The sequence below is a fragment of the Leucopleurus acutus genome (assembly GCF_964270905.1).
Source record: "Leucopleurus acutus genome assembly, chromosome: 5".
Classification (NCBI taxonomy): domain Eukaryota; kingdom Metazoa; phylum Chordata; class Mammalia; order Artiodactyla; family Delphinidae; genus Leucopleurus; species Leucopleurus acutus.
In genome coordinates this window covers 100105421-100249599 of record NC_139147.1, presented here as the reverse complement: position 1 = coordinate 100249599, position 144179 = coordinate 100105421, and the positions used below count along the sequence as shown (strand labels likewise).

The following is a 144179-nucleotide window of genomic DNA, read 5'->3' as shown; positions in this document are numbered from 1 at the left end:
AAAAATGTTAAAGGCTAAGTGTGAAGTAAACATTTATTACCATGAAGAAGAAAAAGGAATACCAAGAAAAGCAAGTTTTATTGTTTTTTTGAGACACACCGACAGCATCTGCAGTGGTTACAAAAATTACACCAAATGAAAGAGTAATAAAAATTTTGCCACAATGCACAAAATGTTGTTCCCTGTTAGTAGATTGTTAGAAGAGAATTTATTCTTTCACTCCATCAATCGATATGCAAGCATTGTGCAGTTTACTCAGGCTGTTTGTTCAAGAAGAGTTCCTCTCTTTTGGGAGGTAAGATCTGGTTAGAGGCATAACAGACAGAAAATTACAATTCCTTGCTATAAATAAGTTCTAAGTTACAAATACTACACCTGTGTATTAGTTTTTTATTGCTGCTTTAACAAATTACCACAGACTCTGTGGCTTGAAACAATACACATTTATTATCTTACCATCCTGAAGTTCAGAAGTTTGAAATGCTTAGAATAAAGAACGCCTCTACCACCGACATCAATCAATCCATTAAATAACAAATATTTATTAAGGACATTCTATTTTCAAGATTCAATATATGACACTATCTCTGTTCTTGTGGAATTTACAACTCTTTAGATGATGAGGCAGACATTAATAAAATGATCATAAACATGTAACATTACAATTACAATAGAGTAAGATCTGTGAAGATAAATCACATAGTGCCATAGAGTAGGGGAAAAACCTGTCACTGGGGACTAGGGGAGAGGAAATTAAATTGTGATATCAAGAAATAACAGGAAATGAACACATAGAGAAGGGGAAAGTGCATTTAAGACAGAGGAAGGAACGTGTAAAAGGCCCAGTGGTGAAGTCTGAGGTTCAGTTAAGCAATTGAAAGAAGACCACTGTGTGGTAGAACATAGAAACTAATAATAAAGTAAGATCATACTAGGTTCTATTAAAGTTTTTTGTTGAAAATTTGAAGTATTTTGATTAAGGATCTTGAGCTGATTAGACTTGCTTTGTGAACTAATTGCCTTGGTAGCGATGGGCAAGAGTGAATGCAGAGGGACACGTTCATAGAATTGCATGGCAATAGCCCAGATAGGAGATTATAGTAGCTTGTTCTAGTGAGGAGAATGTGGAGGTCAAGAGATGGATTCTAGAGATCTGTAAAAGGTGAGATCACAAGAACGCTGATGGAAGGAAGATGAGAGGATATGAAGTGTAAACAATGACTTCTAGTATTCTATCTTGAGGAAGTAAATATATGCTAATACTATTCAGAGTTAAGTACCACTTAAAGAGAATCAGGTTTGCTGGGAGAGGATAAGAAGTTACTTTTGAGAAGTGTAGAGAAGAAAATTCAATTTTCTCTGAATTATCAAGCATTTCTGGTTCTTGTGGTGAGATGGTGGTAGTACTCAAGTAATAGGCAATAGGAGATTGGTAAAGACTTAGATTAGAGGATTTGAAAGGCCCATTTTTTCAGTACCAAGTGGAATTTTACTGGGGATGAGTTGAAGGATGGTGGGGAACATTTCACTTGAGAATCCTGGACTTACACAGCAAGAAACAGAGAGGTATATGGCTTTTTCTACCTTCTGGTCCAGGAGCATAAATTTGGAAGTGTAAAAGGAAGATATGTTGTTATTTTGATTTTGTTTTGTTTTGTTTTTTATAAATGTATGTATGTATGTATGTATGCATATATGGCTGTGTTGGGTCTTTGTTGTTGCGTGCGGGCTTTCTCTAGTTGCAGTGAGCAGGGACTACTCTTCGTTGTGGTGCATGGACTTCTCATTGTCGTGGCTTCTCTTGTTGCAGAGCACAGGCTCTAGGCACGCAGCCTTCAGTAGTTGTGGCACGTGGCCTCAGTAGTTGTGGTACACGGGCTGAGCTGCTCTGCGGCATGTGGGATCTTCCCGGACCAGGGCTCAAACCCGTGTCCCCTGCATTGGCAGGCGGATTCTTAACCACTGCACCACCAGGGAAGCCCAGATAAATTGCTGAGACAACTGAAAATTAGGAGATTTTGGTCTGAAAGTGGAATACTAGATTTAAATTTGCAGGGTGGAGGATGTTACGGTAATGTCAAGGTTTAAGTGTTAGCCATGGATGTAAATGAATTGAACCTGTTGTTTCACACCGGCTCTTTTTCCAGTTGTGTGACTTCAGATGAGTGACATAAATTCTTGGCACTTACATTTCCTACCTGTAAAATGGGACAACAACAATAACTGTCTCAGAGGTTTGCTGTGAGTTTTAAATTAATTAATATGCAAAATGTGTAGCAAATACCTAGAACATGGTGAATTCTCTACAAATGTTATTTTTATTATATACAATGCACGGATTTCTTTTTCTCCATATTTATACTACAAAATACCCTGAGTTCAACAAAATGTTTACCCTTGCACTTTGCGGAACAATTCTATTCTGTATTATTCAATACAACAAATTTTAATAAATATTTCTTCTGTAAATCTTTCTCCAAAGGACAAGATAATAGTAACACTGTACTTGCTAAAAACATAATAGCAGTTTCTCAATTAGACTAGAATTCTAATGGCAATGAATAACAAAATGGTTGTCTATCTGTTAGAAGAATTTTTTTAGTATATATATATATATATATATATATATATATATATATTTTTTTTTTTTTTTTTTTTTTTTTGCGGTATGCGGGCCTCTCACTGTTGTGGCATCTCCCGCTGTGGAGCACAGGCTCTGGACGCGCAGGCTCAGCGGCCATGGCTCACGGGCCCAGCCGCTCCGCGGCACGTGGGATCTTCCCGGACTGGGGCACGAACCCGTGTCCCCTGCATCGGCGGGCGGACTCTCAACCACTGCGCCACCAGGGAAGCCTTAGTATATTTTTATATGTAGCCATTATGGTCTCATAATTCTGCAGGTTTCTTCTCCTTATTGTTATTATAATTATTACAATTTATCTGTCACTTGACTCTTTCAGTACTAAAAAAATATTTTTAAAGCAAGATCACAATTAAGATGACATTAGGAGCCTCTCCTCCTATGAACAGAGCTCTCTGTAAATAAAAATAGAAAGAAAGAAATACCACTGTGGAACAACTTACCACTTCTAAATGATCTGTTATTTGTGTTATCTCATTTAATCATCATAAGATACCTGTAAGCGAGGTATTAAGCTGAGGAAACAAATGGCTAGAGATATAAAGCATTTATCTCCTATCACATGGTTACAGAACAGTGGACACAACATTCAAATCTAGGTGTCTGTCTGGTTTCAACATTTGATTTAATTCTTACTATATTTGTCTTTATTTCAAAGAGAGTTTGAGCTATCTATAGCTGAGGTTAGGTGTAACTGAGACAAGAAAATACTGATTTCATTTTAAGAAAGATCTTCCAGTAGCATTGAGGTATCATCAAATGTTCTTCAGGGAAATAAAATGCTCTGTGTTGGAAACACATGGCATACAGATCCACAGGCTTTGTAGTAAGTGCAGCAGAAATTAGGGAAGTTGCAAATGATATTTTTAGAAGTGCACTTGTGACAGATCAGATTCCTGAAGACTAGAAAGTGGTTGTCATAACACACTTATCAGAAAGTCATTAAGTGATGACAACTATAAGAATAGAAAATTGGTTGGCTTAACATAAATTATGGGGGAAACTATGTCAGAAAATCAAGTATGGAGAATAAATGCTTACAAAGATATGCCACATTCAAAACGAAAAATAAAATTGCTTCAGTATTGCTTCAATAACTTATTTTTGTTATTTTTGTTATCATTTTAAGACACTACTTTCAGTCACCTGTGGGATATACATTGACATTTATACCTGTACTAGTTTCCCACCTAAAACCATGAACTTGTAGTTTCCAATATAGCAAACATGGTAATGGCTCAAAATAAAGAATATGGGTATCAGTAGTGATGTTCAACTTAAATACATTAGTGTGACTTCGTGCTTGGTCTTTTCACAAATATGTTTGGCTCTCCAGTTGTATAATAGGGAAGTACTAGATGTATACATTAATTATTGCTGCATATCCAACCACCCCAAACTCAATGGCTTAACACAAAAAATACTTATTCTCATGCCCCTGTGGATTTCTAGAGTTTGATGATATAGACTATGCTTTGCTTCAAGCTGTTGGTCTGATTAGGCTTAACTGACAGCTCTGCTTTAAGCATGTTCATCTGGGGTCCAGGCTGTAGATGTGGTAGCTACCGAGATACGTTGGCTAATTCTAGGTGTCAACTGGACTGGGCTTAGTGTACCCAGATATTTGGTCAATACTATTCTGAGTGTGTCTGTAACAGTGTTTTCAGATGAGATTAACATTTGAATCAATAGACTGGCTAAAGCAGATTGCCTTCCCTAATGTGAGTGGCCTTCACCCAATCAGTTGGAGATCTGACAAGAACAGAAAGGCACACTTGCAGGTAAGAAGGAACTCCTCTCCCTGACTACCGTGAGCCAGGACATGGGTCTTTTCCTGCATTTGGACTCCAACTGAAACATAGTTTCTTCTTGAGTCTTAAAACTGTTGACTTGCAGATTTCAGGTCTTGGGATTTCTCAGTCTTCATAATCATATGAGCCAATTCTTGTAATATACATTATATATTATATAGTAAGGAATGATAATATGTTATATGTAATGATGTTATATACAATATATATTAAATATAATATTATATTGTCTTTATACATATAAATAATATACATGTATCTTATTGATTCTGTTTCTCTGGAGAGCCCTGAATAATATAACCAAAGAATCTCTTCTGAAGAAAACAAGAATTTTCTTAAGCCTTAGCTCATTGACACTTTCATCTGTACTCTATTAGCAGAACAATCAGATGTACAAAAGTCATGTCCTAAAGTCAGGGAAGAAGAGAAGGACACTATACTCACTATGTGGCCATGGCAAGGGTGAAGATTTGGGGCCATTCATTCATTATACTTCAGTAGAGCCAAAATTTTAACATGAGGATCCATGAGCATTGATATAATGTCTACTTTTTAGCTTTTTTGCTAATCAAGATAATAAAACTGCTCATCTGTGGAATATATTTCCATTACATAAAGTATAAGGATCAGACATACAATTTAGAAAATTGTGTTATAAATACCATCTCTCTCCAGTATTTAGAAGGTACTCTAGAAAGTAAACTGACAAAAATATAACTATAACATTAAGAGGTATTAGCTGCTTTAGAGGATTAAAATATCTTGCATTTGGTTTTACTAGATATGGTCATTAAACCTGGAAATTTTAATTTTGCATTCACTGTCACTCACTCCTAAAACCTCAAAATATACATGACAGAAATGCTCCAACTGAAAGGTACAGACAATTAGAAAGAGAGAGGGAGAAAGGAGGGGAGAGAGAAAGAAAGAGAGAGAGGTATTGAGAAGGTAGGCAATTTTTCAAAAATTATAGTTTATATTCTCAAAAAGAGCAAATATTGCATACAGAAGCAAGGAGTATGATATCACAAAAAAATCACAGTAAATAAATAAATAATAAATAAATAAAAGCATTTAGAGAACAAGAAAGATCTTAGGATTTACAATATCATGGCAGAAATATAAAATTTAATAGACTGAGAAAATAATTTGAACACTTTCTGTAAAGTAGAACAACAACAAAAAGAGATGGAAAGTAGGATGTTAGAAAAATTAAAGCATTGACCCAGGATGTCTGATATCCAATATTAATCTACTAAGATTTCCAGAAGGCAGGAGCATAAAAAGCAGAAGTCATCATTCAATAAATAATACAAGAATTCTGCCGCTACTCTCCCCAAATCCTCAGAACCAAAAAAAAAAAGGAATTTTATCAAACTTTTAAGGTAAGAACATGGCCATGCTATTTAAAATGTTCCACAATGCAAAATAGAAAGGGAAATTTAAAAATAAAATTTTTAATGAAAAAAACCCACACTATACCTAATAATGATTTTTGTTTTTAAAAAAGGAAAACATTGATTTGCAATAGGCACAAGTATCATGAGTCAGTTGGGCTGAAGTGTGTGTGTAGGAATAAAACATTGAAAGGCTCTGAGGTGAAGGAAGCATGTATTATTGTGTACTTAAAAAAAATGACAGTGTTAATGTAGCAAAGACAGGAAGGTTGGATAACTGATGTGAGAAAAGGCTGGAGAAATAGAGAGTAGAAAATGTAAAATATTCTGGGCTTGTTGAGAAAGTTGTCATTAACTACAATAGGATGGCATGAGAATGTCTTAAAGAGTGGAAAGGACTGATCAGATGTGTTTAATTATGAAGTATGTTCAATTATAATAATTTCACCAATTTTGCAATCTTGAAGAATCCTCTTGGTGTCTAATCATGAGTCACAGAGAAGATGCATACTTGCTCATGATAATGAATCTGATAATGGACAATGAGAGTTAAGTTACATATAAACAGAACAGGTGATAACCTATATTATATAATTTCATAGACAAATAGAAACTACTTACCTAAAGTATTACCATACTTCATATATTTACTGATACCTATAATGTATTCAACACGGCACACATATGAAAATATCATCTTATTCTTCCAATCTCCCCACCCCAATACCCCAATATGGCTTTAGAAGAGGCAATACTTTTTTCAATTTATACTAAAGAGAAAAAGACTATAAAAAGCCTTTAGATTGTTTTATCAAGGTCGACCAGGGATTGAACTCATGCCCCCTACAGTGGACGCTGCCAGGGGTCCCTCTGGGTTAACCACTGGGCTGCCAGGGAAGTCCCTCAAGGTCCTTTTTTTGAGTCAGTTTTTCAAACCTTTCTTTTAAAGGTCTGGTTCTTGCTTACATTTCCAGGCTTATCTTTTGCCTTTTTATCTTTATACATCATGGTCTCTTGCTACAGCAAATTTTTTGCTTTCATAGGAATTTGCATGTCAATTACTCTTTATATATTGTGAGCTGTTTGGGGTCAGAGATGATAACTTTTTATGCTATGGTTATTTATGAGATATATGTCCAACTTATTTCTTTGTCAGATACTATGCTGCAGACCAGGGACAAAAAGATATTATATGGTTTTGTCTTGGTTCTAGTAGTACTGTTCTATAGCAAGTGCTAAATATATATTTCTTGACTGTGTTATTAAGCACCAAATAAATACTTTTTGAATGAATTTTAATCTCAATTTGCTTTTTATCATTTAAAGCTTAAATAGATAGAGCTGTATTCACAGAGAAAACTTTAACTGATAGCTCTTTCTTATCAGGAAATATCTCTATATTAGGCAGAATTCTGTCCCCATGACATTTGTCCCTAGTGTTACATCAAAGAATACATTACATTACATGGCAAAAAAGACACTGGAGCTGTAATTAAGCTTACTAATCAGTTGAGTTTAAGATAGAAAGATTATTTGGGATTATCCAGGTAGGCACAATGCAATCACATGAGCCCTTAAAAGCAGAAAAGCAAGTCGGAGAGATGTGGATAAAGGGTAAATCAGAGAGATTTGAAACATGAGAAAGACTCTGCCTCCTACTGTTGGCTTGAAGATGGAGGGAATCACATGGTAAACATGAGAAGGAAATAAATTCTGCCAATAATTACTAATCTTGAAAAAAGACCCCAAGCCCTAGCTTGAATTGCAGCCCTGCTGACACTTTGCTCTTGGCCTTGTAACACACTGAACTGAGATTTCACCTATGTCATGCCAGACTTTTGACCTACCAAAACTGTGAGATGATAAATGAGTGTAGTTACAAGCTGCTATGTTTGCAATTGGTTAGGTAGCAATAGAAATCTAATTTACTATCTAAATTGATGTTCATTGCTATTGTGTTTTTAGTTCCCATGACAACACTTCAATGTTAAGAGATTTAATCAAATAGAAAAACCACACATGTAATTAAATTTAATTGTTTGTTTAATTTAATGAATTATGAATATGACACCATTTTTACTTTCAGTGAAAGCATAGTCAATGTACGGGCAGTATACAGATTTGCATCTGTTTCCAAAGAGATTTTGTGTTATATTAGAAAAAGCACTGGAAGAGCAACCAAAATAGCTGATATCAAGTGCAATACTGGCCACTTGAGCCTACGAAAATCTCATTTTCTCTGTAAGTAATATTTCTCATATTTAAAGTGGGGGTCATGTCAGCTCTCTCCCCTCTCACGGGGTTGTGAAATTCTAATGAAATAAAATGTATAAATACACTTTGTAAAACATAAAACATAATGCAAATGTGACTTATGATTATTATTAGACTGCTAAGTGAAATATTCATGTTTATGTTTTCTTAGTTAATGAAGATTAGTTTCCATAATTGCATAGTAATTAGGCTTATAATCAATGTAGCCTTCTCAAAAAAGTAAATGGATCAATGAATGGATAGATGGATAGATAGTCAAAGGTATATGCACTTAGATTTTTTTAGAAAAAAATATTGTGCTGTAAGGAAGCTTTAAAATGTGTTTAGAAAACCCCTCTTTCTGTATAAATTATTTTAGAGGGTTAATATCATTGGAAATGTCTCATCTCACTAAATGTCACCATATAATTTATATACTTTTTTAAAGCAAAGTTGCTCAAGCAGCAAATTCAAAGGACAAGAATCTTTATATTATATATGTGGCATTATTAATTTTGCAGCATCTCCAGGAGATGCTAAAAATAGTATGTCATTAAATCATAGGTGTATATAGAGTTTTCTAAGGTCTAGCTACTCACAAGTCTAAGCTCACAAAGAAAATATAAAGGCATTAAAAATTCATTAATATAAATAATAGAGTGAGCAAAACAGATATTGCCTTAGGCAGGACATTTATTGGTCAATAACTCTTTATTAGTTGTGTATATTATCATCTCTTTATTTTAGCCCTTCACTTCTAATCCTTTGATCTGGTAATTCCTTTTTATACCCTGGACCCTTGTGTTATTTTCTGGCAAGGAAACTGACCTAGAAAAGATTCAACATAATTAATCTACACTTAAAAGTTTTCACTATATATTTATTAATACTGAATTTTTAAATTAAAGATTTTTTTCTTTTTCAATGATTTTCAAACTATGACTATAATGTGCTTTTCTTTATATTTTTGCTGACTGGATTTATTGAACTTCTTTTATCCTTAGGTTCATAGTTTTCATCAAACTAGGATATTCCTTGTTCATAATTTCTTAAAATATTTTTTCTTCCACCTTCAGGCCTTATTCCCTTTGTGCTTCATTCTATTACTGTCTTCAAGCACACTGATCTTTTCTTCTGTGGCATCTAATCTGCTGTTAACATGAACCAGTGTACTATTTATTTCAAATATTGTTTTGTACCTCTAAAAGATTTATGGACTTATTTTTTAGAAGCTTTGGTCTTTTTTGCTATCTTCTAATTCCCTCCTCATCGTATTCATAGTTTTGTTTATATTCTGAACATTTGGGACATATATATTAGGTATTGTAATACATTGTCCACTAATTCCTTCATCTCTGTCATTTCTGCATCTCTTTCTTTTGATTCATTTTTCTGCTGATTAGCAACCATATTTTCTTCCTGCCTATTTGCATACCTAGTATTGTTGTATTAGATCTTAGAAATTATGATTTTTACATTGTGGGGTGATGGATTTTGTTTTATTTCTTTAACAAGATTTGGATTTTTCTCTGGCATGTAGGTAAGCTACTTTTTTGATCCTTTTGGGACAGCCATTAAGCCCTGTGAGGATGAGTTCAGAGAAGTCTTGACAGCAGATTTGGCCCAACTTCTAAAGTGATACCCATGTGTGAACTATCTCTTATGCCCCATAAAGTAAAATGCATTTCTGCTTTTGTATTTTTGAGCTCTAGGATTTGTTTAGATTGGTATTACCCCAGCCACCTCATGGAATATCACCCTATTCATGTTCAGACCAGTAATAAGGTAAATATGCAAGAAAACCTCCTCTCTGTAGTCCTCTGAAGCTCTCTCTCTGTGCTGTCAACTCCTCTCCCATATTCTTTCAGACACATTGAGCCTCCTCTACCTCCTTCCACCCCAACTTCTGGCCCTTCAGCTGGTTGAGATTACTTGGCTTTGTTTGGTTTCTCTTTCCCTGTACCACAGCCTGGAAACTGACTTCAGAAAGTAATCCATGTCAAGCATAAGGCTGGCTTATTTGTTTTCTTTCTCTCAAGGATCACAGTCCTGTTCTGGCTGTTTTCTAATGTCTGAAACCTGTAGATATATATATGTTTTTATAGTTGTTTAAAGCAGCAGAGCCATTCTTAGAGCAGTGCTTTATGGGCAGAAGTGGAAATACGCTTGAAGTCATTAAAAATTTTTTTCTATTTCTTTCACTGAAAAGGCCCAGAAATAATGATACATCATGAACACAAGGATACCCAGCATCCAGATCCTTGTTTTAAAATACTATTAATCACTGAGATGAAACAAAACTCCTTATGGCTGACTTCCAGTTTCCCACTGACTGATTACAGATATGGGACAGGGAAACTAAGAGATGAGGCTGCAAATTCTTGTTACACTCGCAAGTAAAAAATGCTAAAAAAAATGATGACAGTATGTCAAAATTTTAAAGGTGTCTGAACAGCTCATATATCAAACATTTCAAGAGTGCCAGTGAAAAACAGATGGGCTAATGTTTTAGGAGTAAAGGTCTTTCTCAAAATATAGAGTGACATTGACATTGTAGGAAAAAATGAATAAATATAGATTCACTCTAACAAAGCCTAAAATAAAAGCCTTCACAAGATAAAGAGATCCACTAATAATTTAACTGCCAGGTAGAAAAAAATTTAACATTCTTCTGATGAGGATAACAAAATTAAGATTTTCTGTAATATATCATCTATAATGTTTTATATATAGTTAAAATTTTAGACATGTGAAGAGGCAGGAAAATTGAATCCATAATAAAAGGAGAAAGCAAGTGAATAGAAAAAGATACTCAGATGGCACATTTGTTGGAATTAGCAGCCAAAGACTTCAAATTTACTATTAGAAATATGTTAAATAATTTACAGTAAAAGATGAATAGAGTGGCAAAGATATAAGGAATTTTAGGACAGATTGAAATCTCTTTAAAAAGTACCAAAAAGAAATCTGAGAACTAAAAAGATACAATATTTGAAATAAAATTATTAGATGGGAATAATAATAATACAGAGAAAAGAATCATGGTACTTGAAGACCAGTAAATAGAAACTATTCAATCTAATCTGAAGCACAGATAGAAAAAATATATATATTAAAAAAAAACAGAGCCACAAAGACAAGGGGATGATAAAAACAGTCTAAAATACATGTAATTGTTGTCCCAGGAGGAGGAGTGAAAATGGGAAAGAAAAAATATTAACAGTGACTAAAAATTTTAGTAGATTTTAAAAACATCAATCTACAGAGCCAAGAAGAAAGGAAATTCCAAGCTGAACAAATACAGTAAAAACCACACCAGGTCTCAGTATGGTCAAACTGCTAAAAATGAGATATAAAGAGAACATCTTGAAAGCAACAAGTTAAAAAAAGAGAGAGAAAAAAAGAAAAAAGGGAGAGAGAGAGAGAGAGAGAGAGAGCAAGCAATGCATGAAGTAGAGAACAATAAACAGGACAGCTAATTTCTCAGAAGAAGTAATGGAGGGCAAAAAGCAAAGAAATGACGTCTTTAAAGTGCTTAAGAAAACAAATTGCCCTCCCATCATGAAACTTGCTCAAGCCTCTTAGATAGCTTCATCCACCAGAGGGCAGACAGCAGAAGCAAGAATTACAATCCTGCGGCCTGTGGAACAAAAACCACATTCACAGAAAGACACACAAGATGAAAAGGCAAAGGGCTATGTACCAGATGAAGGACCAAGATAAAACCCCAGAATAACAACTAAATGAAGTGGAGATAGGCAACTTTCCAGAAAAAGAATTCAGAAAAATGATAGTGAAGACTATCCAGGACCTCAGAAAAAGAATGGAGGCAAAGATTGAGAAGATGCAAGAAATGTTTAACAAAGACCTAGAAGAATTAAAGAACAAACAAACAGAGATGAACAACACAATAACTGAAATGAAAAATACACTAGAAGCAATCAATAGCAGAATAACTGAGGCAGAAGAATGGATAAGTGACCTGGAAGACAAAATGGTGGAATTTAATTCTGTGGAACAGAATAAAGAAAAAAGAATGAAACGAAATGAAGACAGCCTAAGAGACTTCTGGGACAGCATTTAACGCAACAACATTCACATTATACAGGTCCCAGAAGGCAAAGAGAGAGAGAAGGACCTGAGAAAATATTAGGAGAGATTACAGTCGAAAAATTCTCTAACATGGGAAAGGAAATAGCCACCTAAGTCCAGGAAGCACAGAGAGTCTCATACAGGATAATCCCAAGGAGAAACATGCTGAGACACATAGTAATCAAATTGGCAAAAATTAAAGACAAAGAAAAATTACTGAAAGCAGCCAGGGAAAAATGACAAATAACATACAAGGGAACTCCCATAAGGTTAACAGCTAATTTCTCAGCAGAAACTCTACAAGCCAGAAGGGAGAAGCAAGATATAATTAAAGTGATAAAAGGGAAAAACCTACAACCAAGATTACTCTACCCAGCAAGGATCTCATTCAGATTTGATGGAGAAATCAAAAGCTTTACAGACAAGCAAAAGCTAAGAGAATTCAGAACCACCAAACCAGTTCTACAACAAATGCTAAAGGAACTTCTCTAAGTGGGAAACAAAAGAGAAGAAAAAGGCCTACAAAAACAAACCCAAAACAATTAAGAAAATGGTAATAGGAACATACATAACAATAATTACCTTAAAGGTGAATGGATTAAATGCTCCAACCAAAAGACACAGGCTCGCTGAATGGATAAAAAAAGAAGATCCATATATAGGCTGTCTACTAGAGACACACTTCAGTCCTAGGTACACATACAGACTGAAAGTGAGGGGATGGAAAAAGATATTCCATGCAAATGGAAATCAAAAGAGAGCTGGAGTAGCAATACTCATATCAGATAAAATAGACTTGAAAATAAAAAGTGTTACAAGAGACAAGGAAGGACACTACATAATGATTAAGGGATCAATCCAAGAAGAAGATATAACAATTAAAAATATATATGCACCCAACATAGGAGCACCTCAATACATAAGGCAACTGCTAACAGCTCTAAAAGAGGAAATCGACAGTAACACAATAATAGTGGGGGATTTTAACACCTCACTTACACCAATGGACAGATCATCCAAAAGAAAATAAATAAGGAAACAGAAGCTTTAAAAGACACAAAAGATCAGATAGATTTAACTGATATTTATAGGACATTCCATCCCAAAACAGTAGAATACACTTTCTTCGCAAGTGCACATGGAACATTCTGCAGGATAGATCACATCTTGGGTCACAAATCAAGCCTCAGTAAATTTAAGAAAATTGAAAACATATAAAGCATCTTTACTAACCACAACACTATGAGATTAAAAATCAATTACACGTCAAAAAACGTGAAAAAAAATCATAAAGGGCTTCCCTGGTGGCACAGTGGTTGAGAGTCCGCCTGCCGATCCAGGGGACATGGGTTCGTGTCCCAGTCTGGGAAGATCCCACATGCCAAGGAGCGGCTAGGCCCATGAGCCATGGCCACTGAGCCTGCGCGCCCGGAGCCTGTGCTCCAAAACGGGAGAAGCCACAACAGTGAGAGGCCCACATACCGAAAAAAAAAAAAAAACAAAAAAAAAACCGTAAAATACACAAACAGATGGAGGCTAAAAAATACATTACTAAATAACCAAGACATCCCTGAAGAAATCAAAGAGGAAATCAAAAAAATATCTAGAGACAAATGACAATGAAAACACAATGATCCAAAACCTATGGGATGCAGCAAAAGCAGTTCTAAGAGGGAAGTTTAGAGCTATACAAGCCTACCTCAAGAAACAAGAAAAATCTCAAATAAACAATCTAACCTTACACCTAAATGAACTATAGAAAGAAGAAAAAACAAAACCCAAAGATAGCAGAAGGAAAGAAATCATAAAGATCAGAGCAGGAATAAAGGAAATAGAAACAAAAAAAAAAACAATAGCAAAGATAAATAAAACTAAAAGCTGGTTCTTAGAGAAGATAAACAAAATTGATATACCATTAGATAAACTCATCAAGAAAATGAGGGAGAGGACTCAAATCCATAAAATTAGAAATGAAAAAGAAGAAGTTACAACAGAGACTGCAGAAATACAAAGCATCCTAAGAGACTACTACAAGAAAGTCTATGCCAAAAAAATGGACAACCTGGAAGAAATGGACAAATTCTTAGAAAGGTAAACCTTCCAAGACTGAACCAGGAAGAAATAGAAAATATGAACAGACCAATAACAAATAATGAAATTGAAACTGTGATTAAAGGTCTTCCAACAAACAAAAGTCCAGGACCAGATGGCTTCACAGGTGAATTCTAACAAACATTTAGAGAAGAGCTAACACCAATCCTTCTCAAACTCTACTAATAAATTGCAGAGGAAGGAACACTCCCAAATGCATTCTATGAGGCCACCATCACCCTGATACCAAAACCAGACAAAGATACTACAAAAAAAGAAAATTACAGACCAATGTCACTGATGAATATAGATGCAAAAATCCTCAGCAAAATACTAGCAAACAGAATCCAACAACACATTTAAAGAATCATACACCATGATAAAGTGGGATTTATCCCAGGGATGCAAGGATTCTTCAATATACCCAAATCAATCAATGTAATACACCATATTAACAAACTGATGGATAAAAACCATATGATCAACTCAATAAATGCAAAAAAAGCTTTTGACAATATTCAACATCCATTTATGATAAAAACTCTCCAGAAAGTTGACATAGAGGGAAACTACTCAAACATAATAAAGGCCATATACGACAAACTTATAGCAAACATCATTCTCAATAGTGAAAAACTGAAAGCATTTCCTCTAAGATCAAGAACAAGACAATGATGCCCACTCTCACCACTATTATTCAACATAGTTTTGGAAGTCCTAGCTGTGGCAATCAGAGAAGAAAAAGAAAGAAAAGGAATACAAATTGGAAAGGAAGAAGTAAATCTGTCACTGTTTGCAGGTGACATGATAGTATACATAGAGAATCCTAAAGATGCCACCAGAAAAATACTAGAGCTAATCAATAAATTTGGTAAAGTTGCAGGATACAAAATTAATGCACAGAAATCTCTTGCATTCCTATACACTAATGATGAAAAATCTGAAAGAGAAATGAAGGAAACACTCCCATTTACCATTGCAATGAAAAGAATAAAATACCTAGGAAAATATCTACCTAGAGAGACAAAAGACCTGTATGCAGAAAACTATGAGACACTGATGAAAGAAATTAAAGATGATATCAACAGATGGAGAGATATACCATGTTCTTGGATTGGAAGAGTCAATAAAAAATGACTATACTACCCAAAGCAATCTACAGATTTAATGCAATCCCTATCAAATTACCAATGGCATTTTTACAGAAGTAGAACAAAAATCTTAAAATTTGTATGGAGACACAAAAGACCCTGAATAGCCAAGGTAGTCTTGAGGGAAAAAATGGAGCTGGAGGAATCAGACTTCCTGACTTCAGACTATACTACAAAGTTACAGTAATCAAGACAATATGGTACTGGCACAAAAACAGAAATATAGATCAATGGAACAAGATAGAAAGCCCAGAGGTAAACCCACATGCCTATGGTCAACTAATCTATGACAAAGGGGGCAATAATATACAATGGAGAAAAGACAACCTCTTCAATAAGTGGTGCTGGGAAAACTGGACAGATACATGTAAAAGAATGAAATTAGAACACTCCCTAACACAATACACAAATATAAATTCAAAATGGATTAGAGACCTCAATGTAAGACTAGACACTATAAAACTCTTAGAGGAAAACATAGGAAGAACACTCTTTGACATAAATCACAGTAAGATCTTTTTTGATCCACCTCCTAGAGTAATGGAAATTAAAACAAAAATTAAGAAATGGGACCTAATGAAACTTAAAAGCTTTTGCACAGCAAAGGAAACCATAAACAAGACAAGAAGACAACCCTCAGAATGGGAGAAAATATTTGCAAATAAATCAGCAGACCAAGGATTAATCTCCAAAAATATATAAACAGCTCATGCAGGCAGAAGACCTAAATAGACATTTCTCCAAAGAAGACATACAGATGGCCATGAAGCACATGAAAAGCTGCTCAACATCACTAATTATTAGAGAAATGCAAATCAAAAGTACAATGAGGTATCACCTCACACAAGTTAGAATGGGCATCATCAGAAAGTCTACAAACAACAAATGCTGGAGAGGGTGTGGAGAAAAGGGAACCCTTTTGCACTGTTGGTGGGAATGTAAATTGATACAGCCATTATGGAGAACAGTATGGAAGTTCCTTAAAAAACTATAAATGAAATTACCATATGATCCAGCAATCCCACTACTGGACATATACCCAGAGAAAACTATAATTCAAAAAGACACATGCACCCCAATGTTCATTCCAGTACTATTTACTATTGTAAATAGCCATTTACAATGGAAGCAACCTAAATGCCTATTGACAGACAAATGGATAGAGAAGATGTGGTACATATATACAATGGAATATTACTCAGCCATAAAAAGGAATGAAATTGGGTCATTTGTAGAGACGTGGTTGGATCTTGAGACTGTCATACAGAGTGAAGTAAGTCAGAAAGAGAAAAACAAATATTGTATATTAACGCATATATGTGGAACCTAGAAAAATGGTACAGATGAACTGGTTTGCAGGGCAGAAATTGAGACACAGATGTAGAGAACAAACATATGGACACCAAGGGGGGAAAGCGGCAGGCGGGTGGTGGGGTGGTGTGATGAATTGGGCAATTGGGATTCACTTGTATACACTGATGTGTATAAAGTTGATGACTTTAAGAAACTGTGTATAAAAAAATAATTTAAAAAAGGGAAAAAATTTAAAAAATAATTAAAAAAAGAAAACAAAGTACATTTACCCTTATTTTTAGGAAATGCAAATTAAACTAATATTAGTGGATAGAGGGTCATCATGTCTGCAACTGACTCTCAAATGGTTCCGAATAAAAGAAACAGGTACATATAGCATATAAAGCATATATGGCAAAATGTTAACCTTTGGGGAATCTGGGTGAAGGATATATAAAAATTTTTTGTACTATCTTTGAAAGCTTTCTGTACACAGTACAAAGTTAGAAATAAGGAAAAAAACTGTACATTTACCTAGAATTTTATATACAGTGAAGGTATTCTTCAAAAAGGAAGCCAAAATAAACTTTCAGAAAAACAAAACCAAAGAGAATCTAGGACTAACAGAGCAGAGTTGCAAGGGTCACCACAGGAAGTGAATCCAGCTGAAGAAAATGAGACAGGAAATAATTCTTGCCTTATATGAAGTGGTATGATATTAATTCAAGGTAGTCGAAAAGTTAAGGAAGCATATTGTAATCCCTAAAATAACCACTATAAAACTAATTGAACCAGTGAATAATAAAATTCTATGTAGGAGATCAAATAGAATACTAAAACGGTCAATTATTTTCATTATTTTAACAGAAAGTAAGGGAGGGGATGGAAACTAGGGACTTGAGGGCTCCTGGCCCAGTGTTCTGCCTCCTTGGTGTGGACTGGACCCTGCTGCCCCCTCAGCAGAAAATTACTAAGGAAATAAATGGCATTCTACAAAAATTGAGGCAGAAGATCAAAATCTGAGTCGTAGGCAGGTTGAATTTCGATAAAGTGCAGGTGAAGCTGGGAAATGATATGGTTAAAAAAATATGATTATGTGTTTCCAGGAAATGGCTTCGTAGCATATAAAGATGGGCAACTCTTATATAAACAGAATATTCAAGGTCACCTTGGTAAGGCCCTAATCCAAGATTTAATCAATGACTGTCTGAGCTACATTGTAGAAACCAAATTCCTGAAGAAGAAGGGGTGCTTTCATTGAAATTCTAAATGGGATGTGAATTCATCCTCTATTGAAAGAAGCTGCAGCCCCAAAGAACACATGGAGTTCTATATGCATTATAAAGAAATAAAATATAAGACAAAAATGTGTAGCAGATCTGTGGAAAGCATTTGCAAATAAAGGCCTCACCTTTTCTGTAGGAGGCCAAATCAGCTTTGAGGTCTTTTGGGATGGATAGAGAAAGAGGTATTGCCTGGGACATGTGGAAAATCATGGTTATAAGACCATTTCTTTCTTTGGAGACAAAACTGTGGCAGGTGGGAACGACCATGAGATCTTCACAGACCTGGAAACTGCAGGCCACACGAGTCTGTGCCTGAGGACACAGGAAAGATCTGTGAAGAGATCTTGTACTAATGGTCATTTTCCCTGTGGGAAGAAGAGGGAGGTAATGAGCCTGACAGGGTCATTCAGTGGCCAAACCCAAGGTCTCCCCTTCATATGCCCACATGACCCAGCCCAGGCCAGGCTCTCCACAGGGTTCAATCAACTCATAGGGTCCTGACAGTGATATCCTCATGCAGCAGAGAAACCTCCCTCTATCCCCAAACACGTGAGGCCTTCCACCTCCAATGCCAGAAGAGAGAAGAAAAGACTTGTCAAGAATGGAACAAAGGAATAACCCCACCAATAGACTTTATCCCCCAACTCCATATTTGCAATCACAGTATGCCTGGGCTTTGGGGAGACTTCCTATCATTCTAGAAAGAACAAATGTGCCGGGACCCTCCCTCTTCATGGGTGCTGTGATAAATGTAACAGATATTTATGTTTGGACCCCCTGCATCAATAACAGAAAGGGAGATTTGTGATGAGAAAGAAAGGACAGGACAATTACAATGATTCAACCCTGGGACAAAAGTCTAAAAAACACTTTCTGAAATGAAGCTCCCTCCTGAGTGTCAGTTTGATGGGGCTTTGAAACTGAGAAGAATGTGATCACTGTGGTGGTATTCAGTTAAGTGACTCTGTACAATCTTTCTTTTCCAATCCTGCTTCCTATTTGTGAGGTGCATACCTCAGTACGGGCTGCCGACAGAAGACTGGCCAAGTGACCACTGACCCCAAGTAGTTTGCACTCAGCTCTCCCAGAAGGCAGATCAGCTCTGTATCCACTACACCTTGAATACCCTGGCTGGTTCTCGGCAACCATGGAGATGGGAGGAAATAGAAACCAACAACCCCTGGTTAGAGAACTGGCACCAGCAGAACTGTCCTTCCCTTGGATGTAGGTTCTGATCTCAGGTCTGGAGAAACTAACTTGGGATGTTAAATTTTACTAAAAGTATCTTCTTATTGGACCTGGCTGGCTTCCCAAAGGCATTATTTGCCTCTAGTTTCTCAGGTAAGAGCTTAGATTATTCATAGGAATAGGAGCTGCACTTCATCTCTCTGCAGACTTTTTAATAAAAGTTGTCCACTCAGGCCCTCACCTAGACTTTGACTTAAGGGGTGAGAGCAGCTGTGGTTGGGACCCTCTCTCCTCCCTTCCACATTCTGCAAGTTCTTTGTGAAACTGGAGGCAGCTCAAGGCCCTAGTTCAGAACACAGCTGAAGAGAGCTCCCAAGATAATTGTTCACACCTCACTTTTCAGTATTTGGCAATGTTGAGACCCCCAAACCCTGCACAGATAGGAGCTGGGACCAGCTTCAGTCTACAGCGTGGTCTCTGCTGGGGGTCACCTACCTGAATCCTGGGCCAGGGGGAGCCCTGTGCTCTGCATCCCCTGCCTCCCAGCCCCCAAACAGTTGCTTGCATCAGATAAACCTGGTTCCCTCCAAACCTGTTGGCTGCTCAGTCTTCTCTTAGCTCAGGATTGGGTTGGGAGAACAAAAGAAGAAATGCTGGCCTATGAAGTCTGCCCGGCTCAACCACTCTGTTTACTACACACAGGACTGTCGTTTCTCAGTGATTCCCAGGCATGACCGTCCAGTGGTATCTTTCCTTGTAGAATTTTGCAAATGATACTGCAATGACCTTTCAAAGTGAAAAGTAGCAAATTAAAGTGATTTTGTTGTTTCCTAAAAAACAAGGCAAAAAAAATAAATAAAAAGGCAGTGAAGGCTAAACAAAGGACAAAGAACAGATGATAAGAAATAGGACAGGGCTTCCCTGGTGGCGCAGTGGTTGAGAGTCCGCCTGCCGATACAGGGGACACGGGTTTGTGCCCCGGTCCGGGAAGATCCCACATGCCGCGGAGCGGCTAGGCCGGTTGCCATGGCCGCTGGGCCTGCACGTCTGGAGCCTGTGCTCCGCAATGGGAGAGGCCACAACAGTGAGAGGCCCACGTACAGCAAAAAAAAAAAAAAAAAAAAAAAAAAAACAGGACAAATAGCAAGAAGGTACAATTAAACCCCCAAATATCAATAATTATACTAAATATAAGTGGACATAATGCTCCTATTAAGAGTCAGAGATTGTTAAACTGGGTAAATAAGCAAAACTCTGTCTATATGCAGTATACAAGAGATGAATTTTAAACACAGGGAAGTTGAAAGTAAAAACATTGCAAAAGTTATACTATGTAAACACAGCAAACTAAAACTGACATGACTATACTTAGATAAAGTAGACTTCAGGACATGGGGTGTTTCCAGGTATAATGAATATTCATAATGGTAAGAGAGTCAATTTAACAAGAGGATCTAAAAATATTAAATTGTATGTACCTAATAACAGAGCTCAACAAAACATAAATAATAACTGTCAGAACTAAAGAGAGAACTAGAGAAATCCATCATTATTGTTGAGCATACTGTAGGATTTTATTTACATACATTTCTAGAACACAAAATACTAATCTAATCTGAGGCAAATCTCATTAATGGTTGATCTTGGCGAGGGTTTGATTGTAAAAGACAAATTATATTTTCTCAGGGTGTTGAAGATACTTTCTTTCTTGATCGAGATGGTGGTTTCACAGCAGTACACATTTGTCAAACTCTTCAGGCCATACACCTGTGCTTTTTATTGTATGTAAATTCTTTCTCAACAAAACCTCAAATCAATGCCCAGTATTTTCCATAATGCCCTTTTGTCACTTACCACATTTAATATTGGATTTTCTACACATTTAAATGTGTTATTTCCCCTATTGGAATTACAGAGTCCTGCCTGAGTTGTTTATTTACCTTTGCAATTTTGCAGCACTTTTCCCAATTTGGATAATCAATAAATACCAATTGAGCAAATAAAAATGAACTATAAATATTGAATCCAGCATTTTAAATTGGATTAAGTTTATTTTATATTGTAGAGCAGGGATTAGCGAATGCTGCCCCATAGGCTAAATTTGGTGCATTGCTTGTTTATGCATGGCCCTCAACCTAGGAATGGTGTTTACATTGTAAATGAAAAAAAAAAATCAGGGCTTCCCTGGTGGCGCAGTGGTTGAGAATCTGCCTGCCAATGCAGGGGACAGGGGTTCGAGCCCTGGTCTGGGAGGATCCCACATGCCACGGAGCAACTAGGCCCTTGAGCCACAACTACTGACCCTGCGTGTCTGGAGCTTGTGCTCCACAATAAGAGAGGCCGCGACAGTGAGAGGCCTGTGCATCGTGATGAAGAGTGGCCCCCGCTCACTGCAACTAGAGAAAGCCCACGCACAGAAACGAAGACCCAGCACAGCCAAAAATAAATAAATAAATAAATTTTAAAAAAAACATCAGAAGAAGAAAATATTATGTGATAAATGAAAAATGATATGAAATTCAAACTTCACAAAACATAAATGGAGTTTTATTGTAACATGGGAAAGTAAAAAGATGAGAAAAGACATACCAGACAAACACTGAGTGTGATGAAAAGCTGATATGGTTTTACTAGTATCAGATAAAGGAGGCTTTGGGGGCACAGGGTATTACCAAATATAACTGAGGAGAATTCACAAAGGTAAAAGGTGAAATAGAGATTTTTACTGAGTTGACACAGAGCCCAGGAATCTGAATTGTACCAAGCCCTCTGTAACAAAACCTGCTCTAGAGTAACTAGAATAACAAAATAATCCTTAGTCATGAGCCATATAAATAATCAGCTATTTCACAAGATATAAAGTAACAGATGGGGTCACACAGATTTAGTGAGAGGAGTGCAAGTGATTATGTAGGCTATAGGAGAGGATACAATTTGGAAGGCTGTGAGATAAGGAGATAACTGGTTTCTGCCTACACAGTTTCAGCAGCTTTGCAAAGATGAGATTTATAAATACTTTATAAATTAAAGAAATTAACTGCAGCATCACTAAACTGAAAGGACCACCTACGCCACTTGCACAGTTTTCTATTAATAGTGAGTGAAGCATTAGCTGCCAAGGCCTTGGAATAAATTATTATGGAGTTAGAGCTTGCAGAGACGAGCTATTGCCTCTCATACACACATTACTTGTAGCAAGAAAATACCATATTTGGAGTCAATCTCTTGGAGAGTCCAAAAGCTACACACATTTGCATTGACATAAGACTTACAGCTTTATTGATGTTTTACAGAAACAGGGTGGAGAAGATAAAATGGATAGTAATTTAAATGAAGATGAGATGGTTCTTCAGTACTTCTTAATCCTTTTGGTCTCTCAGCTACTTCTAAGAGTACAAGAAGGCATTCTTTGTTTTAAAAAGAAGCACATCAGGCTTCCCTGGTGGCGCAGCAGTTGAGAGCCTGCCTGCCGATGCAGGGGACACGGGTTCGTGCCCCGGTCAGGGAAGATCCCACGTGCCGCGGAGCGGCTGGGCTTGTGAGCCATGGCCACTGGGCCTGCGCGTCCGGAGCCTGTGCTCCGCAACGGGAGAGGCCACAACAGTGAGAGGCCCGCGGACCGCAAAAAAAAAAAAAAAAGAAGAGCACATCATTCTATAGCGTTATGTATTAAGGAGGGAATAAATTCAGTATTAATTACATGAAAGATTATAGTTAGAAAATAGTTGAGGTCCACATTTAATAAATTGTCATATAACTCTGTAATGTGGTTATAAAGAGGTTTCTGATCAGGATCATCTACCTATAGTTAATAGAATAATTGTTACTCTTACTGGCAAATAACAAACCTACTGGGACTTGCTTCATCAAAAAGGAAAATTTATTAGCAGAATAGAATATAAGGGTAATTCACAGGTCACAAGGGTCTCATGTGGACAGACCTCAGGAAAAGAACTGGAGCCACCAATATGATTACCATTAGAGCTTTCTCATTAATGGTCACTTTGGGCTGTTTCCTTTTTCAGTCTTGCTGCTGAACAACCTCCTCTCATACCTGAAAATGGCTACTGTTAGCTTTCAAGTTTAGAATCCCTATTGTGGAGGGATGCCATGATATAGGTTAAATGTCTGGATGCCTTACTAAGGAACTATTTGGCCTAGTTGGTGTCAGTACCTCTCCTAGTCTAACCACAATGGGTCCTGCTACTGTGTCCAGAGAAAGAGGTCTCACTGTTCCAATCTGACAAGTTATCACTAGTCAAGCCAGAAAATATAGTAATAGGACCAGATTGACAAGATATCACTTGTCTAAAAAATTCCCTCATCCATAAAAACAATGTTTGATTTTCATTTATTGCCCTCAACCCACCAACCTGGGAAGCTATTGAGAAAATAACGATAAGAAGATGAGCTTAATATGAGTCTATGCTCTTTTAAAATTAGTATCTAGATGCATTTGTCAGAATTCATTGAAAGGATACTAAGGGTTTATGCATTTAAGGTATATAAATTTTACCTCAACAGCAATAACAAAAAAGCACTAGAAATAAATATTGAACTCTGGTTAATAATATGCCTGTTGAGATATTTGTGGGACCATACTAATGTCTGTAACTTTGTTTGAAATGCATCAAAAAATAATATACATGAATCAATGGCTAGAGGGATGTGTAAATGAATATAGACAAATAGGTCTGTGATAAAGCAAATATAGTGAAATGTTAATTGCAGCACTGACATAGTATATATATGAATTTTTACAGAAAAGTTCTTTCAACTTTTTTGTATGTTTGAAAATTATCCCAATGAAATATTGGGAAAAAAAACCTAAATGAATCAGCACTTCCTCACATAATGCATTCTCAATTAGTATTTCTATACACTTGAGAATCTAGAACAATCTCTATACCTACTACTTTAGATAGTATTTTACATTGGTTTAAGCTCATTTGCCTTTGGAGTTTCTAAGTTCAACATGTACCTTTCTCACTGATTACAGTGGGTCATCTTAAACATTCCTTTCAAGTTTGTAATTCCACAATGATGAGTTATGTATTTTTAAATACAAAAGAGCAAAATCTGAAAATATAAATTTTCTGTATACTCACTATTCAGAGATATTTGGTGTATGTTCTTCTAGAATTTGTTTTAATAAATGTCCTTTTAAAAGTTGGAGAGACTAAAACAAATATATGGGAAGTTTGCCATTTAATAGATCTGGCCAGAAACCCTGCCTTATAAAATCCGAATTTATCATTTCCCACCTGAAACTTGTCATGACAAATATTTGTTTTTATCCTTCAGTCCTTTCTCATTGACCTAGTCCATGGGTATTTTATGTTCTATTGATTTTCTCAGCTAGTACAGTATTCTACATGTAGTTCATAATACAATATTATTGGATTGTACTATCTCAATAGCTTAAGTACTGAGATGTTTATCAAGTACTGCCTAATAGGCACCACTATGAATTATGCCACAAAAATAATATAAAGGGAGTAAAACTTATTTTAAAAAATAGAATCATGCCACAAAATAATATAAAAGGGGGCTTCCCTGTTGGCGCAGTGGTTGAGAGTCCACCTGCTGATGTAGGGGACACAGGTTCGTGCCCCGGTCCGGGAAGATCCCACATGCCGCGGAGCGGCTAGGCCCGTGAGCCATGGCCGCTGAGCCTGTGCTCCGCAATGGGAGAGGTCACAGCAGTGAGAGGCCTGCGTACCGCAAAAAAAAAAAAAAAATATATATATATATATATATTTATATATAAAGGGAGTAAAACTTATTTTAAAAAATATTAAACAGGTCATTTTGTTGAATGGTTAAGACAGGTAATTACCTTGAGCCCCAGTTCTAGAACCTTAACAGCTTCAAAGGAAGTAAAATAAGACACTTGTAGCACTTCCTCCACTGCAGTCACATGCTCAGTAAATCTAAGTGGGAATTGCTATTCATATAATTTGCATATTATTTAAATTTGCATATTATTAGCATATTCTCAGACTAAAATATGCTAAAAATGTCTGTACTTAAAAGAGGTTTCAATACTTTCCCATAAGTATTTTTTACATTATTGATATTTTTATTAAGGCCATTTTCATTGATAATGCAGCCCAACTTCAGCTTAGACAAGTTATGACACAACAAAGTCTGAATTTTTTGATTTTCAGTAATTGAGATTTTGTTATTTAAGAATCTAAGATAATGAACCTCACTTAATGTTTTAGAGTCTTTGGGATGACATCATTCTTTTATCTCTATACTGGACTAGTGACTCTGGTACTTCATTCGTGTGTAATGCATCACTAAAAACAGTAAAATCTTTGTTCCTCAAATGATACAATATTATTTATGCTTTCTCTTTGAATTAAAGTTTTTCCATTTGTCACGAAACAGCTGTTACTAATCTGTTCAAATCGTTTGTATAATTCTCACTTTCCATCCATGTTTGCTATATTTTTTCAGTCAAAAAGAAGAAAAAATTATCGATTAATTTTGCTGCCCTCCTTATCTGATGGAATTTCCCTTCCAATTCCCCTTATGTGAGTCAACTGACATGTGGCAAATACCCTCCTCACAGATGGATGGGTAATAGCAATTGCACAGTTGCTGAATTTTGCAACACAGGTGCTTGGATTGGCTCTGCTTGCCTGCCAGCAATATACAGATCTTGGCAGTCCCCACACAGTTGTAAAAAGAAGCAGAGGAAGAGCACATACTCATTCAGCTGGCACTCATCCTTTTCTGCACTGAGGCCCACAGTTGAGCTAGGCTCACTGCTTTCATTGCCTCTTAGCCCCTGAATCACTGTCAGATTCTTGACCTAAATCTGAGACTTGCAAGGAAACCATTTTTGTTTAATTACAAATGTGCAAATTTAATATAGAAATAATGTGTTCCTTCATGCAATACTTACTACCAACAAACGAGTGGGAACTGAGAAACTTGAAGATAGTATTTTTTCTTCCTAATAAAAAATGGAATGTTTCTACAACAGAAATAAAAATACATTTAAAGTGAGTTTTTCTTTAATAAAAAAATCATATATTTGCTATTAGTTTTTAAATTAAACATTTGATTTTCCAAACATTCCTTGGTCCTATGTACTCAAAGATGTACCTAGAGAGAATGATTGCTATTTATATATATGGGTGGGTCTAAAATACTACTTGTGAGCTGTTTTTCAGCATGAGAATGTAAGAAAATTTGTCTGTGGTGAGAATTTATGCACTGGGCAAGTTTCCAGGAATCTTAGTATAAATTAGAGACAGACTCACCCTTGAGGAACACATGGTAGAGTTGATGAAAATGTTAGTGTGATACCTTCTCCTAAAAAGAAGGAATAAAATGAAGTGATACTTGTGGGGGAGTGGCAGTTGTGCCTGATAAGGGCCAAGGAAAGCAACAGAAAGAAACTGATATATACTTGGGACTTATAGGATGTGTAATACTTCTTTAGGAAAGGGTGCAGATGTAGATAGTTTGGACAAAGGGAAATGGAAGAGTAGGTTTGTTTTGGGAAATGGGATTTACATATGTTTATTAGGATTAACTAGAGATGTGGTTCCAGAGATCCTCTTGGATCAGAAATGAAGAAATAATAATTTTTCCTAAGGATTATGAGGTTTATTTAAACATAGGCAGTGTGAATGATATGTCAGAAAGAACACTTGATTTACACCCTCAACTAATGAACTAGCTCCACTTCTTGAGTTTCCTGATCTCAGCTGCCCCATCTCACCTCACCATAATACACTGAGTTAATCAAAACAAAAATCTTAGAGTCACTCTTTAGTCTTCCTTTTTCTTCATACCCCGTATTCAATCCATTAAAAAGCTCTGATGTTTTCACCTTCAAAGCGTATTCCACCTTCTCGTCCAAACTTTCAAGCCATAATCTTTTCTTGTCTGCAGTATTTTAATAGCCTCCTTATTGGTCTCCCTGCTTCTGTTTGGGGCAACTTTCCCAAGAATCTTTGCCACACAGAAGTCACAATGATCTTTCAAAATCTAAATCAGATCATGTCATTCCTCCACTTATTACTGTTCTAATAGCTCTCCATTGAATTTATAATAAAATGCAAAGTCCTAATGCTCTTATATGACCTTACACGATTCAACTTCATCTCCTGTGGCTCATGCTATTCTTCCTAAATTCTGATCTTTTCCTCAAACACAATAAGCTTATTATGGCCTTGGGGTCTTTGCACTAACCTAGAATGCTCTTCCTCAGACATCTGTGTGATGATCTCATTCTTGTTATTTTCATCTCAGATTTAGATCACTGACTTGGGGGTCCATTTGTGACCATTCAGCCTAAGTCATCCTCCAGGCATACGGTATCACAGTGCTCCTCTAAATAAGACCTTCTGAGTAGTTGGAAACATAGATAAGGAACTTGCAACAGAATGGAAATCAATGCACTGCTTCTTGAGGGAGAAAGTTTTGCTGTGTAGCAAAAAACAGTATCTTACGTATAAGAGTCATATTTGCTTTATTCAGAAACTGCAGAAGCGAGTATGGTGAACATTCTAAGAAAAAGTGGCTTTATCTTGATCAGAAAACAGACCTGATTATCTGACAAAGAATCTGCCTGGGCATGGTATTATGACATTTTTGCTTTTTGTTAACCTCCTCTTCTATCTTATCAACAGAAAAAGGGAGAAAGGGAATGTATAGGGGTAACAGAAGGTCAAAGAAATTCTCTCTGGGTATGTTTGTTATTCAAATTTTGATGCTTCTTTTCCTTTATCTCTTAAGGGGGTGAAATGGCCTGGGTTTTGGGCAAGTCTTCACATCCATTTCATGTGTTCCAAAAACCCAGGATATAGGTACATTCTGATACTGATTGAAGCAAACTGTAAGTGCTCATTTTGGAAATTAAAGACTATAAATTGTATTTTCATTTAAGGAGTCCTATTGGCTATATATATTTTTTTCCTGTAAAAGAATCAATGCCTTGTTTGAGATCCCAGAGTTCTGCACTGCGGAGCGTGGAAGAGCCATTTTGGCCTGGAAATGTTAAGGGCAGGTGTTACCAGTTATCCATAGACATTGAAGGACTTTAGTAAATTTCTTTGCCAAATGTATAATTTTGAATAACACTGCCTTCATGGATCCTCCAGAATGAGTTAGCAGCAAAATACTACTCTAAGTAATTGAAGGTGAAACCGAGTGAAGCCCTGTGGAGCTTCCAGGCACGGAGGCCCTTTTGTCCCCCATTTCTTACAGGCAAGACTCCAGCCTTCATGAACTTCCCTGAGTTCCAAAAGGTGGATTCAAGCAGTCACTAATCAAGGGGGATAGTGGCCAAGAAACCACCTGAGGCAAGAATGAAGGGACCAGAGAAGCTCATCAAGATTAGGAGACTAACCACCTGAGACGAGATTAAAGGAGTGCAGGCCCTACACACACCCTAATCTTGTCAGAGACTTCACTTTTGAATTATTGTTATAAAACCCCTCATCAAATCCTTTGGGGTTGGCACACATAGTTTTTCGAGGCAGAAACCCCTGGTGTGTCTCCCTTTACCTGGCAAAGTAATAAAGCTATCCTTTCCTACTTCACCTAAAACTCTGTCTCCGAGATTTGATTTGGCACCAGCGTACAGAGAGGTCGAGCTTTTGGTAACAAAGGTATTAACATGTTTGATATTGCAGAAAAATGCCTGTCAAAAGCAACAGTATGGGTATTCAGTTGTTGTTATATATTTTTTTCCCTGCAAATAATTTAACAGGTTTGGCTGCCTTTTTACAATTACATGTTATTATTTGTTTTGAATAGGTAATATATGCCCATGCTACAAAATATAAAAGGCACTCAAAGACAGAACATGACAAATAATTCTCAGTCTTACATTTCTATCACAGTCATCTAGTTCCTTCCCCAGAGGTATTCACTGCTATAGTACTTTTAAAACGTGTTCCCAGAGAGAATCTATATATATCTAAGCATAGATACCAAACATATTGCTTTTAAATAGAAATAATAATGTAACCGAAAGTGGGGTCCGGCTGCTCGCCGCTCAAAACCTAATAAAGAGGCCAGGTTGGTGGAAAGGAAAGTTTTCTTTATTTTGGATGCCAGCAACCAGGAGGAGGGTGGACACCTGTCCAGAGGCCATCTCCCCCCCTCCCCCGACAATCAGTGGGCAGGAGCTTTTATAGACCGAAGGAGGGGGCTACAGGCAGAAACAATACAGTCAGTTCTGACAGTCATCTTGAAATTGGTCATCGGTGGTCTGACCAGTGTCAATTTGATCGTTTTAAGTACAGCTAATCTTCAGTTCCAGGGTTGGTTTGTTCCAATTTCTTTGAGGCCAGTTCTCAGAATTGTGGCAGCTTATGTCATGGCTACAGCCTGGTCATCACATAGTTGACTTCTTCCTCCTGCTGGGGGTTTTAGTATCTCTAAGATGGCTCACAGGATATGGCTCAGAATATTATCTGTAGCCCTTGAGGAGGAACTAAAGGTCCTTGACTATGCTCAATGACTAAACTATTATTATTTGGTCTCTGACTGTTTTCCTTTGTTTCTGCATTTTCTCACTTGTCTGATTAAACTTATTCTTTGGATAAAGTTTTTCCACAGACAAAAGGCAGGCTGAGGACATGGGGGGGGGGCAAGGGTCATAGGGTCCTGCTCTGTTTCAATAGCACATCTTTAATATTATTCACATTGATATCTTTCAATTAAAAGAATCTTCGAGATTTTTCCATATCAACACATAAGTAGTCAATTACCGATTCCAACTGCTGCATGGTATTCCATTTTCTGAATAAACCAAATTAGCTTTAACACCTTCCTATTAGTGGACATTTATGTTGTTTCCTAATCTTTCTCACAAAGAAGAAGTTTTTTAAAGTCTTGGAGAAGTCCTAGGATACTGTACTACTCTAACATTTTTTTCTCCCTGAGAAATAGTGCCCTTATTCAATTTATAGGCAAAATGTTTGTATTTAACATACTTTTTTCCCTGAATTACATCACCAATTCTTTTTTGTCCTCCTGTTTCAGTTTTCACAGTTAGCAAGCTGATTGTGCTGTATCTCCTTCTTCAATCGTTCCTATTCATCTTTGTCTTTTTTTACTCTTGCTTTCCTTTTATCTTATTTTGTTTACTTTTCAATCCTGTCATATTGTCAGTGTGTTTTCAGCCAGGATCGTTCTCTTTTATGATGTTCTTAATGTGGGCTTCCTACCTGAGATTTTATTTTTTCCTCCTTCTGTCTTGTGCTTTGCTGACTCATGTGTTGTATCTCTGTTACTTATGATGTCTTTCCTGAATTCTTTTATCTCTGCTTTGAACTATTTGTTATATAATTATTTATTAAGATTTTTTAGTTTAATGACAATATATTTGGTCACAATTTTTATCTGCTCCAAGAATTTTTTTTTTCGTAGTGGGTGTTTTTTGTCCATCCTTTATTTTCCTGATTTTTTTTTCTTTTGATTCTAGCATTTTCCTGTAAATCCTGTGCTGGTTTTGATCTTGGGTGGCCTTGGCCTGCATTGGCTTGAAGCAGGATGTTGGTTCCCAGCCAGAGATTGAAGTCAGGCCATGGCACTAGACTACTGGCTAGTGACAAGGCCCTGGCCCTGCATCTTTGTAGAAATGAATTCCCACAAAGACGGAAAGTAGTGAAACAAGTAAAGTGTTTATTAAGAGGAAAAAGAGTACATGTCAATAAACACACAGGGGTGAGCTCAGAGAGAGGTCTCACCCTCATGGTAGTTTGAATCGCTTATATGGGGCATTTCTTCTGGGTTTCCTTTGGCCAATCATCTTGCTTTGCCTGGTTCTGAGTCCGTATTTGGTATATCTCAGGGTCCTTCCCTGTGTGCATGCGCATCTCTTAGCCAAGACGGATTATAGTGAAGAGGCCTATGGGTAGGTTGACATCACTCCCTTTTGACCTCCAACAAGCCTTTCTGTGAATGTAGAGTCGAGAGGTCTCCTTGACTTCAAGAATGAGATATGTGTGGTCTCTGATCTGGGCAGGGCTCAGCTTCTCCTCCCTCCTGCTATTTTGGAGTATCTGTCTACAGGGGACAAACTCCAGCTGCTCAGCCTAGGGCCCATCTATCTCCTGCCTCAGTTTCGTAATTTCAATGAGTTCAGTTTTGGGACCAAGAATTTGCAGAAATTTTGCATGAGGCAAGAATTTTTCTTAGAACTTACTGAATTAGGTCATTATTTCCTTAGTTTATTACTGAAAAATATTATCATATTTAAAATACATTTTGATATTTAATTATGGCATCTACAATCTCTTAGCTTAGTGGCTCCCACTTGTTCATCTTGAGTGCTATTTTTTAATTAATTAATTAATTTTTGGCTGCGTTGGGTCTTCGTTGCTGCGTGCGGGCTTTCTCTAGTTGCGGCGAGCAGGGGCTACTCTTCATTGTGGTGAGCGGACCTCTCATTGCTGTGGCTTCTCTTGTTGTGGAGCACAAGAGGCATGCAGGCTTCAGTAGTTGTGGCACGTGGGCTCAGTAGTTGTGGCTCACAGGCTCTAGAGTGCAGGCTCAGTAGTTTTGGTGCACGGACTTAATTGCTCCACGGTATGTGGGATCTTCCCGGACCAGGGCTTGAACCCGTGTCCCCTGAATTGGCAGGTGGATTCTTAACCACTACGCCGCCAGGGAAGCCCTTGAGTGCTATTTTAAAACAATAAAAAGAAGAAGCATTTGGTGAATTTACTATGTCCGAGCCACGAGTTGATTTATTCCATCTCAGAGTTACCGGCACCATGCCTCTTGACTTAATCGAAAAAAAATCTCAGTGAAAAATGGAGTCTTTAAATGATGCTGAACATATAGGCATACTATATAAGGTATATCTGACAGTTATTGAGCTTCTATTACAACAAAAATAAAATTACTGGTGGAAGTGCCTACTCAAAATGAAAACTAGTGCTGTGATCCAGTAAAAATAATTTTACAGTTCTTGTGACTATTATTTGAAACATTTTCAGTAGTCTTTTCTACAGGACAATGAATACCAATAGTGTGATCATCAGTTGATATTACCATAGCTGAGTTATTTCTTCTTGAGTGATATATCTCTTTGAGTTTCTGATGTAAGATTTCTGACACACTGATTCACAGGTTTTGAGGATGTAGTTTTTTTTTTCTTTTTCCAGCATAGAAATTTCTGCACAGATGTCACACATAATTCCAACCTAGACCCCTTTACTTTTTTAGAATTAAAAAAAATTTTTTTTTAATTCAGGCTTTCAGATGAATTATCTTTCCATATGTAAAGCTAGCCTGCTTTTGAAATTCTGCTAGTGCAGAAATAAAAGAAAATTTTAGAGTATTTATAAACATATAAAAATTTATTTTTGAAAGATCAAAGGAATTTTTATACTTATGAAATTGTAACAATGAATTATAAAGAGAGAATAAGTTGAAATAAGAAAAACTATATGAGATGCAAAAAATTATAAAATTTAATAAAAATAATTGTGGTAATAAAAATAACGGATTAGTTACAGAAGACAAATCTGGGAGCAAGAGCAAACACCAGAAGGAAATTTTCCCAAATCAGAGTATTTCTAAGGAAAGGAATAAAGAAAAATTAAAGCGAGGGTAAAGGGGGACAGATTAAGGTAATTTGACTCATGTATAATAGGACTATGGGAGGCAAGAACAGAGCAGACAAAGCAGAGAAAACAGAAAGATATACACATGAAAACTTTCACCAAATTAAGATGTATATTAGCTGGCAGATTGAAAGTAGCTTTGAAATCGTAGGAAAAATTATGTTAGATAAATAATACTTAGATATATCTTGGTGAAGTTTTATTTTATGTATTAGTTTCTTATGGCTGCTGTAATACAGTAACACAAACTTAAGGTTTAAACAATGGAACTTTATTCTTTCACAGTTCTGAGGATTAGAAATTTGAAATCGGTTTCATTGTGTCAAAACCAAGGTGTCAGCAGGGCCACCTTCCCTCCATAGGCTCCAGGGAAGAATTTGTTCTTTGTCTCTTCTACTTTTGGTGGCCGCTGGCATTCCTTGGCTTGTGGCTGCATCACTTTAAACTCTGCCTCTGTGGTTACATCGCCTTCTCTTCTGTGTGTCAAATCTCCCTCTGCCTCTCTTTTATAAGGATACATGTTATTGCATTTATTGCTCACCTAGATAATCCAATATTATCTACTTCTCTCAAGATCTTCAACTTACTCACTTATACAAAATTATTTAATGCAATATAAGGCAACTGTTACAAGTTCCAAGGATTAGAAAATGGCTGTCTTTTGGGCTTCCATTATTTAGTCTGTGAGTTATAAGTATGCTTGCATGTACGTGTAAATCTAGCAAACACCCAAACAAAAGATATAGATTATATGCATAAAAACAAAACTCTAGTTGCTCTTAGACTTTCATTCTGTAGAGAATTCTATGGAGTTGAGAAAAATATATTTAAAAGGTGATATTATAAATTCAATGAAATAATCATTTACTTGTGAGGACACCAAAAGATTTTCTCAACTATAAAAAGGCTTAGTTTACTTCTCCTGAGGAAAAATTTGTGTTGAATTACAGATGAATGGGAGATGAATCAAGGTTAGAAACTTAAGGATAGGGAAGTCATTTTATAAAGGTCTGGCAATAAGCACAGACCTTTATAAAATTGACAGACTTAAACGTCAAATGAAGTCTCAGGGCTGGAGTGCTGGCTTGGCTCAGTCCAGATTTACACACAATCTCTAGGTAATTTTCAGTCCTATGACTTTATATACCATCTTTATGCTGGAAACAACTTAATTCATATCTCTAATTTAGACATCTCCCTACTACTCTACTCTCATTTAACAAAGTGTTTCCTTGGTTTCTTTCTTAGAGACCACATAGGCATCTGAAACTTAGCATGCCCTGAACCAAACTCTTGTTTCTCTGTTTAGATCTGTTTCTCTATTTAGACCTACAGCTTTCCCTGTCTCAGAGCATGATAAATCCATTCAACCAGTTATTTAAGCAGAAAATCTTGTAAAAATCATTGTTTACTCCTCTCTATCTTTTGGCAAATCTTGTTGGCTATGGCTTAGAAATATAATAAATATAATACCTCTTACTTCTCGACAGGTACTAACTAGGCTCCAGCCACTCTTTTCTCTTGCCTGGAATAATTAAACAGCTTTCTTTATGCCCATTCTTGCCTTTGTATAGTCTAGCCTCCAAGGAACTAAAGTGTTCCTGCTAAAATAAAGGATGATCATGATTATGTTACTCATCTGCTCAAAGCCCTGTGATGGCTTCCTATCTGCCCTTCTCCTCACGTCCCGCCCCATTTCCTACCACCTTCCTCTATTTCCTCCAGTAGTTTAGATCTCTTGCATGTTCCCTAAACACAGTAAGTGAGACGATCTCCCCAGGGCCTTCTCATTTGTTCCCTCTGCCTGAACTTAAGTGGGACAGTGTCCCCAAACATTCCACTATTCAATTTCTTTAGGTAGGATCCAAGCCAGACTCAATTTACTAAAACTGACATCCTTGGAGGGATAATGTAATGTGATAAATCAAATACTTTTCATTAAGACATTAGCATAGGATAGTTGGAATTTTTGTTCTTCCAAGGGATAGTGAGTCAAAAAGAGGTTGAAAAGATGATTGAAAGACACCCTAGAAAAAGAATGTTTTTCAGGCATTGAAAAATATACATGAAAAAGTAGAATTCCATATAGCAGTGCCAACAAATGATCAAGAACCTTAGGTGCTCTGGAATTCGAGGCATTCCTTTGTAGCCTTCAAGCTACTCTAAGATAAGAAAATTGCTGCCTCTCTAACTGGCTGTAACACCAGATGACCTGAGAGGAAGGACATGGTATTCACTCTCTGTCTTTGAAAACTTCAAAAATCTTAAAAGAAGGACTAGTGTTCTGTTAGAATTCTCACTTAATATTTTGCACATGACTTGAAAGAGACAACTCCAAAGGAGATTATTAAAATTTTATCTTTCATGGTTATGTGAAACTGTTAATTCATTACCAAAGAGAATATTATACACATATTTGGTTTAAAATTGAAATGCCACAGCAGATGTTAGCATTTGAGTTTTTCACTCACTTATTACCTTGCACAAAGATAGTAACTTCAAAATTAGCATATTACAATGTTGTAATACAATGATAGCACATTTCAACTAAAGAAAACCAGTAGAATATCTTTAAAAGCAATGGGGGGAGGCAGAGTCCTCTTAGACTAAAAATGTTGTTTTGTGCCTGGGGCTATAGACTAAAGACTCATTTCCACTGATGTGGTGAAGAATAACAACTAAACCAAGTTTTGTTCCTCCTGTGGAAACTGTCTTTAAGAAAAATAATATAAAATTACCTAGAGTGCCTTCAAAGGGGTCCTTGCAAGTAGGATTCCTGAAGTTTAAGCTATTCTTCATGATAAATTTTTTTCTGAGAAAATGCTATTTTTTGTTCCCAAAGGCCTAACAGCATAATGAAATTTGCATTATAGATGTATAAGCAATCTTTTATATCACCAGTGACTCCTAGACCACTGTACAAGAATCTGTATCTAATTTATTTTTTCTTTTTTTTTTTTTTGCATTCATGAAAAAGAAAAGGAAAGAGGAGAGGAAGAAGAGAAAAAAAGAAAAAACATCCTACACATAAAATGGGGGAATCCATTTGTTTACAGCCATTCTATCAGGAAAAGAGTATGCCCATGAAAATTTAAATTTGATGTGGAAGGGAAGAAAAAAAATACTATGGAACATTAAGAAATGCTAAAAATGAAAAATTCCAAAAACTTGAGATTAACATGAGAATGAAAATTACCATCTGCTTAAAGTATAAAAGATATTAGAAAAAAATACTGAAAAATAGATAGTCAACACCTCATAAATTCAAGTTTTACTGCCCTCTTCACTAGGGAATCACTCTTTCAGAGGGATATCTGCTGCAAGAAAACATTTGTATTTTCCTGATATGATATTGATAGTAGAATATTAATATAAATGTGAATGTGCCCTAGGCACTTTAAGAAGTGTTGAATTTTGGTTTAGGCTGTGAAAGCAAATATTGCACTGAACAAAGTTCAACAGTCAAGAAAGACTTTATATAAGACTACTGCAATAGGGGAGAGAGACTGAACTCAACTCCCCTGAAATAAAAGATGTGAACGTTTCTAAGTTTTGAGGTGAGCTAGTGAAAAAGTACTGGAGGACTTTGGGGGAGGGTTGACCAGTGGGATGTGTCAAGCTTGTAGAGTTATCCTACAGTTTGAAATGTTTTCTTCTGGGATTAAGCCATCTGTGGCTGGTAACTGGCTCCCAAAATAGTTAGGCTCCTACCTTCCCATCAAGACTGAGAGATGGAGGCACTATCTCTTATAATGTTTAATTACAAAGTAATAGTTCCCAGATCCTTGAGAAAGACATTTCCTGGGTAGTAAAACTGGCAAGAGGTCAAGAGGCTGGGAGATTTATATACATTTCAAAGGGACAGAGAAAGAATTTACAATTGCAATATTTCTGAAGCAAATTCTCTAAGAAACTGGAAGTCAGAGGCCCACAGCTGGGAAGAAATCTGTCTAAAAGTTAGTCAAGCTGAGGGGAACAGTAAGGCTATCTTGGTCAAGGCAATGGCTTTGAATTTATATTCCAGGTTGTATTAAATATACTAGTAACCCTCCCTTTGGTTAAAATTGGGAGTGGCTATCCTAGATAGATGATAGATAGACAGATGATAGATGATAGATAGATAGATAGATAGATGATAGATAGATAGATGATAGATCATTCTCTTCATATATTCACTTCAAGGATTATAGAATGCTAACACTGTTACATACATTTTTATAGTTTATTATCCAGAGACTTCTTTGATAAGTTTCCTCCCCTTTTCTCCCTGAACCATTGAAAGAAATCAAAAACAATTAAAACAGAATGGAAGGTCTCACTTCAGAAAAACAAGGTAATACAGTAATTACCTCAAGCAAAAGACTTCTGCAAATTCTTCTGAGGAGAAAAAAAAAACTCTTAGTACTCACCTACCTAGTTTAATAATCATTAAGTAATTAATCCCTAACAACATCTCTTTTTGAGCCTGGCAAGAATGATTATTTATCCATATTTTTGAGAGTGCACAAGACAGTCAATACTCTTTACATGAAAAGTGCAATGGAAAATGGGAATTAAAATTCTGATTCCTATCTTGAATCTGAATTACTATTATTAATTATTGTCAAGTGAAAAAATTCTGGTTTCGCTCAAACCAAATGATGATCTTCTGTAATAACTTCAGTTACATAAAACACTATAAAATATTGTATGTATTTTATGTACTCTTTCTAATTTTTCAAACATACCTCTCAAAGCATATATTTATGGTAAAAATGACATCTTGAAAAGATAACTTTCTGGTGTGGAGGTCATAGAAAACAAGTGTGCATGCCAAATTTATTTTACACATTCAGTAATATCTGTTACAGTTCCTTGTTCAGAGAAAAACAATTAGGTCCTCAGATATCAATATCAAGTACATTTCTTTCTCCTACCAAACTGCAAGGTTTTTGTTTGTTTGTTTTGTTTGTTTGTTTGTTTTTGCGGTATGCGGGCCTCTCACTGTTATGGCCTCTCCTGTTGCGGAGCACAGGCTCCGGACGTGCAGGCTCAGCGGCCATGGCTCAAGGGCCCAGCCGCTCCGCGGCATGTGGGATCTTCCCAGACTGGGGCACAAACCCGTGTCCCCTGCATCAGCAGGTGGACTCTCAACCACTGCGCCACCAGGGAAGCCCTTCTTCTACTTTTTTAATGCTTCTTCCTGGCTCTCTGAGGATTCACAGTGCAATTTTCCTGCTACACAAAGGAACTGAACTTGGCTGTATCTCATCCTCCCATCCATTCACTCAACAAGCACCTACACAGTGTGATGGCACTTTGCAAGTAGTTCCCAGCTGCGAATCTAGAGATGAATCTCACAATATCAAGGCACTGACAATTAACTGCCTTGGAAATTTGGGTTTTTTCACTTTTCAGAGTAACTATAAAGGATTAAACCAGGCCAAGAAAATGGGCAATGTCTGGAGAAGAAAACAGCCTTTGTTTTTTTTTTTTTTGGTGAGATAAATGAGTTTTTGTGTTGTGTGTGCATGGTTATTTGTGTTAGCATTCACTTCTAAAATCACTGTCACTCCTACTGCTTTATTATCGTCTCATCAATTGATAGCTCTAATGATGAGATTTCAGACCAGGGATAAAGACAGAGTAAAGCAAAATAAACTCATGGATAAAAGCTTCAGAGTAAGTCAAGAGGTGTTCTAGTTAAAATTCAAGAATGAAGCAATTGGTTGTCCAAGGTAGGACAAAGTGGTCCATGGGATCTTTTCATATGACTGGATTTGTCATATGAGGGAGGTTATAGGTATTCTACAAACATTAATTATGTTTTCCTCATTATTGCTCTCATTAAGAGAACTTTTAAAGGGTCTTTAATGCTGTTGAACAGGCATCATCCAGTTATTTCATATGTGAGAGGGTTCTACATAAAAAGGAGGCTCAAGTGATTCAGAAAACATAATAGATCCTACGAGAATGGTACCTGAAATGAAGATGGTGGTGTAGAATGGAAAGCCGGATAATTTGCCTATCCTGTGTGGTTTTTTTCTTCATCTCAGGATGAAGGAAGAAATATAAAGCGAAATGTCCGTTTACAGCAGCACTGAAATGAACTAACTTGGCTTGTATAACAACTCTCTTTAATCAGCTGAATTTGATAAAATGCCATGATTTTTGAGTGACAATTTGATGAGGATGGCAGACCTATGTTGGATCTAACTATAGACATATTTATGACCAATGAATAATGAAACTGTGTTAACCAACAGTTTACAGACCAATAGATTCACTTTATCCTATCCTGAGTGCTAGTTTTCAACGTTTAATTAGCATAATCAACAGTATTGCCCTTTCCTGGGATTTAAAATCCCCTGACTTCTCCCCTTTAGTGAAAGACAGTGAATTTATTCATGGGATGTGTTCTCTGGCCATTCAAGTTAGTAAATGCAACTTTGTAATTTTTTAAAATTATTAAAACAATATAGTTGGTCTGCAGAAAGTGTAATCATTTCTTTTTTGGAATTGAACAACTTCTCTACTAAAATCCTGACATTTCTGGGTCCAGCCAAGGGTTCCCTTATTCCAGATGGTACATGACTTCTGAAATTGTTCATTTAGACTTCTGCTCATCCACATTTTTTAATTTTTGAGTTACCGGAAGAGTAATTTACATGTGGGGATGTTTGAGGAGAGTTGGGGAGTGGGGAGGTGAGGAAAAAAAGAGTTGAAAGAATGAGGAATATAATTTGAGGACTCCAAGCATACATATTTTTAAAAATACAAAATATAAATAATTATATTCCTTTACATTTTGTCTCTTGGTAGTAACATTTTGTTTCTATCATAAGGTGTTTCCAAGTGGCCAAGTATGTTATTTTAAGATTCTCTTAAATATATAAATTCTCTTGTCTTTATATAAAAAAATCAAAGCAGCCAATTATTTTCTGTTTGTTTTAATATATCATACTAACATTAAATGCATAAATTAATTAAAGGAAGAAATATTGTAAATTATAGTATCTAATGTTTCAAGACCTTATCCATTTTTAAAAGATACCTTTTATGAGTGGTAATAAAAATAAAGTTGAGACTGGAAAAAGAACACAGATACTTCTTAGGGAAAAAAAAAACATCTTAAAGTTATGCAGGAAAGAGAGTTTGAAGCTGCAAATTGTTTTAATATGCATATAATTAATTGTGAAACTTTATAATGTGAAATTTAATTAAACTTGTTCTAGCCATTTAGGTTTTGAAATCTTGGGTACAATAATAAGTGAAAGGTGAGAAATCGATATTATCCTTCTGGCATTTTTGTTTCAGCTATATAGTAGCTTTCTTACCAGGTGTGTAAGAGAGCCACAGATATTTTTGCCTTGATCTACAGGAAGAAGAATGTTCTATAAAGGGTAAATCTATTAATTAGAGACCTGCACAGCTTTCTTTCTTGCTAGTGTAGTCATTAAATTGATTTTTCCAGTCCATCATGTAATTGTTCCACCGATGGAATCCTGCTTTCCATTCTCGTTCTGCTTCATCAATATTTCCTGTAAAACATGGAATGAGTTGTATTAATCTAAATTTTAATCTCTGTTTACGTTCATTGAAAAATAATTTTGATTGCAGATGCCGTTTTCTCCAAGTACACTGTACAGTGATGTTTATTTTTTGTTTTTGTTTTTTTTGTTTTTTTGCGGTCTGCGGGCCTCTCACTGCTGCGGCCTCTCCCATTGCGGAGCACAGGCTCCGGACGCGCAGGCTCAGCAGCCATGGCTCACGGGGCCAGCCGCTCCGCGGCATGTGGGATCTTCCCGGACCGGGGCACGAACCCACCTCCCCTGCATCGGCAGGCGGACTCTCAACCACTGCGCCACCAGGGAAACCCTAGAGCGATGTTTTATTCATTATTTATTATCAACTTCTCTCACTACCTGAAAAGATTTTAATTGAATTTTTATATATTATATGAAAATGCAAATAATATATATGTACAAAATATATATAACATAAATGCAAAAAAATGCGTTCATGTATTATGTCAAATTATGTTACATTACATATATTTGCTTTAGTTTCTGAGAAGATGCATAAATATTATTCTTCTCTTGACTCTCCTAGGTATAGCAAAAATCTCATTTAATGCATCTCATTTACATATATAATTATATAGTGGAGTATTATTTCTGATTTAAATGTTTATATATGAATATTTTTTAATGCATAAGGAGAACTTTGTAATTGGCATTCTGTATAGATTCTACACTCATCATATATCAATATATTTTAACTCCAAACAATGCCTGGTCATTGAAAGCAACTTATTGAAACTATTGTACTATATGATAGAAGTTTATTAATTGCTTTGCAAATTAGAAGGATGATTAAGAAAATCTCCAGCAATTTGCAAAGTATATGTATGTGTCAGGGGAGAGGAGAGTTTATACCAGAAATAATGTGAGACAATGAATCGAAAAGGGTTTATGTACTACAAAAACCTTGAAATCTTGATTTATTTGAAAGTGTATTATATTAAAGAATAAAGTCTGTGAACAACAGAAAATCTTAAATTACAAACTTTTAAAACCGTATATTTATGTTCCTAATATAAATAGATATAATAAAGCTAGAAGATAGTTTATTTAAATCTATAGGTATTTTATACATTTGTAGTTCTTTTACTTTTTAAACTTTTAGGATGCTGAGCTATAGTCATTGAATTAAAAACAAAATTTTAAGTGATTTCAACTATTGTGAAAATAAGAACTGACAATTTTTTTTTTTTTAAAGAAGATGTTGGGGGTAGTAGTTTATTAATTAATTTATTTATTTTTGCTGTGTTGGGTCTTCGTTTCTGTGCGAGGGCTTTGTCTAGTTGTGGCAAGCAGGGGCCACTCTTCATCGTGGTGTGCGGGTCTCTCACTATTGCGGCCTCTCTTGTTGCGGAGCACAGGCTCCAGACGCGCAGGCTCAGTAGTTGTGGCTCACGGGCCTTGTTGCTCTGTGGCATGTGGGATCCTCCCAGACCAGGGCTCGAACCTGTGTCCCCTGCATTAGCAGGCAGATTCTCAACCACTGCGCCACCAGGGAAGCCCGGGAACTGACAATTTTTTAATGTATACTTTTCAGTTAGGAATTTTCTAAAATTATAAATTTGTAGGATGTTAATTTGGAGAATAAAGTTCATGTGATATCATACTACATTATAATGTATATGAAAAAGTGCCTTCACTCATGTTATCACAATGGAGCACATTCAGTGATTTGTTTTTAGTTTATATGAAAATCAAAATATTTAAAACATTTGTACAGCCATTAAGAGATCCCCTGTAATTTAAGATATATTTAGGTCTCAAATGTTCACAATGCTTGGACATTGGATAAATATTTAAGAATTTATACAAAAATGTCCTATTTTTATGTAAAATGCCTTTTAAAAGTCAATGGCTATAATTTTTTGTGAATAAAAGAATTTTTCTGAAGAGTCAAAACCATTAAATGTGGAAGAAAGATGTTAAATATCATACCAAATGATCCACTTTTATGTTCTTTTTTATGATAATTAAATGCTGTTTTAAATGTTATTTACACAAAATAAGGACTCTAAAATTCTGAAAAAACAAAATTTTTAATATAACAAATAAATGACTGGTAATTTAGCATTTAGACCATGAATTTTAATATTTAGAGAAAAGGTCTTATATCTGATTTTCATTTCCTCTTCATGGAATGATACCAAATCCATTGATTCATATAAATATAAATTTATTTCCTTATGTGTCATAATCAAATATCTATATAATTTAGTTATTAAAATAGTTTACTTTTTAGTGCACAAATGTTCTGTAAACCTGCGTACATTTTTACTTTAGAAGTACTGGACATTGATTGAGACAATAAAGTTCAAAACATTTAATTATTTTCTAACAGCATCCAAAGGAACTGAATATACCATAATAAAAAGACAATAAAAAACCTGAGTCCTTTGTCATAAGTCAAAACCAAAATTAGAAGTTTTTCTCCTCCCCCTCCTTCTTTTCTTCCTCCAAAACTGGAACACTACTTAAGTGGCTATAGATTTGTCATCATCGGTGAGATGTAGATCTATTTGTTTTGTAGTTAACAGGGTGCTGCAGTGTGAAATAAAGAAAAGAATATCAGTATACGCTTTGGAGTGACATGGGTTGAAATTCCAGCTTGATCAATTATGGTATTAGTGACATAAAAAAAAATTCTTAACTTTCCAAATTAGTTTTCCAAATGTAAATGGAGTTAGTAATCCCTATTTTGCAATGTTGCCATGAGGGATAAATGAGATGGTGCTTACATTGTGAAATCAAGTTATATGCATCTACGGGGAGCTCTGGAAATGAATTTACTGCCCTTGTTATAAAAATTTATTCCTCACTTTGCTCTTTATTGAATCAGTGTATAGCTAGATCAATACCAGTAGTTCATGAACATATTGACACAACTTTTTCAGGACTTTGGTGACCTTCATTTTGCCCACATTGTGTCTCATTTGGGGGAAAATCAGGCTCTCTTCCCTCCAGAAAGAGGGATAGTAATGAAACTGTTTTTTTGTCTTGTCAATTAAAAAAGGGTGAGCAATATTTCACCAGAGCTGAGTCTATTTAGCCAAGTCTGAGGAGTTAGGACAGAACATAAGAGAGGTGAGTCAACCCCAAATAGTTATTGGAGATGAAGTTAGATGACATTACGTTGATATTTAATGGTGCTGAACATTTTGATTAAAAAATAACATATTTCCTGTACTTTGAGAGTTCATTAAAAATATCTTCTGTCCTCTTGCTTATTTTCCTGTTTGCCAACTAGTTATTAAAATTGCAAAGGATTTCATAATTCTTTATGGAGTAGATCACAAACTTACTAGTTGTCCTTTTATAATTTTTGGTGTATGGTGAAACAGCAGAATGAACTACGATAAACTCAGGCTGGGCTTTCTGAAGACTTCATGTACTTTTACAGTGAAACAAATAGATCATTTAATTTGATTATCAAGTTACCCAAAGCCTTTGTTTATTTGTTCATTTTGTTTTGCTTTTAACAAAGAATGGAAAACTCAAATATGAAATCAGCAAAACTAGCTTGATTTTTTTTCTTCAAACCACCTTTGCACTATCTCATTTTTGTTTGCCATTCTTGCTAAATGATTAGCAAATAGCAGTATATGAGGTTCTAAAGTGACCAATCCAAGTGGTATCTCAGCTCTTAAATTTATATGTGGTCTTCTTTAGTTGTAGCAAGCAACAACTAAAGAACACTTTGGTTCATGATTTATTCAACGCTTTGATTCATGATGTATTCAAAGGTCAAAGGAGGAACCACTGGATCTGATACATTTTTTTACTGGGAAGATGTGAAGGTTAAATATTTTTTCCTTTAAATAAATTTACTTTCTCAATTTTAATGAAAAATATTGATATTTTATTGACATTGAATGCCTCATTTCTCTACTTCCTTTTCTTTTTTCAAATGATTATGAGATATTGTGGAGTTATATTCTTAGTGAAAAATCTGAATTTGATAACAGTTGAAACAAATATTGTATTTTATTTCTTGCAGGTGTATGCAATAACAGCCTAGCTGTGTGCTGAAGTATAGTCTGAAAGTTAAGTGCTAGAATTTGTGTGTTTAAACAAGTTTTAAGGATCATTTTATTTGAGAATATTTATTGCTCAGATGTAAACAACTGCTCAAATGGTACTTATAAAGTCTATTGGGCTTCCATCGTGAGTGAGGTAAACATTTCTCCTTTTAAGAAATCCAGTCACTAGTTATTTTTTGAAATTTTCCTTTACTTGTAAAGTTATCTTTTTTTAAAAAAGTAATATTTCCATAAAAACTTCAGCCCAGGTCATCTGAATAACTCCAATTTTCAGAACACTGAAAATTAAAATGTTTGAAGTTTTGTGACTTGAAAACTATAAGGTATGGTAAGAACATATTTTCTTAATCTTTTAGTCCCTTTATATTTCTTAATCTTTTAGTCCCTTTATGTTTATAAAACCTAAAAACATGGCATTTCAAACTGGTTCTGTTTGTTTAAATGTAAACATTTTTATTATTAATGAATACATTGTTGATGTTATAACAATTATATCATGCATTTACTTTAAATTTTATTAAATATATTTCATATAACTCCTTTGGGGGAATTATCTGAAAAAAATACTGCTAAAATGTAAAGTTATGTTTTCAAGACACACTGGAAATATCCCAGAGCAAGGTATGGTATTTCCATACAGCTCAGTGTTGCTTACACTAGAAAGTTGTTCAGCCTTGTGTAGGATGGAGCAACATCTAGCTAAAAATTTAGGAGTTTGTTTATTCAACCTGCTTTATAGTAGTTGAGTATTTAGAGATAGAGATTTTGAAGTACATTTTCAAAAATTACTGAGATTGAAATTTTATTTTACCAACAAATACATCACAGTAGACCACATTAGCTTGAACCAGAATGACTGTTTGGTTTATAATAAATTAGTCATTTAAAATTTGCCCCTACCCCACCTTATTTCCCTTCAAATTATGACCCTCTCATTTAAAAATATTTTAAGTAACAATTGAGAATATGTAGTCTGTGATTTGTTAAATGGTACCTCTTCTGGTCTCTTGGCAGATTAAATGTGTTACCTCATTGCTATTCACACCCAGAGGACACAAGGGCAGCGCTGTAGTTCTGCCAAGGGATGCAGGAGCCCATCTCTGATATATATTGTGCCACCCAGCATTTAGTGATGCACAGAGAACTGGTCTATCAATAATGTTTCCCAAACAGATGAGTCCATAATTATAATTTTGGTGAGTAAAGTCTGAGAATCAAAAGGCATATTAAACAATCAAATACAACTCGGAGATGTCCATATTTGCCTGAAAGTAACTCCTAACCGCTCTAAAGAAGAAACTAAAAACATCTACTGTATTGTGATATCTAGCATGTAGCCTGAAAATTGCGGAATGTTCTGATGAACAGAATGGTAAAGTATAAAGGAACTAGTTAGCAATGTGTCTGGTGATTGAAAGTCAATTACTTTTATTTGAAAAATATGGAAAATAGACCTGAGGAGCCACATCAGTTATAAATAGCTGACATTTAAAAAAAAAAACAGGCAGTGAATTATATATGTATGTCATTTTTCTCACAGAAAATGTGATCATTCATGTTGGTCATTCAAGTTTAGCCAAATATCTTCTTACCAATGAATTCTGAAATAGTAGGATAATCTGAACAATTTTCCTAGTATTTCCTTATACAAATCTAAGTAATCACTTCCTGAAGAGTAGTTAACTAAATTACTACTTTTTTATTGTATTATGTAATATATGTAGGTGGTCTTAAATATCTCCAAGCTTAGAATATTTAGAAATATTTGGATTGTGTTTTTAGATATGTAAATTTTAGATATTTTTTCCCCCTTAGAAATCAAGGGTTTTACTATTTATCACTATTTTTTTTCTTATGAGTTATCTATTCCATACATATTAGTGTATATATGTCAATCCCAGCCTCCCAATTCGTCCCACCACCACCACCACCCCCGTCACTTTCTCCCATATGTTTGTTCTCTACATCTGTATCACTAAATTTGTTTTGCCTCTTTTTGAGTATAAACATATAAAATAAACAATTATACATTATTTATTTTATATATTTATTTTTTCATTTATCCATTAGTTAATTCCACAAAAATTGGCTGAATAACGAGAGTGCCCTATTTTAGTCCCACTGCTAGGTTTCCTGTTCCTCTAGGGAAAAATTCCTAGTTTTGCTTTCTTTATTTAACTGCTAAGGTGCTGCTTATATAGTAAGCCCTCAAAACATATCTAAACTTGATGGAAGAAGGTTGTTAAAATAATGTACACATTGGAATCAATTAATTGTAAAGTCACAGATGAACATTATCACTGTGCCATGAATAGTCTACCTTTTCCCCCTTTTACATAATCCATAACCAATTATTTAACCAAATACTAAAACAAAACAAAACAAAACATAAAACAACACACACCTGTCATTTCCAAGACTTTGGGAAAAAATAGTGTCCAGAATCGGCACTGTTGAGCACGTAGTTTAGTGTATACTCTTGGTGACTCTGTATTCAAGGTTAAATATTTTTGTTCATTGCTTTTGAAGACAGGCCATCTTGTACTATTGTTTTGGGTCCCATTTGGATTTCTAAAAAATTAAAGAGAGACATTATAGTTCTACTGAAATCAATGATAGATTAAAATATATATATATATATATATATATATATATATATATATATATAGTTCTCAAAAAACAATAAGAGCTTTTAAAAAGTCAGGAAAATTGTGGAAAAAGAAAAATTGTGGATTTGTTCGATGATGTCAAGCATAAATGAACTGGGTTGAATATTTTCAGCACCTTGAAGCACTATGTTAGTTAAAATTGTAGGAATTAAAATTTAAAGAAGAACTTATTACACACATTTCTGCTTAACATACAGGGAGAAAAATATATTCTATTCTAGAATGCTTATATTTTCTTCACACTTAAACATGTGTTTAAATTTGGGACTGATACACATTTCCTTAGTATGTAATAACCACGTTACCCTAGGGAACTGCCCTCAGTCTCATTTTTAAGTTGATCTTACATTCTTACAGATCTGTTCACTGATTAAAAATCTTTCAATAATTCCCCAGTGAGTTAGTTCAATAAAGGTTAGTGAACATGCTGCCACCCACATTTCCAAAATTACTTTCAGGTATTCTCTTCATGGGCCAACCAACAGGAATTAAGGACAGTTCCTTAGTGATTCCCTCCTCTATTTTACCTCCTGTCTTTGCCTAGCTATTACTTGTGCTTGGAATTCCTTCATTTTCTAACATCAGGAGTCTAGAACCTTCAGATTCTCTTTTTTGTGCTGATGTTTCCCATATCTTTGTGATTTTTAAATCAGTAACACTTGGCGCTATTTTTCAGAAATTTATGATTTTTGGTTCTTTTGTACCTTGTAGGACTCAATAATATATTATTGCCTAGGTCACACAAACAGAAACTCAAAGAGTAAACATTCTGGAAGTGACTCTGTCTAGATAGTCACTGATGATTCTAAAGATTTTTCTTTAATATATTTGTATGCTATTATTATGAGTCAGACCCTGCCTGGGCTCTAGAAACCCAAATAAATATGGAAAACATAGTTTCCCTCAGGGAATTTACAATCAAGGACATCCATGAAAACAAAGAACCAACAATATATGGTAGACTAAATCAAGCATAAACAAAGGGACAAAAATTGTCAGAAGAGGGAATTACCTAAAGGAATGCGATTTTAGCTGAAGTAAGGAGAAAAAATAAGGAATTGAACCAGAAAGAGAAGTTTGGAGTGCTAGAGAAAGGGAACAGAATTAACATAGTATAAATAATAAGTGTTCTCTTAGTTCAAATAGCAATGAAAAAACTAGTTTTCTTGGATTCTAAGATAGAGGAGATCCTTTTAGAATTATAGCTTTAGGATATGTGTTATAGCAGTAAGATCTGACAGCCTAGGAAAATGGTTTAGACTTTAGCTTGTAGGCATTTACAATTCTTGAGGGATTCTTTGCTAGATGGCTTATTGTGTACATAACATTTTAGAAATATTGACCCGGAGGTGGTATCTAGAATAATCAAGAAACCTAGAAACTAGTCACAGATACTTGTATCATAAAAGGAAGACTAAAGTGATAGGGATAAGTAATTCATTCCTTTCTCTTAGATTCGTCTAACTTAAGCAAAGTCATATAAGAAAAACTCCAGTTGAACTTTTCTAAAAGTTTAGCACACAGAATTCTTCATCATTCAAATGCCTTCTGTATATTATTAATGGATAGGAAGTTGGGAGTAGTGATAGCAGATACACTTTTTTTTTTTTTTGGCCGAAAGCCTATGAACCCCTAGAATTTGGAAAGTGAAGCAGGCATTCATCCAGCTTGGTTAACTAGAGGCAGATTTTGCCAACAAGAACTTGTGTTGAATAAGTACCATAAATTCCTAATTTATCACAGATGCACAAATATTCAGCCATGATTCAGGGGCTGTAGAGATAAACAGCTTTTGATGAACTAGTTGATTTTATGTAGGAGTTGGATGATTTAATAAGAATTATTAATAACCAGAGCTATTCAAACTAAGCCAATATCATAACAGGATTGAAACCTCTTGCTTTAGGGTATTATTTGAAAGAGGTCAGGAAGAAAATTTCTCCAGATCACAGATGGCACACTTGTCTAGGTGAATTATGTAGTCTTTTTCTTTTCTGTTAAAGCTTTAGAAATGAACAAGTACAGCTGCTGGAGGCTGGATATTAAACCAGGAGAACCATTGGTCTGATTCGGTACAGCAATCCTTATGTTCCTAAATTGCCCACTTTCCTTCTAATTCCATTCTAATTAACTTATGGCACCATTTTAACTGCACATTTATTTCTGGCTTCTGCAAATGGTGACTTAAATAGAGCTGACTTGTACTTGAGTTCAAGAGCGAAACACTAATGGCACTGCCAGTGTTCATTTAACAAACTTTGTCCTATGAAATAACTCATGAGATTCCAAATTGTAATTCAGAGATAATAAAATTCCTTTGCCTATGGATGCAGATATAGTTTTCAAAAAGTGATTGAAATAGCTCTTGAAGTGATGAAGCATTTTACTCTATAATTGCAGAAACCTCCAAAGACTCTAAAACTTAACCAGAGACATAATTCTCTTCCTATTTGTATCAATTAAACACTTTGTGAAATACAGTATAATTCCCAGATACAGAATTCTGAAACACTATATAATTTTAATTCCAAAATTATAAGATAAATTTAAACATCTTGAGTTTATTATTTTTCAAAAATATTTTCTATTCTGGTTATAAAATAAAGACCTCAAAGTGATAATACTTAACACTTTCCATGAGATAAAGAAATCTCTTCACTTTTTGTTACCAGGTTCTTTTCCCAATTTGTGGTATACAAAAGTGGTCTAACAGTCATCCATTTCACTTTTCCTCTGATGTAGGATAGAAAAATTTTAAGACATGTCTTATTTAACTAAAAAAGCAGAGTACCTTTCAAACTGTATTACAGGAAATTACCTGCTTGTCATTGGTATTTGAGCACAAATTTGATAATTCATTTTATGAAGAAATTCTTTAAAAAGACGTTAATTTACTCAGGATGCCAGGTATGAAGAAGTAGGATGCACTCAACTTCATGCATCAAGTTTTCTTTGAATTACAAATTCCAATATTGCCTACCCAATCCTAACACAGGACTTAAGATTCCCTTTAAGAATTCAGGGACAGTTATTTCTCTTTTTTTTTTTTTCTCATTTGAAGAACTTGTCTTTATTTTTACGGGATTTAAGCAAATATCAGAATTGTTAAAGGTGTGTTCCATTTGTTTCTTTAGCTTTTTAAAAATTTCCCAGGACCACAGACATCATTTGTTCTTTCTTTCTGGCACAGGCAGCTCACTTCACCTGTCATCTATTCAGTCCCTCTAATGTGGTCAAGCGTAGGCACTGACAATTTAATTTATTTATTTATTTTTGGCTGCATTGGCTCTTCATTGCTGCGCACGGGCTTTCTCTAGTTACGGCGACTGGGGGTTACTCTTTGTTGCGGTGCGTGGGCTTCTCATTGCAGCAGCTTCTCTTGTTGCAGAGCATGGGCTCTAGGCTGGCAGGCTTCAGTAATTGTGGCACGTGGGCTCAGTAGTTGTGGCTCATGGGCTCTAGAGCACAGGCTCAGTAGTTTTGGTGCACGGGCTTAGTTGCTCTGCGGCATGTGGGATCTTCCCAGACCAGGGCTTGAACCCGTGTCCCCTTCATTGGCAGGCGGATTCTTAATCACTGGGCCCCCAGGGAAGCCCAGCACTGACATTTTTAGAAGGTGAAACTTCTAACTATATTTTGTGTTTCCAAACAGGTGCCTTTGGGTCTACCTTCTTCTACTTTGAGATGTGTCCTCCAGAGCTAAGGGTTTCCCTGGGGCCGATTGCCGCACCGCAGGTCTAAGGCCCAGGTGTCCAGTCGGCTTTATGAATGATTAAAGTGGTTTTGATCTCCTCTGTTAGACACCTGGGTCTGTCTCCCAGCTCCAAATCACATGCCGCCTCTGGGAAGCCTGTCCGGCTCTCGTTTCCCATCCCATGAGGTGACATCTCCTGTCCTGCTATAATTTCTAGGAAGTCCTGGGGAAGCAAACACTGTGTCCTTACGTTGGTGTATCCTGGTAACGTACCCTGACACTTAGGCAGTGCAGGCAAGCTCTGCTGTGACGTCAGATAAGGAACTTCATTTCATGTGCCTCGATTTCCTCGTCTGGACCCTGAGATGGGGCCTGGCGCTGTGTGTGTTCGTGGGAGCAGGTGAACCACCTCTTCTAGGTGGGCATTTTGACTATGTATTCACTTGTCCTGTTATTTTGGAGGCTCCTTTAGTCCAGAGCTGTCAGTAAATTCCACTTAATCCTCTTTTCTTCCCTGATTTCCTTTAAACAGGCATCCTGGGCTGTCTGGTAAGGAGCAGGGCCATGAGAACTGTAGCATTTGGTTGCTTGGGCTTCTGCAAACAAAAACCTCAACAAAGAGTAGCTTAAAAATAAAGTTTTTTTTTTTTCCTGACACTAAAAGGACAAAAGGAGGACAATTGTCAGTTTGGTCGGGTCAGTGACTTACAAGCATTTGTTACCCAGGATCCAGGCCTTCCCCTCTTCCCACTTGGTCATTCTCAGTGTGTCCAGGGTCCTTGAGTGGCTTCAGGAATTCTGGGTGTCCTTACTGTATTCCTTTCTGTATTGGTTCAGTTATCAATCTCTGCAACTAGTTTTTTTTTCTTTTTTTTGCGGTACGTGAGACTCTCACTGTTGTGGCCTCTCCCGTTGCGGAGCACAGGCTCCGGACATGCAGGCTCAGAGGCCATGGCTCACGGGCCCAGCCGTTCCGCAGTATGTGGGATCTTCCCAGACCGGGGCACGAACCCGTGTCCCCTGCATTGGCAGACGGACTCTCAACCACTGCACCACCAGGGAAGCCCTGCAACTAGTTTTTAGGATGTGTGACTACATCTAACTTTAGTAAGATTCTTGATCCCCAGCTTCAGGGCAGGGGGGCCCAGTGATTCACTGAGTTTATGGATCGTGGGTTTTTCCTTGCAACTCGAGTCACATTTAACCAAAGCAAATCTCTTCTTCTTCAGTGTCATCATCTGTCAGAAACGTAGACCTTAAGTGGGAACCCACACACAGGACGACCCTGTGTCCTGGGGGGGCTCAGGGGTGACAGGGAGATGCCTTGTGATTGCAGTAGCTGTTAGGGGTCCCCTTCAGAGCCTCTGTTCTGTGATCCTGGCCACTGGAACAGGTTTCAGAGGGGAGCATCAGGCCCATGCCCCCTTCCACACAGCCTGGGGGCCTCTGCCAGACACCTCAGTGTCCACGTATCTGCCTTAGCAGATTCCTGCTAGTGTTGGAGGGTCTTCTGCAGAGGCGAGGGGTGGTTATGTCCCACTGTGAGGACAAGGACACTGGCAGCAGAAGCTTTGGGAAGCGTTCCCTGGTGTAAGCCCCCCCAGAGTCCGCCATCAGCCCCACCAAAGAGCCTGCGTAGGCTCCAGTGCCGGGTTGTCCCAGGCCAAACAACCAGCAGGGAGCCAGAGACAGTTATTTCTAACTAAGATATACAGTGATTTTAAAGTGAATATATTTTAGAGTGCTTTACAGTCTAGTAAAATGAAGCCATGATTAGTAGTTGTAAATTGAAAGGTCACCTGAAATATTCCACAATCATAAGAGTGCTAAAGGGATACAGTATATAATGGATAATTTCTTAAATATGCACATATTTGTGGATTTATATTCCATGTCATGTCATGCTTAAATAAAACTGTATTTTTTGGGGGGGTGTGAGGTAGAAAAGGATAGTTTTATTACTTTGCCGGGCAAAGGGGGACACAGTGGGATTTTGCCTTCAAAAACTATGTGTCCACAAACAGTACTTTAACTTAAAGAATAGAGGGGTTATAAGAGAATCTGAATTTAGAGATTAAATCCATTCTTTCATTAAACAAATATTAACTGAGAGTATAGCATTGAAACTGTGCAACTCAGATTGGGAATTGAACCCACATTCTTTTAACTGAGATCACACACCTGGTCGCAGGACTTAGTGAAGCTCAGGTTCTTGATGTCTCATCACAGAAAGTATTCAGTGAGAGACAAAGTGATAGGTAAGAAGTGGATTTATTTAGAGAGAAATACACTCCACAGATGGAGTGTGGGCAGTCTCAGAAGGCGAGAGGCACCAGGGTATGGGGTTGTCAGTTTTTATAGGGCTGGGTAATTTCATAGGCTAATGAGTGGGAGGAGTATTCCAGCTATTTGGGGGAAAGTGTGGTGATTTCCAGAAACTGGCCCACCACCCACTTTTTGACCTTTATGGTCACCCTTGGAACTGTCATGGCACCTGTGGGTGTGTCATTTAGCATGCTGATGTGTTACAATGAGTATACTGAGGCTCAAGGTCTAGTGGAAGTCTGCCATCTAGGACCTATTTGGTTCTAATCAGTTTATGTTGTATCCTCAGGCTATGTCATTCTTTTAAAGTTGTGCCCTGCCCCCTTCCCTCCTGTTTCATTATGTCAGGCTTGTTTGAATCACTGAAGATTCAACAAAAACAAAAAAGACAGAAATTCCTGCCTCTTACAGTTTTCATTCTATGAGAAAGATAGATGATAAAGATGAAAATAAAGGAAAATGTATAGTATGTTAAACAGTAATAGCTGCTAGAAATAATAATAAAGTGGAGAGTGGGGATGATAGGAAATGAGTATATATTATTTTGTGTGTGTGTGTGTGTGTGTGTGTGTGTGTGAAGGGGCAGTGGTGAGGGACTGTATAATAATGAATTTGATTGGCCTTTGTCCACATTTCCTTGTGAGATAACCCCTAAGTCTTTGGAATTTTTCAGTGTACCTGATACTTTATGCTAACAAGGTGACTCATGTTGTGCACATGATGGCTTTTGCTAATGCCATGACTCAGGGTGAGGCTGCTCATACCGATAATTTTAGGGAAGGAAGTATCCTCACCAGAAAGGCTAACCATGTGATTCAAGGGTTGGGACTTTGCACCAAGTAATATCATCCTGATCTCCAGGAAGGAGAGGAGCCTGAAGATTGAGTTTCACCACTTGGCCAATAATACAATCAAACATGCCTTTATGATGAAACACCAGTAAAACTGTGAACCTCAAGTTCAGGTGAGCTTCCTGGGTTGGCAATTCTTCATGTGCATATTGCCACAATTTTTTTTTTATGATAAAGAAACTGGATTTTATTTTACATGCCATCAGAATATTTCAAAATGTTTAAGAGCATTAAGTGAAAGGATAAGATCTATGTTTTATTGTGTGAATTTTTGAATTTTATTTTATTTTTTATACAGCAGGTTCTTATTAGTCATCAATTTTATACACATCAGTGTATACATGTCAATCCCAATCACCCAATTCATCACACACACACAACCCCCACCACTTTCCCCCCCTTGGTGTCCATACGTTTGTTCTCTACATCTGTGTCTCAATTTCTGCCCTGCAGACCAGTTCATCTGTACCATTTTTCTATGTTCCACATATATGCGTTAATATACGATATTTGTTTTTCTCTTTCTAACTTACTTCACTCTGTATGACACTCTCTAGATCCATACATGTCTCTACAAATGACCCAATTTCCTTCATTTTTATGGCTGAGTAATATTCAATTGTATATATGTACCACATCTTCTTTATCCATTCGTCTGTCGATGGGCATGTAGGTTGCTTCCATGACCTGGCTGTTGTAAATAGTGATGCAATGAACATTGGGGTGCATGTGTCTTGTTGAATTATGGTTTGCTCTGGGTATATGCCAAGTAGTGGGACTGCTGGGTCATATGGCAATTCTATTTTTAGTTTTTTAAGGAACCTCCATACTGTTCTCCATAGTGGCTGTATCAATTTACATTCCCACCAACAGTGCAAAAGTGTTCCCTTTTCTCCACACCCTCTCCAGCATTTGTTTGTAGATTTTCTGATGATGCCCAGTTTAATTGCTGTGAGGGGATACCTCATTGTAGTTTTGATTTGCATTTCTGTAATAACTAGTGATGTTGAGCAACTTTTCATGTGCTTCTTGGCCATCTGTATGTCTTCTTTGGAGAAATGTTTATTTAGGTCTTCTGTCCATTTTTTGATTGGACTCTTTGTTTTTCTTTAATTTTGAGCTGCATGTGCTGTTTATATATTTTGCAGATTAATCCTTGGTCCATTGATTCGTTTGCAAATATTTTCTCACATTCTGAGGGTTGCCTTTTCATCTTGTTTGTAGTTTCCTTTGCTTTGCAAAAGCTTTTCAGTTTCACTAGGTCCTATTCGTTTATTTTTGTTTTAATTTCCATTATTCTAGGAGGTGATCAAAAAAGATCTTGCTGTGATTTATGTTAAAGAGTGTTTTTCCTATGTTTTCCTCTAAGAGTTTTATAGTGTCCGGTCTTACATTTAGGTCTTTAATCCATTTTGAGTTTATTTTTGTGTATGGTGTTACGGAGTATTCTAATTTCATTCCTTTACATGTAGCTGTCCATTTCTCCCAGCACCACTGATTGAAGAGGCTGTCTTTTCTCCACTGTATATCCTTGCCTCCTTTGTCATAGATTAGTTGACCAAACGTGCATGGGTTTATCTCTCAGCTTTCTATCCTATTCCATTGATCTATATTTCTGTTTTTGTACCAGTACCATATTGTCTACATTACTATAGCTTTGTAGTATAGTCTGAAGTCAGGGAATCTGGTTCCAAGCTCTGTTTTTTTTTTTACCTCAAGACTACTTTTGCTATTCAGGGTCTTTTCTGTCTCCTTATAAATTTTAAGAGTTTTTGTTCTAGTTCTGTAAAAAATGCCACAGGTAATTTGATAGGGATTGCATTAAATCTGTAGATTGCTTTGGGTAGCATAGTCATTTTCATAATATTGATTCTTCCAATCCAAGAACATGGTATATCTTTCCATCTGTGTCACCTTTGATTTCTTTCATCAGTGTCTTATAGTTTTCTGAGTACAGTTCTTTACTTCATTATGTAGGTTTATTCCTAGGTTTTTATCTTTTTTGTTGCAGTGGTGAATGGGATTTTTTCCATAATTTCTCTTTCTGATATTTCATTTTTAGTGTATAGGAATGAAAGAGATTTCTGTGCATTAATTATGTACCCTGCAACTGTACCAAATTCATTGATTAGCTCTAGTAGTTTTCTGGTGGCATCTTTAGGATTCTCTATGTATACTATCATGTCATCTGCAAACAGTGACAGCTTCACTTCTTCTTTTCCAATTTGTATTCCTTTTATATCATTTTCTTCTCTGCAATGGCAAGGACTTCCAAAACTATGTTAAATAATAGTGGTAAGAGTGGACATTCTTGTCTTGTTCCTGAACTTAGAGGAAATGCTTTCAGTTTTTCACCATTGAGAATGATGTTTGCTGTGGGTTTTTCGTACATGGCCTTTATTATGTTGAGGTAGGTTCCCTCTATGCCCACTTTCTGGAGAGTTTTTATCATAAATGGGTGTTGAATTTTGTCCAAAGTTTTTTCTGCATTTATTGAGATGATCATATGGTTTTTATTCTTCAGTTTGTTAATATGGTGTATCATATTGATTGATTTGCATATATTAAAGAATCCTTGCATCCATGTGAAAATTCCCACTTGATCTTGGTGTATGATCCTTTTAATGTGTTGTTGAATTCGGTTTGCTAGTATTTGGTTGAGGATTTTTGCATCTATATTCATCAGTGATATTGGTCTGCAATTTCCCTTTTTTGTAGTAGCTTTGTCTGGTTTTGGTATCAGGGTGCTGGTGGCCTCATAGAATGAGTTTGGCAGTGTTCTTTCCTCTGCAAATTTTGGAAGAGTTTGAAAAGGATGGGTGTTAGCTCTTCTCTAAATATTTGATAGAATTCACCTGTGAAGCCATCTTTTGGACTTTTGTTTGTTGGAAGTTTTTTAATCACAGGTTCAATTTCAGTGTTTGTGATCATCTGTTCATATTTTATATTTCTTCCTGGTTCAGTCTTGGAAAGGTAAACATTCTAACAATTTCTCCATTTCTTCCCGGTTGTCCATTTTATTGGCATAGAGTTACTATAGTAGTCTCTTATGATGCTTTGTATTTCTTCAGTGTCTGTTGTAACTTCTCCTTTTTCCATTTCTAATTCAATTGATTTGTGTCTTTTCCCTGTTTTTCTTGATGAGTCTGGCTGGTAAGTTTAATCCATTCATGTTTAAGGTAATTATCCATATGTATGCTCCTATTACCATTTTCTTAATTGTTATGGCTTTGTTTTTGTAGGCCCTTTTCCATTTTATCAATTTTATCTTCTCAAAAAAACAGCTTTTAGTTTTATTGATCTTTGCTATTGCTTTCTTTGTTTCTATTTCATTTATTTCTGCCATGATTTTTATGATTTCTTTTCTTCTACTAACTTTGGGTTTTGTTTGTTCTTCTTTTTCTAGTTCCCTTAGGTGTAAGGTTAGATAGTTTATTTGAGATTTTTGTTGTCTCTTGAGGTAGGATTGTATTCCTATATACTTCCCTCTTAGAACTGATTTTGCTGCATCCCATAAGTTTTGGGCTGTCATGATTTGTTGTAATTGTCTCTAGATAGTTTTTGATTTCCTCTTTGATTTCTTCAGTGAGCTCTTGGTTACATATTAACGTATTGTTTAGCCTCCATGTGTTTGTGTTTTTTCAGTTTTTTTCCCTGTAACTGATTTCTCATCTCATAGCGTTGTGGTCAGAAATGATGCTTGATATGATTTCAATATTCCTAAATTTACCAAGGCTTGATTTGTGACCCAAGATGTGAAGTATCCTGGAGAATGTTCTGTGTGCACTTGAGAATAAAGTGCAATCTGCTGTTTTTGGATGGAATGTCTTATAAATATCAATTAAATCTATCTGGTCTATTGTGTCATTTAAAGCTTGTGTTTCCTTATTAATTTTCTGTCTGGATGATCTGTCCATTGGTTTAAGTGAGGTGTTAAAGTCCCCCACTATTATTGTGTTACTGTCAAATTCCTATTTTATACTTGTTAGCAGTTGCCTATGTATTGAGGTGCTCCTATGTTGGGTGTATATATATTTATAATTGTTATATCTTCTTCTTGGATTGATCCCTTGATCATTATGTAGTGTCCTTCCTTGTCTCTTGTAACATTATTCATTTTAAAGTCTATTTCATCTGATATGAGTATTGCTACTCCAGTTTTCTTTTGATTTCTATTTTCATGGAATACCTTTTTCCATTCCCTCACTTTCAGTCTGTATGTGTCCTTAAGTCTGAAGTGGGTCTCTTGTAGATAGCATATATATTGGTCTTGTTTTTATATCCATTCACTGAGCCTGTGTCTTTTGGTTGGAGCATTTAATCCATTCATGTTTAAGGTAATTATTGATATGTATGTTCCTATTACCATTTTCTTAATTGTTATGGGTTTGTTTTTGTAGGTCCTTTTCTTCCCTTGTGTTTCCCACTTAGAGAAGTTCCTTTAGCATTTGTTGTAGAGCTGGTTTGGTGGTGCTGAATTCTCTTAGCTTTTGCTTGTCTGTAAAGCTTTTGATTTCTCCATCGAATATAAATGAGATTCTTGCTGGGTAGAGTAATCTTGGTTGTAGCTTATTCCCTATCATTACTTTAAATATATTGTTCCACTCTTTTCTGGTTTGTAGAGTTTCTGCTGAGAAATCAGGTGTTAACCTTATGGGAGTTCTCTTGTATGTTATTTGTCATTTTTCCCTTGTTGTTTTCAATAATTTTTCTTTGTCTTTAACTTTTGTCAATTTGATTACTATGTGTCTCAGCGTGTTTCTCCTGCTTGGAACTCTGCAATTCCCTGACTTGGGTGGCTATTTCCTTTCCCATGTTAGGGAAGTTTTCAACTATAATTTCTTCAAATATTTTCTCGGGTCCTTTCTCTCTCTCTTCTCCTTCTGGGACCACTATAGTGCTAATGTTGTTGTGTTTAATGTTGTCCCAGAGATCTCTTAGGCTGTCTTCATTTCTTTTCATTCTTTTTTCTTTATTCTGTTCCACAGCAGTGAATTCCACCATTCTGTCTTCCAGGTCATTTATCCGTTCTTCTGCCTCAGTTATTCTGCTATTGATTCCTTCTAGTGTATTTTTTATTTCAGTTATTGTATTGTTCATCTCTTTTTGTTTGTTCTTTAATTGTTCTAGGTCTTGGTTAATCATTTCTTGCATCTTCTCAATCTTTGCCTCCATTCTTTTTCCGAGGTCCTGGATCATCTTCACCATCATTTTTCTGAATTCTTTTTCTGGAATGTTGCCTATTTCCACTTCATTTAGTTGTTTTTCTGGGGTTTTATCTTATTCCTTCATCTAGTACAAAGTACTCTGCCCTTTTATTTTGTCTAGCTGTCTGTGAATGTGGTTTTCCTTCCACAGGCTGCAGAATTGTAATTCTTCTTGTTTCTGCTGTCTGCCCTCTGGTGGATGTGGCTATCTAAGAGGCTTGTTGCACACTGCCACAATTGATACCATGAAGGTAATATATCACTGAGGACATTGAAAGTTTCTGTTTGGAACATTGTCAGTCATAGATTTTGCTCTATGTATCTCTTACGTTCATTCTGAACTATATCTTTTTGCTATATTAAAACTGTTCATTGTAATTATAGCATTGTTCTCAGTTCAGTGAATCATTCTAGTGAATTATCAAATCTGAGGGCATCAGTGGGGACTCTGAACTTGCAAGTGTTGTCAGAAATCTTGGGCCAACTTGACAGTCTGAAGGCTGTGTCTTCACCTTGACTTTGGCTACCTCTGGGTAGTGAAACTCTGCCATATTTGATAGGAAATAAACTTTTAAGTGAAGAGTTGACAGAGGACAAGAGTATGCCATCCAATTTTTTTGAGGGAAGAATATTTTAACAAGAGCAAGAGGAGACCTTCAAGATGACAGAGGAGTAAGACGTGGAGATCAGCTTCCTCCCCATAAATACATCAAAAACACATTCTTGTGGAACAACTCCTATGTAACACCTACTGAATGCTGGTGGACCTCATACTTCCCAAAAGGCAAGAAAATCCCCACGTAAATGGGTAGATCAAAAGAAAAAAAAGAATAGGGATGAGACCCATACCTCTGGGAGGGAGCTGTGAAGGAGGAAAAGTTTCCACACACTAGAGGGCCCCTTTATTGGTGGGGATTGGGGGTGCATGAGAGGAATCTTTGGAGCCATGAAGGAGAGCACAGCAACAGGGGTGCAGACAGCAAAGCGGAGAGATTCCTGCACAAAGGATCTATGCCGCCAAGCGCTCACCAACCTGAGAGGCTTGTCTGCTCACCCGCTGGGGTGAGTGGGGGCTGGAAGCTGAGGTTATGGCTTTAGAGGTAAGACCCCAGGGAGAGGACTGGAGCTGGTGATATGAAGACTGTCTGAAGGGGGTTAGTGCACCACAGCTAGCTGGGAGGGAGTCCAGGAAAAAGTCTGGACCTGCCAAAGAGACAAGAGACCATTATTCCAGGGTGCACGAGGAGAAGGGATTCCTTCCCTGTGTGCCCACAGAAGCAGAACACAACCAAAGTGAGCTCTAGATACAGGCACGAGCCGTGGCTATCAGCTCGGACCACAGAGATGGGCATGAACTGCTAATGCTGCTGCCACTATAACAGCAGAACCCTATGTGAAAGTGCAGGTAACTACCCCAACACCCCCACACACACTGGGAGCCTGTGCAGCACACACTGCCAGGGTCCCATTATATAGGGACAATTTCCCCAGGAGAACAAATGGTGTGCCTCAGGCTGTTGCAATGACATGCCAGCTTCTGTCACTGCAGGATCACCCCACATTCTAATTATGACTACCATACCCCTACTTCTCCCCAGCCTGAATGAGCAAGAGAGCCCTAATCAGCTGCTGACCTGCTCCTGTCTGGGTGGAGAACAGACTCCTGAGGGAGGCCAGCACACAGAGGTAGGGCCAAAACCAAAGCTGAACCCCTTTGTGAGCTGTGCAAACAAAGAAGAGAAAGGGAAATTTGTCCTTGCAGCCTCAGGAGCAGCAGAAAAAATCCGCACAATCAACTTGATAAACTCTGCATCTGAAGAATACCTCAATTGACAATGAATGTTAACAAAATTGAGGCAATGGAATTTGGGATCAACTGTAGACTTGGGGTTTGCTTTCTGAGTCTAATTTCTTTCTGGTTTTATGTTTATCTTAGTTTAGTTTTTAGTGCTTATTATCATCGGTAGATTTGTTTATTGGTTTGGTTGCTCTCTTCCTTTTTTTTTTTTTTTTTCTTTTTCCCATTTTGTTTTAGTGTGTATACATATGCTTCTTTGTGTGATTTTGTCTGTTTAGGTTTGTTTTTACCATTTGTCCTAGTGTTTGGTCTGTTTGCTTTTTTCTTTCTTTCTTTCTTCCTTTACTTCTGAACCACATGGGTGGCAGGGTCTTGGTGCTCTGAACAGGTGTAGGGCCTGAGCCTCTGAGGTGGGAGGGCTGAGTCCAGGACATTGGACCACCAGAAACCTCCCTGCCCCACGTAATATCAGTTGGCGAGAGCTCTGCGAGAGATCTTTGTTTCAACATTAAAACCCAGCTCCAGCCAATGGCCAGCAAGCTCCAGTGCTGGATGCCTCATGCCAAACAATTAGCAAGACAGGAGCACAAACCCACTCATTAGCAGACAGCTGCCTAAAGTCATACTATGTTCACAGACACTCCAAAACATACCACCAGACACAATCGTGCCCACTAGTAGGACAAGATACAGCCCCACCCACCAGAACAAAGGCACCAACCCTTCCACCAGGAAGTCTACACAAGCCACTGAACCAATCTCACCCACTGGGAGCAGACACCAAAAATAAAAGAAACTATGAACGTGCAAACTGTGAAAAGGAGATCGCAAACACAGTAAGTTAAACAAAATGAGAAGACAGAGAAATATGCAGCAGATGAAGGAGGAAGGTAAAAACTGACCAGCCCAAAAAAAGGAAGAGGAAACAGCAGTCTACCTGAAAAATAATTCATAATAATGATAGTAAAGATATACAAAATCTCAGAAATAGAATGGAGAAAATACAAGAAACTTTTAACAGGGAACTAGAAGAACTAAAGAGCAAACAAACAATGATGGACTACACAATAAATGAAATTAAAAATACTCTAGAAGGAATCAAGAGCAGAAAAACTGATGCAGAAGTATGGGTAAGTGACCTGGAAGATAAAATAGTGGAAATAACTGCCACAGAGCAGAATAAAGAAAAATGAATGAAAAGAATTGAGGACAGTCTCAGAGACCTCTGGGACAACATTAAATGCACCAATATTCGAATTATCGGGATCCCAGAAGAAGAAGAGAAAAAGAAAGGGTCTGAGAAAATATTTGAAGAGATTATAGTTGAAAACTTCCCTAAAGTGGGAAAGGAAATAGTCAATCAAGTCTAGGAAGTACAGGGAGTCCCATACAGGAGAAATCCAAGGAGACACACCCAGACATATACTAATCAAACTATCAAAAATTAAATTCAAAGAAAAAATATTAAAAGCAGCAAGGGAAAATCAACAAATAACATTAATGGGAAATCCCATAAGGTTAAAAGCTGAACTCTGCAGAAAGCAGTGGCAAGACATATTTAAAGTGATGAAAAGGAAGAAACTACAACCAAGATTACTCTACCCAGCAAGGATTTCGTTCAGATTCAACAGAGAAATTAAGAGCTTTACAGATGAGTAAAAGTTAAGAGATTTCAGCACCACCAAACCAGCTTTACAACAAATGCTAAAGGAACTTCTCTAGGCAGGAAACACAAGAGAAGGAAAAGATGTACAATAACAAACCCAAAACAATTATGAAAATGGTAATAGGAAAATACATATCGATAATTACCTTAAATATAAATGGATTAAATGCTTCAACCAAAAGACATAGACTGGTTGAATGGATACAAAGACAAGACCCATATGTATGGTGTCTTCAAGAGACTCACTTCAGACCTAGGAACACATACAGACTGAAAGTGAGGGAATAAGAAAAGGTATTCCATGCAAATGGAAATCAAAAGAAAACTGGAGTAGCAATTCTCATATAAGATAAAGTGGACTTTAAAATAAAGACTATTACAAGAGATAAAGAAGGACACTACATAATGATCAAATGATCATTCCAAGAAGAAGATATAACAATTGCAAATATTTAGGCACCCAACATAGGAGCACATCAAAACATAAGGAAAATGCTAACAGCTATAACAGGGGAAATCGACAGTAACACAATAATAGTAGGGAACGTTAACACTCCACTTTCACCAACAGACAGATAATCCAAAATGAAAATAAATAAGGAAACACAAGCTTTAAATGACACATTAGAACAGATAGACTTAATTGATAGTTATAGGACATTCCATCCAAAAACAACAGCATACACTTTCTTCTCAAGTACTCATGGAACATTCTCAAGCATAGACCATATCTTGGATCACAAATTAAGCCTTGATACATTTAAGAAAATTGACATCATATCAAGTATCCTTTCCAACCACAATGCTATGAGACAAGATATCAATTACAGGAAAAAAACTGAAAAATACAAACACATGGAGGCTAAACAGTACGCTACTAAATAACCAAGAGATCACTGAAAAAATCAAAAAGGAAATCAAAAAATACCTAGAAACAAATGACAATGAAAACATGATGACCCAAAACCTATGAAATGCAGCAAAAGCAGCCTTAAGAGAAAAGTTTATAGCAATACAATCTTACCTCAAGAAACAAGAAAAGTCTCAAATAAACAACCTAATGTTACATCTAAAGCAATTAGCGAAAGAAAAACAACAAAATCCCCAAAGTTAGCAGAAGGAAAGAAATCATAAAGATCAGATCAGAAAAAAATGAAAAAGAAATGAAGGAAACAATAACAATGATCAATAAAACTAAAAGATGGTTCTTTGAGAAGATAAACAAAATCGATAAACCATTAGTCAGACTCACCAAGAAAAAAAAGGAGAAGACTCATATCAGTAGAATTAGAAATGAAAAAGGAGAAGTAACAACTGACACTGTAGAAATACAAAGGATCATGAGCGACTACTACAAGAAACAATATGCCAATAAAATGGACAATCTGGAAGAAATGGACAAATTCTTAGAAAAGTACAACCTTCCAAGACAGAACCAGGAAGAAACAGAAAATATGAACAGACAAATCACAAGCACTGAAGTTGAAACTGTGATAAAAATTTTCCAACAAACAAAAGTCCAGGACCAGATGGCTTCACAGGTGAATTCTATCAAACATTTAGAAAAGCGCTAACACCTATCCTTCTCAAACTCTTCCAAATATAGCAGAGGGAAGAAAACTCCTATACTCATTCTACGAGGCCACCATCACCCTGATACCAAAACCAGACAAAGATGTCACAAAAAAAGAAAACTGTAGGCCAATATCACCGATGAACATAGATGCAAAAATCCTCATCAAAATACTAGCACACAGAACCAATAGCACATTTAAAGGATTATACACCATGATCAAGTGAGGTTTATCCTAGGAATGCAAGGATTCTTCAATATATGCAAATCAATCAATGTGATACACCATATTAACAAATTGAAGAATAAAAACCATATGATAATCTCAATAGATGCAGAAAAATCTTTTGACAAAATTCAACACCCATTTATGACAAAGACTCTCCAGAAAGTGGGCACAGAGGGAACCTACCTCAACATAATAAAAGCCGTATATGACAAACCCACAGTCAACATCATTCTCAATGGTGAAAGACTGAAAACATTTCCACTAAGATCAGGAACAAGACAAGGTTGTCCACTCTTACCACTATTATTCAACATAGTTTTGGAAGTTTTAGCCAAGGCAATCAGAGAAGAAAAAGATATAAAAGGAATCCACATTGGAAAAGAAGTAAAACTGTCACTGTTTGCAGATGACATGATATTATACATAGAGAATCCTAAAGATAACACCAGAAAAATACTAGAGCTAATCATTGAATTTGGTAAATTTGGTAAAGTAGTAGGTAAATTTGGTAAAGTAGTAGGTAATTTGGTAAAGTAGTAGGTACAGTAGTACCTACTGTATTTGGTAGGTACTACTTTGGTAAAGTAGTAGGATACAAAATTAATGCACAAAAATCTTTTGCATTCCTATACACTAACAACAAAAAATCTGAAAGTGAAATTAAGGAAACACTCCCACTTACCACTGCAACAAAAAGAATAAATTACCTAGGAATCAACCTTCTTAAGGAGACAAAAGTCCTGTATTCAGAAAACTATAAGACACTGATGAAAGAAATTAAAGAAGATACAAACAGATGGAGAGATATACTATTTTCTTTAATTGGAAGAATGAACATTGTGAAAATGAATATACTATCCAAAGCAATCTAAAGATTCAGTGCAATGCCTATCAAACTACCAATGGCATTTTTCACAGAACTAGAACAAAAAATTTCACAATTTGTATGGAAACACAAAACACCCTGTATAGCCAAAGCAGTCTTGAGGAAGAAAAATGGAGCTGGAGGAATTAGGCTCCCTGAGTTCAGTCTATACTGCAAAGCTACAGTAATCAAGACACTATGGTACTGGCACAAAAATAGAACTATATATCAATGGAACAGGATAGAAAGCCCAGAGATAAGCCCACCCACCTCTGGTCACCTTATCTTTGATAAAGGACCAAGAATATACAAAGGCGAAAAGAGAGCCTCTTCAATAAGTGGTGCTGGGAAAACTGGACAGCCACATGTAAAAGAATGAAATTAGAACACTTCCTAACACCATTCACAAAAATAAACTCAAAATGGATTAAAGACCTAAATGTAAGGCTAGACACTAGAAGACTCTTAGAGGAAATATTAGCCAGAACACTCTTTGCCATAAATCACAGCAAGATCATTTTTGACCCCCTCCTAGAGTAATGTTAATAAAAATAAACATAAATGGGACCTAATGAATCTTAAAAGCTTTTTAAAAGCTACTGTACAGTAAAGGAAACCATAAACAAGATGAAAAGACAATCCTCAGAATGGGAGAAAATATTTGCAAATGAAGCAACAAAGGATTAATATCCAAAATATACAAGCAGCTCATGCAGCTCAACAAAAAGAAAACAAACAACCCAATCCATAAATGCACAGAAGACCTAAATAGACACTTCTCCAAAGAAGATATACAGATTGCCAAAAAACACATGAAAGGATGCTCAACATCATTAATCATTAGAGAAATGCAAGTCAAAACGACAATGAGCTATCACATCACACTGGTTAGAATGGCCATCATCAAAAACTTTAGAAACAATAAATGCTGGAGAGGGTGTGGAGAAAAGGGAATCCTTTTACACTATTGGTGGGAATGTAAATTGATACAGCCACTATGGAGAACAGTATGGAGGTTCCTTATAATACTAAAAATAAAACTACCATATGACCCAACAATCTTACTAATGGGCATATACCCTGAGAAAACCATAATTCAAAAAGAGACATGTGGGACTTCCCTGGTGGCCAGTGGTTAAGAATCCACCAGCCAATGCAGGGCACACAGGTTCCAGCCCTGGTCCAGGAAGATCCCACATGCCATGGAGCAACTAAGCCCGTGTGCCACAACTACTGAAACCGTGTGCCACAACTACTGAACCCACATGCCACAACTGCTGCAGCCTGCATGCCTAGAGCCTGTGCTCTGCAACAAAGAGAAGCCACCACAATGAGAAGCCCACACACCACAACAAATAGTAGCCCTGCTCGCCGCAACTAGAGAAAGCATGAGCACAGCAATGAAGAACCAACACAGCCAAAATAAATAAATTAATTTATTTAAAAAAAGAGAGAGAGACATGTATCACAATATTCATTGCATCACTATTTACAATATCCACGACATGGAAGCAACCTAAGTGTCCATTGACAGATGAATGGATAAAGAAGATGTGGCACATATATACAATGGAATATTATTTGGCCATAAAAAGAAATGAAACTGAGTTATTTGTAGGCAGGTGGCTGGACCTTGAGTCTGTCATACAGAGTGAGGTAAGTCAGAAAGACAAAAACAAATACTGTATGCTAATACATATATATGGAATCTAAAAAAAGTGATTCTGTTGAATCTAGGGTCAGGACAGAAATAAAGACACAGACATGGAGAATGGACTTGAGGACACATGGATGGGGAAGGATAAGATGAGATGAAATGAGACAGTAACATTGACATATATGCACTATCAAATGTAAAATAGATAGTTGGAAGCAGCTACATAGCACAGGGAAATCAGCTCTTTGCTTTGTAACCACCTAGAGGTGTGGGATAGGGAGGGTGGGAGGATATGCAAGAGGGAGGGGATATGGGGTATATGTATACATATAGCTTGTTCACTTTATTATACAGCAGAAACTAACACAACATTGTAAAGCAATTATACTCCAATAAAGATGTTAAAAGAACAAAAAGAAAAAGGAGGAAACAAAGGCTGGTGAGACAGGTGTGTGCCTGGAGTTTTCCAAGAATAACAAGTAGGAGAGTGTGGCTCGGGTGAAGCCAGCCAGGGAGGGAGGATTGAGAGTTGACATTATTTAGTGACCTGTGTCCTTTATGATTTTTTACATCTACTCTGATTGAGAAAATAAGCAATTGGAGGGTTTGCACAAAGAAAGGATAAGATCTCAATTGTATTTTTAAAAATATTATCTCTGAGAATTGACTGCAGAGAACCCAAGAGCAGAAGCAGGGCGATTAGTAAGGAGACCACAGGAATAATTTAGGTGAGAGATGATGATTGCTTGATCCAGGGAAGTAGTAGCAGAAAATGAGAGAAGTGCTCAGAGCTTGCAATATTTAGAAGGTAGAGCTCTTGCAATTGACCAATGGATTAGATGTGGAGAGAAGGAGAGCAGTCAAAGATGACTCCAAGGATTCTGGCCTGAGGAATTGGGAGGATTAACGGAGTTGCCACTATTCAGATACGAAATGCTGCAAGAAGAGCATATTTGGAGGAAAATATCACGAGTCAGCTCTTCCAATGTCTTTAGAAAAAACGTCAGCTTTTTTCTTCCTATTCAGGGAAATCCTCATTTCTTCCCTACTGTGTATTTCTTCCCTGTGTGTCTCCTTTCCTATCACATAGAACACTTCACTTCTGACACTTCTGGTCATCAACTGTGTGAAGGCTTTTCTCACAACAATAAGAAAGTCTTTGACATCAGCTTGGTGTCCTACAATTTAACTAAATTCTGACACTATCTACCTCGACAGAGCATCAGATCTCACAGGAAAGGACTCAGTCCCACAAGACTGCCCCACCCTCTTGACACACTTTAGATGCCAGTAGAAAGTTTAGGTTATCACCTGTGCTTCTGACCAACCAACTATAGACTGGAGGTTCCAAGGACCCCTTTCTCAGGTTTGATTAATTTGCAAGAACAGTTCACAGAACTCAGAGAAACACTTATTTATAATTACCAGTTTATTAAAGGATATGATAAAGGATACAGATGAACAGCCTGATGAAGACATACATGGAGTGAGCTCTGGGAGGGTCCAGAACGCAGGAGCTTCTGTCCGCATGGAGTTGGGGTGTGTCACCCTTCCAGTGTGGATGTGTTCTCCAGCTGAAAAGCTCTCCAACCCCACACTTCTGGGATTTTATGAAGGCTTCCTCAGGTATTCATGATCAATTATTAACTTTCTTTCTAGCCCCTCTCCCCTCTCTGGAGGATGAGGGGTAGAGCTGAAAATTCTAAGCTTCTACTCATGGCTTGTTCTTTCTGGTGACCAGTCCACATCCAGAAGCCCATCCAGAGTCACCTCATCAGAAAAAAAGATGCTCCTGGTGCTCTTACCACTTAAGAATTTACAAGGGTTTTAGGAGCCTTGTGTTAGGGACAGGGCTAAAGACAAAATAATAGAACCAGAGATTCTCCTAATGTTCTTACCACCTAGGAATTTATAAGGTGTTAGGATGTCTGTGCCAGGAAACAGGCACAGCGACCAACATATATATATATATATATATATATATATATATATATTTCTTATCATTTCACAAGTTAAATTTGAGATCCAAAGGGAAATGGTAAGTAAGCAGTTGGAATTTAGTGGTTAGTCTTTATTTTACTGAGGGTAACTCTGCATTTCAAATGGATTCACAAACTCTTTAATGTAGTGTTCCCCCAGGAGCACTAAAAATGTGACTAAATTTACAAATTTCAATACATAAATGATATTTTAAAGTATATATATTACAATAAATTAATTCATAGGAGATACAGCACCTGCCCTCTCCCAGATCCTTGTCCCATGTTTGTTCTACCATCTCCTCAGATAGGCCTTCCTTCAACTATAGAAAATTTTCACATTTAAAAATTACCACTACATAGAAAATTATATTTCACAGATGGTAATTACTCTAATTTCAGAAAAATTAATGCTCTGAGCTAAATAATGTGAAACTCTGCATCAAATAAATTTTTACTATGACTATAAGACACCATGGGGCAGTTTTAACATGTGCCTTACATGTAAACTATTTTTTACCATGATAGTTCAACATTTAAATAAAAATAATAGATAACATAGCATATAGCCTGTTCCTAAAGCATCCACATTTTAGAAACGAGATGTGCAGATTTAGTACCCTTAGAAAAAGTCAGAAACCAACTGAGCAAAATTGAGAAAAAGAAAACACAAAGGAGACATTTAGTTAATATCACAATTACTAGAGGGAGCATCAAATGAAACATTTCACACGTTGCTTCTATTACTTTGACATATTTACATGAAGAACAGACAAAGCAATTTTCATAGAGTGAACAAATTTACTCTTCACATTTAAACATATAAAGATGAACATGAATTCCTAACAGAATCTGTTTTAGAAAAATATGGAGACACAGGTGAAACAGCAAAGGACAATAAACAGCAAAGGATAAATACAATCTTGTTTCTCCCAAGATCATACTCTCTGCTTTGTCTTGCATACAGGAAACTTCTTAGGATAAATAGGGGCATTAAATATATTTTGAAGTAGTTTTGGATTCCTTCTAGAAGACTGTAATATATTTGTATATTTTTTAATTAAAAAATTTTATTGGAGTATAGTTGATTTACAATGTTGTGTTAGTTAATATATTTATAAAATTGATCAAGTTCCATTACTAATTATGTTTGTGTTCTAAAATCTGAACAGTCTTTGAAACTAACTCAAAGATAGCTTTTTTAAATTAAATAAGTAAATTATAAAATTTATTCTTAATTATATAGCCAAATAAAATGAGTTTAATACCCACTGAATTCTATTAAAATAACTGAGTATTAATTCATAAATTTATACCAGTAATTCAATGATACTGGTTCCATTTTCATCTATAAGGCTATATCCTAGGTTGATTAGTTTTATAAAACTTCTTATACTGAATCTCATGGTTTTCTACAAGCTTCCAAGATGAATCTTCAACAATGAATGGAATGATTAAATAATTTTTCTTCACAAATATATGCACACAAATGCATACATTCCTGTTTATCTGGCTCCTGACTCCTGTATATTATCTATATACATATGTGTGTGTGTGTGTGTGTGTGTGTGTGTGTGTGTGTATTACACAACTTAAATATTAGGGATACCAAAAACAATTAAGCAAATATCATTTACATAAAAATTTAATCTATATCATAATATCATACTATTGCAATACACTGTAACAGTGCCAAATTATATAAATAACAATGATGTTTTGAGATTTGGAACACATCACCTTATTTATTTTTGCATGTTCAGTAACTGTCATAAGCCTGAGCAGAAAGTATATGCTCAGTAAATGCTTGTTGAAATGAGAACTAAGTGAATAGCCTTCAGAACTTTGGATATATTTTGAATTAATTCAGTATCAGTTATAAAATATTTTTCACAGTAGTATAAGAAAAGAGTAATTCCCTTTATTCTCATTGGTTAAGGTGAATTAAAATGTCTGGTAGGAGGGGGGAGCTTCGAAGCCGCGGAGGAGTGCACAGCAACAGGGGTGCGGAGGGCAAAGCGGAGAGATTCCCGCACAGAGGATCGGTGCCGACCGGCACTCACCAGCCCGAGAGGCCTGACTGCTCACCCGCCGGGGCGGGCGGGGCTGCGAGCTGAGGCTCGGCTCGGGTTTCCGTCGGAGCGCAGGGAGAGGACTGGGGCGGCTTGAACATAGCCTGAAGGGGTTAGTGCACCACAGCTAGCCGGGAGGGAGTCCGGGGAAAAGTCTGCACCTGCCGAAGAGGCAAGAGACTTTTTCTTCCCTCTTTGTCTCCTAGTGCGCGAGGAGAGGGGTTTAAGAGCGCTGCTTAAAGGAACTCCAGAGACGGGCGCGAGCCGCGGCTAAAAGCGCGAACCCCAGAGACGGGCGCGAGCCGTGGCTAAAAGCGTGGACCCCAGGGACGGGCGGGAGACGCTAAGGCTGCTGCTGCCGCCACCAAGGGGCCTGTGTGCGAGCACAGGTCACTATCCACACCCCTCTTCCGCGGAGCCTGTGCAGCTCGCCACTGCCAGGTTCCCGGGATCCAGGGACAACTCCCCCGGGAGAACGCACGGCGGGCCTCAGGCTGGTGCAACGTTACGCCGGCCTCTGCCACCGCAGGCCTGCCCCGCACGCAGTGCCCCTCCCTCCCCCCCGGCCTGAGTGCGCCAGAGCCCCCGAATCAGCGGCTCCTTAACCCCGCCCTGTCTGAGCAAAAAACAGACGCCCTCCAGCGACCTACACGCAGAGGCAGGGCCAAATCCAAAGCTGAGGCCCTGTGAGCTGTGAGAACAAAGAAGAGAAAGGGAAATCTCTCCCAGCAGCCTCAGAAACAGTGGATTAAAGCTCCACAATCAACTTGATGTACCCTGCATCTGTGGAATACCTGAATAGACAACCAATCATCCCAAATTGAGGAGGGGGGCTTCGAGAGCAAGATCTATGATTTTTTCCCCTTTTCCTCTTTTTGTGAATGTGTATGTGTATGCTTCTGTGTGAGATCTTGTCTGTATAGTTTTGCTTCCACCATTTGTCCTAGGGTTCTCTCCGTCCATGGCTTTTTTTTAAAATTTTTTTTCTTAATAATTAATTTTAATAACTTTATTATACTTTTCTTTCTTTCTTTCTTTCTTTCTTTCTTTCTTTCTTTCTTTCTTTCTTTCTTTCTTTCTTTCTTTCCTTCCTTCCTTCCCTCCTTTAGACAATGAATCATCCCAAATTGAGGAGGTGGTCTCTGAGAGCAAGATTTATGATTTTTTCCCCTTTACCTGTTTTTGTGAGTGTGTATGTGTATGCTTCTGTGTAAGATTTTGTCTGTATAGCTTTGCTTCCAACACTTGTCCTAAGGTTATATCCATCTCTTTTTTTTCTCTTCTAAATAATTATTTTTTAATTCAATAACTTTATTTTATTTTACTGTATCTTCTTTCTTTCTGTCTTTTTTCCTTCCTTCCCTCCTTCCTTCCTTCCTCCCTCCCTCCCTCCCTCCTTTCTTTCCTTCTTACCTTCTTTGCTTCTTTCTTCCTTCCTGCCTTCCTTCCTTCCTTCCTTCCCTCCTTTCTTTCTTTCTTTCTTTCTTTCTTTCTTTCTTTCTTCATACTTCTACTAATTCTCTCTGCTTTTTCTCCCTTTTATTCTGAGCCGTGTGGATGAAAGGCTCTTGGTGGCCAGCCAGGAGTCAGGGCTCTGCCTCTGAGGTGGGAGAGCCAACTTCAGGACACTGGTCAACAAGAGACCTCCCAGCTCCACATAATATCAAACGGTGAAAATTTCCCAGAGACCTCCATCTTAACACCAGCACCCAGCTTCACTCAACAACCAGCAACCTACAGTGCTGGACAACCTATGCCAAACAACTAGCAAAACAGGAACACAACCCCACCCATTAGCAGAGAGGCTGCCAAAAATCATAATAAGGCCACAGACACAACAAAACACGCCACCAGACGTGAACCTGCCCACTAGAGAGCCAAGATCCAGCCTCATCCACCACAACACAGGCACTAGTCCCCTCCACCAGGAAGCCTACACAACCCACTGAACCAACCTTAGCCACTGGAGACAGACATCAAAAACAGCAGGAACTACGAACCTGCAGCCTGCAAAAAGGAGACCTCAAACAAAGTAAGATAAGCAAAATGAGAAGACAGAAAAACAAACAGCAGATAAAGGAGCAAGATAAAAATGCACCAGACCTAACAAATGAAGAGGAAATAGGCAGTCTACCTGAAAAAGAATTCAGAATAATAATAGTAAGGATGATCCAATATCTTGGAAATAGAATGGACAAAATGCAAGAAACAGTTAACAAGGACCTAGTAGAAATAAAGATGAAAAAAGCAATGATGAACAACACAATAAATGAAATTAAAAGTACTCTAGATGGGATCAATAGCAGAATAACTGAGGCAGAAGAACGGATAAGTGACCTGGAAGATAAAATAGTGGAAATAACTACTGCAGTGCAGAATAAACAAAAAAGAATGAAAAGAACTGAGGACAGTCTCAGAGACCTCTGGGACAACATTAAACGCACCAACATTCAAATTATAGGGGCTCCAGAAGAAGAAGAGAAAAAGAAAGGGACTGAGAAAATATTTGAAGAGATTATAGTTGAAAACTTCCCTAATATGGGAAAGGAAATAGCTAATCAAGTCCAGGAAGCACAGAGAGTCCCATACAGGATAAATCCAAGGAGAAATACACCAAGACACATATTAATCAAACTGTCAAAAATTATATACAAAGAAAGCATATTAAAAGCAGCAAAGGAAAAACAACAAATAACACAGAAGGGAATCCCCATAAGGTTAACAGCTGATCTCTCAGCAGAAACCCTACAAGCCAGAAGGGAGTGGCAGGACATACTGAAAGTGCTGAAGGAGAAAAAGCTGCAACCAAGACTACTCTACCCAGCAAGGATCTCATTCAGATTTGATGGAGAAATTAAAACCTTTACAGACAAGCAAAAGCTGAGAGAGTTCAGCACCACCAAACCAGCTTTAAAACAAACGCTAAAGGAACTTCTCTAGACAAGAAACACAAGAGAAGGAAAAGACCTATAATAACGAACCCAAAACAATTTAGTAAATGGGATTAGGAACATACATATAGATAATTACCTTAAATGTAAATGGACTAAATGCTCCCACCAAAAGACACAGATTGGCTGAATGGATACAAAAACAAGACCCTTATATATGCTGTCTACAAGAGACCCACTTCAGACCTAGAGACACATACAGACTGAAAGTAAGGGGATGGAAAAAGATATTCCATGCAAATGGAAACCAAAAGAAAGCTGGAGTAGCAATTCTCATATCAGACAAAATAGACTTTAAAATAAGGACTATTAGAAGAGACAAAGAAGGACACTACATAATGATCAAGGGATCGATCCAAGAAGAAGATATAACAATTGTAAATGTTTATGCACCCAACATAGGAGCACCTCAACACATAAGGCAAATACTAACAGCCATAAAAGGGGAAATCGACAGTATCACATTCATAGTAGGGGACTTTAACACCCCACTTTCACCCATGGACAGATCACCCAAAATGAAAATAAATAAGGAAACACAAGCTTTAAATGATACATTAAACAAAATGGACTTAATTGATATTTATAGGACACTCCATCTAAAAACAACAGAATACACATTTTTCTCAAATGCTCATGGAATATTCTCCAGGATAGATCATATCTTGGGTCACAAATCAAGCCTTGGTAAATTTAAGAAAATTGAAATTGTATCAAGTGTCTTTTCCAACAACAACGCCATGAGACTAGATATCAAATACAGGAAAAGATCTGTAAAAAATACAAACACATGGAGGCTAAACAATACACTACTTAATAATGAAGTGATCACTGAAGAAATCAAAGAGGAAATCAAAAAATACCTAGAAACAAATGACAATGGAGACACAACGATCCAAAACCTGTGGGATGCAGCAAAAGCAGTTCTAAGGGGGAAGTTTATAGCAATACAAGCCCACCTTAAGAAGCAGGAAACATCTCAAATAAACAACCTAACCTTGCACCTCAAGCAATTAGAGAAAAAAGAACAAAAAACCCCAAAGCTAGCAGAAGGAAAGAAATCATAAAAATCAGATCACAAATAAATAAAAAAGAAATGAAGGAAATGATAGCAAAGATCAATAAAACTAAAAGCTGGTACTTTGAGAAGATAAACAAAATAAACCACTAGCCAGACTCATCAAGAAAAAAAGGGAGAAGACTCAAATCAATAGAGTTAGAAATGAAAAAGGAGAAGTAACAACTGACACTGCAGAAATAAAAAAGATCATGAGAGATTACTACAAGCAACTCTATGCCAATAAAGAGGACAATCTGGAAGAAATGGACAAATTCTTAGAAATGTACAACCTGCCAAGACTGAATCAGGAAGAAATAGAAAATATGAACAGACCAAACACAAGCACTGAAATTGAAACTGTGATTAAAAATCTTCCAACAAACAAAAGCCCAGGACCAGATGGCTTCACAGGCGAATTCTATAAAACATTTAGAGAAGAGGTAACACCTATCCTTCTCAAACTCTTCCAAAATATAGCTGAGGGAGGAACACTCCCAAATTCCTTCTATGAGGCCACCATCACCTTGATACCAAAACCAGACAAGGATATCACAAAGAAAGAATACTACAGGCCAATATCACCGATGAACATAGATGCAAAAATCCTCAACAAAATACTAGCAAACAGAATCCAACAGCACATTAAAAGGATCATACACCATGATCAAGTGAGGTTTATTCCAGGAATGCAAGGATTCTTCAATATACGCAAATCTATAAATGTGATAAACCATATTAACAAATTGAAGGAGAAAAACCATATAATCATCTCAATAGATGCAGAGAAAGCTTTTGACAAAATTCAACACCCATTTATGAAAAAAACCCTGCAGAAAGTAGGCATAGCGGGAACTTCCCTCAACATAATAAAGGCCATATATGACAAGCCCACAGCAAACATCATCCTCAATGGTGAAAAACTGAAAGCATTTCCACTAAGATCAGGAACAAGACAAGGTTGCCCACTCTCACCACTCTTATTCAACATAGTTTTGGAAGTTTTAGCCACAGCAATCAGAGAAGAAAAGGAAATAAAAGGAATACAAATCGGAAAAGAAGAAGTAAAGCTGTCACTGTTTGCAGATGACATGATACTATACATAGAGAATCCTGAAGATGCTACCAGAAAACTACTAGAGCTAATCAATGAATTTAGTAAAGTATCAGGATACAAAATTAATGCACAGAAATCTCTGGCATGCCTATATACTAATGATGAAAAATCTGAAAGTGAAATCAAGGAAACACTCCCATTTACCATTGCAACAAAAAGAAAAAAATATCTAGGAATAGACCTACCTAATGAGAAAAAAGACCTGTATGCAGAAAATTATAAGACACTGATGAAAGAAATTAAGGATGGTACAAATAGATGGAGAGATATACCATGTTCTTGGATTGGAAGAATCAACATTGTGAAAATGACTCTACTACCCAAAGCAATCTATAGATTCAGTGCAATCCCTATCAAACTATCACTGGCATTTTTCACAGAACTAGAACAAAAAATTTCACAATTTGTATGGAAACACAAAAGACCCCGAATAGCAAAAGCAATCTTGAGAACGAAGAAAGGAGCTGGAGGAATCAGGTTCCCTGACTTCAGACTATACTACAAAGCTACAGTAATCAAGACAGTATGGTACTGGCACAAAAACAGAAAGATAGATCAATGGAACAGGATAGAAAGCCCAGAGATAAACCCACGCACATATGGACACCTTATCTTTGATAAAGGTGGCAGGAATGTACAGTGGAGAAAGAACAGCCTTTTCAATAAGTGGTGCTGGGAAAACTGGACAGATACTTGTAAAAGTATGAGATTAGTTCACTCCCTAACACCATACACTAAAATAAGCTCAAAATGGATTAAAGACCTAAATGTAAGGCCAGAAACTATCAAACTCTTAGAGGAAAACATAAAACACTCTATGACATAAATCACAGCAAGATCCTTTCTGACCCACCTCCTAGAGTAACAGAAATCAAAACAAAAATAAACAAATGGGACCTAATGAAACTTCAAAGCTTTTGCACAGCAAAGGAAACCATAAACAAGACCAAAAGACAACCCTCAGAATGGGAGAAAATATTTGCAAATGAAGCAACTGACAAAGGATTAATCTCCAAAATTTACAAGCAGCTCATGCAGCTCAATAAGAAAAAAACAAACAACCCGATCCAAAAATGGGCAGAAGACCTAAATAGACATTTCTCCAAAGAAGATATACAGACTGCCAACAAACACATGAAAGAATGCTCAACATCATTAATCATTAGAGAAATGCAAATCAAAACTACAATGAGATATCATCTCACACCAGTCAGAATGGTCATCATCGAAACATCTAGAAACAATGAATGCTGGAGAGGGTGTGGAGAACTCTTGCACTGCTGGTGGGAATGTGAATTGGTTCAGCCACTATGGAGAACAGTATGGAGGTTCCTTTAAAAACTACAAATAGAACTACCATATGACCCAGCAATCCCACTACTGGGCATATACCCTGAGAAAACCAAAATTCAAAAAGAGTCATGTACCAAAATGTTCATTGCAGCTCTATTTACAATAGCCCAGAGATGGAAACAACCTAAGTGCCCATCATCGGAAGAATGGACAAAGATGTGGCACATATATACAATGGAATATTACTCAGCCATAAAAAGAAACGAAATTGAGCTATTTGTAATGAGGTGGATAGACCTAGAGTCTGTCATACAGAGTGAAGTAAGTCAGAAAGAGAAAGACAAATACCGTATGCTAACACATATATATGGAATTTAAGAAAAAAAAGTGTCATGAAGAACCTAGGGGTAAGACAGGAATAAAGACACAGACCTGCTGGAGAATGGACTTGAGGATATGGGGAGGGGGAAGGGTGAGCTGTGACAGGGCGAGAGAGAGTCATGGACATATACACACTAACAAACGTAAGGTAGATAGCTAGTGGGAAGCAGCCGCATGGCATAGGGATATCGGCTCGGTGCTTTGTGACCGCCTGGAGGGGTGGGATAGGGAGGGTGGGAGGGAGGGAGAGGCAAGAGGGAAGAGATATGGGAACATATGTATATGTATAACTGATTCACTTTGTTATAAAGCAGAAACTAACACACCATTGTAAAGCAATTATACCCCAATAAAGATGTTAAAAAAAAAAAAGTCTGGTAAATATTACTCTTCTAAGATTAAAATCTTGAAAACGCACATTGATTCTTCAAGTGCCTAAAGCAATAATATATTTGACTTCAAAGTCCTACATGAGCTGATGGAGGGTCACAATGTGCATGAGTTTCTCTTAAACGTGTTCACAAATTGAGTCTCAACTCTTTTCCAAGTCTTGTGTCCTCCATCTAGATGCACTGTATATTTTTAGGAAGGTTTTTATGACTGTACTATTTTCCCCCTGGATGTAATAAGGGCAAAAAAATTAGTTACTAAGGCAATAATAATGTAGTTGTGCATAGAAAAATTTTTATAGGTGAATTATTTGCAATTTAGCTTATATGTAATGCAAACGTCTAAATCTAGGTCACTTTTTTTTTTTTGCGATACGCGGGCCTCTCACCATTGTGGCCTCTCCCGTTGCAGAGCACAGGCTCCGGACGCGCAGGCTCAGCGGCCACGGCTCAGGGGCCCAGCCGCTCCTCAGCATGTGGGATCTTCCCAGACCGGGGCACGAACCCGTGTCCTCTGCATTGGCAGGCGGACTCTAAATCACTGCGCCACCAGGGAAGCCCTAGGTCACTTTTGTTATTTGTTTCCTCCCATCTCCTGACATTTCCATTGCAAACTGTGGAAATGAGAGAAGTAATTATTGTAGAACAATTCCTTAGCTTCGTGAGCTTAAGTTTCCTCCTTACTTCAACAGGTTTTGTTTTGTTTTCTTTACATCTTTATTGGAGTATAATTGCTTTACAATGGTGTGTTAGTTTCTGCTTTATAACCAAGTGAATCAGTTATACATATACATATGTTCCCATATCTCTTCCCTCTTGCCTCTTCCTCCCTCCCACCCTCCCTATCCCACCCCTCCAGGCTGTCACAAAGCACCGAGCTGATCTCCCTGTGCTATGCGGCTGCTTCCCACTAGCTATCTACCTTACGTTTGTTAGTGTGTATATGTCCATGACTCTCTCTCGCCCTGTCACAGCTCACCCTTCCCTGTCCATCATCGGATGAATGGATAAAGAAGATGTGGAACAGGTTTGTTTTTCTAGGCAGGAATCTAGGTACCCAGGGGGCAGGATTGTACTAGTACACTGTAGAAGTTTGCAATAATTCAGAAATTCTCTAGCAATGATTTCTTCCATCTAAATATACTGTATAAGTAGGATCCATGGTCAAGTTGGTTATTAAATTTTTATTATCTCATCATTCCTAACTAGTGGACTGGGATACATTCTCAACTTCACAGAGAAATAGGAATACAGACTTTTATGAGAGAAAGAAGAGAAAAGAGAAGGCAAGGGAAGGAAGAGAATTAAAGAGAAGACTCCCAAAGAAATACATAAATTGTATAATCCTGTTACCAAATTTGATCAAAAGGCAAAACACATCAAGGATCAAACTTTCTGGGGGGAAGGAAAAAAAAGGGAGGAAGATTTATTTTCACTCAGCACAAATAAAAAGGAACAAATTACATTTCGGTTATATAAATACCATTAGGAAGATGAGATATATTTAGCTGCACATCATCCTCTAACTTTAAAAATAATTAGCAACTGTAGTAACTGGAGGCATGCAGAATATGGGATGAGGTTTCAGTGCTAGCAATAAGCAAAGGCCAATTATGATATAGTACAGATAGATATGTGCTGTGAAAATGGATGCCTGGGAAATAAGAAAAAAAAACATCCAGCCTAAATGATGATTAATAAAAGTAAAGCTGAACATTTCATATAAGGTGAGACTTCCTGAGTGTTCCCTGGTGTCAGTACCTTATCTAATCTTTTTTATTTTTTACTAACACTTAGCAAAGAAACTGGCACAGATTTTCAGTGTTGTTGAACTTGATAATATTTAAGGGAAAAGAAAAAGGAGTTAAAAATGTCTTAAACACACACAAAGATGCTTCTCCTTTTAATCAAAATCTAAATGTTCCAACACATTACCACCTTTGCTGAGATGTAGTTTCTTTTTTTCTCTAAATATATAACTAAAAATCAGGTACCCCCTTTAAAGCACATTTTCTATTATTTTGTAGGAACATTTAAATTGTAATTAGTATTTAAAAGAGGATTTTGTACTTAACCCAGTCTCCTAAATACTTCACTAAAGTGGTTGGATAGAATCATGCAAATAAATTGATTCCCAGGGCACAGTTTGCATTTAGCAATTAGGTTGCACTGCACATCTTCAGTTGTTCATCAGCTGAAAGGGCAAAAGGTTACCAGACAAAAGATCTCTAAGATCTGCACTAGGTGGTTGGTATGATGGATGAACAAAGCTTTCATAGTTTGGAAGATTATTCTTTCTTCTTTCCTGTGCATTGTTTGGACAGAAGGTTTGACTTAACTAGCTGGAGCGTTAAAGAGGAATACCAGGCAATGTTTAGCCTCCTCCAGCTCTCTAGAAAAATGAACTGGGCTGAATACTTGATTGATTTAAAGAGAAGCAGAAATGTTTCCTCTCTTCCTTCCTTCCTTCTTCCTTCTTACTTTACCTTATTAGCTTGGAAAGTGCATCCAGATATCCTGCCTAATTTCTAAATGTGAAAATGCATTATATTTGTACTTGTTTCTGTCTTCTAGTGACACTAGAGCAGTTGCTATCATTTGGATGCAAACATAACAATCCCAGAGGGGCTACAGCCCAACAGTCTGTAGAAAGTTCAAATGCACTTTTACATAATGACACCAGAGCACTTATTTTAATAAGGGTGCAGACTTAGTATTAATTACGGATAAGAAAATAATCCCAAACTTGAAACAAATTGGCTTGTCTTTTGAGTCTTCCAAATTCTACCAGTTTTGTTCTTCTTCATGTCGGTTTGCTCTAGTCTGTGCCATAAAGTTGATGACGGCAAGCCCACAGTTTCAAGAATAAGCCTAGGAAATGCCAAGAAAAAGTCCTGGAAACTTAGTTTTGTAGTAGCATATGCAAGTCTTAAAATAGCTTGATTTTAAGAGAACACTTGAACATTAGAAGGGACCTGGGACAGCAAATGCTCTGAGAAAATTACAAAAAAACCTTACTTATTGCAGTTTTTTTCTTTACTGGAGAGTTTGAGTATATCAAATAATTCTTCCTGAATTCAAACTTATTGTTCTTTATATCACTGTTCACTGGGGGTTGCTTTATTTGAATAATCAACTCCATTAGGCTGGAAAGCTCCATGAGAGTAGATAACATGCCTGTTTGGTTCATTCCTGTAGCCTAGCACAGTCCGTGCTCAATAAAATCTGCTTGCTAAAGGTTTTTCCTATCAGAGGGCTTGCTTAAGTAAGTAAATGATTAGACTGATTGTACTGAAACTGATTGTAATTTTATGAAAAAAGTATATATATCTCCAATGTGCAAAGAAAAGATTTAGGTAATATGATGAATATATTGCAAACTAAAATTATAAAAATATTCACGTATATTTGATTTTATTTTACAGGATATTGATTCTCGGGAAAGTAAGGTGAAGGAAACAAATATATCATATTAAGGTGCAGAGACAGCAGTGACATTATTTTTGGAGAAACAAATATTTTAAGTAAATTTTATTGCAATACACATATGTACAGAATAGAGTGCCAACTCATGCTTAATGAATTTTCCAAAGTGAGCACCCAAGCATATTGAATTTCTATCATTAAAATGGTTATATCAGTGAAATTCTTTGTCCCCAGTGATATTAAATCTATATTAACATTGGAGAGATAACAAAAAATACGTGTTTTTTATCTGCCATATAAGATACCATGCCTTTTTCAATAATTCTTCTATCATATTAATTATTTGACCAAAACCTAGTAAATTAAAAATAATATTTTACATTATTTAAAACTTTTATGATGTGCTATATAAGCCTTCAATTATTTCTCATGAAAGCATTGTATTTTATTAACAGGTAGGTGGATATATTTTATAGTCAAAGATTTTCTATTCTTAAATTGTTTCAGTTGACTTTTTTCTGGATACTTTTCCTAGATTTTCTATTAAATAATTTTTGTTTTTTTATTCAGAGATAAATATTATGACCTTTAAATAAAATTGAAGTTGAGATAATGTTGCTTAATGTCCTATTCAGTCATTGTCTCTAGAATATCTGCTTCAAGCTCTTCTAGCTTGTTTGTTCACTTTCCATAATGGGATGTGTGCCACATTCTGGACAAAGTCATTCTAATTCCTGCCAACCTTATTCATCATTCACTCTAGTTGATCAAACAGATCTGTATTAAGACTCTTCTAGAATTCCAGGCACTAGAGTTATTGTTTATTTTTTCTCAAAGAGAAATAGTTTTGAAGTTTTTTTATACTAAGCTAAAATGATCTCTCTATGAATTTTACCTAAATGTTCTCTGCTTTGTGGCCACATAAAATATATTAAAACTCTCTTTATGACAAAATTTTTGTTTTACTTGAAGCCAGATACCTCACCCCCTCACTCAAACACCTCTTTTTGTCTACCAGACTAAAGATAACCTCTTGGTTCATGAGAAAATGAGGTTATTTTTATTTGGAGATGTATCATATGATAGCCAGGATTCTGTTGAATTTTTTTTAATCCACAATAAAATATCAAACTTACGTTTTTTTCAGGAAGTTGTTTGTTACTTACTTATTGAATTCTATTGCCTAGTGTGTGCCAGGAACTCCATGGGCAATGGACACAGCAGTGACAGATGATAAGGGCCCTGATCACAGATTTCCATCAATTTAATGAGTGGAGATAGACAACAAATAAAGTAATATCGTTAAAAATTCAGGTAGTTATTTTATCTATGAAGACAAGACAAGCAGTATAACCAAATATCTTTCAAGAACATGTGATAATTCAGAGCTGGCTATTGAGTCATAGAAAGGAATTGTGAGAGGAACTAAGGAAGGATAATGAAAGTGAACCTTACTTCCTGCACTGGTTCTTGGTTACAGCCTTCTGGCTTTTATCTAGAAAGAGAAATGCGAGAAGGAGTGGACTTTGCAGTTCTCATAGATGCTAAATACAGCCCAGACAATTTCTTCTGGGCTCTTCTTTAGTGACAATGATGAATGTGGCTTCTAAATGACTTGCAAATTGCAGCTAAGTCAGTCACAGGACTCTACTTCTTATGTCCAAGGCAGATGAACCATAATAAAAACTAAAAAGATAGTTATTTTACACTGGGAAGTGTGATTTAATAACTTGTGAATTTAAAAGAAGTGTTCCTTGGACACTATTGAATTTTATGCAAAAATATTGAGGTAATGAAAAATTAATATCTTTTCTATTATATTGTATTCTGTCTTATGATTAGGGCTATAGATATATTTATCTTTTTATGATCAGATACATTTTCAACATTTTATGACTATAGAATTATGAAATGAAATATAAATTATGAAATATAATATAAATATGATTTTTGGAATTAGAAATATTAAAATGTCCTTAATCTGAGAGGTGGGATAAACGTTTATTTTCTACATAGAGAATGGTAGATTTTTAAAGAAGATAAGGAGTATTTCTGCCAACAACATATTCCTCTTATGTTTCAAAGTGTGTTTTATTTTTGTTTTTTTTTTTGATATGAGGGGTTCTAAAGTGTTATTGCATGTGTCATAATTTAAAAATAGTTTTAATTTCATACAATGAAGCAGAAGAAGTTTGTTATAAATGTTATTGGTTGTGTGATCTTGGGCAATGTGCCTAAATTCTCCAATCATTAGTTGATTTGTAATATAGGGATATTAATGCATTTTACATAGAGTGGTTGTAAACTAAATATGAAATATCTATACAGAATATTTAGAGCCATACCTGGATATGAATAAAATATTTAACAAATGGAAGCTATGATGATGAAGAGGAGGATAGCGATAGTGGTGACAACACTGTCCTGTCATCACTGGAGCTATTCTAGCAGCTGTTTGCTGACTTCCCACAGTAGGATCCACATTACTCACTGGACAAAGTTTGCCAATAAAGATGTGAGATAGATTTTATTTGGGAAATAGAGACACAGAAGAATTAATTATCTTGGTAACTCTGTGGTAAACATGGGCTTCAAAAATCAAGTATGTGTTTGTCTAAAGGCCATGCTATTTCTGATACATCATTGTTTGTTAGAAGTTTAATAAAAAAGCAAGGCTTTGTGTGTGTGTGTGTGGAGGTGAAAGAAAAACCAAGAAATCCATACTAAAGTGTGTGTTTAGATTTTTAACTTTTAACATCATTTATTTCAATATTTTCAGGATTAAAAAGTAATTAAAATAGAAGTATTGCGTCTTTTAAATGTTCATACTTCTAAACATTATCATCCCAACTCTTTTTTGGAAAGTACATTCTTTTGGACATTCATGTATCAGTAATTTATATTATCCATACAATGGTGACAGTGTTATACATGAGAGAGCTTTTTTTTCTTTTTGCGGTACGCAGGGCTCTCACTGTTGTGGCCTCTCCCGTTGCGGAGCACAGGCTCTGGACGCGCAGGCTCAGCGGCCATGGCTCACAGGCCTAGCCGCTCCGCGGTATGTGGGATCCTCCCAGACCGGGGCACGAACCCGTGTCCCCTGCATCGGCAGGCGGACTCTCAACCACTGCGCCACCAGGGAAGCCCATGAGATAGCTTTTAATTTAAATGTATATTTATTTTATGCTGTGTCTCTTTTGCTACTACCATCATTTCCTCTTACATTTTTAACGTTTTTTGTTGGTATAGTTTGAAAAGAACTATTTTAGGTGTTTCTGCTTCCTATGCTGTAAATCAGTGATTCTCAATAGGAAGGGAAATAAGAGTAAAAGAAAATGGTGATGATTAGGAGACACATCCATTTAGGGGTCTACCAGACTTATTTGCAGGACTTTTTAAAATTGCACATACCTACCTGGAAACTTTGATGAAAATGTATGTCTTATTCTCTACCTTTAAAATCACTGTCATTGTGACTCAATATTCCAAAGGCAAGTAAGACCTTGTTATTCAAAGGTTTGTAATTAGTAAAAACAGAAAACAAATTGCCATTCAGATTCTGGGCTCCCCGGGTGTAACTTTTTGTAAGGTTCATTCTCCAGGCTCAAATTTTCTTTCTGACTCTCTCCATTCCTTTAATGAACTTATCCACTCTCGTTTTAATTATTCTTGTCTATGGTGAAGTTGCCTGCCTCTCTCCACATTCTTATCCACAGCACCTTGCTGGACCCTAGGGATAAAATCCCAGTCACTTGTATATATACCTATGTTTAGCATTCTGCTTCCCTGTTCAACTCATTGAGAACACACTATATTTAACCTCCACAAAAGTGCACACTTCTGTGTTCTCCCATTCAATGGATACCCTTAACCTGCTCCCAGTATCACATTACATCCTGAAGGGCTGCATGATATTTGATTTGTAATCACAGGGCTTGTGCTCAGACTCTAATACTAAAAATAGGGTAAACTTGCATGAAGTTATTCAACTTCTCAGGGACTATTTATCCATACATTTTTACTCGATTGTATCAAGGAGACCAAAGTGACTGGAGTATAGTGAGCAGGGAGATAATTTTAACAGAAGTAGGCAAAAAACATGCCATATAAGTTCTTTTAGATAATGATAAAATTTGGATTTTATTCTAGATAAACTAAGAAATCACTGGAGAGTTATTATCTCGGCAGTGATAAGATCTGGCTTACATCTTGAAAAATTAATTGCAACCATAGTGCGGAGAATAAACTACAGAGAGACAATCGTGGAACCAGGGAGACTGGCTATTGTAGTAAACTAGAAGATACCTTCCTGGCATAGATTAGGTTTGTAACTGAAGATAGTAAGATCTGTTATTTTTTGAAATATTTTGAAGTTTGAGCTACTAGAATTTGCTGATATGATATGGAGGGAGTAAGGATTCAAAGATAGCAAAGATTTGGGTTTTGAGAAACTTGTAAATATAGGGGACATTTACAGAGATATAAAAAATCCATGAGTATATATATGGTGTTTAACATTATAGAAATAAGATGAGATTACTTAGGGAAGCATATAGGAAAACAGAAGGGAAGAGATCTAAAACCTAAGCTCTGGAAAGCTTTAGATGTAGGGAAGATAAGAATAATTCACTTAATTATTTATCTATTCACTTTATTGAGTAATTATTCATTGACTATCTATTATGTGCCTAACAATGTTGTAGGTACTGGATAATAAAGCTCTGAACAAAATAAACAAAACCCCTTTTTCTTCTGGAGCTTATATTTTGGTGAGAGAGAGAGAGAGATGATGTATAATATCAACCAGTTAAATACTACATGCTTAGGGGACAAAAGAAGCAGAGAAGGAAAATGTTTAGCATGTAGAAAGCTGAAAATGTAATAAGGTGACCAGGAAAGTCTTTACCAAGAAGGTGATTTTGGATCGACCTGAAGAAAATGAAAGATATATTCATGTACTAATCTAGAGAAGGAGGCAAAGAAACCAGTGAAAGAGACTCAGTGCAAAAGTTCTGACTATACTTAGTATAGGAGTGTGCCAGTAAGTTCAAGAAACAGCAGGGAAACCAGTGTGGCTGGTGTGGAATGGAGGCGGTTAAGGCAGAAGAGATGAAGTCAGAGAAGAGATTGTTTAAGGGGCCTATAAATCATTGTAAAAGATTTCATTTTACTCCGAGTGAGATGAAAACAAATGAAGGCTTCTTAACAAAGAAATGACATGACCTGACAAACTTAATAGCTCCTTTTGGCTGCTGTGTTGAGAACAGATGGAAGTTGAACAAACACAGAAAATAGACACCATACAGGAGGCTAGTGCAAAAATACATGTGGGAGATGATGTTGGTTGGAACCTAAGAAGTCGCAATGGAAGTGGCCAAAACTGGTTAAATTCTGGGTATTTTCCAACTTATTCTATTTATTTGTTTGTTTTATGCTATAGTGTAGGCATCACATTCTTCACCTAAGGAATTCAGTATGCATCTTCCTCTCCTCAAATAAGGCATATTCCTAATTATCCAAAATAACATCATCCTTAACAAATTGAACAATGATTTCTTAATATCACCTAATGCCCAGACTATATTTATGATTATTTTAGATTAAAAGATACATAATGAATATTAACAATTGTAAGCAAAGTGTACTCTTGAAGAGATTTCTTTTTTTAATTTAATTTTTTTATACAGCAGGTTCTTATTAGTTATCCATTTTATACATATCAGTGTATACATGTCAATCCCAATCACCCAATTCATCACACCACCACCACCCACGCCGTTTTCTTCCTCAGTGTCCATACATTTGTTCTCTACATCTGTGTCTCAATTTCTCTCCTACAAACCAGTTCATCTGTACCATTTTTCTAGGTTCCACATATATGCGTTAATATATGATATTGGTTTTTCTCTTTCTGACTTCACTCTGTATGACAGTCTCTAAATCCATCCACGTCTCTACAAATAACCCAATTTCCTTCCTTCTTATGACTGAATAATATTCTATTGTATATATATATACCATATCTTCTTTATCTATTCATCAGTCGATGGGCATTTAGGTTGCTTCCATGACCTGGATATTGTAAATAGTGCCGCAGTGAACATTGGGGTGCATACGTCTTTTTGAATTATGGTTTTCTCTGGGTATATGCCAAGTAGTGGCACTGCTGGGTCATATGGCAATTCTATTTTTAGTTTTTTAAGGAACCTCCATACTGTTCTCCATAGTGGCTATATCAATTTACATTCCCATGAATAGTGCAAGAGGGTTCCATTTTCTCCACACCCTCTCCAGCATTTATTGTTTGTAGATTTTCTGATGATGCCCATTTAACTGGTGTGAGGTGATACCTCATGGTAGTTTTGATTTGCATTTCTCTAATAATTAGTGATGTTGAGCAGCTTTGCATGTGCTTTTTGGTCATTTGTATGTCTTCTTTGGAGAAATGGCTATTCAGGTCTTCTACCCATTTTAGATTGGGTTGTTTGTTTTTTGATATTGAGCTGCATGAGCTGCTTGTATATTTTAGAGATTAATCCTTTGTCCGTTGATTCATTTGCAAATATTTTCTCCCATTCTGAGGGTTGTTTTTTGGTCTTGTTTGTAGATTCCTTTCCTTTGCAAAAGCTTTTAAGTTTCATTAGGTCCCATTTGTTTATTTTAGTTTTTATTTCCATTACTCTAGGAGGTGGATCAAAAAAGATCTTGCTGTGATTTATGTCAAAGAGTATTCTTCCTATGTTTTCCTCTAAGAGTTTTATGGTGTCCGGTCTTACATTTAGATCTCTAATTCATTTTGGGCTTATTTTTGTGTATGGTGCTAGGGAGTGTTCTAATTTCATTCTTTTACATGTAGGTGCCCAGTTTTCCCAGCACAACTTATTGAAGAGGCTGTCTTTTCTCCATTGTATATCCTTGCTTTCTTGGTCATAGATTTGTTGACCAAAGGTGCGTGGGTTTACCTCTGGGCTTTCTATCCTGTTCTATTGATCTATATCTCTGTTTTTGTGCCAGTACCATATTGCCTTGATTAGTGTAGCTTTGTAATATAGTATGAAGTCAGGGAGTCTGATTCCTCCAACTCCGTTTTTTCCCCTCAAGACAGCTTTTGCTATTCGGGGTCTTTTGTGTCTCCATACAAATTTTAAGATTTTTTTGTTGTAGTTCTGTAAAAAGTGCCATTGGTAATTTCAGAGGGATTGCATTGAATATGTAGATTGCTTTGGGTAGTATAGTCATTTTCACAATGTTGATTCTTCCAATCAAAGAACATGGTATATCTCTCCATCAGTTTGTATCATCTTTAATTTCTTTTGTCCATGTCTTATAGTTTTTGCATACAGGTCTTTTGTCTCCCTAGGTAGATTTATTCTTAAGTATTTTATTCTTTTTGTTGCAGTGATAAATGGGAGTGTTTCCTTAATTTCTCTTTCAGATTTTTCATCATTAGTGTATAGAAATGCAAGAGATTTCTGTGCATTAATTTTGTATCCTGCTACTTTACCAAATTCATTGGTCAGCTCTAGTAGTTTTCTGGTGACATCTTTAGGATTCTCTATGTATAGGCATCATGTCGTCTGCAAACAGTGACAGTTTTGCTTATTCTTTTCCAATTTGTATTCCTTTTGTTACTTTTACTTCTCTGATTGCCATGTCTAGGACTTCCAAACTATGTTGCATAATAATGGTGAGAGTGGGCAACCTTGTCTTATTCCTGATCTTAGAGGAAATGCTTTCAGTTTTTCAACATTAAGAATGATTTTTGCTGTGGGTTTGTCATATATGGCCTTTATTATGTTGAGGTAGGTTCCCTCTATGCTCACTTTCTGGAGAGTTTTTATCATAAAAGGGTGTTGGATTTTTTCAAAAGATTTTTCTACATCTATTGAGATGATCATATGGTTTTAAGCCTTCAATTTGTTAATATGCTCTATCACATTGATTGATTTGCATATATTGAAGAATCCTTGCATCCCTGTGATAAATCCCACTTGATCATGGTGTATGATCCTTTTAATGTGTTGTTGGATTCGGTTTGCTAGTATTTGATTTAGGATTTTTGCATCTATATTCATCAGTGATATTGGTCTGTAATTTTCTTTTTTCATAGTATCTTTGTCTGAATTTGGTATCAGGGTGCTGGTGGCCTCATAGAATGAGTTGGCGAATGTTCCTTCCTCTGCAATTTATTGGAAGAGTTTGAGCAGGATGGGTGCTAGCTCTTTTCTAAATGTTTGATAGAAATCACCTGTGAAGCCATCTGGTCCTGGACTTTTGTTTGTTGGAAGATTTTTAATCACAGTTTCAATTTCATTACTTGTGATTGGTCTGTTCATATTTTCTATTTCTTCCTGGTTCAGTCTTGGAAGTTTATACCTTTCTAATAATTTGTCCATTTCTTCCAGGTTGTCCATTTTATAGGTATAGAGTTGCTTGTAGTAGTCTCTTAGGATGCTTGGTATTTCTGCGGTGTCTGTTGTAACTTCCCCTTTTTCATTTGTAGTTTTATTGATTTGAGTCCTCTCCCTCTTTTTCTTGATGAGTCTGGCTAATGGTTTATCAATTTTATCACCTCAAAGAACCAGCTTTTAGATTTACTGATCTTTGCTATTGTTTTCTTGGTTTCTATTTCATTTATTTCTGCTCTGATCTTTATGATTTCTTTCCTTCTACTAACTTTGGGTTTTGTTTGTTCTTCTTTCTCTAGTTCCTTTAGGTGTAAGGTTAAATTGTTCATTTGAGGGTTTTCATGTTTCTTAAGGTAGGCTTGTATTATTATAAACTTCCCTCTTAGAACTGCTTTTGCTGCATCACATAGGTTTTGGATCATTGTGTTTTCATTGTCATTTGTCTCTAGATATTTTTTGATTTCCTCTTTGATTTCTTCAGTGATATCTTGGTTATTTAGTAATGTATTGGTTAGCCTCCATGTGTTTGTGTTTTTTACATTTTTTTCCATTTAATTTATTTCTAATCTCATAGCATTGTGGTTAGAAAAGATGCTTGATATGATTTCAATTTTCTTAAATTTACTGAGGCTTGATTTGTGACCCAAGATGTGATCTATCCTGGAGAATGTTCTGAGTGCACTTGAGAAGAAAGTTTAATCTGCTGGTTTTGGATGGAATGTCTTATAAATATCAATTAAATCTACCTGGTCTGTTGTGTCATTTAAAGCTTGTGTTTCCTTAATAATTTTCTGTTTGGATGATCTGTCCATTGGTGTAAGTGAGGTGTTAAATTCCTGCACTAGTATTGTGTTACTGTTGATTTCCTCTTTTATAGCTGTTAGCAGTTGCCTTATGTATTGAGGTGCTCCTATGTTGGGAGCATATATATTTATAATTGTTATATCTTCTTCTTGGATTGATCCCTTGATCATCATGTAGTGTCCTTCCTTGTCACTTGTAACATCCTTCATCTTAAAGTCTATTTAATCTGACATGAGTATTGCTACTCCAACTTTCTTTTGATTTCCATTTGCCTGGAATATCTTTTTCCATTCCCTCCCTTTCAGTATGGATGTGTCCCTAGGTCTGAAGTGGGTCTCTCGTAGACAGCATATATATGGGTCTTGTTTTTGAATCCATTCAGCGAGCCTGTTTCTTTTGGTTGGAGCATTTAATGCATTCACGTTTAAGGTACTTATCGCCATGTATGTTCCTATTACCATTTTCTTAATTGTTTTGGGTTTGTTTTTGTAGGTCTTTTTCTTCTCTTTTGTTTACCACTTAGAGAAGTTCCTTTAGCATTTGTTGTAGAGCTGGTTTGGCCGTGCTGAATTCTCTTAGCTTTTCCTTGTCTGTAAAGCTTTTGATTTCTCCATCAAATCTGAATGAGATCCTTGCTGGGTAGAGTAATCTTGGTTGTAGGTTCTTCCCTTTCATCACTTTAAATATGTCATACCACTCCCTTCTGGCTTGTAGAGTTTCTGCTGAGAAATCAGCTGTTAACCATATGGGAGTTCCCTTGTATGTTATTTGTCATTTTTCCCTGGCTGCTTTCACTAATTTTTCTTTGTCTTTAATTTTTGCCAGTCTGATTACTATGTATCTCAGTGTGTTTCTCCTTGGGTTTATCCTCCCTGGGACTCTCTGCACTTTCTGGACTTGGGTGGCTATTCCTTTCCCATGTTAAGGAAGTTTTCGACTATAATCTCTTCAAATATTTTCTCGGGTCCTTTCTCTCTCTCTTCTCCTTCTGAGACCCCTAAAATGCAAATATTGTTACTTTTAATGTTGTCCCAGAGGTCTCTTAGGCTGTCTTCATTTCTTTTCATTTTTTTTTCTTTATTTTGTTCCACAGCAGTGAATTCCACCATTCTGTCTTCCAGGTCACCTATCCATTCTTCTGCCTCAGTTATTCTGCTATTGATTCCTTCTAATGTATTTTCATTTCAGTTATTGTACTGTTCATCTTTGTTTATTTCTTCTTTAATTCTTCTTGGTCTTTGTTGAACATTTCTTGCCTCTTCTCGATCATGCCTCCATTCTTTTTCCAAGGTCCTGGATCATCTTCACTATCATTATTCTGAATTCTTTTTCTGGAAGGTTGCCTATCTCCACTTTTTCTGGTTGTTTTTTTGGGGTTTTATCTTGTTCCTTCATCTTGTATATAGCCTTCTGCCTTTTTGTCTTGTCTGTCTTTCTGTGAATGTGGTTTTCATTTCGTAGGCTGCAGGATTGTAGTTATTCTTGCTTTTGCTGTCCGTCCTCTGGTCTCTGGTGGATGAGGCTATCTAAGAGGCTTGAGCAAGTTTCCTGATGGGAGGGAGTGGTGGTGGGTAGAGCCAGCTGTTGCTCTGGTGGGCAGAGCTCAGTAAAATTTTTTGCACTTGTCTGCTGATGGGTGCGGCTGGTTTCCCTCCCTGTTAGTTTTTTGGCCTGATGTGACCCAACACTGGAGCCTACCTGGGCTCTTTAGTGGGGCTAATATCAGACTCTGGGAGGGCTCATGCCAAAGAATACTTCCCAAAATTTCTGCTGCCAGTGTCCTTGTCCTCACGGTGAGATACAGCCACCTTCCATCTCTGCAGGAGACCCTCCAACACTAGCAGGTAGGCCTGGTTCAGTCTCCTATGGGGTCACTGCTCCTTCCCCTGGGTCCTGATGTGCACACTACTTTGTGTGTGCCCTCCAAGAGTGGAGTCTTTGTTTCCCTCAGTCCTGTCGAAGTCCTGCAATCACATCCCACTAGCCTTCAAAGTCTGATTCTCTAGGAACTCCTCCTCCTGTTGCCAGAACCCCAGGTTGGGAAGCCTGACATGGGGCTCAGAATTTTCACCCCAGTGGGTGGACTTCTGTGGTATAAGTGTTCTCCAGTTTGTGAGTCACCCACCCAGCAGTTATGTGATTTGATTTTATTGTGATTGCACCCCTCCTACCATCTCATTATGGCTTGTCCTTTGTCTTTGGATGTGGGGTATCTTTTTTGGTGTGTTCCAGTGTCTCCCTGTCGATGATTTTTCAGCAGTTAGTTTTGATTCTGGTGTTCTTGCAAAAGGGAGTGAGAGCACGTCCTTCTACTCTGCCATCTTGAACCAATCTCCTTGAAGAGAATTCTGATTTGTTACTTTTTTGAAGGTCAAGTTGACAGAATTTACTGATGAACTGGATGTGAGGAATGATAAAAAGGGAGACAGCAACACTGATGTTGAAGTTTGGAGCATAAGCAAGTGGAAGAATGGAGTTGTTTTTAACTGAAATGGGAAAGAAAACCCATGAGGAAAATATTAAAAACCAATTATGGCTATAAATGTTTGTGATAGTAGATATCTAAGTGGATGTGTACATTAAGTCCAGGGTTTCAGGGAGAGATCTGGGCTGCAGATATAACTTTGGAACTCATCAGCATGTTGATGGTAGTTAAAATTGTGAAACTAGGTTGGATCCCCTATGGAATAAATATGTAGAGAAAATAGAATATGTCCAAGAACTGAGCTTTGGAACACTGAATCATTTAGAGATGAGAAGAGGAAATACCAAAGGAGGCTAAAATAGCAGTTTTGGAAAAGTTAGACAAAACCTGGTGATTTCTGGGTTCCCAAGACCTAACTGAAGATGTTTCAAGGAAGAGAGGATGCAAAATATGTGGAACATTGATGACAGGTTAAATAAGAAGATTGAGAAATGATTATATGACTTAGCAATGTGGAAGTAACTGCCAACCGTTATGAGAGTGATCAACATGAGGTGACTGGGATAGTGAAATAGTGTAAATATAGAATGAGAGGATAGAAGTAAGTAATTGGTAGCATAACTCATTTAGAGGGTTTTTTTGTCAAGAGAATAGGAACGCGAGGAAGTAGCTATTGAACAATGCATGGTCTTTTTTAAAGATTAGAGGTACTACTATATATTAGTAAACTAATGGGAATGATTCAGTAGAGAGGAAAAAATGATGATGAAAGAGAAAAGAAAAATAAATTTAAAAGCTGAGTTCTTGCATAGTCATCCATGGGCCCTGCATAATCCCGCCCATGGTTAGAGATGAGAGACAAAATATACACTGTAGAAGGAGGGAGGTAAAGTAGTTAGGTGTGGATTTTGATAGGTTGATTGGTGAGCTGATTGAGTCTGGGATTTTTTTTTTCAATGTAAAATGAAAGTTTATAATAGAAAGTGTGTCTGGAGGAGGAATTTTTAAGCTTTGAAGAGAGAAGATATAAATGTTATTTAGAAAAGTTGTGGAAATGAATTGGTGAGGGACACAACACTGGGCAACATTAAAGACCTTGAGGATAAGGTCTTGAATTCATTAGTAAGGTGTGTGTGTGTGTGTGTGTGTGTGTGTGTGTGTGTGAGAGAGAGAGAGAGAGAGAGAGAGAGAGATAAAGATTGAAAGAAGTCAAAACGTTGGATAGATTATTAGTATGAACACTAAAATAATTAAAAGTGCTTATATGATTTATGGTAGAGAGAAGAAAAGTAAGCTAGATGCTAAAAATTTCTATAAAATTTCAATAAAATTCATTTCATTGAATGAACAGGATTCACCAGGATTTAAGCAGATGACTATAGCAAAAATGGAGAGTGGATAGCATAGTCTGATGTAGTCTGACACAATCTGCTTCACGTGAACTGAAATATTCTGAGGGAGAAGGGAGGAACAATGTTTTCAAAATGGTAACCACTACTTAAATAAATAAATAAATAAATAAATAAATAAATAAATAAATAAATAAATAAATAAATAAATATATATATATATATATATATATATATATATATATATACACACACACACAAATCTATGGTACAAGAATAGTGAAATAAAAACAGCCATAGAATCTCTAGGATCAGCCATACATCACTTAAAGTCAGAGTTAAGGAAATATTCAGAAGTTGAAACTGTTGTGGTCAGATTTGAATCTCAGAAGGAACAGTTGATGGGGTTTGGAGGTTTGAAAAAGGTAGTAATGTGATTAGTATCTTTTTTTCAGTATAGATATTATCAAAACTTTAGACAAAATATGATCTATCATATTTTTCTAAAGAAGTTATTACTTTTTTTTTTTTTTTGGTTGGTGGAGTGGAGATAGTAAGTCAACTAGTACATAATTTTCATTTCTTCATATTTTTTTGAGGTAAATATTACTGAAAAACAAAAAAAGTTATATTAGGTTCCTCACATTAATTAAAATTTTCCAGCATCTGTTTCTTTGAAAAAATAAGTTTAGAACAAAAATCCTGCAGATTAAGGTAAATTATAGTTGAATTACAGTGTTTGTCTACCTTTCTGACATCATACAAGATTCTTTTTTTTAAAGAATTTTGTTCCAATTTCTCATGATAAAAGCCATTTTTAAAGTAAAGTAAGTTGTTTTTTTTTTTTTTTTTGCGGAACGCGGGCCTCTCACTGTTGTGGCCTCTCCCGTTGCGGAGCACAGGCTCCGGACGCGCAGGCTCAGCAGCCATGGCTCACAGGCCTAGCCGCTCCACGGCATGTGGGATCTTCCCGGACCGGGACACGAATCCATTTCCCCTGCATAGGCAGGCGGACTCTCAACCACTGCGCCACCAGGGAAGCCCCAAAGTAAAGTAACATTTTTTAGAAGCTTATTTGTTCAATAACTTTCCTTATTGGAAAGAAAATAGAGTTGAAATTCTCCCTACATAGAGCACAATATTATTTTAATACACTTAAAATAGTTACAGTTGTTTTTAATAACCAGTTAACACTGTAGTGGACACTGAGATATTTATTTTAAAAATGATTGAGATCAAAATAGAGAAATTTGATTAGAATCTTAAAAATAAAAAGTGTTTTTCTCACATTGAAATTTTTATGATTAAGGTTTTGTTGAGTTGGATTTCATTAAGAAAAACTGACCACCGAGTAGTATAGTCTTGCTTATTTTAAATATTAAGTATTCTGACACCAGCTATTGGGAAAGAAATGATAGATATGTCGGATACCATTTATGAATTCATAAACACTGAGGAAAAATAGATTTTTAGGAATTTTTTGAACTTGTCAAATATATATCTAATCTTTGTATATACTAGTTACATACATTATAAGGAAACAATGAAAAAAATTTGCTATTTTTTAAAGTAATTTTTGGTATGTTTAATTTCTAATACTCCAGTGATACTTTATGAAAAAATGCTGCATAATCAATTCACTGTGATAAGATTGTCTTTAGGAAATATCTTTGAATTAAATACCAATTTTGTCTTCTATAAACATAATAAATGAATATTTAATTTTAAAGGCTATGACTATATTGTGGTTACTTTATTTCTGCTACAACTTAAGAAGGCTGATTTTGAAAGCATTTAGCCTGTTATGAATATTCTTCCAAAATGCTATTTGTATCTACAAAACAGAGGTATATACTACAGAAAAATGCTGAATATATTCTTATCTGTGGGTAAGTTAAGAAAGTGAAATGTAGGGAAAAAAAATCATCAATTAAGGAGTGGCATATTATAGTTATTTATTCCTTTTGACTTTATATATATTATTTCATCACTAAGAAAATCAAAGACTATTTTTACCTTTTATATTTAAAGACTAGACAATCCATAAGTATTTCTCAAGATATTATGAAATTATTTCCTTTTATGATAAATGGGTGTCCATAGTATTACATAGTACTTAGCTTATGGAAGACAAAACTGTTATGAACTTTCATTTTTCTATATTTTCAGTAAAAATGTTTATCCTTTATTTTCTGTGGACTATTTTGAAGGTTGGATGGATAACATTAAGCGAATATAAATTAAAATATTGAAGTTCAGGTACAAAAAAAAGCTAAACCCAATTTCCATGTGGTTTCTATTTAAAAATTTTATGAGAGTTTTTCAACTTCTATAAGACATCAAACTTTTGCCAAATTTGAATGTTTGTAGGTCTCCTGTGTGACATCACAGCTTAAATACAGGATACTTTTATTTTATTGTTATATAATAACAATTTAGAATGAATGAGTAGATTTAAAGAATTTTTGACATTCAAGATGCATTAAAATATGTTACTTGCCGTTATATATGTGTCTATATAATTGTACATGTGTAACTGTTTAGATCCATTGCTCATATTTAGCATAAGTTTATTAGTGATACCTTAAAACAAGTTTGCGTTGGGTATATTCCCCTCTAACTAATCTCACTCATATTGCTATGCATTTTTATAATCTGAGGATATCATATTTTCATATTTACAGTACCTTCCAAAGTAGAGTACATAATATAATAATGTACACAATTTACCTAAGAGAAGTGACATGGTTTTTATGATTAACTTGTAATATTTAGTAAAAGTTGACTTTAGCATGTTTAGTAAAGCACGGCCCTTAATTAAATTTCCTTCACTGCCAAAATTTCAAAAACACGGTGTTGTCTAGATAAGAATTATGTTATTATCATAATTGATTGGAAAATGCCCCTATTTCTTCAGTATTTTATAGAGGTCAGTAGAGTTTTACTCATTCTTAGGAGGATTTTTAATGTTTATTATTAGTAGTAATATTAAAAATTGCCATTCTTAATCATGCCTACTATGTGATAAACATTGTATTAGGTAATTTAAATTCATTCTCTATTTTCACACTAATTACAGAATTTGAGATTTATTTTGGCGACAAAAGTAACAAGTTTTAGGTAGGCTGTATTCTTGCTAACTGAATTTTTTTTTTTTTTTTTTTTTGGTACGCGGGCCTCTCACTGTTGTGGCCTCTCCCGCTGCGGAGCACAGACTCCGGACACGCAGGTGCAGCGGCCATGGCTCACGGGCCCAGCCGCTCCACGGCATGTGGGCTCTTCCCGGACCGGGGCACGAACCCGTGTCCCCTGCATTGGCAGGCGGACTCTCAACCACTGCGTCACCAGGGAAGCCCGCTAACTGAATTTTTAAAAATATATATTCATTAATGGATGGATGGATAAAGAAGTTGTGGTATATATATACAATGGGATATTATTCAACCATAAAATAAGAGAAAATACTACCATTTGCAATGATATGGACAGACACTTAAGGCATTATGCTCAGTGAAATAAGTTAGAGAAAGAAAAATACTGTATATAATCTCACTTATACATGGAATCCAAAAACAAAAACATACCAAACTCATAGGAAAAGAGAACAGATTTGTGGTTACCAGAGGTGGAGGGTGGGGAGGGGGAATTGGAGGAAGGTGGTCAAAAGGAGCAAACTAGATTAGTACAAGGGATGTAATGTACAACATGATGGCTGCTGTATGATATGTAGGAAAGTTGTTAAGAGAATAGGTACTAAGTGTTCTCATTACAAGGAGAAATTTTCCTTTTCTTTTTATTATATCTATATGAGATAATGGATGTTAACTAAACCTATTGTGGTTTATATATATTCACAATATATATAAATCAAACCATAATGCTGTATACCTTAAACTTACACAGTGATGTATGTCAATTATTTCTCAATAAAACTGGGAAAAGTAATTAGGTTTGTTATCTATAGTTATACTCAGTATGAGCTAGGGATAATATTTTTCTGTTTAATTTGTGATTTTCTAGCAGCAGGTTCAAATTCATAGGCAAGATGTTTATGACAGTTTTCCATATTGTCTCTACTAGGAAGATTATGTCCACACAAAATATCTTGATATACACTATACACAGTGTCCTGGAAGAGTGCAGATTCCGGGACATACACTCCCTTCATTTGTGTACTAATGTATTTTAAGGGATTCACTGAATACTTTACATAGCTTTATCACTTTATAACATTTGTTCTTATTTTGTCCTTGGGTGTATTATTTTGTTACCAGCTTTCCACTCAGAGGCTAGGCTGTGATATTGGGACAAACACCACTAGTCACAATGCCACTGGGAATAAGGATGCTTATTAAGGAATAAGGATGTGCATCAGCTCTGCTTTGATGACCATCTGGAGAATCAAGTTCCTCCATTTGAAATTAATAGCAAGTTATTTGACATTGGTTTCCTTAGTAGTCTTTGAGGTAAGCTGTTATCTCTTTTAAATATTTTTGTTCTTCAGTATAACATTAAATGAAGAATTGGTGTGGTGTTTTCAACTCAAAGAACAAACTGTAGCAAGATCAGAACATAAGACTGAGGGGAAACTTCTGCACAAACAGAAACATCTGATTCAGGATTAATACATTAAAACTCCGATTAAAACATGCAGTTGAATGAATTATCCTTTTTTTTTTTTACATTTTACTTGAGCTATAAATTAAATTGACCCAAGTTTATTTCACAGCGATGATAAAAATGAAGCTGCAGTACACAATAGATAGCTGAAGTAGACATAATAAATCTTTAATTTTTTAAATCAGCCATGAAAACAGCAGCAATGCTAAATTTTAACCAGTAGAATATGGCAACCTGAGAAATGAAACAACCTGGCTCAAAAGTGGAAGCCTCAAACTGCAAAAGAATCTAAAGTGGAGGGATTTAGATCTCCATTTAAGAGGCAGTTACAAACCTCACAGAAGAGGTGAAATTATGAATGATTCTGCACATGCAGGTGGAGGTCTAGTTCTTCTTCTAACTAAATTTCCATTTAATGCCAAAGGACAAGAGTCAAATAAAAGTGAAGACACACCTATCTATATATTCATGAAGAGGAGCCTCACCTGTGTGCAAATGTGCTTGACAGAGGGATGTAAATGTGGAGAGAAATTCAAGAATGAAGGATAAATTGAAAAGTAATAAAATTATTTTAAACATGAGAGGCGTTTTGTATGAATAGACAATGGTAATGTTCTGGGAATAAATGAATTATCTGTATCTACCAAAAAACACAAAACTCAACTGACAGTAGAAATTAATTTGATTTGCTCTTCAAAAATTCTATTTTTGGATTTCTATTTTCAGCATTAAAATTTTAATTTCTAAATTTGACATAAAGACAATTTAGTCTGATAATTTAGACTTCTTGTTTCCTCAACAAGACAGTAGGGCACGTGGATAACCATTGTTACCTTCCTAGTGCATAGAGTTTCAGCTTAAGCAGAGAATTTTCTGTGAGTAAGTATTGGATATAGTAGGGATTAAAAAACAATAGTAAACAGTAAAATCTAGAGTGGCAATGTGGCTACGTGATCTAGTGGAAAAAAATGGGCTTTGGCATCAGAAAGACTTGGGTCAGAAGCCCATTACAAACCATGTCTAACCTTTGATTTTCCCCAATTTTATTCACCCTATCTCTTCATCTAACTAGGAGAGATAATATCTTCTAAGCAAATTTGTTGTCAAAATTAAATTAAATGCATTAATATATGTAAACACACTTAGTCCAAAGCTAGAAACTTGATAAATTTCTTTTCTATTTTTTTCCTTTCTTTTCTCTCCTTCTCATCCATCATTCTCTAGAGATTCTTTTTACTGTAGATCAGTTCAAGAGTTCAAAATATCTGCAGGCTGGATCCTGAAGATTCTGTGAGTACAGACTTTCAAGAACAGATAAGGGACCACCTCATTCTATCAGGAACAAACAGAAAATTATATAAGTAAATATTTTTAGTCTTTATCCATTCTTAACACTTTGGTACTAACTCTGAAATACATAATTTTATCAATAGTTAAACAGTTTGATGAGATAAAAATATACTGTAGTATCCTTGTTCAAAGTTTTCTTAGATATAAATCCATAACTGGATAAAAATTGTACCTCATAAGTCTTTTATATTTTTGTGGATCTACCACAAGACTTAAAAGACAAAAGTATTATATTTATCACTGTTTATACTCTATGTTTAGGTTTAAGGCATTAAATATGCTCTTGGTGGCATGATAACCTAACCATTTGTTTCACATGCTAGACATAAGAAAACTATAAAACTACAGTATTATGGTTTCAAATAAATGGAAAGTTCAAGTTTTAAACTGTGCTTAAAATTGGCATTTCTAATTTTGTGAATTTTTAAATTCAATTCTTGCATTCTAGTTATAACTTAACTGTTGTAGAGTGCCAGGGAAGTTAAATGAAAATGAAATATTTTACATACATTTTTCATATTTTTTGCTAGTTACTAATGATGTCATTAATATTTATTTGAGCCGTCTTTAATGTGGTATCTTCCCATGGTGAAAAATGTTCAAATAATATTCTATAGAAAGAGATGTAATACTGTGGCTAGGCATACACCCTGATAGTGTATGGGTGTGAAGGGGGAAACTTACTAAATATACCTTCTTTAATATGGAAGTATGTATATTCTAGTTATTAAGGGATATGCTCCAAAGCATTGTACATTGGCATTAGTTCTTCCCGATTTTTTCTAACCCCTTTCTCTGTTGTTTACCATTTCAAGCTAGTAAAAATGTTTAGTATGCCCTTCATAATGTCATAGGGTTTCCACAATTCTCTAATTGCTCAACCATCTTTACTTTCGTTCCATGACGGTCTTCTGCATACATTTTTTGTTGTTGTTGTTCAGGATTATGGTTCCAAACTTTTTAACCAGGGAAAAAATGGTATAAAGAGAAGCTACTGTGGATTAAACCACACAAACTGCAGAATTATAATAAATCAATGTTCTGTGTCATGTTGTTAAACAAGAAATAAGTTCACTTTGACTACTTACCAATAATTTTTTTAAATACTTCAAAAAATTAAATAAAAATACTTCAATATGTAGCTGGAATCTTTTTGATGTTGAACTAATTTTTATATTATTTTCAATATTAAATTATCAAATATTTTTGTTCATATTCTTATAATCATCTTTTATTCTCTTGTTTTTCTTCTTTACTGAATAATTTTCAGTTCTTAAATCACTAAAGATTGAAGATCAATTTTGATTTTTCATCACCTTATTACCTTCCGCTTCTGGATATCTGATTATGTTTATATCTAGAGCAGGTTTACAATGGGAGAATTTACATATGATGCACCAATATCTTATAAAGTCAAAACTACTTTACAAGATAAAGGTTATTGATCCTTAACTACGTTGAAAAGTTGGTTGAGCATATTCTGTTAAAACCTTAATTGATCCATCATTTAGATTCACTTATTGACACCAAAATCTTTCCCTAGTCCAAAAACTGGAGACAAAAATGTTAAAAGACAATGTTGAAATAATTTCTAGGCCTACAATGGAACTGCTCCTGCCTGAGGTGCTATATCAGCAAACCCAAACTTTGAAAACATTTGTACTCCTGTAAATGCTCTGTTTTACCAGAAAAGTAGTACAGTTAACCCTTGAACAACATGGGTTTGAACTGCTCAGGTCCACTTATATGCATATTTTTCTCAATAATAAATACTACAGTACTACGCGATCCTCCGTTGTTTGAATCTGAGGCCATGGAATATGTATATGGAGGCCAACTATAAATTATACTGGATTTTCAACTTCACAGGAGGGTGGGTGCCCCTAATCCCAGCATTGTTCAAGGGTCAACTGTACATCCAGTCAGCCAACCCCCAAACATCAAGTCAACTCTGAGCTCTATACTTATTTCCTTATCCTTGATCTTTAATAAGGTCACACATGCAACACCAGCCAGTCCTGTCCTGTCTCCTTCTTACTGTTTCTAAAGTCTATAAAACTCGCTTCTGTCCAAACATCCCTCAGGAAGAGCACTACACTGCTTGTGAAACACTGTATTCCCCCAGTCCATAGACTGTTTTCCCTTGAATAGAACACCAAACCCAATACTAAGTTGTTTTATTTTTGTCGTTTGACAGCAATGAATATAAATTTATGTTTTAAGCAAATTTTCTGTAAAAGTTTCCACATAAGAAAGGGCAATTGTAAAGATGAGGTTCAATTTCATATTTAGAAGTTAATAATTTTTCTCACTTTAAAAATTGCTTATTCATTACATATAAATGATCTCCATTGTACTCATGGTAGAAAAAGAATGTAATTAATTAAAGATATAAACCATCCAATGTGGCTCTATATTATAATTTAGGTAGAGATCAAAAAACCTATCTTAATTTACACTTAGTTCATTAGCAGCCTGAGTAACTAATAGAATATCTGAATCCCAAGTTGATGGAGGAGACAAGATTAGGACTTGTACATCCTTGAATTTTAATTATTTTTATAGTTGTTATGTTTCTTTAACTTCCACAATGGTTACTTTGTAATAAACCCCCTTATATTACAAGGTCTGAGTAATTTATTTTCTAATAACTCAAATTGATAAGTAGATAGAACATTATAAATAATTTGGGGGGTAATAACTTGAAAATGAAATCTGAGATTGCAGTCTAGTGTTATAAATAGAATTAGTTTGAAGAATCTACAAATAACATATTTTCTGGTTTATGTTATTTTTCCCTCATTCTTTTTTTCAGTGTTCACTAATATGATTCAAAAGTCTTTATGAACACATTTTATGAAACATTCATTTCCCAGAGGTTATCTTTTCTTAAGCAGAAAAGAAAATAAAACAAAAATCCAAAAATAATAAAATAAACTCAAATGCATATTCAGAGATTTAGGCTGAGGGAGAAGGAAACCTTATTTCTATTATAATGCTAATATTTAGACCAAGTTTTGCCCTTATGATGTTGATCTTTACTTTCCTCAGCTCATTTAACACTTAATGGAAACCCTAAATATGCAGACTGAGTCCTGCCTAAACCCAGAGCCAACCTTGAGAAATGCAGCCAGGACAGTAGAAATGCAGTGAGTCCCTTTGAAACTGGAGGGAATGGGGCAGGGCACAACATTTAAAAGAATGACATAGCCCCAAGGGCAGGACATAAACTGGTTAGAACCAACTAGGTCCAAGATGACAGACAACTGACTTCCACTAGACCTTGAGCATGCTAAATGACACACCCACAGGAACCATGACAGCTCCAAGGCTGACCACAAAAGGTCAAAAAGTGGGCAGTGGCCTAACTCCTGGAAATCCCCACCCCTTCCCCAAAATAGCTGGAATACTCCTCCTACTCATTAGCCTATGAAATTAACCACCCCTATAAAAACTGACAACCCCCATACCCTGGTTCCTCTCTTGCCTTTTGAGATGTTCCATACTCCGTCTGTGGAGTGTGTTTCTCTCTAAATAATCCACTTCTTGCCTATCACTTTGCCTCTCATTGAATACCTTCTGTGCTGAGACACAAAGAACCTGAGCCTCAGTAAGTCCAGACACCGGGTGAGTGAATGTAATTAAAAGACTGTGGGTTCAAGTCCCAGTCTGGGTTTTGGCTGGGTTCGAGTCCTGGCACGTGGATTCAAGTCCCAATCTCAGTTGCATGGTTTCACCTTGATAGCCTCATTCTCCAATCCCTGCTGGCCTGATCCAGTTGTGAGAATGAGTTCTCACTTCAGTGTCCATTTTTTTATTCTGTTCTTCTTCCTACCAACCTGTGGGCCTGATACCGAGCAGGACCCTGTGGGGCTCTTGGGCACAAAAGCCTTTCTGTGTCCCCCATTTCTTGGTTACAGGAAATAGGCTTCATTCAGACTCTATGACCTTCCTTGAGTTCCAATGAGCAGGTTCAAACAGTTGCTAATTAGGGAAGGGAGGGGATGTGGACCAATGGAGGAACAGTCAAAAGAAACAATGGTGCAGCCTTGGGGCAAAGCCCTGGTTCTCCTTCAAGGGATATACATAACATACATACACTTTGAGCTGTTTTGCAGATACTGAAACTCCCACCAGGTGGGAGAAGATAACGGTATGTTGCCCACAAGCACGTAGACCCCAGACCAGTTGGAACCAAGAGGTTGATGATGCGTACTCCCACTTACTTTACCACCAACCATTCAGAAGAATGTCCACGAGCTGATCACGCCCTTTTTGAATCATTGCTATAAAACTTCTTACTGCCTCTCCAAGTTGGGACACACGGTTTTGAGGGCATTAGCCCACTGTGGCCCCCTTTCCCTGGCAAATCAATAAAGCTATTCTTTTCTACTTCATCCAAAACTCTGTCTCCAAGATTTAATTTGTTGTCGGGGTACAGAGGCTGGATTCGGCTTCAGGCCCTTCACTGAACTTCCCTCCGACACTTTTTCAGCTTTTGCCAAACTTTGTTTCTTGAGGCTACTTCACATTTGCTGTAGGCCGTCTGACTTCCAGTTAGGGTTACCAGATTTAGCACAAACAAAACAAAACAAAACAGAACCCCACGTTAATAGTGAATTTTAGCTAAACAAGTAATTTATCGATTTATTTTTTTAGTTTAAGCATGCCCCATGCAGACTTATGAGACATACTTACACTAAAATAAATCTGTTTAGCTGACCTAAACAATATGTAACTAATCAACTAGGTATCCTGTTCTTTATCCATCAACTCTACTTGCAGTATGTGTCTGGAAATATGTCAGATATTTTACATGTGGTTTCTCAAATTTTCATGACAGCCAGGAGATAGGTATTAGCATTCCCATATTAAAGATAAGGAAACTAAGGGCAGAAAAGATTCAATTATTTGCTCTTTCCCTTTCCCATTGGTATACAAAAATTCTAATATAAAGGGGACAAAGCACGGGAAAGAAGTACCTGGTTTCTTCCATCAGAACACAGGGCTCAAGCTGGAGCTCTGGTTTTTACTAATACATGTGGAATTTTGAGCGGCTTAAGTTCTTTCAATACCCTCAGTAACCTTGTCACCACATGTTGATGATGATTATACTTCCTTAGAAAGTTGTCTGTCCTAATGAAAGTGAAGTCCTGAGCAGAGAACGAGCACATGTTAGCAGTTAATACATTCTAACTGATGTTATTATTAATATGAACAATACCATAGGCTTAAAATTGTTAATCCAAATGCTACTTGGTCAGTACTTTCTTAAGAATATTCAGACCACAACAAAAGCCTAAATTATTATATATAGGTCATGTGTGAGGCATATTCCTTAAGGGCTCAGTTATTTTTATTGTAATCGCATTTATTTTATTATAACAAATTAATTTTCCTAACAGATATTGCATAATACTTCCTTGAATCTTAAAGGATACATGGAAGGCACTACATAACATGTTTTGTGGACTCAGGGTCAATATTTTGTCACTACTTAACAGGAGGTTGTGCATCAGAGGTTACTGTCACTCCCCCACCCACAGCTGCTTGTCTGGCTGTTAGTTTGTGACTTCTCAGTTTTGTTGTAAAGTTGCTAGCTCTCAGAAATCTGCTGCTTCTGATTGTGTCTCATTTTAAAAAATAGAGAAATAATTCTTTCAGAATTTAGGGCACATTATAAGTCCATAGGTTCCAAAGGATGAAATACAACCTTTTCTGTGGAATGAATATCAAAGAAATATTTCATGACAGCCTTTTTTTGATGTTCAGAATATTTGGGTGGTGGTTTTATTTTCCCTTTGCTTCCCATCTCTTGATTCCCTTAGTTTGTGCTCTTCAAAATCCAAGTTACTGACAGCCTGATTTCTAACCAAAGGGTTTGCATTGTATTTAGATTCATTGTTTTCTAAAAAGAAAATAAATAATGAATAAAGTTAGGTAGATGATTATGATGCTGACACAAAACCATTATTAGTCACATTAATCACTATACCATTCCCATCAGCACACAAACCTGTTGCAACATCTCCCATGAAAAAGCAAAAACAATCAAAAAACCTCCTGCTCTCTTGTTCCCATATCCCCTGTTTCAATTCCCCTGTTCCATTTAAAAGTAAAGCTCTTTGAAAAAGACGATTCAAATTGCAATTTCTAATTATTTTCCTCTCATTCTCCTTTGAATTGCCATTAAGGTTTTAGTCCCTATCACTCCATCAAAATATCAGGTATCTTTGCCACCAATAATCTGCACAGTTCCAAACCCACAAAACTTTATATACAATTTCATATAGTTTTCCTTATACTTATCCTATATTTGATACAGATATTCACTCCCTCCTTGAAATGCTTTCTTCATTTGGTCTTGGGAGATATTTTATTCTCCTAGTTGGCCTTCTAACTCATTGGCTAAACATTCTATTCTCTCTGCTGGTTACTCTTCCTTCTCCAAATCTCTAGCCTTGAAGAACTCAGACATCTGCCTCCGTAAATGATATAGTCCTTTCTCATGACTTTAAATACCATTTTCATGTTGTTAGATACCAAATTTATATCTCCAGCTTCTACCTCTCCCTTGAATTTCAGACTTCAGTATTAGAATAGCTATTTTATTGCTCCAAGTGTCTACAGAATAGGCAGCTTAAATTTAAAATGTTTAAATCAGCACTTTTGATTACACAGTCTCAACCATTATCCTACCATAGTCATCCCTATCTCAGAAATTGGCACCTCTGTTCTTCTGGTGGCTCAGGTCTAAAAGCTTGGTGCATCCTCTTCTCCACTTGCTCTCTCATATCTCACATCCAATCTATCAGCAAATCCTGTCAGATCTTCTTTCAAAGTATATCCTGACCATGGCTTTCCAGTTATACCTAATTCAAGACACCACCTGGATTGCTACAGTAGCCTCCTAGCTCCTTTCTCAGATTCACTCTTATTTACCTACCAGTCAGAGAGATGAGATGCTTATAAAGTTTGAGTCAAATTATGCCACTCGATTGCCCCAAATGTTCGCGGCTTACTGTTTCACTCAGAGTAGATTCCAGAAAACGTATCTAAGCTCCAAATCTTATATAGCTTGACCCTCTGTGCTTCTCTGACTTTGCCTTTTACCACTTACCCCTCACATACACTCGCTGTCTTGCTGTTCCTGCAAAATCCTAAATATTTCAGTCTTAGGGCATGTCCTTGCTGCTTTCTCTCCTGAGAAAACTTTTTCCCAAGATATCGACACATTTTTCTCTGAATATCCACATAATTAACTCTGTCATTTTGCTCTAATATAACTCTGTGAGAGGCTTTTCATGGCAACCCTACAAATAGTGTCACATTCCACTCATTTCAGGCTCTATGTCCCTAAATATGCTTAATATTTTTTCAGAGCTCTGATCACTATAAGACATATTATACATTTGTTTATTGTCTTTTTCCGTCTATAAATTGTAAGGCCCCTGAAGGTAGAAACTTTCTCCGGGATTTTTTTTTTCCCCTCCAACGTTTTCCTTTCCATTTTTTTTCTTTCTTTCCCTTGGTATATTTTGATTACTACTGTATTCACATCACCTAAGTAATACTTGGTGCATACAGGCTTTCAAATATATTTGTTGAGTGACTAAATAGAAGAATGAATAAACAAATCATCATATTCCATGACCCATCTAAAGAAACATTATTAATTTGTGATTAGCAAGTGCTTTATAAAAGATGTGAATTTTAATTACAATGAGCTTCATAAAATGTGTAATTTTTCCTATTTCCAGAAACATTATCAAACCAGCATGAGCCTGATTGGCATTGTGACTTTTAAGAAAAACATAAATTCTAACACTTGGGATATCATTGGGTTATTATTTGGTTTATAATGGTTTATCAGATAAAATATATTTTGTAATTAATAATTCTAGTCATAAAAATATTATTTATACATCAATCCTTAGAGAATGATACACCAAAAGTAATTCAATTTAATTTGTAAGATAAAGATTCACTTGCTTGGGCTTCCCTGGTGGCGCAGTGGTTGAGGGTCCGCCTGCCGATGCAGGGGACACGGGTTCGTGCCCCGGTCCGGGAAGATCCCACATGCCCCGGAGCGGCTGGGCCCGTGAGCCATGGCCGCTGAGCCTGCACATCCGGAGCCTGTGCCCCACAGCGGGAGAGGCCACAACAGTGAGAGGCCCGCGTACCGCAAAAAAAAAAAAAAAAAAAAAAAAAGATTCACTTGCTTTTACATAACAGAGGTCTGTGGACAAGTGAATATTAACATTTCATGTATAATAAATCAATAGATTATCCCATCAGGTTAATAGTACCTATCATGCTAATATGAAGATGTCCAGGAGAGATATTAACATACAGAAAAGTTAAAAGAGTGGAATTATGCTTTTTAGCTCTGATCTTGAGTGTTATTGACTGGGAAGGAAAATTGGAGCAAAAACAATTTCTTGGAACTTAATATAACCAACCACATTTTAATCATATCTGATTATGGAACAGTCAGAAAAATATAGTATTTTAAACAGAAAAATATTTAAAGTCACATTTTGGTTACTGCATTTTGTTATTTTGAGGTTATTATTTTGTATCTGACAAGTCTTTTGAAGTATTGCGTTTATGTGTACATTCCTGAAAATTTGATGCTGACTTTTAAAATATAATTGATAATTAATTCTAATTTCAGATTGAACTTAAGATTTACAGGTAGACTGGATGTTATAATTTTTCCAAATACAGAAATAACTTTGGGAAAACATAGAGAACAAATCACATTAAGCTATTTCTAAGTAAACTGATCCTATAAATATGATTTTCTATGTTTGAATGAGCTCTCTTATATCCCCAAAACATTAGTTTTCCCCTACTTCACTGTGAAGAGTATTTCAAAACACTTAGTCAAATATATTTTAGTATAGCTATCTTTATAGAGGTAGTAGCCTTTTAGGGAATCTGGTTTCTCCTCATTCCACTGTCACTGATGGTAAAATATTGCTGCACTCTAATATGGTTTTGCAAATAACCTTATGTACATTTTAAATTGTCCTGTAACATAATTCTTTTTTTTCATATAAGTTACACTAATGCATATGTATATTTTTTCACTTACATTTATATTCTATTTGTTAAACTAAGGTATTTTACAGGAACACTGCAGCCAAATTTTATTTTATTCCTTACTAAATCCTCACCTAATTCCTAAGGGGGAAAAAAGAATTTGAAGCAATAGAACATTGATGCATTGGTGTGGTCATGAGAACAATAAATCCCAGGGGATTTGAACCCTAACCCTTTTGTGAAGTCATCAAAATGTTCCAGTTAGGTTAATTATGATAATGTACCACAAATAATTATAGAATCAGAGAGTAAGGACTTTTTCCCTCTCTCTGGAAACCACTTGAACTATTATCTGTCAAAAAATCTAATTATAAGCCTGATAATAATTGGACTAGATGGCCAGATGACAGTCTTTCACAAACTTAAATTTGTCTCTGTATGTCACGATGTCTAATTTTAGTCTATGCTCTGCCCTTACCTCTATAACATTAACCAGGCAGGTATCAGCATGCTAACATATTACAATTATAAGTTTGCAACCAAATGCATTTCCTAAGCATATTTAATGACTGCTTTCATAATAATTCATGGTGAAGACAGCCTGGAGAATGGATAATAGAAGGAAATGAAAGTTAATCGCCTTGAGTCATAGCTAATCTTTGTTCTTCCCCTATTAGCTCCAATTCACTTTTCTTCTATGGACCAGACTCTTCTCATCAGAAAACGTTAAATAGTGTCATCATTTCAGCAAATTTTTATTCTAATAATAGCATCCATATACTTCATACCTTGTCAGTATAATGGTACCGTTCACTTTAAAACTATCTTTAACTGCTACCCTTTTGGTATATTTGAGACATCTCTTATTAAAAGGTGTGTTGTAATTAAGTCCTAGAATATTTATTTTTAGTTGAAAAATATAATAAAAATAAATTCAAGTGTAATTTGAAAATTAATTTCTTGGTGAAGGGATACAAACTCTATAAAAAGAGAATAGACACATGCTAAGTTCCTATACAGAGATTTAGAATAAAGGGGTACCTGTTCTCCACTAATATTTTCTTTAACTTTTCTTCAGTTTTTCTATTACCTTTTAAAAACATAAAATGATTCCAGGAGATGAAAAGAAAAGAACACACAAAGAAAATATACTTGTTTGAAAATTAAGTGGGGTTGAAATGTTATTTCAATCACTTTATTTCTTCTGTCATATATAAGTAAACACAATAGAAATATAGCTATTAAACACTAAATATTAAATAAACTTCACATTATAAATATTAGAAAATACATTATTATTAAGTTAACTCCTACTAGTAAAATGAAGTTATAGCAATACATATGAAACACCCATCCTATATATATCTGGAATATAGCAATAAAGTTCATTATTTTAGAAATCTGGCAAATCTGTAATTTCTAATTATTGCAATTATAATTAATTACACAGAAGCAGGCCTATTTTAAATTCTCTCAATTATTCAAAGTAATCTTGTGCACTAAGGAATAATGACTTAGCATTTCATTTAATGTCACTTACTTTCCAGTACAAATGTCAAGAAATGTTCATATTTATTTTTTAAAGATCAGTGAACCAGGGGACTGAAAGTTTAGTAATACATTTTTGTTCCTATTTAATAAGTTGTTCCTCACACTGTAAGGGAATAAATAATAAATAAATAAAACACACAAGGATAGCAGCAGGTATACTGATGTGAAGTTACTAAAAATACTTTGTTAAGTAACTTTTTGGTTTCATGACATCAAAATAGGACAAAATAAAAGTGCCTTGTGATATATCATTTATTTCTGGCAAAAAAGTATTAGGAAACAGTAACAAATTCAGAGCGGTTCTGAATAAATGAATTCTCACCAAAAAGACAGAAGCAAGTTAATTGCCTCAATTTTGCAGTTTACCTTTATTTGTTTGAAAACTTGATTAATGTTGAGTCAGGAAGTTAAACAATTGTACATTCTTGGGAGGAAGCCAAGTTTAATCTTAGATGAGAATAAATTGAAGTAGTTTATGCCTGGTAGGGGCAAAACTGAATTTGTTTAATGGAAAGGAGGAATGCAGTTTCCTGTCAATGATAAGGTTTATTTCAACATGTCAATAGGGTTGTATATTTATAGTCCCATTTTTCAGATAAGGAAAAACAGTAAGGAATTTTAAGTAACTTGTCTAAGGTTATATTATATACAAAGGATCTGTAGAAAGATTAACACTGGACACATTAGGGCTATCACTTATGATCGGGAAGACTGTGTAACTGCACTGTGAACAGCTCTCCTTGAGGTTGTGCCCTGGAAGAGCTCTGAAAATAGCACCCAGAGAGGACATAGCAAACAAAAGATGCTCTGCAACAGCAGGAGGCAACTGGAGTTGTCCTGGAATAATGATCCTCTATCTGTCGTTATGCTACTAATTGTATTTTGGCTTATTTTCCTTCTTTAGCTGTTCTGTCTATCTGACAAATCAAGTTTGATTTCACCAATTTCCTGTATCACTGAGGTAGTGCTGAAAATACGTCATTAAGTGCTGGTTAATTTAATCTATTGGTCATCAAGCTATTGACTGGATGAATAATTGATGGATATATATGTTATATTGATATTTCAACAACTTCTATTATAGGATATTGGATATAATGCACATATGGACCTGTCTGCTATTTGGATATGGGTTTCATTCATTTTTAGAGATGGGATTGAGGGAAAAGCAGAAACAAGCAAAGTATGTATGGGTGGAAATTCCAACTTGCAAAGGCATAAATGTATTGTGGCTTCTACTTTATGAGGACTCTCAAAGACTGCAACTAAAGACACTAAATTTGAATACCATTTAGTGCTTTCACAGAATAATGTTTTCTTTATTTTTGCAAGAAGTCAAATTAAAAAGTTTTTTTCTAATATATTTTGGAAATTGACAAGATCTTTTAAAGTTACTGAAAAAAATGAATTTCATGGAACTGAATGAGAAATGTAAGGTTAAGATTCTCTTAAAATACAAATGGGAGAGAGGTTGGGCTTTCATCTTCATCCATGATGGAGTGATTGAAACTGGATTAACTCTGCTACCAAAAACAATTATATACTAGACCAAAAACAAACAAACCAAAACAAAAAGACAATGAGTTTCAGGAACTGGATAACAGGCAGCATAAGTCTATGATGTTTGAGAGAAGGGGAAGTTCAAGGTAAGTCCACATTTACTGTGGTTACTCACATAAGGATAAATTATTGTCCAAGATGCAGGGAGCTTGAGACTAAGCAGAGTACAGTAGGTTCACTGAGGTTAAAAGACAGAAATAAGAGTTCTAGGATACAGAAGAAACTAGAATCTGTGGGACTGGTCTCCCTGCAGATCTTTGGCTGAGTCTTGGGCTAAATATGTTCAAGATGAGAGTATGAGAGGCTAAACAGAGAGAAGATGCTGCAGGGCTGAGAGCAGAAAAGAGTTGGGAAAACTGGAGAGTGAATAACTATTATAATGTTGTCAACACTTTTGTTTTCATCTCACTAATACCTCATTAATACTCAGTCTAGCTGAGTGGAAAGTTATAACTTGGGAGTAAAGAGACTCAGTCTACCCCCATCCTAATAGACACTTAAACCAAGTAACTGTAATACCCTCAGTGACAAGTCCTGCCAAGTGAGAAGGTCTATAAAATATCTTGGGCCTTTCATGGATTCACTCTAACAAAATATAAAACCAAGCCTATATACATTTGAGAAAAATTCATGTCTATACACATCCCTTAATTGAACTAGTAAAATTAAAAACAAACAAACATTATTCCACGGAAGCATACATTCTTCAGAGGAGGCTAAAATAATATAGAATTTCTACTCATATCATCCACAAAGTCTAGTATAAATTTGATAATTTCTAGACATGCAAAGAAATAGGAAAACAGAAAATGAACCCATGAAACAGATATTGGATGAGCAAACAAAACCTTAAGGCAGCTATTGTAAGTATGTTCAAGAACTTAAAGGATAATATCTTTAAATAGAAAACAGGGAGGAACTCAGAAAAATAATGAAACTACTGGGAAAAAATAGATCTGAACACTAATGAGTGAAATAAAAAAATCATTGGGTAAGTTCAACCACAGATTGAAGAAGATAGAAGAGTCATTGAGCTTGCAGAGAAACCAACTTATTAAAAATGTACCTAATTTGAAAAACAGAAGCAAAACTGAAGAAAAGGCAAGAAAAGAAATGAACTGAGTTATCTGTAGTGAGGTGGATGGACCTAGAGTCTGTCATACAGAGTGAAGTAAGTCAGAAAGAGAAAAGCAAATACCATATGCTAACGCATATATACAGAATATAAAAAGACGGTACTGATGAACCTAGTGGCAGGGCAGGAATAAAGACACAGACATAGAGAATGGACTTGAGGACATGTAGGGGGAAGGGGAAGCTGGGACGAAGTGAGAGAGTAGCATTGACATATATACACTACCAAATGCAAAATGGATGGCTAGTGGGAAGCTACTGCATAGCACAGGGAGATCAGCTGGATGTTTTGTGATGACCTAAAGAGATGGGATAGGGAGGATGGGAAGAAGGCTCAAGAGGGAGGGGATATGGGGATATATGTATGTATATGGCTGATTCACTTTGTTGTACAACAGAAACTAACACAGTATTGTGAAACAATTATACTCCAATAAAGATATATTAAAAATAAATAAATAAAATAGAAAAAAATGTATCTAATTTGAAAAACAGAAGCAAAACTGAAGAAAAGGGAACAGAACCTTAGAGACCTGTGGAACAAAATTCAATAGTCTAGTGAATGTATATTTGGAGTTCTTGAAGGAGATAAGAGTGAGAATGGGGCAGAAAGAATATTTGATAGAATACTGACACAAAATTTCTCAAATGTGACATTGAAAATCACTAGGAAGAATCTTAGTAAACACTAGGCCAAAACAAAACAAAACTCCTAACCAAAGAAATCACACTTGGAAACATCATGAACAAACTATTGAAACCAAAGATAAAAAGAAAATTTTGAAATCAACCAAAGGAAACATTTTTTTTAATTGTATACAGGGGACAATCATATGAATAAAGGCTCACTTTACATCAGAACTGAAGAGATAAGAAGAAAATGAAACACAGCTTTAAACTGATAAAAGAATAAATGATCAAATCAGAATTCTATCTTCTTAAAAAATATATCATTCAATTGAAGCAAAATAAAGGTATTTTCAGATTAAAAAAAGCTGAGGAAATTTGTAAGTAGCCAACCTGCCAATGAGAAATCCTAAAGGATGTTCTTCAGCACAAAGGGAAATGATGTCAGATGAGAGCTAGAATCCACAAGAAAGAGTAAAGAACACTGGAAAGGTATATACATGAGTAAACATAAAAGAATATTTTTTTCTTTTCTTTTATGAATTTATATTAATATAACTGATCATTTAAGGCAAATAAAATTTTATGAGGGATTTTATATTATACATTGTATAAACATATGACAACAATATAAAAAAACATGGAGGACAATAAATGAAACTATACTGTCAGTTTCTTACATTTGTGAAGTAGTAAGAGTGAAAAGGAAAATAGGAAGCATGAATTGTTTAGAAAGTGGGAAATGTCAATGGCAAAGTGTTAAGTCATTCAGTATTAACTCTAAGTAGATAGTTATAAGTTACAGAAACAATTGTTAGCATTAAGACAAATACTGGGGAAAAAATTAAAGGCAAACTAAAACATCTGTTTAAAAATAAAATCAAATAAAACATTAAAATAATGCAGAAAAAAGCTGAAAAGGAGCAATAAGAAGGATGGATTAAAAATAGTAAGGTGGTACCAGAAAACTAGTAGAGCTAATCAATGAATTTGGTAAAGTTGCAGGATACAAAATTAAGGCACAGAAATCTCTTGCATTCCTATACACTAATGATGAAAAATCTGAAAGAGAAATTAAGGAAACATTCCCATTTACCATTGCAACAAAAAGAATAAAATACCTAGGAATAAGCTTACCTAGGGAGATAAAAGACCTGTATGCAGAAAATTATAAGACACTGATGAAAGAAATTAAAGATGATACCAACAGATGGAGAGATATACCATGTTCTTGGATTGGAAGAATCAATATTGTGAAAATGACTATACTACCCAAAGCAATCTACAGATTCAATGCAATCCCTATCAAATTACCAATGGCAATTTTTATGGAACTAGAACAAAATATCTTAAAATTTGTATGGAGACTCAAAAGACCTGGAATAACCAAAGCAGTTTTGAGAAAGAAAAATGGAGCTGGAGGAATCAGACTCCCTGACTTCAGACTATACTACAAAGTTATAGTAATCAAGACAATATGGTACTGGCACAAAAACAGAAACATAGATCAATACAACAAGATAGAAAACACAGAGATAAACCCACACACCTATGGTCAACTAATCTATGACAAAAGAGGCAAGGATATACAATGGAAAAAAGACAGTCTCTTCAATAAGTGGTGCTGGGAAAACTGGACAGCTACATATAAAAGAATGAAATTAGAACACACCCTAACACCATACACAAAAATAAACTCAAAATGGATTCGAGACCTAAATGTAAGGCCAGACATTATCAAACTCTTAGAGGAAAACATAGGAAGAACACTCTTTGACATAAATCACAGCAAGGTCTTTTTTGATCCACCTCCTAGAGTAATGGAAATAAAAACCAAAATAAACAAATGGGACCTAATGAAACTTCAAAGCTTTTGCACAGCAAAGGAAACCATAAACAAGATGAAAAGACAACCCTCAGAATGGGACAAAATATTTGCAAATGAAGCAATGGACAAAGGATTAATCTCCAAAATACAGAAACAGCTCATGCAGCTCAATATTTAAAAAAAACAAACAACCTAATCCAAAAATGGGCAGAAGACCTAAACAGACATTTCTCCAAAGAAGACATACAGATTGCCAAGAAGCACATGAAAAGCTTCTCAGCATCACTAATTATTAGAGAAATGCAAATCAAAACTACAATGAGGTATCACCTCACACCAGATAGAATGGGCATCAACAGAAAATCTACAAACAACAGATGCTGGAGAAGGTGTGGAGAAAAGGGAACCCTCTTGCACTGCTGGTGGGAATGTAAATTGATACAGCCACTATGGAGAACAGTATGGAGGTTCCTTAAAAATCTAATAGAATTACCATATGATCCAGCAATCCCACTACTGGGCATATACCCAGAGAAAACCATAATTCAAAAAGACACATGCATGCCAATATTCATTGCAGCACTATTTACAATAGCCAGGTCATGGAAGCAACCTAAATGCCCATCAACAGATGAATGGATAAAGAAGATGTGGTGCATATATACAATGGAATATTACTTGGTCATAAAAAGGAACAAAATTGGGTCATTTGTTGAGACGTGGATGGATCTAGAGACTGTCATATAGAGTGAAGTAAGTCAGAAAGAGAAAAACCAATATCGTATATTAACACATATATTGGAACCTAGAAAAATGGTACAGATGAACCAGTTTGCAGGGCAGAAATTGAGACACAGATGTTGAGAACAAATGTATGGACACCAAAGGAGGAAAGCGGAAGGGGCTTTGGAATGGTGGTGTGATGAATTAGGCAATTGGGATTGACATGTATAGACTGATGAGTATAAAATTGATGACTAATAAGAAACTGCTGTATAAAAAAATAAATAAAATTCAAAAAAAAAGAGAAAAAAATAATAGCAAGGTGGTAGATTTAAACAAAAACATATTGACAATTACATTAAATATCAAATAGGTTAATCACACCAACTGTAAGAAAGGGTTTTTTTTTGTTTGTTTTTAAATAGGTGGGTTCGAGTAAAAGGATGGAACAAAATATATTATGCAAATGTAAGCAAGGGAAAATTGATGTATCTATCTTAATATTAGGCAAAGTCAACTTCAGGACAGAGACATTTCATAATGATAAAACAGTCAATTAATCAGGACTACATAATCCTAAAAGTACATGGAATTAATAGTATAGATTTAAAATATTATAAGGAAAATTAGCAGAACTAAATGGAGAAATAAACAATACCATAGTTATAGTCCAAGATGTTAATACCCTTCTCTCAGTATTTAAAACAAGTAGGCAAAAAATATTAGTAAGACTATTAGAAGACCTGAGCAACCATGAACTAATTAATTTACAGAACACACCATACCAAATAATTGAAGAACACACATTCTTTTCAAGAGCACATAAAATAATCACCCATAAGGATCATATGCTGGGTCATAAAATAATTCTAAATACATTTCAAAGGGAAAAATCTTACAGAGTATAGTCTCTTACTAGAACTAAATTCAATTAGAAATCCACAACAAGATATCTAGAAATTACCCAAATAGCTGGAAGTTAAACAATAGACTACTAAACAACCCATTGGCAAAATAAAATATCACAAAGAAAAATTCAAAATTATTTTGAACTTAATCCTAATGAGAAATACAATATATACTAAACTTACTATTTAAGGAGAAAAATTCATTAAAACATTTTATGAACCACAAACTGGAAAACTCATTTTCCTGGATGATTATTACAATGCTCAGTTCTACTTTCGTACTTTCTTGATGTGTCATTTTGGGGTTATATGGAAGTAAAATCCTGCAGTTTCCCAGTCTTGGCATTACTGACCTTTGGAATGAATAATTCGCTGTTGTGGGGGGCTGTCGTGTGCATTTTAAGATGTTTAGCAGCACCCCTGGCCTCTACCTTGCTAGTAGCATCCCAACTCCAGACATTGTTAAATGTCCCCGGTATGGGGAGTAGAGGGGAACCAAGGGGGAGAATCTCTCTGGGAAGAGAACATCAAACATCATGTTTGTGGTCAAATAAATATGGGTGGATTTCCAAACCTAACGCTTAAACCAACTTTGTTTGCATGAAGTTTATTTAATCATTCTAAATTTCTGTATTTATTCATAGGTATACTTTGAAAACAGATAGTGCACAGCAGGAGATTAAAATTATGTTTGCCATCAAGTCAAATCTCAACACAAATGACATGCTATTATCTGTTCAACTGTGCAAACATGGGCTCTAAAGAAACTCACCGACAGAAATGACATCTTGTTATGGCTGAACTTCTTAAAAAAGTTTAATTTTTATGGTTTATAATCTTGTTTATACGAATTTATCATTATATTTAAAATGTGTCAACCTTTATTTATTTCCCATTAAAATATGCTAATCATAGAAGGAGATTAGGATTAAACAATCTATTATTCTATTAATTGTCAAATATTCTCTTCTTTGACCTGTTGCTATCTGTGTACCATAAATATGACCTTTACCACATCTGGTTCTCAGTGTTCCCAATTGTGAAATAAGAAAATATAAATTTCTTGATGATTTAAACATGCAAAGTATGAAGTCCTTTAAAAATTTATAGGCATCAATAATTTGAAGAAATATTGATATTTCCCTTAAATTCCCTTAATATTCCCCTTAAGTTATTTATAATCTCTAGAATTGCCAGAAAGAATTAAAAGTATATTCAGATGATTTAATACGGATAGAACCTTGAGGGAGAGAACAGAATGAAATATACATAATTCTAATGCAGCTCTAGAAATAAGATGATCCTTCTTAAGCAGAAATTTAGACTGATGTTGAGAAGGTGTAAGATATTACACAGCTACAGATAATATAATAACAGATAATATAACAGCCTACATATCTTGAAAAAGAAATTTTTTACCCATACTAGCTTTTACCTGCTTTCATTGAATCATTAACCAAATATTTGTAAAGTGTGACATATACTAATGTCAGTACTTTAATGAGTATCCAATAAAACCACAGGTTCTCTTTCAAGAAGTTAGTTCTTAGTCTAGTTTAGGAGGTTCAGAATACAATGAAAGATAGGATTTAGACACGTGACAGTCAGTGGCTTCTGTAAGAGTGAAAAAGAAGTCTGAAAGAACTACAACTCTAGGAATTAAATATACATTGTATGAAACATGTAGCCAGTCAAAACTTTAACAAAATAGTAGGACTTGTGTCATTAAAAAGGAGAGAGGTAAATGTTCTAAGCAGGGCACATAGCAAGAACAAGGCTCTAAGATGTAGTTAAGCTTGAAATCTTTGGTATTCATGAGGTAATTCATCTACCAAGCAACAAGGTGTTGGGGAGTACGGGTTGCAACAAGATTATAGAAGCCTCTTAATGCCACATGGAAGAGTTTTAGTTTTATACACAGTAAATAAGTATCAAAAATTTTGAGATGAATTATATCATACAAGTACTTTGTAGAGAGATACATACAGTAACATGGAGTACAATGAATTCCAAATGGAGGATGGAGAAGAAAACCAGAAAGCAAAATCATTCTCAACATTCTTTTCAATTGTAAAACACAGGATGACAAATTGGATTAATGCATCAATCAGATTATGAGTTTCTGTAAGCACTTTTCAAAAAAAACGATGCCCAAATTTCTATTCTTTTATTATTCTCATTGATACAAATTATTCCAATGTATAAAATTCAATTTGGGGTTACAAACAGTAAAAAAAAACAACCTTATTTTCTACACACACAAAATATTAAAAAAATAGAATATATATTAAAAGAGATTATTTTCCTCTGATTATTGAAGACATACTATCACAATATTTATAAAATACGAGGGAAAATATGTTCTTTTGTAACATCTCTGATTATGTAATGTCATCCATATAACTACTCAAGTGTAAAACAGCTTAGCTGAACAAGATGTAGCTTGTTGTAGCTCTCGCTCAACACAGGTTACCTAAAAGCTCTGAACAAACATATTAGGGAATAAAAAACGTTGATAAAATGGCAAATCTGTATTTTGAATAATCTGAGGGCCAACCCTATCACCATCTTGCCCTTTGATTTTCCTGAGCAGGGATGTATTTCTTTGTGTATCAGGTAACAATGTACTAGTGCTTAAGAGCATGAGAAAAAGAGAGATATTCCTAATCTTTCTTAAACCTGTGAACACTATAAACTTTCAGGCTTAATGACATGTCACAGTAATTTTAGTTCTCAAGGTAAACATCTATTTCCGTACAAACTTTGGTGAACATTGTTAAAGTACTTTGAAGTACTTTGGAAATGAAATCAGAAAATATTTTTCATAAAAGTTCTTTGATTATTTCTCTTAAGCACTCTGATGCAAGGAACTGAAATGCAGTACATAATAAAAAACAAAACCAGCTTAAGGCATGAAGAGAATAAATAATCAAAATGTTTCTGTACCTTTAATGAAGTCTACACTGGAGACCAAGAAAAGTTAAGCAAAGCAAAACAAAGCCAAACAAGAACAACTACAAAAATTGGCACTTACCCATATTTTGCAAAATTTGCCCAGCGTTTCATAATGGATCTACTCAAAATTTCCTCAGCTTTTGTGTAATTAACTCTTCTTTCCAGAGGTAAACCGAAGACAAATTCAATCTCATAACCATGCATCACTCCCATCCATTCTGGCCAAGGGAGTTTGGAGGATCGGTGTTCAAAATAGTAGAAAAAGGCATTGTTTCCCATATCTGAGAACTTTTTGGTGAACTCCAAGGCAGGGCATATGATATTATAATCCCCAACAACATCATCCAAGGCCTCACGGTAGTTTTCAGCTCTCTGATCATCTAACCAGTCCATGTAGTGGAAAAGGATCGATTCCTTTCCAAATTCACTCAATCCCGGAAAAAATATTTTTAAACCTTCTTGAAATTCTTTTCTAGTTATAATACTATTGTTATCTTTGCTGAAACCAGGAGCACCGTATACTAAAAATGCTGTCCCTTCATCTTTGTTAACACCCACCAAGATCTGGGTTTTTTTGAACTGTCCAAGTTGGAGTAGTGTGTCTGGCATGTCAGTGAGAAAATCACCATCCACAGTTGGACCAAAGTTTACTGACAAGAGCGTACCATAAGGGACAACAAATACTTCATTCAGAAGAATTTCCTGGGGATCTTTATTTCGAAGACATTTGATTATCTCAGTCTCATTTTCTCTATAGCAACCAATAAATTTAGCTAAAGTTAATGTTCTGTTCCTAGCTTCATAAAGAGAAGTCACTACCCAAGGGGAATTAGAGGATCCACTTTGCAGAATGGCTCTGGTAAACAATGGGTGGCTTCTAGGAGAAAGTAAATGAAGGCTAACTGAAGCTGCTCCTGCACTTTCTCCAAAGAGAGTTACACTCTTAGGATTTCCACCAAAGGCTGCTATATTTTTTTGGACCCACTGAAGGGCCATCTGTTGATCAAATAAGCCCGTGTTTCCTGGCGCCTCAGGATTTCCCGGTAAAGCTAAGAATCCTAGGGCACCCACCCTATAGTTCATTGAAACCACAATAACTCTTTCAGCCCGTGCCAGAAACTTGCCATCATAAACATGCAAAGATGACGTCCCAGTCTGAAAACCACCACCATAGATCCATATCATTACAGTAGCATTTTTTGGTTTAGGTGCTGGAATCCACACATTCAGATATAAACAGTCTTCACTGAGGTCAGTGTTTGGGTTCCACATCTCTGATCCAAGGAAGCCTGGGAAACTTTGATCTGTGTTCTGATAGCAAGAATTTGCATATTTTGTGGCATTCCAAATATTGGGCCACTTGGTCAAGGACTGTGGCTTTTTGAATCGAAGTCTACCAAGAGGTGGCTGTGCATAGGGGATTCCAAGAAAGGCTGTTACTGTGCCACCAAGAACTGGCAAGTTCATCCCTCTGACTTTTCCATTCTTGGTGGTAATTATGACGTCTTCTTCAGTGTGTGACTTCCCAAAGAGCATCCAGAGCAGAAGAAACCTCAAGAGAAATCTGATGTATATGATTGTACCCTTGCTCTGCATATTGGTTTCTGCAAGAGAGATACGTGGGAAGTTTTAACAGCCTCATGCATCTAGTATTATATTTTATTGATGATAATTAACTAAAATTTAGTAGTTCTTATCAATCCTATAAATTATGAAAACTAATAAATCTATTACTGCTATAAAGATACATAAAAAAACAGAAAACGGTTGGAGATATTTCAGTTTTCAATTTAGAAATAAATGAGTGAAATGGAAAAGGAGAAATTAATTCAATTTGGAAAGATTCATTTTCAAACCTCTGTAAGAAAGATGTCATTTTTTAAGGAGGAAATTTGTCCAAGGCATTAGTATATATATATATATATATATATATATATATATATACTTCTTTACCATACACAGCACCACCAAGGGTGGCATTAAATGGTAGTCTACTTAATGATAGATATAATAGATTAAATTTCTACCATAGTTAGAAGAGGAAATACAAGCTTATATATTCTCTGAAATATATACAGTTCTAATCATGGCTGGCTGGCTCTTGACAGTAGGTTAAGAACCTTTAAGGATCCTCAGACTTCTATTACTGCCTTTTTCTGTTTGCATGGTCCCGTCTGTGGTCCTTTTTGCCTAGTGTTTTCTTCCTCTATATAATTGTACCCTGTGGTCAGAAGAGAATTTGGACAAGCAATTCACAGAATGTGAAGTAACAAAAAAATACAGTAGTTGCCATTTTTCCTACAAATTGTGAAAACTAACAAATCTGCTACCACTATAAAGGCCTACAGGAAAAACTGGAAAGGGAAGACTGGATATATACCAATTCCTCTGAAACTGAATAACCACGAAGGGCTTTTCTATCTGAATTATATTGTCAATGGAGATAACATTAGATGTGGGAGAAGAAACTGACTTAGAAGAAATTTTACACTCAGGGATTACTCAACGCATGCCTGTTAATTTGTTAATTGATTAAAGCATGTGCAACTAGGGAGGTTAAATGTGTTAGCATGGTGAGATTTACTTGTATTTTGATAGTGGACACGATGAGTGAAATAAGAGGATTAAACTGAGAAATTACTGGGAAAAGTGGGAGAAGCAAAAGTAATCTTTGAGACCTATAAAGTCATAACTATTTGGCATTTTATTAAATAATACTTATTAATGATATGAAGAGAACATTTGGGGAAATCAAATTTTCATTAAAAATTCATAATGCATACTTGAGTTTCTTTTAAATAAAAAAAAATTAAATCAGATTCTGAAACTCCAAGTGGCAAAGAGGGACAGAAAAATGTAATGCAGATATCATTTGAAAGAACTAACATCTTTATATAACTGAAAGAAAAAAGAAAATCTGATTAAAACCGTTAAATACAAACACTGATTCTCATCCACATAACAATAGCAAAGGTCCATACATGTACAAAATATTTTTATTATGTTTTGATAGTGTAATAATAAGTCCAACCTATATGTCCAAGAAGCTAATCCTGTGAGCACTGAGAATTTGTAATAGTGTTTTTATTCTACTTTTTAAATTACATTGTCTTGGAAGGCAGAGATTAAGGCACTATCTATGGTAATAAGTGTCTCAGATCTATGACCCTCACAGTAATCAGCCTCATTCACCACTGCTCATAGGACAACTAGTGATCAACAAGTATTTTTTGATCCCCCAAAATATCTGAATAAACTAGTCCATTGTGTATACTATTTTGTTCAGTGTCTAGTATTTATAGATATATCTCCATCTATACCTCTATCTCTGTCTCTATTTCTGCCTCTATCTTTTTCTGTTTATGGCTGTGTCTATATCTATATATTTATATCTAATTCTACTGATGTCCATATGTTTATGCATATATATACATATATATTTATACATAATGATTGTTATAAGGTTTAAAAAATCAAGCCATGAGATCAATTTTTATGCTCTCAAAGTTGATACAACTGAATTTGTGCTAATACCAATAAATATATATTATTGAAATATACAATATTTTAACACTATGTATATACTATTATAAAATTTAGCTTTATTATAATCATAACAAAATGCAATTTATCTTCTAAAAATAATAAGTAAATAAAATGTCATAATAATGTAAAGTTTCCTGTAAAGTTGACACTTACTAATAAAATTTTATATTTCTGAGAGTTAGGAGTTTTAGAGACACTGCTACCACATACCACAGTTGTGTGTTTTTTTCTCTTCCTTCTGATAATTCCTAAGACATTTCTTTTAAATAAATGGAGGAGAGCATTTGGAAGAAAGCAAAGTGCTGTGATAGATTTTTTTTTTTTTTCATTTTTAAAATCTTGCTTTAGAAAGGAAAAGGAATTAAGATACAAAGCTGGTTTATACTAAGCTGCATTTCAACAGATAAATTGCAGCATCTTTGGTTGGACTCATTCCTGCCTTTGGCCTAGCTCAATCAATGTCTTCTGAGTCTAATAAAGACAATCATTTTTTTTTTTGGTTTTATATAAATCTTTTTTTGTCTTTTAAACCATAAAACAAATCCTAATAATTTTTGCTTTCTGACAGTTTTCAAACTTTCATTCTATTGTTTATTAATTTTATTGCATAGCAAATATAAAATTACTACCAAAATTTTGGTTTTGTAATTAATAAATACAATAATTTTCATTGCATGTGTTATGAAAGGCTACTATAACATCTAAAAGGTTGTACTATCATCCCCATGTCATTTAGTTTGATTTATACTACTACTTTTGTGTGTGTGTGTGTGCGGTACACGGGCCTCTCACTGTTGTGGCCTCTCCCGTTGCGGAGCAACAGGCTCCAGACGCGCAGGCTCAGCAGCCATGGATCACAGGCCCAGCCGCTCCTTGGCATGTGGGATCTTCCCGGACCGGGGCACGAACCTGTGTCCCCTGCATCGGCAGGCAGACTCTCAACCACTGCGCCACCAGGGAAGCCTTATACTACTACTTCTTGTATGTTTTTATTTATATTTTGTGCTGAGTAGAACTTAATGTTATATAATATGATTTATATGAATAATAATCTTGCTTTTTCAACAATGATATCTGTGAGTCATCATCTTGATATTAGTAATACAAGTACTTACACCTTGTAATTGTAAATAATGTAATTAGTAACATTCACAAAATCATTGTAAGCCTTTGTTTATTGCAAGAATGGCAATATAATTCCAATTCACTTTCATGGTACCTGTTGTAGTGTATTATACACCATATTATTAAATATAGGTTTTAATAGGAAAATATGCTTATGTTCACATACTCATTGTTAGCATAGGCTAGTTTTTTTTTTATATTTAGCTGCAGTACTTTATTTAAGTAAGCATTATTTTGTTCTTTTCATAACCTGTTATTCTCTAGTCTCACATGTTGCACTGTGGTTTTACCATTAACAGATGTTTACGTTTTTAATATATGCTATCACATGATTAAACAATCAAAAGAGAGACAAATAAAGGAGACTAAGAAATGTTATTACTCTATATCTCTAAGTCTTTACTAATAATTAAAATATTCAATAAAATTTCATTTATTTCCTCCTATACTTTCTGGTGCAAATTGACTACTGGTACATTAAATAATTTAAACTCTAAGAACACATAACATGTTTATCATAAAGAACGGGGTAAAGTTTTATACCAAGGACAACTAAATATCTGAATTTAGATCAATTAACTTATTGTAATAATCTTTAATATTTGATTAAAGGAAGGAGGTTTTGTTTGGAATTGCAAAAGAGAATGGATGGGAGTGGGAAGAGAGAAAAACCTGAAAGACAATTGATACTATAGTGTTCCAAGTTTATCAAATGCTCCAGGATATCAAAATCTACTGGCAATTTTGGGAAAATACTCTAAACTTTAAAAAAAAAATTTTAATTAAAAAAAGGTAAAAAATAATTTCCTTCTTTTTGCATTCTTAATTCAATTTTGAAAGTATCAAAATTCCTTGACTGATTTCTAAAATATATAAGGTTATGCTATATAATATGGGTGCAATCAAATTATTGATATAAAGAGCTATTTATTTGCCATATATTTGCCATAATTGGATATCAACCAAATTTTCAAAATAATTGGCCAGTCAAGGATTTCTTAAATGATGGTCATGCAAAAATTGATAATAGTTTTTCTGAATGTAATTTTCCTGTCTTTTAAAAAGTTTCATTAGAATATATATTTCTATATAAAAATAGACTGTTAAAATGGTGTGGAAAGAGCCATCTAGAAAATATGATCTAGAACAAGTGCCACTAAAATGTATTTAGTTCAATTAAAACAACTGAGCCTTTATACCAAACCTAAAGAGCTTGTTTTGTTGTAGGCTAAGTGAAGTGGGGAACTGAGGAAGTCTGTTTATAAATAGACTATACCACTGTCTTTCAGGGATCCTTCAGATACCCAGTAGGCACTAAAAGGATGTGTATACATAGAAGACACTATATTAGGTATGAGAAACAGATCTGTAACTGTCCTCAATCAGGAAGAACATCCACAAACTTTTCATTGTGTGAACATTTAAAATTAGAGAGATATCTTGGGTCTTCTTTGTTCAATCTGTTCTTAGGTTAACATCTATCCAATTATAATTTTCCAATGTTTGAAACAGTTTAGTTTTGATAAGAATGAGCAGATTTTGGCATGAAAGCATTAAAATGAAGACAGCATACAATTTAAGTATATATTATTAATTGTTACCAAGAAATAAATCAAAGCACAAACTAAATTTGTAACTAAGATATCATTTGCTAAGACATTATTAGCTTATTATTATTAGCTTATATATTATTATTATTATATTATATTATTAGCTATATTCTAAAAACTGAAATGTGGAGTAGATCCCAAATATTTTCTTACAATTAAAGAAGCAGGACATTAAAAACGAACAACAACAACACGTCTAGGAGAATAAAACAGAACTTTGCAAATCCAATTAGAAATTTAATTTGCTTCCAAAAGGTCACGTTATTTCAAATACACAGAGAATTCTAAACATGTCATTTAAAGTAAAAGTCACTCTTTAAAAGCTCATGCTTATCCTTAAACAAAGTAACTATTTATATAAGTGAAATGTAATGTTTATCATAGATATGAGATAGCTTATATTATGGAAGCATTACACAGCCTAGTGACAGTAACTCCTAATTGAGTTTATTATCATGCAATATCTTCATAAAAATTTGGAAGAGATAATTTTAATTTTTTAAATTACAAATAGAAATCATAAATAATGAAATAATTTTGCTCACATTTCAGTTTACTTTTAATCATTCATATATTTTATACTCAATGCTTAATCCTCTGGTTAAACAAGAACTGATATCAAAATAAAGGTAGAGTTACAAAATCACAGGATGAGCAGAAAGTCTATATTTGCTTATTATTTCCATAATAATAAAATAATAGCAATTGTAAAATATTTTGCTATAAACACACATATTAAAAGAAAGAGAACAAACAGGGCAAATGGGACAAAAGTTTGTAAATCAAACTGGGAAATAGCTTTTTCCTTTTAGAGAAAAGAAACTTAGACTTTTCCTTTGCCAATTGATATTGTTAAAGTTTCAGATGGCAAAATGTTAAGTACCCTGTAGAGCCAGACAATTCAAACCACTTTAGAAAAAGAAAAAACTAGAGAGTAATACTGGTCAAAAAACACTTCTGTTACTCTTTTAAGGAAAAATTCACTAAACAGTGCATTTAAGGGTAAAACACAGCATAAAGTGTTTTCCCTTTGAGGGTGCATTAGGAACATATATTACAGTGATTCCACAAGTGCTACGGTCCTTTATACAAAGTTGAATAAATTCATTATTTCCTTAGCAGTTAAATGGCCACAGTCTGCGTTCCCTGAATAATCAATCGGAAGATTTGATGCATGTGGCTTCTCCCTTACTTTATCTGTCCCATTTGCAATGACTGTCTCCCACAGAGCACCAAAGGGGCACAGCAAACACGTGAAGGGATCACGTTCCTCCCACAGAACAAGCTTCACAGTAACTTGCATCTCTAACAGGAAGATGTAAATTCAGAGCAACTTACCCGACTCACTGCAACGAAGATGATAAAGTTTGCAAGGAATTGGAAATCATATAATACTTCAGGGAAATGCAGTAAGCAGCTTCTGCTCCAGCCTGTAAATTGGACTGCACTGACATTACAATCAACTGTTACTGACAAAGCTCGCGAGAGTTGGCAGCGGCAACTTGATCTAGAGGCAGCCAATCTTTACTTTCTGACATCTGTTCAGAGGCTAATTGTATGAATGCAATAGTGATTCATTTACAGAGGTATTACCGGAGTCATGCTTTACGATTGCAGGCGCTCATCCAACAGTGAAGAAAAAAAAGACACAGAGCTTCATTAACAGACGCTGAAATTGAACAGCAAATACACAGGTTATTTTTGTTTGTTTTCTTAAACACTACCAGAACTTTTAAGATTTTTTTTCTCCTTTAAGGAATATACATTTTTCTTATGCTTGTTTTGATTTAAAGATATACATGTTGCTTTAAAGAAATGCTGTTATTGAAATCTTTGTACCTTCAATCCGTGGCAATCATGGAGCTATAAAGGACTGTAAAAGATTAAATAGGAAACTAATTACTCTGTAGATAAAGCTATGAAAATCAAAAGACTAGTTATATAAATGAATTAATGTCTCTGATATGTACATCCTTCCAGCTCCCACACCCCAACACTCATTTAAGTCATGCAGATCTCAGCGTTCGTAATTTCCTAATCCGGGACCCTGCAAGCAGTCAAGTGTAACGAGAAGCCCCAGATTTTCTGGTTGAGACAAGGAAAATAAAATGCAATAAACAATCAGCACTAAACTTTATAGAAAAACACATTTGTCAGCGGAAAGGATGTACTTATGTCTTTCAACCTTATCTTCTTTGACTTAGATATTTGGGAAAATGAAAAGACAAAATACAAAAAAAACTTATAAACTGCTTAATGCCTGACTTCTCAATGCAGTTATATTCTTTATCTCCCTCAAATGATCATTTTCACTTTTAAATCTCTCATTTTGGTGCTTACTATGGACTAACCAGTGGGCATGTTAATTGTTGATAAGCCCAATTTTTATTTTTAAAACATGGTGTTTAAAATTTCAAACATGCAAATGTAAGAATTGTCATTTGTTATTAACACTACTCTGTGCCAGTCATTATAACTGACAGTTTACATAAATTATTTTATTTTACTCCAACAAAATATATGAATTAATGTGAATTCCACTGTATGAATAAATATTATTAATCACATTTTCAGATGAGGACACTAAGGCTTTTGAAGATCAGAAACTTAGCTATATATATCCTACCACTAGTAGGGGTTGGAATCAGAATTTTAACCTAGATTTGTCTGATGTAGTTCCATGTCAACTGTTTCCAAGATAATAACCACTTTGGTCTTTTAAAATTATCTTTTCTGGGAAAATTTCTGTTTAGGAGGTATTTATTAGACAACGAATTTCACAATCACATGATTTATATTGTATTTAGAATATAGTTTATGTAATGACAACCTAGCAACACAAAAGTTACAGAGTATATGGTCTATCTAAAAGGAGAAAAAGATTTTTTCGAAGGTGGTACACTGACAATCATGCAATGGATAGTAACGTGATGGTGTTTCTGTTTGAAATGTAGTCATTCTGGTGGCCCATGTGGAAGAGAGTTCATTGGTTTAATATGTGATTTTTTTTAATCCAAATGTCAAAATTCTTCTCTCCAACACAGCTCCACTGCACTGTTCTCTGTGCTAGCATATGGTTGGTCTTATTCTCAAATCCTGCAATTATACAATAATTTGTTGCATCGTTTGTTACTTATACGATGATAATAATAATTTGCATACACTACTATTTGTAAACACTGTTCTAAGCCTTTGAATACATTAACTCTTTTAAAACTCAAAACCCATCTTATAAGTAAGTACTATTATTATCCCTATTTTATGGTTGAGGAAATGTATCCACAAAGTGTTTTAGTAACTTACCAAAAATCATACAGGTAATAAAAGTATTTTCTATTTTTTTAAATGTAAACACTTGCAATTGGCATTTTTGCAACTTTTGCTTGTTTTCTTAATTTATTTTCCCAGAAGTGGAATAACTGAACTTAACTAGTAGAATGTGGATTTTTTTAAAATTTTAATTAATTAATTAATTTATTTATTTATGGCTGTGTTGGGTCTTTGTTGCTGTGCACGGGCTTTCTCTAGTTGCGGTGAGCGGGGGGCTACACTTCATTGCAGTGTGCCGGCTTCTCACTGCGGTGGCTTCTCTTGTTGCAGAGCACAGGCTCTAGGAGTGTGGGCTTCAGTAGCTGTGGCACACAGGCTCAGTAGTTGTGGCGCACGGGCTTAGTTGCTCTGTGGCATGTGGGATCTTCCCGGACCAGGGCTCGAACCCGCGTCCCCTGCATTGGCAGGCGGATTCTTAACCACTGCGCCACCAGGGAAGCCCTAGAATGTGGATTTTGTTTGTTTGTTTGTTTTTGCAATTTTATGAGGTTCTCAATAGACTGTGGAATAAGAAGAGGTTTCCAACAGTTCTGGCAAAAGGGAAAATGTTCTTAATAGCAATAAATCTGAACAAGTCTCTGGAGCCAAGAGACTAGACATTCATACCTGGATGTGGCAGGTGAGGTATTTAAAGGTAGATTTCTTGAAAAATTTTAAAAGTGCCCAGCCCTGCTAGCAAAAAGAATTCATTAAGAGTATGGCAACATCTAATATTGGAGGTGCCTGCAGGCAGTAGCATCAGTAAATGATAAAACAAAGATCTCTTGGAGTTAGGGGAGAGTGAATGACAGGGAGTCTGAAGTAGCCCTGTGTAATTTAGACCAGGATATAGGTACTTTGTGTAAAAAGTTCTAGAAAGAGGTTTATAAGCCCAAACAATTTGGTTACAGTCTAGATCACTAGACTCTAAAGATAATTAAAATCAATAACAAGTTACAGCTTCTGAGGAAATATGGTACCAAGCCCAATTTTCAAAGACAAAAGAATCAAAGTAAGGAAATAAACTCTGAAACTAAATTACTCAGGGCTTGAGAAAAGAAAGAAGGAGAAACTCATTTTTTAAACATGAAAAAAGAGACAGAGAAGAAGAGCTCTTCTTTGTTTAAAATCTAATTTATTGAATAAGCTTAAATTTACTCTTAAGCACTTGATTAATCTTGGAGTTTTACTCTCAGAAAAAAATTCTACATTAGCATGCCACCAAATCAATCTTGGTGCTCTTAGAAAATCCTGGAGTGGGATATTTAAACTAGCCTCCTATGTGAGACTGATTTGGGAAGATAACAGGCCACACTGAAAGGCAGAGTCCTGGGGACTGGCTCATCAGGAAACTGTTATTGTATCATGTTTATGGTTTATCTTTTTTCTCCTATTTACTCATGTGCAATTATGCCCTCTACTTTAGCTAATTTGGAAATGCATCAAATATAATATTTTGTAGTCTACTTTCATATAACTAATGCTATCAAATACTTTTCTTCAACTTAATTTCATTGCCTGTATATTAATCGTTTTTATGGATGTACTATAATTTATCTAACTCTTTTTGTTGTAAAGGTAGATTGCTTTAAACTGATCATGGAAATAGTAATACAAAAATGGGTGTAACAATTGTAGATATTTTTACACATTTCTGTTTTTTTATGGAATAATTAAATCAGAATTGTTCAAACGTTATGTACACTTTTATAGCTAAGACACATACCACCAAATACTTCCACAAAATATTATCAATTTGTATTCTCACTGGCAATCTAATGTGTCTCCTTTATGCTCAAAAGAGAGTTGACTATCATATATTTTCCTATTTTTCCATTTTGCTTGATAAAATATGACTTTATGTTTCATTCATTTGCTATTATTGTGATCAATGTGTTTCATGTGTTTATTTTCCTGAAATATAACATTTTAATTGAGATATAATTTCAAATTATGGAAAACTTTCAAAACACTGTAAAGAACTCTCATTTACCCAGATTCACCACATGTTAATATTTTGAGCCGTTTTTAATATCATGTTCTCTTTCTTCATGAAAATGTGTATGATAATATATGTATGTACATATATGTGACCATTATTTTTTCTGAGTTATTTCAGTGTTATTTGCAGGCATCATGCTCCTGTATCCCTAACCACTCCTTTAAGATCTATGGAAATCCACCTGCTGTAGATATAAGTGAATTTAATCAGCAGTCTGATAAATAGACTACAAAACTTAACAGCCCTGTTACTGAGGGATAAGTCTAATTTAGAGAAGAAGGACAACAAATATATGTAGAAGGAATAATATGTTAGAAATGAAAATTTAACAAACCGTGATGAAAATTGGGTTGGGCAAGAATGAACAACTGGTATTAAAATCATTAAGTGTATGATCGATGGAGAACTAGATATTTGATATTCCTCAGAAATCACACATATTACATTCAGAACTTCATAACTTAAGCGGAGGGTCAAATTTGTATCACGTATGGTGGGGTCTATGGAATATTAGGCATACAACAGGACCTATACTATCTGAAATTTTTAAAATTGAATTACATTTTTTATCAGCAAATTTTAAGATTTGACTTACACTTTATGTGAACTAGAGAAAATAAATGAACAAAATAAATTGTATCACAAAAAAGTAATCAGACAACTCCTGAAAGTGGGACACTCTGGCCTGGTCATTTCAACAAAACAGTGAAGAAAGTTTCTATACAAGACTGGACAAGAGGTAAGGGACATTATCAGATTCAGTGCATGGTGCAGATTAGGAATGGGTTTGTATATCAGAAAGGATATTTGGGGGGTCAGTTTGGAAATCTGAATAATTTCTGGCTATTAGATTAGATGAGAGTAACTGTGGTGAAAACTCATGATTAAAAGAAGTACGTAGCAGGACACTATGAAAAACGCGATTCCATTGTGGTGTGTGTGTGCACGCACACACAGAGAAAGATTTGGAAGGGTATGCATTAGAATATTAATGGTGGTTATTACTGCATAGTGAGTGTATAGAATATTTCTAAATGTTTCATCTCTATTTTCCAATTTTCTGTAATGCAAATGTACTGTTCCTATCATCGTAATTTATATATATCAAAATAGAAAGTCAAATTTAAATAAATAACAGTCAAAATTTTCACTCTGCACTGCATTTCCAGGTGATCTAATGAGATTTTTATCTTTTGTTAATTGTTTCAGAGTATTGGGAAGTGTCAAAGCCCCCCATTTGATAATATTGAAATGATATACACTTCATGGCAAAACAACTTAAGGACAATTAAAAAAGACAAGTTGCAGTTTGAAGAAGCTGGAGCAAAGAGATTTTAGGTTGAGATGAGGTAAATAAGATGAGAGGCAGACACAAGATAAAGGAAAGGGAATGAGTTGGGGAGCCACCCTAAAGAGTAGAAATGTGGAGGAGTTACATGCATAGGAAAGACTTTTAGGGAGGTAGATATTTGTGGTGAGCTGTAAATCCCTCCTGAGAATCCTCAAATTTGTTAGTAGAGACTAACATTGTTATTTAATGGTTCTGGAGCAAATGTGTGTGTGTGTGTGTGTGTGTATGTGTGTGTGTGTGTGTGTGTGTGTGTGTGTGTGTAGAACTAGAGATTTTGCTAGCTGGGACTTAGTAGGAAGACAGATATATATAGAATATGAAAAAAATAGTTATGCTACGATATTTGTTAGGTGGGAAATTGTAACATTTTGCTTTCTTCCTCTATTTCTATAATTTGAAAACCTTCCTAATTTGCATGTAACATATTTAAGTTAAAAAATAAGCTTTTTAAGAGCACATTTTGGAGTCATCCACGACCTCTGAGACAAGAGTTGAAAAAGAGCAACAGGTGGCACCTTCCCCAGAATGGTCTTGCCTTCATTCCCAAGGTAATCTCATCTCAATTTTTTTTTTCCTGACAATCTTCTGTTCTATGTCTTCTTTTCCTTTATCCCCTTTGCAATATTTCCAGATACCTCTCTTTCTGCTTTTCCTTTGAAACTTTATTTCTCTAGGATGATGTTGCAAATGACAAAATTCAAATCTTGTTTTTAGGGAGAGTAGGGAGAAATAGTGTCAAAAGCCACAAGGCAGAAACTCTGAACTGCTGACATTCACCTGTTTTGCAACTGGATTATGAATGTAATGCCAAATATTCTGACTAATTAGCTAAGCACTGGATTGCCAGTGCATTACTGCAGTTACTAAATATAATCAGGCAACTAATAATTAATCTTGCTATGTCAGTATAATCTGTATCTTAATATTGTTTTTGAGTCTGTTCATATTTGGTGATCATATTCACAGAATGATTTTATCATACAAAGGAATTTTATTCGGAGTATATTCCTAAGTATGGAGAGGTTTGTTTTGCTGGCCAGGAGAAAACTTATATCAAAACAATTTGCTGCCTCCAAGTATGAGTCTGCCTTTGATTTCCTCCTTAAACCCATCAGATGGCACTTTAGTTCTCTATATAATCATTCTGATGTCAGATTTCTGGCTCTGTTTAAAAGATCAACATGACATAAGTAGATAAGTGCTACAAATCCCAAGAAACATGACTTGAGAGCACAACCTATTTGTAGACCTTGCAAAGTATTCTACAAATAGATATACATAACTAAATTATTTTTATCCAGTAATTCTTAAAATTATGGATGCATAAGCTTATGTAAGCCATATAGGTGGACACAGAAAAGACATTAGGAGCCTTCAAGAGAGAATATGTATTTTTGTCTTGCATATTTCATTAAATTTGGGGGGAAAATCACATGAAATAATGTCTGGAAAAGCATGTAATAAATTATAATATTATTGTATAGCTCTATTGTATAGTTTATAAATATAAATAACCAGAAAATATTTTGATTTCTATTGCTAATCATTCTCTGTTTCCCAAAGCACAATAAAATTGTATCACCAACAGTGATCAGGCTCCAGCTTTTCTTACTTGGTCTTAGAGAAGTGAGAAATGCCCCTAGGTTTGTTATCATAGCCTATCAGTGGATGATTTTCAAAAGCATCAACGTCAAAGTATAAAAGCAAACATAAGTACATTTAAGGGCAGTCACAACAATCTTAAAGAAGGATGGCCATATCCCAAGAATACATTACTTTTGAAGCAAAAATGTGAAAATAAAAGGATGGATGTTTAGTCCTATTTCTATTTCTCCTACTTTTGATCTCATCACTCAAATAAATAGTCATTTTTAAGTGAATGTTATACTCTGATTACTTCAGTTAAATTCAACTGAATAGGCCAGGGTAAATGGACCGAGAAAAAAGAGAGGGGGTGTTTTTCAAGTAAATACCTTACTGTAGTTCTTTAAGTGCTAATTTTCTCGTGTCACCCTCCTATATTTGTTTATAACATGGACAATCATTTGTATATCTTTGTGTTGACAGCACCTTGCAAATTGCTTGGCACATAGTAGATTATAAAATTTTGGTAGTTGTTTGAATATATAAATAAATGTATAAAACATGTAGATTGTTTTTCTCAAGTACTATTTTATTAATACAGTGTGCCTATTCCTCTAAGAGTTTCATTGTTAGACACAGGAAGTACACTTTTTTTTTTTAAATGTATTTATATTTGGCTGCGTTGGGTCTTTGTTGCTGCGTGCGGGCTTTCTCTAGTTGCGGCGAGCGGGGGCTACTCTTCATTGTGGTGCATGGGCTTCTCATTTCAGTGGCTTCTCTCCTTGCGGAGCACAGGCTCTAGGCGTGCAGGCTTCAGTAGTTGCGGTGCATGGGCTCAGTAGTTGTGGTTCGCGGGCTCTAGAGCACAGGCTCAGTAGCTGCGGCGCATGGGCTTAGCTGCTCCGCGGCATGTGGGATCTTCCCGGACCAGGGATCGAACCTGTACTTCCTGCACTGGTAGGCAGATTCTTAACCACTGCATCACCAGGGAAGTCCCTACACTTTTTTTAAAAAAAGAAAAAATGTTTCTTATCATTGGGGATATTTTTTGAAGCCATTCATCTATTATATGTGGTTACCTACTACAGGGATTTGCCAGTATCTTTCCCCATGGTATTTTCTGAACCAGTTCTATTCCAGCTGAATACACCCAATGAAGCAATTTATATGAAAGTTAGACATGTCTCTTTTGTCTAAGGAATACAATAGAAGGTCTGAAATATCAAATTCAGGAAGATGTTCTTGAACTAGTCACATACATTCCTAAGGTGGGTTATGCTGTTAGTGGTAGTCATGAAATACAGTGACAAAGACACTTCCTGGGATGTATAGGGACACCATGATTATAGTTCATATGCATTAGTGATTATAATTGAAATCAACACCTTACTATTCTTGCATCAAGGAAGATTTGTGTAAAATTTCACCACACCCATGGTTAACAACAGCCAATTATTTAGGATATTTTGAAAGCAAACCATTAGCAGTATTTTGAGAACATTTTGATAGGAACTTAAGTTTTTACTTGAATTTTACAATATTTAATGGGACTCAGCTTTCTCAAATTGCAGACCTGTAATTCCTTTGTCTGGGGCACTCCTGGCATATGCTTGTTTTCTCTGCATGATTATTAATAGTGCTGCCATTATGCTCAGAAATTTAAAGACAAATTATAGAGGCCCCTACTGACAGACGAAAATGGGTCCATGAGAAACGTTGTACATATACCTAAGTAATAAAAGACAAATATTAATTTAGAGCTTTCGGTACATAGTTTTATGTAATGGCATAGCTGGTAATGATATATATATTCCATCCAACTAAAGAATGGTATCCTTTCTTATGAGGTCCCTCTATAAACAAAGCAAGATCTTTGAAGTTTTATTGGAATAATTACTATTCATCTTGTTTCCTTCGATGCATTGCCAAGGCATTTCTTCACCATTAGGATAAGCCTGGCATACGCAGGATTTATTGACTGTATAGTCTAGACTGTGACATCTTGATGAACACAAACCCTGCTTCTTGCCACTCACAGTTTACCTTACGGTGTTGCTGCTGTGCTTAGCAACAGAATGCCAGATGGCACACAGACTTCAATTGATTAGTGCTCAAGAACAATGTCACCTACCAGAACAGACTACAGACAAATTGACAAAGACAATGCTGTGTTTGCAGGCCTAAATGAAGAAGCCCTTTGAATAGATTTATGGCTGCATTTTAAAAATGTGTGCTGTTTGGAAGCTTTTGTTTGTAGGATAAGGCTACAATCTTAATTATATAATTATGCATGTTTTGCTGGAGTCTGTTCTTTAGTTCTTCATCCTTTTAACTTGTGTAGAAAGATAATATAACATATAAAAGCTCTTTGTTGTCTGCCATTGAAAATCCAAATAAACCAAACTCTCTTTTTTTAATGCATCCTTAGTCCCCTTTTTGTGATAATCAGTTAACATTTTAAACTCAGGCCAGAGAGAATGGCCAAAGAAGAATTGCCTGAGGAATTCTGGAATTCACAATCTGTCACCATGAGTTCTCTGGCCACAAAGAATGTCTTTTATGAGCACTTTTTTTGTTTGTTTTTTTAAATAAATTATTTTTATTTTTTTAATTTTATTTTTTAACATCTTTATTGGAATATAATTGCTTTACAATGTTAGTTTCTGCTGTATAACAAAGTGAATCAGCTATATGTATACATATAACCACATATCCCCTCCCTCTTGTGCCTCCTTTGCACCATCCCTATCCCACACCTCTAGGTGGTCACAGAGCACCAAGCTGATCTCTCTGTGCTATGCAGCTGCTTCCCACTAACTATTTACATTTGGTAGTGTATATAAGTCCATGCCACTCTCTTACTTCATCCCAGCTTACCCCTCCCTCTCCCCATGTTCTCAAGTCCATTCTCTACATCTGCGTCTTTATTTGTGTCCTGCCCTAGGTTCATCAGAACAATTTTTATTTTTAGATTCCACATATATTTGTTAGCATATGGTATTTATTTTTCTCTTTCTGACTTGCTTCACTTTGTATGAGACTCTAGGTACATCCACCTCACTACAAATAACTCAATTTCGTTTCACTTTATGGCTGAGTAATATTCCATTGTCTATATGTGCCACATATTCTTTACCCATTCACCTGTTGATGGACATCTAGGTTGCTTCCATGTCCTGGCTATTGAAATAGTGCTGCAATAAACATTGTGATACATATCTCTTTTTGAATTATTGTTTTCTCAGGGTATATGTCCAGTAGTGGGATTGCTGGGTCATATGATATTTCTATTTTTAATTTTTTTAAGGAACGTCCATACTGTTCTCTATAGTGGCTGTATTAATTTACATTCCCACCAACAGTGCAAGAGGATTCCCTTTTCTCCAAACCCTCTCCAGCATTTATTTTTTGTAGATTTTTTGATGATGGCCATTCTAACTGGTGCGAAGTGATACATCATTGTGGTTTTGAGTTGCATTTCTCTAATGATTAGTGATGTTGAGCATCCTTTCATGTGTTTGTTGGCAATCTGTAAATCTTTGGAGAAATGTCTATTTAGGTCTTCTGCCCATTTTTGGATTAGGTTGTTTGTTTATTTGATATTGAGCTGCATGAGCTGCTTGTGTATTTTCGAGATTAATCCTTTGTCAGCTGCTTTGTTTGCAAATATTTTCTCCCATTCTGAGGATTGTCTTTTCTACTTGTTGATGGTTTCCTTTGCTGTGCAAAAGCTTTTAAGTTTCGTTAGGTCCCACATGTTAATTTTTGTTTTTATTTCCATTTCTCTAGGAGGTGGGTCGAAAAAGGATCTTGCTGTGATTTATGTCACAGAGTGTTCTGCCTATATTTTCCTCTAAGAGTTTTAAAGTGTCTTGCCTTACATTTAGGTCTTCAATCAATTTGGAGTTGATTTTTGTGTATGGTGTTAGGAATTGTTCTAATTTCATTTGTTTACATGTAGCTGTCCAGTTCTCCCAGCATCACTTAATGAAGAGGCTGTCTTTTCTCCACTGTATATTCTTGCTTCCTTTATCAAAGTTAAGGTGTTACCATATGTGTGTGGGTTTATGCTTGGGCTTTCTATCCTGTTCCATTGATCTATATTTCTGTTTTTGTGCCAGTACCATTGTGTCTTGATTACTATAGCTTTGTAGTATAGTCTGAGGTCAGGGAGCCTCATTCCTCCAGCTCTGTTGTTCTTTCTCAAGATTGATTTGACTGTTCGGGGTCTTTTGTGTTTCCATACAAATTGTGAAATTTTTGTTCTAGCTCTGTGAGAAATGTCAATGGTAGTTTGATAGGGATTGTATTGAATCTGTAGATTGCTTTGGGTAGTATAATCATTTTCATAATGTGCATTCTTCCAGTCCAGAACATGGTAAATCTCTCCATCTGTTTGTATCATCTTTAATTTCTTCATCAGTGTCTTATAGTTTTCTGCATACAGGTCTTTTGTCTCCTTAGGCAGATTTATTCCTAAGTATTTTATTCTTCTTGCTGCAATGGTAACTGAGAGTGTTTCCTTAATTTCTCTTTAATAATTTTTGTCATTAGTGTATAGAAATGCAAGAGATTTCTGTGCATTAATTTTGTATCCTGCTACATTACCAAATTCATTGATTAGCTCTAGTAGTTTTCTCGTAGCATCTTTAGGATTCTCTATGTATTGTATCACGTCATTGGCAAACAGTGACAGTTTTACTTCTTCTTTTCCAATTGGATTCCTTTTCCAATTTGGATTCCTTTTATTTCTTTTTCTTCTCTGATTGCCATGGCTAAAACTTCCAAAATTATACTGAATAATAGTTGTGAGGGTGGGCAATCTTGTCTTATTCCTGATCTTAGAGGAAATGGTTTCAGTTTTTCACCATTGAGAATGATGTTGGCTGTGGGTTTGTCATATATCGCCTTTATTATGTTGAGGTAGTTTCCCTCTGTGCCTACTTTCTGGAGAGTTTTTATCATAAATGGGAGTTGAATTTTGTCAAAAGATTTTTCTGCATCTATTGAGATTATCATATGGGTTTCATCCTTCAGTTTGTCAATATGGTCTATCACATTGATTGATTTTCATATATTGAAGAATCCTTGCATTCCTGGGATAAACCCTACTTGATCATGGTGTATGATCCTTTTAATGTGCTCTTTGGTTCTGTGTGCTATTATTTTGTTGAGGATTTTTGCATCTACGTTCATCAGTGATATTGGTCTGTAGTTTTCCTTTTTTGTGACATCTTTATTTGGTTTTAGTATCAGAGTGATGGTGACCTCGTAGAATGGGTTTAAGAGTGTTCCTCCCTCTGCTATATTTTGGAAGAGTTTGAGAAGGACAGGTGTTAGCTCTTCTCTAAATGTTTCACAGAATTCACCTGTGAAGCCATCTGGTCCTGGGCTTTTGTTTTTTGGAAGATTTTTAATCACAGTTTCAATTCCAGTGCTTGTGATTTGTCTGTTCATATTTTATTTTTCTTCCTGGTTCAGTCTTGGAAGGTTGTGCTTTTCTAAGAATTTGTCCATTTCTCCCAGTTGTCCATTTTATTGGCATAGAGCTGCTTGTAGTAATCTCTCATGATCCTTTGTATTTCTGCAGTGTCAGTTGTTACTTCTCCTTTTTCATTTCTAATTCTATTGATCTGAGTCTTCTCACTATTTTCCTGATGAGTCTGACTAATGGTTTAACAATTTTGTTTTTTTTCTCAAAGAACCAGCTTTTAGTTTTATTGATCATTGCTATCATTTCCTTCATTTCTTTTTCATTTATTCCTGATCTGTTCTTTAAGATTTCTTTCCTTCTGCTAACATTGGGGTTTTTTTTTGTTGTTGTTGTTCTTTCTCTAATTGCTTAAGTGTAAGGTTAGGTTGTTATTTGAGACTTTTCTTGTTTCTTGAGGTAAGATTGTATTGCTATAAGCTTCCCTGTTTAGACTGCTTTTGCTGCATTTCATAGGTTTTGGGTCATCATGTTTTCATTGTCATTTGTTTCTAGGTATTTTTTGATTTCCTCTTTGATTTCTTCAGTGATCTCTTGGTTATTTAGTAGTGTATTGCTTAGCCTCCATGTATTTTTACATTGTATTTTTACATTCTTTTCATGTAACTGATGATTAGTCTCATAACGTGGTGGTCAGAAAAAATACTTGATGCAATTTCAATTTTCTCAATTTACAAGGTTTGATTTGTGACCCAAGCAAGATATGATCTATCCTGGAGAATGTTCCATGAGAACTTGAGAAGAAAGTGTATTGTGTTGTTTTTGGATGGAATGTCGTATAAATATCAATTATGTCCGTCTTGTCTAATGTGTCATTTAAAGCTTGTGTTTCCTTATTTATTTTCATTTTGGATGATGTGTCCATTGGTGAAAGTGGGGTGTTAAAAGTCCCCTACTATTATTGTGTTATGGTTGATTTCCCCTTGTATGGCTGTTAGCATTTGCTTTTGTATTGAGGTGCTCCTATGTTGTGTGCATAAATATTTACAATGTTACATCTTCTTGGATTGATCCCTTGATCATTATGTAGTGTCCTTCTTTGTCTCTTTAACAGTCTTTATTTTAACGTCTATTTTGTCTGATATGAGAATTGCTACTCCAGATTTCTTTTGATTTCCGTTTGCATGGAATATCTTTTTCCATCCTATCACTATTAGTCTGTATGTGTCCCTAGGTCTGATGTGTGTCTCTTGTAGACAGCAGATATATGGGTCTTGTTTTTGTATCCATTCAGCCAGTCTATTGGCTGAAGCATTTAATCCATTTACATTTAAGGTAATTATCATTATGTATGTTTTTATTACCATTTTCTTAATAGTTCTGGGCTTGTTTTTGTAGGTTTTTTCCTTCTCTTGTGTTTCTTGCCTAGAGAAGTTCCTTTAGCATTTGTTAGAGAGGTAGTTTGGTGGTGCTGAATTCTCTTAACTTTTGCTTTTCTGTAAAGGTTTTAATTTCTCCATGTAATCTGAATGACATACTTGCTGGGTAGAATAATCTTGGTTGTAGATTTCTCCCTTTCATCACTTTAAATATGTCCTACCACTCCTTTCTGGCTTGCAGATCATCTGCGGAAAGATGAGCTGTTAACCTTATGGGGATTCCCTTGTATATAATTTGTTGTTTTTCCCTTGCTGCTTTTAATATTTTTCCTTGTATTTAATTTTTGATAATTTGATTAATATGTATCTTTGTGTGTTTCTCCTTGGATTTATCGTGTATGGGATTCTCTGCATTTCCTGGGCTTGACTGAGTATATCTTTTCCCATGTTAAGGAAGTTTTCAATTACAATGTCTGCAAATATTTTCTCAGACCCTTTCTTTTTCTCTTTTTATTCTGGGACCCCTATAATTCAAATGTTGGTGTTTTTAATGTTGTCCCAGAGGTCTCTGAGACTGTCCTCAATTCTTTTCTTTCTTTTATCTTTATTCTGCTCTGTGGCAGTTATTTCCACTATTTTATCTTCCAGGTCACTTATCCATTCTTCTGCCTCAGTTATTCTGCTATTGATTCCTTTAAAAGAATTTTTAATTTCATTTAATGTGTTGTTCATCATTGTTTTTTGCTCTTTAGTTCTTTTAGGTCCTTGTTAAACCTTTCTTCTATTTTCTCCATTCTATTTCCCAGATTTTGGATCATCTTTACTATCATTACCCTGAATTCGTTTTCACTTAGACTGCCTATTTCCTCTTCATTTGTTTGGTCTGGTGGGTTTTTACATTGCTCCTTCATCTGATGCATTTTTCTCTATCTTCTCATTTTGTTTAAGTTATTGTGTTTGAGGTCTTCTTTTTGAAGGCTGCAGGTTCATAGTTTCCATTGTTTTTGGTGTCTGCCCCCAGTGGGTGAGGTTGGGTCAGTGGCTTGTGTAGGCTTCCTGGTGGAGGGGACTGGTGCCTGTTTTCTGGTGGATGAGGCTGAATCTTGTCTTTCTGGTGGGCAGGGCCACATCCGGTGGTGTATTTTGGAGTGTCTGTGAACTTGGTATGACTTTAGGCAGCCTCTCTGCTAATGAGTTGGTTTGTGTTCCTGTCTTGCTAGCTGTTTGCCATGGCCATCCAGCACTGGAGCTTGCTGGCCATTGAGTGGAGGTGGGCCTTTTGGTTGAGGTGGAGATCTCTGGGAGAGCTCTCACTGTTTGATATTACATGGCGTTGGGAGGTCTCTGGCAGTCCAATGTCCTGGACTCAGCTCTCCCACCTCAGAGGCTCAGGTTCAACACCTGGGTGGAGCACCAATACCCTGTCAGCCACTCGTCTCTGCCCTGCTCCCCCACAAGTAATGTCACAATGTGGGGACCAACTCAGCCTCCAACTTCCATTTCCTCAGGACGGAGGTTCTTCCAGGAGCTCCAGCATCTCAGCGGTACAGCCCTCACACCTGCTGCCACTCATGCCTAGTAATTTTGTTTTTATAGAAGGCATTTATTATCTAATTTGGCATCATTTTATGTAGCATATCTTGAACCGTTTGCACTCAGTCCTTGGCTACAAGCTGTTTTGGCCTTAGAAGTGGATGCCAATATTTGAAACACACACATGCCAGTTTACTCAGCTTATTTTTGGTAAATAAGTCATACTGATTTTTCAAAAATATTCCTGGAAATTTCTTGACTGCAGTAGCTTCCTCTCAAATTTATCTGAAGTGATACTTGTATGATAGTAAAAATCCTACTTCAACAAATGCAGTTTATTGCTGCTTTTATACATGCATGGATTGCCCGTAACTGTTGTTTCAGATAAAGTTTGCATTTACTTAAGTGCCA

The 144179-nt window shown here is 35.7% G+C and overlaps 1 protein-coding gene and 1 pseudogene across 2 annotated transcripts; one reads left to right on the top strand and one right to left on the bottom strand.

The window, feature by feature from the left end:
- Nucleotides 1-17611: 17611 nt before the first annotated feature.
- On the top strand, nt 17612-18368 carry LOC309962528 (phosphomannomutase 2-like; annotated as a pseudogene). Its single transcript has one exon. The product of its transcript is annotated as a phosphomannomutase 2-like (transcript).
- Nucleotides 18369-40205: 21837 nt separating this feature from the next.
- BCHE (butyrylcholinesterase) lies at nt 40206-128585 on the bottom strand (the record flags this gene model as incomplete). Its single annotated transcript, XM_082839053.1, has 4 exons — nt 128518-128585; nt 120978-122502; nt 46814-46980; nt 40206-40330 (listed from the first exon to the last, which is right to left on the bottom strand). The coding sequence occupies exons 2-4, from the start codon at nt 122492-122494 to the stop codon at nt 40206-40208; spliced, it is 1809 nt and encodes a 602-aa protein (XP_082695179.1). The 5' UTR covers nt 122495-122502; nt 128518-128585.
- Between the last annotated feature and the right edge of the window lie 15594 nt (nt 128586-144179).